The 144,179-nt window shown below is 38.9% G+C and overlaps 2 protein-coding genes and 1 pseudogene across 3 annotated transcripts; 1 reads left to right on the top strand and 2 right to left on the bottom strand.

Annotated features, from left to right (window-relative positions):
• Positions 1–35,527: 35,527 nt before the first annotated feature.
• Positions 35,528–67,009, top strand: LOC102908747 (cytochrome P450 2C27-like; annotated as a pseudogene). The gene is made up of 9 exons (XR_013048350.1): positions 35,528–35,710; positions 36,307–36,469; positions 36,645–36,794; positions 41,372–41,531; positions 45,237–45,413; positions 56,329–56,470; positions 58,664–58,851; positions 64,882–65,023; positions 66,489–67,009. The product of XR_013048350.1 is annotated as a cytochrome P450 2C27-like (transcript).
• A 5,138-nt stretch (positions 67,010–72,147) lies between these two features.
• LOC143271135 (cytochrome P450 2C11) lies at positions 72,148–91,285 on the bottom strand. The gene is made up of 9 exons (XM_076563021.1): positions 90,837–91,285; positions 89,705–89,867; positions 89,408–89,557; positions 88,111–88,271; positions 84,617–84,793; positions 79,868–80,009; positions 77,810–77,997; positions 74,407–74,548; positions 72,148–72,684 (listed from the first exon to the last, which is right to left on the bottom strand). Exons 1-9 carry the CDS (start codon positions 91,002–91,004, stop codon positions 72,503–72,505), a joined length of 1,473 nt encoding a protein of 490 aa, XP_076419136.1. The 5' UTR covers positions 91,005–91,285; the 3' UTR covers positions 72,148–72,502.
• A 20,326-nt stretch (positions 91,286–111,611) lies between these two features.
• Positions 111,612–136,956, bottom strand: LOC143271134 (lymphocyte-specific helicase-like). The gene is given in 13 exon segments (XM_076563020.1): positions 111,612–112,243; positions 113,403–114,098; positions 114,877–114,993; positions 116,874–116,993; positions 117,074–117,157; positions 118,428–118,566; positions 118,646–118,785; positions 119,660–119,821; positions 121,989–122,085; positions 124,280–124,476; positions 133,760–133,903; positions 134,924–135,106; positions 136,839–136,956. Coding segments are annotated over 12 exon segments (1,590 nt in total). The 5' UTR covers positions 136,878–136,956; the 3' UTR covers positions 111,612–112,243; positions 113,403–113,930.
• Positions 136,957–144,179: the final 7,223 nt, after the last annotated feature.

The following is a 144,179-nucleotide window of genomic DNA, read 5'->3' as shown; positions in this document are numbered from 1 at the left end:
TCTTTCTTGTTTAAATTGAACCTTTATCAATTTTGATGGTACCCACAGCTTATCTTCTCCTGGAGAACCAAAAGCAAAACCTCGTCCCCAATGTAATGAATATCCTGGTTTCCATTCTGAGGTCAGCACACCCTTAAAATATATAGGCTGATTTAATTCTGTAGTTTTTTCTATTATCCTGAATAAGTATAGATGGCATGGTGTACATATTTCAATTTTCCAAATTCTGCAAAGTGAAACACATCCATCTGCCAGATTTCATTCCTCTGAGTACCCTTTGGGTTACATCCTGCTGGTAATGGCGTCTGATTGTAGAAGGAACAAGTAGGACATTTCTTTACTATTTCTTTGGCTTGTTGCCAGGTTATGGAAAAATCCTTTTTTAAACATTTACTATTGACATGATGTTTTTTATGAAATTCTGAGGCCTTCAGCACATTTCCTATCAATAATTTATCAATATCATCATTGCCTTGTGCTAGAGGGCCTGGCAGACCAGTATGGGATTGGATGTGAGTTATATATAAAGAATGACTTCTTTTCCTGATTGTGTCTTGTAATTGAATAAATAGTGAAGTTATTCTGAAGCATCAGGGATAAATTCTGCAGTATCAATATATAATACTACTCTTTCAGCATACTGAGGGTCAGTTACTATGTTGAGAGGTTCTGAAAAATCCATTAATACCAAGAGAATAGCATACAATTCTGATTTTTGAACTGAATTATAAGGACTTTGAACCACTTTACTTAAATTTTCTGATTTGTGACCTGCCTTTCCTTGTTTGTTGGCATCTGTATAAAATGTATGCACTCCAGATATGGGTTTTTCCTGTACAATTCGCGGCAAGATCCAATCAGCTCTCTTTATATGATCAATTCTATCGCTTTTGGGATATTTGCTGTTAATTTCTCCAAAAAAATTACTGCAAGCTCTTTGCCAAGGATCACTTTCTGTTCATAATTTTTCAATATCCTCCTTAGTTAGAGGTACGACAATATCTGCTGGGTCTATTCCTGCTAATTGACGAAGTCTCAATTTTCCTTTCCAAATCAAGTTAGAGATTTTTTCCACATAACTTTTTAATTTTTTATTCGGTTTATTTGGTAAAAACAAATATCCATCCCAATATAACATCTTCCCTCTGCATTAATATTCCTGTAGGAGAATGACTAGAAGGTAAAATAACCAAAATGCAATCCAGCTTTGGATCAATACGATCCATATACCCTTCATGTACTTTCTTTTCTACCAAGGCCAATTCTTTCTCAGCTTCAGGTGATAATTCTCTTGGACTATTTAAGTCCTTGTCACCTTCTAAGGTTTTGAACAAATTATTCAGTTCACCATTTTTTACCCCAACATTAGTTCGTAGATGAGAAATGTCTCCAAATAATCTTTGAAAGTCATTAAGAGTCTGTAGTCTATCTCTCCTAATTTGCACCTTTTGGGGTCTAATTTTTTGTAGCTCTAATTTATATCCTAAATAATTAATAGAATCTCCTCTTTGTATTTTTTCAGGAGCAATTTGTAATGCCCAGCAAGGCAAAATTTTCTTTACTTCTTCAAACATTCTTTCTAAAGTATCTGCATTTGAGTCAGCTAGGAAAATATCATCCATATAATGATAAATTATAGATTTAGGAAATTTTTTACGTATCACTTCCAAAGGCTGTTGTACAAAATATTGGCACAGAGTTGGGCTATTCAACATTCCCTGTGGGAGGACCCTCCATTGAAATCTTTTAACCGGTTGAGAATTATTATAAGTAGGCACTGTGAAAGCAGATCTTTCTCTGTCTTTTTCTTGTAAGGGTATTGAAAAGAAACAGTCTTTTAAATCAATAACTATGAGAGGCCATCCTTTTGGTAACAGAGTAGGTAAAGGAATTCCAGATTGTAGAGAGCCCATTGGCTGAATTACTTTGTTAATTGCTCTAAGGTCTGTTACCAATCTCCATTTACCAGATTTCTTTTTAATAACAAATACAGGAGAATTCCAAGGGCTGGTTGATTCTTCAATATGCTGAGCATTTAACTGTTCTTCTACCAGCTCTTCTAAAGCCTGGAGTTTCTCTGTTGTTAAAGGCCATTGCTGAACCCATACAGGCTTGTATGTTAACCATTTTAAAGGTAGAGCTGTTGGTGTCTTTGGGATACCATCAGTTGTTGTGCCCTGTTCTTGTATAATATAGATGGCTGGTGACCACTCATTAGAACAATATCTTCTAATATTTATCTCAGAAACATGTGCTAGTTTATGATTTGTTTCTGAGGTTGGAGGGATGTTAATCTGAGTATTCCATTGTTGCAACAGGTCTCAAACCCACAGGTTCATAGCTATGTCAACCACACATATGGTTTTAATTTTCATCTCTGTCCTTCTGGACCTATACATTCGAGCCATCTTGCACTCTGTTTCACTTGAGATAATGTCTCAATTCCTAACAGTTGAGCATTTACCTCCTGAAGAGGCCAAGTTGGATGCGAAAATTCTGGTGCAAATATGGTAACATCCACACCTATGTCTACTAGACCAGATAACAAAACACCATTAATTTTTGTTGTTAATTTCAGTCTTTTTATAGAAGTTTGCCAAAAATTTTTCTTTATGTTTTCTCCTGAATTTTCTATTCTCTCTGTTTCATCATCCCGAGCAACATGATTTATTCCAATAGGCATTTGGTTATTTAATTGCTCTGAGTAGGGGTTTCCTCTATGACTGCAGGAAAGGTTTGAAGTGGATTTGCTATGGGGGCCTGCACGAGGCGCCTCTGGGAGTTTCCTGAAGACCGAGGCAAAAGATTACCCTGTCTATCCCCTGTTGATCTACATTCCTTGGTTCAGTGTTTTCCCTTACCACACCTACTGCATACTCCAGAAGAAAGGGGCATTCTGTTGCCACTGTTCCTTGAAGAAACATTGTTTCTAGGAATGACTTGTTTACAGTCCCCTTTAAATGTCCTTGCTTTCCACATCCAAAACATCTAATATTTCTTAAACCTTTTGAAATTGCTTCTCCTACCCACATATCATCATGGTCTTGAGCCTCAACATTAACCGTGTCTCTAATCCAATCTTCCAAAGGTGCAGATCTTGCCTTTAATGGCCTGATTATTCTTTTGCATGCTGCATTCATGTTCTCAAAGGCCAAAGATTCAATTATTATCTGACTAGCTTCTGAATCCAGGACCATTCTCTTTACTGCTGAAGCAGTCTTTGTAAAAAATCTGTGAAAGATTCTTTTGGGCCCTGTATAACCTTTGTAAATGACTCAGTTTTCTTTCCTGGTTTCTCAACTCTGTCCCATGATTTCAATTGGAGCCCAAATATTTTGTGTATTCACTTGATCAGGTAACTGCTGTATGGTTACCAGATAAATAAAGGGTGCTGTGTGAAAACAGGCTTTCTTTCTGTAACCTTATGATCCAATTTTGAAACAACTTCACTCTTAATTTCTTCTATCTGAATTTGAATTTCTCTATAATTCATTTTAACAGGTTTAACAGGTTTTTCTAAAGCTTTTACCCTGGCACCTAAAGTGACTATCTTTTTAAATAGTAATATAAGGATAAGAAAAGTAATAAAGTGCATAATTCCATCAACATTTATCTTCTCATATAGTTGTTCCATTGTCAGACTGCCTAAAATTTCAAACAAAGCCCAATTTTCTTCCAGTGTACACATAAACCCATTTTTGTGGAAAAAAATTCTCTTTTAAATAGTTTTTTTTAAAAATATCTGATGTCTTAATTGACTTACCAAGTCTGCATAGAACAGTAGAAATCTAAGAGAATTTCAAAACAGCTACCTAGTGTCTGAAGTGTGAATCCAGAGAGAGAGAGAGAGAGAGAGCGCAAACAAGCACGAAAGCGTAGCCACAAGTTCTGGCTAAAAGCTTAAATCCAGCCACATGTTCCAGCTTGAGCTGAGTCAAGCCTGGGCTCTGGCTTCCTTAAGCTCCGACCACATGCATTGACTTTACAGGCAGGGGCCCTGTTCGGCAGGGCAGGCCTGAGTTGTTTGTAGCACTGGCTTTAAGCAAGTAGCTCCAGCTGTGGGTAACCACTTGGGGTAAGTCTGGTCTGAGACCTAAGCTGACCTGGGCCTGAGCTAGGGAGCCAGGCAGCCCAGGCAGGAAACCGGACCTGCCGCCAAGCCAAGCAAAGCGGTTTTTAATGGATTCTTGCATGTTGGGCACCAATTGTAGAAGTAACCATCTTATTAAATAAGAAACACAGAGCCAATGTAAAGATGAAAGCCCAAGAGGTCAGAGCTAAGAGCCTTACCCGTCTGTTGCAGCTAGCCTCTTCAGCCAAGAGAGACCTACTTCCTGTGTGTTTTGTCTTTATATAGACTTTCTGTTCTGCCTTCTCATTGGTTATAAACCCAACTACATGACTGCCTTGTCACCGCCTATCTGTACAGGTCTTCTATGATTGGTATTGAGATTAAAGGCATGTGTCTCCAATGCTGGCTGTATCCTTGAACACACAGAGATCTACTTAGCTCTGCCTCCCAAGTGCACCACCACTGCCCAGCTTTTGCTATGGCTCTAATAGCTCTGACCCCTGGGCAACTTTATTTATTAACAAACAAATAAAATCACGTTTCAGTACAAATAAAATACCACCATAGGTGCCTGTTACCAGGGCTTCAGTAGAAGTAGGAGGGTGAGAGAAAACTGAGCTCTAGGGGGAAGGACTCATCCAGAGGAAAGGGCTAAAAAGGGAGACTTTCATGGCTCTTTTTGTGGGAAGATAGGAGAGCACAGGAAGGGATGCTTAAGACTGCCTGATTGTAGCTCTGAGGATTGGGGGTGGTCAGGGGAAGAGGCCAGCCATAGCCTTAAAGACCATGGCTGGGGGTACCTCCACTTCCAAGAGTGCTAGAGAGGTACTGGACATGCAACAGTCACTTCCTCAGACCCAGGGAAACGTTTACACTGACCAAAAGGGGAACTCAGTTAATTGCCACTGTTGGAGGGAATGCTGAGTAATGGGAGAACTGGAAGATTGGTCTGTTGCAGATGGAGTGGAGATGAGGGATAGAGTCCTAGTGTGGCTCTGACCAGAGGGGAGAGCACAGGTACCAAGAGAATCTATCCCGGGTTTCAGCACCAAAATGTTAGTAAGTTGCACCAAAAATGTTAGTAAACTGGTTGCAAAAGGTGAGTTTTGCAACTCTGTGGGTTTGGTGTCCTGACTACCTGGGGAGTCAGGCAACACCTTGAGCTGTGTAGCACAGCTGTGATGGCTGAAACTGCAAAGAGACAGTTCAACCCTGGAGGGCGAGGTATCCCAGACACCTCGAGCTGCTCAGAACAACAGCTCTTGCCCTGAAGGTGTCCTGGACACCTAGAGCTGTTTAGCACAGCTCTGACAGCTGGGACTGCAAAGAAACAGCTCAACTTTGGAAGAGAAATTTTTCTGACTTCTCAGGAGAGTCAGGCCTGGAACTGCTTCAGCAGGGAAGGGTATCCTGACTCTTCAGGAAAGTCAAGCTATACCTGGTGTGATGGGGGATGGTCTCTCTGCAGGATACAGCAATCCTGCTCCTCTCCTGGAGAGCTGCAATCTCTGGCTCAGTGTTACCAGTCTCTCTTGCTCAGTCTTCTGTTCAGCTCCCCCTTCATCAATCCACTATGGGATGTCTTAGCAAGGTTCTTCTGCTCAGCTTCCCCTTGCTCAAACCACTATGGGATGTCCAAGCAAGGTTCTTCTCTGCACCACTGATTGAAGGTCTTCACCCAAACCTCTTTTGAGAAAGAGATTTATTAGGGAAGGAGGAGTCCAGGAGAGTAGTTGCCTCTACCAGGGTGGAGAGAACAGCTCACAACTGACCAGGCAGGGTGGTTTGTATAGGATGTCTTGAGGGTGGAGTCAACTGTGATTGGTTAGTTTTTTTCTGCCCAGGGATTGGCCAGTTTTCTTTGCAAGGGGCAGAGGGCAAAACTGTGTTTCTTTCACTGGCCTTTCACTGGCCTTTTTGACACTACCTCTAAGGCCAGGGAACATTTCTTTGACTGACTCTGATTCTAGGGGTCAAGAGTGTTATTTTGGTACTAGTTTCAGAATCAGGGCATATTTCCTTGGTTCTAGGTTCGGAGATAAAGTGTTCATTATTCTGGCTCAGGTCACAAACACAGGCAGTGTTTCTTTTCTTGTCCTGGGCCCTAGGATCAGGATTTTGCCATCATGCTCTGTGATTGGTTGGTTTCACAAGTCAGTTGGACAGGGGCAGAGATGGATCTGATCTGAGCTAAACTGTGTTTCTCTCACTGACCTTATCTGAGTCATGCTTCCCTAATTCTGGGCTCCATGGTCAGGGTGGGTTTCTTTAGCCAGCCCCTTTTCCCTACACACTGTACAACACAGTCATGGGAAACCAAGATTATTATTTGTTCAATGGTGACAAGACAGAGAACTGTCACATAGTTCATAGATGAATTTAAAAAAAAAAACAGAGCTCAATGAGATTTTCTGATGGCCATAGTTGTTATCTTTATTAAAATTACTTTTTTATTATTGAAAATAGATTCTTGTCTCATACCATACATCCTGGACACCGTTTCCCTTCCCTCCTCTCCTCCCAGCTCCCTCATGTTTACTCTCCCATAGATCCAATCCCCATCTATTTTCCTCTTCAGAAAAGAGCAGGCCTCCACAGATGGTGGCCAAACATGACAAAAATTTACAATAAGACAAGGCTGGACAAGGCAACCCAACATGGGGAAGAGTTCCAAAACTCCCAAAGCAAGAGTCAGAGACACAACCACCCCTATTATTAGGAGTCCCATGAAAACAACAAGGTATCAGCCATACAACTTCTTAAAAATTATATTGGTATAGCCCTCCTCATTTCACTCCAGAAGTGAATCTAGTTTGGTAAACTGAACACAGAAAACATTAAATAATTACATAGAAAGTAGGAACTGTGGGTTCTTGACTTTATAGTCTCCCCTGGAGAAGTTCTCCTGTAGTTTTTCTTCTTGTCTTAATTAGGGTTACTATTGCTGTGATGAAACACCATGACTAAAAGCAAATTGGAGAGGAAAGGGCTTATTTGTCTTACACTTCTACATCACTGTTCATCATTTAAAGAAATCAGAACAGGAACTCAAGTAGGACAGAATCAGATTCTGGAAACAGGAGGCTTACTATTCATGGCTTGCTCAGGCTGCTTTCTCATAGAATCCTGGACCAACAGCCCAGGGATGTCATCACCTACAATGGGATGGGCCATCCTCCATCAATGACTGATTTGGAATATGCCTACACCCAGATCTTATGGAGGTATTTTCTCAATTGAGGCTCCCTCCTGTAGTGGGTAGTCATTCCAACCTTGATCTGGAAGTTCCAACCCCCATTGAGGCTTTGGTAACTGTCATGCCTACAAGGCGGGGCCAAGAGAGGACCCTGAAGATCCGAGATCCAGATGCGCTGTCTCTCTTGGTTCCTGGACCTTGGACTCTGGAGGTAGACAGAGCAGAGTTCTCCAGAGAACACCGCTGGACTATGCCACATCTTTCCTAGACCCTGCAACCTACCTATCCCTTCATTTGTAAGTTACGCCACTAAATAAACCTCCCTTTTAACTACATGGAGTGGCCTTAATAATTTCACCAACACCCTCCTTTCAGATGACCAGCTTGTGTTCAATTGACATAAACTTTTCATCACAATTCTCAAACAGTTAAGTATAAAAAAAGAAAAAAACATTTACTATACAATAAGGAAGGTAAATACAGAGCAATTTCTGAGGCTTTAATAAATTATGGATACTTAGAGATGTTTGAAATCATAGTATAAAATGACCAGAGAGTGCAGAATGGAACTCAAGGACAAAGTTATCATAAAGATTCAAATATTAGTGAAATGATATGTATTATTCTAATTATAGTGGCAAATCACAAACAAAAGGCTTAATTTGCAGAGGCGTCTTCATATTTTCTCTAAATTGACTAAGCAGATATTCCTACACTTTACTAACATCAAAAATTATCTTTTAAGGCTAATTTACATAATATTTCATAAATTATATTATATAAATTCTGAGATGAAAATTTTCATGAAATGCTCACAACCCTATCTCTCTGATTCTTTCTATGTTTCCTTGTCTAAGCCAAAATTATTCCCTCTAGGGACATAAAGCTGAGCCTTGGAGATTCAGTGCTTTGGCAAGACAGGGACTACTGGCAGTAGAGCCAGGGTTTGAGGCTTCATCCCAACCTTTTCCCTCTATAAAGACATTCAGTTCTAATGAACCCATAAGCTTTCACTGTGTACTGTGATTCAATATCGAACTTACTCAGTGACAATCAAAGCAAACCTGAGTTTAGTAAATAATTACTAAAATAATTAAATTAATAAAATAATTTTAAAAAGTAATTTTCAACAGGGAGGTCAGAAAAGTTTGATTTCAATGATCTTTAGAATCTAGTTAATAAGCCGGGCGTTGGTGGCGCACGCCTTTAATCCCAGCACTCGGGAGGCAGAGGCAGGCGGATCTCTGTGAGTTCAAGGCCAGCCTGGGCTACCAAGTGAGTTCCAGGAAAGGCGCAAAGCTACACAGAGAAACCCTGTCTCGAAAAAAAAAAAAAAAAAAAAAAAAAGAATCTAGTTAATAATTAGATCATCTGTGGTTTATGTGGAGGTCAGAAAAGTCTGATTTTAATGATCTTTAGAATCTAGTTAATAATTAAATCATCTCTTGTTCACCTAGAGGTCAGAAAAGTCTGACTTTAATGATCTTTATACCTTTAGTTACACAAAGTCTTCTTGCCCTGTCATCTTGACCAAAGTAAGCAGAATTTGTTGTCTTACTCATGTTGACCTAAAATCACAAGAAAAAAAAAAACAACAAAATAAAGAAACATTTACTGGACATAGGCTAGACTAGACGGCACAGGACTTATGTTGGAACTATATTGAAAGTTGGTAAATCTTAACTGAGTCCTAATGGCTTCTATGCCCAGAATTCTAGCTGAGGATAGAGCCTGTGGAACAGAGGCATGTGCTCCAACCTGTTGTATTTCCCATGAGAATCACTGTGGCTGACTGGTCAAATCCTGAGCTACACATCAACCTCAGAGGTAATCAGTACACAAGCCGCATGGTCTTGTTCCTTCCTCAATTCTGAGCTGGTCTCTCAACTGGTCTGAGCTAAGGGTTCAGGATGGGTTACAACATCAGCATTGGTTTCAAATGGGCTGCCAACCCCATCTGTCCCCCAAACTCAGGAAGCACAATACACAGTAACTGTCTTTAGAAGAGAAAGTGGGAAGTGGATGCCAAGTTGTAACAAGATTACTGTTGTAGAGAATCCACCAGAGAAGACTGCTGAGACATTAGTTTGAGCCAATAGAAAATGTTTATTAGCCAGCCAGTGACTACACTGGGTGTTTGGGATCCCAGAGTAGCCACAAGCATTTCTAAGGTTGAGTATTTTAAGCACAGAATGCATATACTGGGTTGACACACTTCAGTTAACAAAAACAATTAGCAAGAAGCTAAACTACAAAAGCCAAAAAGCAAAGTTAGTCCATTTAGACACTTTCCCAGAACTTGACTTTGATGAATTAGGTCTTTGTTTTTATTTGGGCGGGTGGTGCTGTCTATGTGCTGAGTTTTATGGCCTGAATGGTACTTTCTTCACAAAGTCAGTTGTGCTAAGGTCTGGAGCCTGTTACAGTTAATGTTGGTCCCATCATATTTATTGCATCTATTACCAGGCAAAATCATAAAGTGTCTGACCACAGACTGGTGACTATTCCAACCCAGAGAACAGACTGCCCTCTTTTTAAAAAGATATTTTAAATTTTCATACGTAAATGGATGATACTCATACTCTTTTCCCATCTTCTCCTAGATCTGCTCTTTATTCCAAACTCTGTGTCCTCATCCATGTTGTTGGGATTTTTTAACCCATAGGTTCCCATTAGTGCTGTCTATCAAGGCTTGGGTATGTGACAATCAACTGTAGTGTGTCACACATATGAGGGGCCACACCTTAAAGAAAACTATCCCTCTGCCAGAATCTAGCAATTATTACCTTCTCAGCTAGGGGTGGGGCTTCATGTCCATTGCCTACCTCCAAGTTGAGATTTTGTCTGGCTTGAACTTGGTCAGGTCTTATGTATGTTATTATTACTGCTCTGAGTTCATATGTGTCACTGCCTTATGGTGTCAGGGAAACAATGTTTCATTGCAGTTGTCCACTACTCTTGGCTCTTACAATATTTCTGCCCACACTTGCCAATCGATATCTGAGCCTTGACAGGTATATGTATGTGCGTGATATGGATGTCTCATTTAGGGATGAGCACCCCACAGTCACTAATTCTCTGTATTTTTACCAGTTATGGTTCTCTGTATGGACTGAAATCTATTGCAAAAATAAGTTTCTGTGAATAGGGTTGAGAGATTCACTTAATTATGGTATAATGAGAATTTGTTAGGAATTGGCTTCATACTATGTCCCATTAGCAGAGTAATAGTAGTGGATTCTCCCAGAGGGCCTATGAACATGTCACAGGTTCTTGGCACTAACAGGTGTGCTGGGTAATGATTCCATCTTCTGAAGGGGGTCTTAAATCCAAACACAATATACATTCACATAACATTTGTGCCACTGTTTACTAGTAGACACATCTTGCCAAGCAGTCATTGAAGATACCTTAAAATTTATGAGCCTGAATGTAGCCATTATGAGACCATTAGTTCTGCTCCTTGTGAGCTGCCTATTTTTTTCTTTATGGTTCTTAGTTATTCTTTTGCAGAGATGCCAGCTTAAGTTGTGCTGGAATCAAGAAAAATGGGCCTTGGTGGTTCGTGTTCCTGAACTTGTATGCATGTCAGTGGATGCCCACACACTCCAAAAGAGAATTTGACATTGCTGCTGCTGTTGTTGCTGTTATAGCAGTGGCTGCCACCGCTGCTACTGCTTCTGGGATTACCATTTCATAATTGGTTACTACAGCTAACACAGTGAAGACCCTGGTAGCAAAAAGTAGCTACCACAGTTAGTTAATCTTTCATTCTATTGGGCATAATAAATTTAATTCAACAGTTATATACATTTCAATTGGCTTTGAAAATTATAAATTTATAAACTCAAGTTCCATTTGCTTTTGGGATACCATCTTATAAGGACTCCAATTTGCAGTAAGGCTCGTTAAGGAAGGGAATGGCTCAGTTGCCTTTAGTTTACTGGCTATGGGTGGGTTAGGACTTCTGTTGGTTTTTTTCTGTGTTGAACACACAGATTGCAAGCCCAGCACCATTTTGAGATCTTTGGCAACAGTTAACATACAATTGAGCCAGTATGATAATGCATATTCAGAGACAGGTAATACGGGGGGGGCACTCACCAACCTAAGACAGAGCACCTGTGTGGCCTGGAGAGGTGTCTCCATGATGGGTAAGGTGACCTGCTGATGTCCCATGCAACCTAAGTCAGAAGCTCATTTTTTGGTAAAAGGCGGATCTATAGGGCCCTGTTCCCCGTTTTGGGTAACTGTTGCCTTTCTTGCTGACCTTGACCTTGATATCCTCCCTATGCATATTCCCTGCCAGGTTCCACCCTCCTGAATGCTTAAGGGAAGTTCTTTGTCTGTGTATCCTGCATATTGGGCATTAACAGCTTAGATGCAAGATTGTAAAACATCTTTCTGCCCTCTAGGGTTCTCCCATTGTGCTATAAGCCTGTATTTAAGACCTCCTCCCTCCTTCAATAAATGGCATTTGGCATTTCAAAAAAAGAATAATGGGTTAATTTAAGTGTAAGAGCTAGTCAATAGTTAGCCTGAGCTAATGGCCACTTTTAATTAATATAAGCCTCTGTGTTGTTTACTTGGGTCCAAGAAGCCACAGGGCCACAGGTGCCGGGCAGGACCAGGAAAACTTCAGCTACATCCTAGTATTGCCACCTTGCTCTCTCATCTCCAACAGTAACAATAATCTTTTATTCTTTTTCAGGTTCCTCTACCACTTTAAGTATCCTATTTCATGCTGAAATATACACCACCAACTTTGTAATTACACAAACCAGCTTTAGTGGTGATGTAGAAACAGTCTATTGCAGAGTTCAGTCTTGTGACTAATGTAAATACAAGGTACCATTTGCTGTGAGATAATAGTGTTAAATAAATAGAAGAAGAACTAATCAAAACCACAATGAGGTATATTAACTCTTCATAGTACTGTTGCCTATTATAAATAGACAATGAAATTTCACTGTTCGTCAAGCCCAAAGTATCCCTAGGTGAAGGGTCCCCATACCCTGAGCCCCTGGCCCACCCTTCTGCAGTCTTCATATCTCCCAGTACTGACAGGAGATGAGTCCTCAGAACCACAGATGCTGACCCACACTCCTGCTCTCCCCTAACCTCATAGCACTGACAGGTAAAGGCTCCCCAAGATCACAACTCCAAGACCACATTTGCACCCACCCAGCTAACACCAGGTGTACAAATCTCAGCACAAAAACAAAACCACACAAAAAATTTAAGTCAAGGTGTTGATCCAAAGGTTGTGAAATGCTGTCCTTTGGACATGACCCACAACCTATTTTCCAAGCAGCAGGTGAAGGACCTGGCTCACACAGCCAAATGTAAATTATCTCCTGTGTAGTAGTCCTTACACCCTATCAGAAATCAGTTAGTTGCACCCACAATAGTCACTTCATTATCATATCAATTGGTATAATATAGTAAATCAATTGATATGGTGGGGTGACACATATGGGGTCCATAACTGAATATGATGGTTGATAACAGTTTTCCACCAAAAGCCTGTCTGGTACCTTCAAATAGTATAAAACTACCTAGAAACGAGGAAACTTCCAGATCACTTCCAATCAGATTTGTCCACATCATGTACCCAAAATGTGAGGTGCTTTCAGAAATAGGGTCTTACCATCTAGTACACAGCCAACACCAGTGGCAATAACCTTGTGTTTGGGGGATTTCATAGACTTCCTTAGTCAATCATTCTTGAGGAGATAACATAAAGTAATGTATCTTTGACACTGGGAAATTATCTTACAGCCTTATGTCTCCTAAGGGTTCTAATTCAACCCAGGTGGGATTTCTTCATGGAAACTCTACAACTGCTGTTTTTGCTGTTCTTCTAAATAATTTACAAATCTATAAGACATTCAAAGCTTATCACAATGTTAAAATTCCTTTAATGAATTTCTAAAGGCCCACTACTGTCTACTCTAAGAAAATACTAATTGGTCTTGATGAGCTAAGGGGTTGGGTTCAAAGAAATATTAACAAAAACATAATGAAAATGTCCCATGATTTGTATCCATTTTTTAGTCAGAAAAGCAATGTTTGATACAGCAGCATCGATGAGGCCTTTTCCTTATTGAGTTCTCTATAATCTACAATATTTCCCCAAGATCCTTCTAGCTATTTCACAGAGCATAGATTCAGGGGCTTTTGACTTGGTGAACAGTCTTCACTACTTAGTTACAGGGGAGAAATGTACACTATATATTATAGGTTGATAACATCCCACACCTAGGTAGAGCTTAGTCTTTATATCTGGACTATTTTATCATGCTTGCCTTCCATGAATTGGTGGTAAGTCTTGAAAGGCTTCCAGAGACTCACTAACACAGCATTCAGCTTTCTGTCATTTATCCCCTTAGAAACACCAGCTCAACACATAGCATGATACCTTGCCTTCAAGTAACCCTAACATACCCCTTCTGACTGGTCTATGCTTCTCTCATTACCTTTTTCTTTTTTCTTTTTCTTTTCTTTTCTTTTCTTTTTTTTTTTGCTTTTGCAGTTTAGAAATGCAATTCATGTGCCATTTTTACCTATTCAGGTCTGTGAGAGCCTCTCCTACCACATAAAGATCTCATCTACCATGGACATAGCAAGCCACTAAAGCCCTGTACTAATCCAAAGGTTCTTATTTGGTGAAAAATCTTTCTTAATTCCCTTGTGAACATAATACTATCTGGCTTGGTAAACTGGGCACCAATCCATGGCTTTCCTATTCTCAACTCTCCTGCAAAGCCTGTCTTTCCTTTATTGTCTGCTAGGAGTCTTATTTCTGTTGCTATAATAAACACCATGACCATTGCAACTTTGAGGAGGAACGGGTTTATTTTAGCTTACACTTCCAGGTAGCAGTCCATACAAGTCATGGAGACAGGAATTGAAGCAGAGATCATGGAGCAATACAGGTTAGTAACTTCCTGACTGGTTCATACTTAGCTAGAAGTTTTATACAGCCCAGGTCCATATGCCTAGAGATGGTGCAGGCTACAATGATCTGGTAACTCTGTGTCACTAAATAATCAAAACAATTCCTCACAAGCATGGCCACAAGCCAATTCGCTGAGGTTTCCTCTTTCCAAGAGACTCAAATTTGTGTCATCTTGACAATGAAAAGTAACCAGTACACAAATACTCTCTTGTGGACTACTACCAGTTATAAATAAGTGTTACTAATGATTATTTTGACTCAGTCAATCAAGGACTGATTTTCTTCCTACTACCTCAGCTTATGCAGCCTTTGTCTGAAGAAGAGGTAAATAGTTATATTCCTTGGTTTTTTTCTACTTCCTTGGTACACAGCCTGATCCTGTTCTCTATCCCCATGTCACATAGTCTTGGGAGCTAGACTGTGACAGGTTATTTCATTTCTTTGAACATCTTTCCAAGTTCAAGCAGGTCATATGTATTTTCTAAACATCAGTTTCTGGTATTAGGCTGTTATTACATCCCCTATATGCTAAATCATAGATTTTCATTTCCCTTCATTAGAGATCATGCCTGAGGACTATATTCTATTGCATTTACACCATTTATTTCCTCTTTAACTCCTTATTTTTCCCACATATTCCAAGCTTTGGGGGTCCCGGTATGGTTTCTTTGACAGAGGTGAAGTTTGTACACAATTTTCTTTAAATCCCACCAATGTAAGAGATAAAAAACCAACATATATACCTCATTCTTCCATATTCAGCTTTTCCAGACAAGTTGGAGATTCACATAGTAGATCAGATCTGCATGCCTTTCCCTATCATAATCCTCCCTGATGCAGGCAAGTTCTTTCAGGAATGACAGCTCCTCAAGTGCATGATTTATAACCCACAACAAAAGCTTCATAACTGATAATACAACCTGCTCACAACCCAATGCTGTATGTGCTAACTTCAAGAATTGTAATATTTTTCTCTTGTCAATCAGACTTTTTGAGGCATCTCTATATGTGCAAGGTATATCCTGTATGTCATGCCATGCCACTACATATAGAGAAGACATTTATACTGGAAGTCTCCCAAATGACACTGTTCCTCTGGTTTGGATTGGTGTCATGGCCATAATATACCACAGTGAATATGCAATCACTGTAATTGAATTTCTAAATGGTCTTATTAAATAAAAAAAAACATAGAGCCAAATATTGGGGTGAAAACCTCAGATCAGGGAAATCAGATTAGAGAAAGTCACCAGTCAACTTTACATCACCAACCCTTCAGCTTCCAAATGCAAGTTACTTCCTGTCTATCCACACCTTTATTGCCTTGCTGTTCTGCCCTCTCATTGGCTCTCTTAGCCCAGCTACCTCACTTCCTCTTCCTACACAGCTCTATCACTTTCTGTCTGTCTGTACAGACATCCAGGTATCTATGGTTGGTACTGGGATTAAAGACATGTGTCACCATGCTTGTCTCTGTTTCCTAGTGGGGCCTTGAACACACATAGATCCTGCCTGCTAAGGGATTAAGGGTGTGTGCTGCCTGACATCTTGTTTACTTAAAATGGCTGGCCTTTTCACCCTGATCTCCAGGCAAGCTTTATTTATTAACATAAAATAAAATATCACCACATTTCAACACAAATAAAATATCACCATATTTCCCTTTTTTGTCTAAAACAAATTTAAAAAGTTATGACTAATATAAGAAAAACTTTATACAATAAGTACAATAACTATATACAATATATACAAGTAATAAATACATCAACAATGTCTAGTCCATTTGCATTTGACAAATTAAGAGAAAATATTCCATTATCTATCCTATTTTGGTGAGTCCAAAATGTACCTGATTCACTTTCTTTTTTAATTTATTTAAATATTATACTTTAATATTTCATTTTTACCGACTTCAGGTAATATCACTTGATTCCTTATTTTTTTTCCTTTCATTTTATTTTACAATACCATTCAGTTCTACATATCAGCCACGGATTCCCTTGTTCTCCCCACTCCCGCCCCCTCAACCTCCCCCCAGCCCACCCCTCATTCCCACCTCCTCCAGGGCAAAGCCTCTCCCAAGGACCGAGATCAACCCAGTAGACTCAGTCCAGGAAGTTCCAGTTCCCTCCTCCCAGACTGAGCCAAGAGCCCCTGCATAAGCCCCAGGTTTCAAACAGCCAACTCATGCAATGAGCACAGGACCCGGTACCACTGCCTAGATGCCTCCCAAACAGATCAAGCCAATCAACTGTCTCACCTATTCAGAGGGCCCGATCCAGTTGGGGGCCCCTCAGCCTTTGGTTCATAGTTCATGTGTTTCCATTCATTTGGCTATTTGTCCCTGTGCTTTATCCAACCTTGGTCTCAACAATTCCCTCTAATATAAACCCTCCTCTTTCTCACCAATTAGACTCCCGGAGCTCTACCTGGGGCCTAGCCGAGGATCTCTGCATCCAGATCCCTCAGTCATTGGATGGGGTTTCTAGCATGACTATTAGGGTATTTGGCCATCCATCATCAGAGTAGGTCAGTCCCGGCTGTCTCTTGACCATTGCCAGCAGTCTATTGTGGGGGTATCTTTGTGGATTTCTGTGGGCCTCTCTAGCACTTTGCTTCTTCCTATTCTCATGTGGTCTTCATTTACCATGGTCTCCTATTCCTTATTCTTGTAGAGCAAAGGATACGGTCAACAAGGCAAAGCGACAGCCTACAGAATGGGAAAAGGTCTTCACCAACCCCACATCTAACAGAGGACTGATATCCAGAATATATAAGGAACTCAAGAAATTAGACATCAAAACAACCAACAGTCCAATTAAGAAATGGGCTATAGAACTAAATAGAGAATTCTCAACAGAGGAAACTCAAATGGCTGAAAGACATTTAAGGAATTGCTCAACATCCCTAATCATCACAGAAATGCAAATCAAAACAACTCTGAGATACCACCTTACACCTGTCAGAATGGCTAAGATAAAAAACACTGAAGACACCTTATGCTGGAGTGGATGTGGAACTAGGGGAACTCTCCTCCACTGGTGGTGGGAATGCAAGCTTGTACAACCACTTTGAAAATCAATATGGCACTTTCTTAGAAAATTGGGAATCAATCTCCCCCAAAATCCAGCTATACCACTCTTGGGCTTATACCCAAGAAATGCTCAATCATACCACAAGAGCACTTGCTCAGCTATGTTCATATCAGCATTGTTTGTAATAGCCAGAACCTGGAAACAACCTAGATGCCCTTCAACTGAAGAATGGATAAATAAATTGTGGCACATATACACAATGGAATACTACTCAGCAGAGAAAAACAATGATATCATGAGGTTTGCAGGCAAATGGATGGATCTAGAAAAATTCATTCTGAGTGGGGTAACCCAGACTCAGAAAGACAAACATGGTATGTACTCACTCATAGGAGGATACTAGATGTGGAACAAGGATGACTGGGCTGCCGCTCACATCACTAGGGAGGCTACCTGGAAAACAAGACCCCAAGAAAGACACGGGGATCACCCAATGATGGAGAAATGGATGAGATCTACATGAACAGCCTGGACATGAGTTGGGGTAATGAAGGGCTAGGGTCAAGGGAAAGAGAGCTTGGGGAAGCGGGAGATCCCAACTGGATCAAGAACTGATTCACTTTCTATCCTAACTTATATTACCAACAGAAAACTGTCTTATGACGTCTTTCAAACTTACACACTTAACACCTCTTAGTGAGTTTCTTTTCTGAATTTCTTAACAAGGAAAACTATAACTATAACTAGCTAATCAACAGCTCTCTCAGCGACCTGAGAAGGAAATATTACCTAGTAAAACAGGAAGTACAAACAAGTGTCTTCTAAAAAATGAGTTATGACAGAAATAACCAGCTGCCCGGACAGTCACCTGAGGTTTCTCTTCACCTTGGGGCTTCATCTTCAGCCTACAGGCTTAGTGTATCTGACAGGCTCATTTGTGAAGTAGGATGTACACCAGGCCTAGAGCTTGACCTCACATTCAGTGTGAGTAGTTCATGTACCAGATAAACTTGAATTCCACCAGTGTTATGTCATGATTCAGGATTTAAATTCTGGAAATCGCTGGTATTTTTGGAATTCAGCTGCCCATTCTTCTCGGCTTGTGGGTGGCTTCATCTCCTTTATTAAATGCAGTCTACCATTGAGAGGTTAGACTCTGTCTGCCTAGTTACTCCTTCAATAATAACTGTTTCAGCTACTGTTCCATTGCACACCAGAAGCCACCAGTACACTGCTGTTCATCTGCCTTTGAAGAAAGGGGCACTGTACCTTTTCTGGATTGCAAGCCCACTTCAGCAATGTTGCCATATTGTCCTGGCCTCAGAGGACACCTGTTTCCAAACCACACATGTCTTGGCAAGGATTGGTAGTTCTTTGTTTTGTGTCCTGTTTGTCCATTTTGGATAGCATACTGTCAGCAGTTGATGTGAGGGCACTTTGTTGCCCAGTGGCTAAATTTGCCACAATGAAAGTAAACTCCATATGCATTTTCTTCAATGCCAAAATCTTCTCTGAAATAGATTGGTGCTGCCAGGAGCAGACATGTCTTGTGGTCATAAAGAAAAGAAAATATCTATGTTATGAAAACATTTTAAATGCCATATTCTGTAGATCTCTGAAGGGTTTGAAAATAACCTACCTAAACTATATCTCTGCTTGACCTTGAAAACATACCTAATATGACTATAAGTTCGATTGTACTGTCTAACTACTAACTTTCATTTCTATATATCCTAATAGTTGGTAATAATAACATTCAAGATTAGCAAATTGCATTACATTGTTAAATGAACTGTATAGGTACAATATCCTAGCAAGACTAGAAATATACATACAGCATTTTCTAACAATATCAATCTCAACATATATAATTTGTATCAATATTTAAGAATCCAATCCAATGTAAAGTGTTTAAAACTAGTAGTTGCCTTTTAAATTTTCTTCAATGTCAAAATCTACTCTGAAATAGATTGGTGCTGCCAGGAGCAGATATGCCTTGTGGTCATAAAGAAAAGAAAATATCTATGTTTCAATAATCTACCTTAAATCTATATCATATCTATATCCTCTCTTTTTTCTTTTTAGAGTAGATTCAATAAGCTACCCTTTATCCTGTAATTTCTATATCTATTTTTTTCAGAGTAGATTCAATAATCTACCTCTTATATATGTCCTCTTTTTTCTTTTCCTTTCTTTTCTTCAAACAAGAACCTTAAATTTAATCTCCTTTGTTTAACCTCTTTCCTGACTATTAACAATAACAACTTGTAACCAACCATCCTAAACAATGACAACTATCCCAAACCCAAAACCCATTGAAAGATAAAAACCACTCATACCACCTCTTGGGAATATGGGCATCCTGTTCTTAAAATTACTTCCTACTGTTTGTGGGCAAAGGCATCTTCAGGAGAACCTGAAAAGAAAAATTTTGAGTTAATTTTCAAGTTCTGGAGTGGTAGCTGTATAATTTGTTGTCCATTCTCTGCATAATGTGAAAGTGCAGGGCTTATCTCAAGTCCTTGTTCAAGGAGTCTGTGAAGCTGGAACATTTCAGCTAAGCATCTTGAAGTTGTTCTGGGCAGTTTGTAATCCAAAGCTGATCTTTTGGTGATGTTTGTCAGCTTAGTGGTATTATTATTGTCCATGTGGAATAGTCATTGTGGGGTCCCATCATCTTTCTGGAGACTTCAAATTGGCTGTTAGGCCTGGTCATGATTCTCTGCAGAAAACTGATAGAGACTCCAACACAAAAACATACATAGGCAGTTAAATGAAGCCTTTTTCTAGAATTTTTTAGTATTCTATATTACCATTAATATCATAACAAAAGTTTAAAATAGGTATACATTAATATGATAAATTTTATATAAAATTCATACCTTAAGAAGAGTTTAAAAATCAAAATAGAACTAAAGAATTGAGATTAGTGGCAATAGAATAATCCCTTAATTTTTTCATTTTCATCTGGCCCATATCAGATGGCTCTTTCTTCCTACATGATACAGAGATTTTGCATTTTTCTTTTAACAACATGCTTGGGTTTAGAGGAGAGAGCCATTCTCAACTCCAAAGCCTGCTTTAATTTTTAATTGAACTGGGACTACAAAAAGACCATTTACATTAAGTGTTTGTAGAGAAGAGCAGAAACAAACATTTAGGAAGACATGAAATTTTATATGTGATATACCAATATGCCAGTTTACTCTTTCTCTTGAGAAATTTTTTCTAGATGATTTGTCCTTTTTCTTCAGGCCTAACTTTCAGGAGGTTCCCTTTTGGCAAGTTATATCTAATTAAATGAGAAGCATTTGTTATTGGTATGTTAGTTTAAATTGGATGGTCATACTGGTTGATGAACTATCATCTCTTCTAATTAAGAGGTCTGACTTGTTCAAATCGAAACTTTATCAATTTTGATGGTATCCACAGCTTATCTTCTTCTGTAGAAACAAAAGCAAAACCTCGTCCAGAACGTAACACATATCCTTGTTTCCATTCTGAGGTCAGCACATCTTTAAAGTATATAGGCTGATTTAATTCTGTAGGTTTTTTTTTTCTATTATCCAATGTCTCTCCACAGTGGTTGTTCCGTTCACATTAGCATTGAGAAAATTCAAAGTTAATATGGTATTATGTAATCTATTTCTGGGGGTTTTGTTACCCTTTTCTGTTTATTTTGCATATCCTTTAGAGTTCTGTTTGATCTTTCTATGACTGCTTGGCCCACATGACTGTTCACAATTGCCTGTTTTTCCTATACCAAGCAGCCCTACACCCTCTTCTGGCCCCTGATGGTATTGCATGAATGTAGTGAGCATATGGACAAGCAGGCAAACACACATACACATAAATAAAATAAATAAGTTAAAATTTCCATCTCAAATGTTTAGTGTCTATTTACAGTGAAATAATGAAAAATGTTTCTTCTTGTTTTGTAATCATACAGTAACTTTATCACAAACATTTGAAAACCACTTTGCAGCTCTTAATTATTAACTTTTCCCAGAGCCTCCCCTCTATTCTCTCAAAATTCAGTTAACTATCCTTTTACTCGAAATTTCTATTAACATCATCTTTTTTATTTGTTGAAATTAGAATATAATTACAACATCCCCCTGTAGCAGGAATCTTAAAAGTTCTTATTAATAAAATCAAACCTGAGGCGAGTTATTGGGGTCCATGCTGGTAGATCAGAGAGACAGAACAAGCCACAGCTATCTCACCTTGCCAGTTCTTCGGCTGGTCTTGTCTCCTCAGACTGGAGGCCTCTGAATCCTCATCCGGAATGGGTCTCAGCTGAATTACTGCTCAAAAGCCTGAAGCTCAACCAGGCCAAATGCTTAACCAGCCAAAAACTTCTAGTTTCTGGTCCTCACACCTTATATATCTTTCTGCTTTCTATCACCACTCCCTGGGATTAAAGGCTGGCTTTCTGGGATTAAAGGCGTGTGTCACCATGCTTGGCTATTTCCAATGTGGCCTTGAACTCACAGAGATCCAGAGGGATTTCTATCTCTGGAATGCTAGGATTAAAGGTGTGAGTGCCACCATTTTCTAGCCTTTGTATCTAGTGGCTGTCTGTTCTCTGACCCCAGATAAATTTATTAGAGTACACAATATTTTGGGGAACACAATACCACCACACACACACCCCTTTCTGTTCCTCTGTAAACAATTCCATGTATGTTCATGCCAACACATTTGCTCTCTTTCAACTTTCAACTTTACATTTCACAGGAGAATAGATGCGAAACTTGTCTTTCTGTGTCTGGCTTCCTTCCTTCAGCATAACACTTTTCATTTCCACCCACAGCATGGGTGAGATTAAATTTGAATGACAGCACAGTTCTCTAACATATGGATGCACCATAGTTTCTCTATCAGTCATTAGTAGATTTACACTTAATCCCCTTGCATTCCTATTCTCTAGTGAAAAGTGTCACAATTCACACAGGAGTGTAGAGTCTCTTCCATACACTGATTCTATTGTCTGTGGGTACATAACAGCATTAGAACTGCTGACAATATGGTAGTACTGGTCTTAATTTCTGAGGAATTTCTAGGCTGCTCTCCATTGTGACAGTGATAGTTAACATTACTGCAACAGTGTATGCTTATCCTCCATATCTCACCAGCACTTGTTCTCTGTCATCTTTTTAATAGTAGACAGCAGTACTGTGAAGAGGTGATATCTCCTGTGGTTCTGATTAACTTTTCCTGAAGATTTTCATCACCTAATATTTCAGAACTACGTGATGGATACTTTATATCCAGATTTGCTGACAATCCTGTATTGAGTGCCTTAGCTATTCTACCAGGGGAATGATGACCCAAACACAGGTTTGTCCTAACCCATAAGCAGTGTGTGGTTCAGCATGAACTGGGAGAGTACATGCAGAGAGTGGTGTGTCTTCTTTTCTTCACCATTTTTACAGCCACCAGTTTGTGGACAGGCTCTGTAGGATTCTGCCTGGCTCTTGTAAGAATAACCACAAAGGAATAACTGCCAGACATTCATAATACAGCCTGTTGCTACCTGCTATTTCTTTCTGTCTTTGGAGCCTGAATGGTGCAGGAAGTCCTATGGAGAGTCTGTTCTCCACCAACACACTGTTTCAGACATGTTGTAGTTTTGTAACCACACAAAAGTTATCAGTGATATAAGGTGTGTTTGTCCCATGGCTACAAAGGTTCCCACATGGCTCTATGGCAGTTCAAGAGGCTGCATCTGTAAGCTCTGCCCTAAGCACAGGGACATCATTCCCTGTCTGTTAGATCTCATTGAATTGTGGCAAACACTGAGACCAAGGGAAGATTCTCTGCTAGCTCCACCCAAGAGGTAGGGTCTTCCTCTCTCTTCAGGTCACAGGGACTTGGGGAGGGTGGTGGTGACAGTTCATGACTGGTAGGACAATGTTATTCCAGAAGGTAAATATGCAGACATGCAAAGGGAATGGGGCTGTGGTGATAATCTAATTGTACTGAATTATTATTTTGATTGTATGTTAATAAATAAAGTTGTCTGGGAGTCAGAGCTATTAGAGCCATAGCAAGAGTGTGGTGGTGGTGGCACACGCCTTTAATCCCATAGATATCTGTGTGTTCAGGGTCAGAGCTATTAGAGCCATAGCAAGAGTGTGGCGGTGGTGGCACACGCCTTTAATCCCATAAGATCTCTGTGTGTTCAGGGATACAGCCAGCATTGGAGACATATGCCTTTAAGACCTAGGGGGCTGTACATTCAGACAGTGACGAGGCAGTCATGTGTTTGGGTTTACAACCAATGAGAAGGCAGAACAACATACTTTAAAAAAGCGAACCGACAGGAAGTAGGTCTCTTTTCGCGAAGCTGGGACAGCAGGAGGAAGGGTGAGATTTTAGCTCTGAGCTCTGACTTCTCGGCTTTCTCTTTTACATTGTTTCTGTGTTTCTTATTTGATAAGACGGTTGGTTACATCTACATCTGGCGCCCAACGTGACAAGAATCCATTAAAAACCGCTTGGCTTGACGGCAGGTCCGCTTTCCCGCAAGGGCGGCAGGCGGTGGCAGGCGGCGGAGGAAGCGGCAGGAAGCGGCCGGCATCTTAGTCCGAGCTGCCGGCGTCCTAGTCCGAGCTGCCGGCGTCCTAGTCCGAGCTGCCGGCTTCCTAGTCCGGGTAGCAACTTCTAGCCCGGGCCTAGGTCTGTGAGCAGCTTGCCTAAAGCCGGTGCTACAAACAACTCAGACCTGCCCTGCCGAACAGGGCCCTGCCTGTAAAGCCAACGCACGTGGTCGGAGCTTAAGGAAGCCAGACCCAAGCCTTGACTCGGCACAAGAGGGAACACGTGGCTGCATTTAAGCTTTAGCCGGCTACGCTTTCTTGTGCGTTCTCTCTTTCCTCTCTCTCTCTCTCTCTCTCTCTCTCTCTCTCTCTCTCTCTCTCTGGATTTACACCTGGGACACTAGGTGGCTGCTTTGAAAATCCCCTCGGATTTCTACTGTTCTACGCAGATTTGGTAAGTCATAATATATCAGATATTTTAAAGGAAACTATCTAAAAGAGAATTTTTTCCACATTAAAAAACAAATGGGTTTTATGTGTACATTGGAAGAAAATTGGTTTTTGTTCGAAATTTTAGGCAGTCTGGCAATGGAACAACTATATAATATTAGTATTGGTGGAATTATGCACCTTATCACTATAATTATCCACATTTTAATATTTAAAAAGATAGTCAATTTAAGTGCCAGGATAACAGCTTTAGAAGAACTTGTTAAACCTGTAAAAATTCAGACAGAAGAAATTAACAGTGAAGTTGTTTCAAGTCGGGATCATAAGGTTGCAGAAAGAAAGCCTGTTTTCGCACAGTCACCCTTAATTTATCCTGTAACTGTACAGCAGATGCCTGATCAAATGGCTACACAAAATACTTGGGCTCCAATTGAAATGTTGGATTTAAAAAGGTTTAAGGAGGCAATAGTATCTTATGGCATGCATTCCCCATATGTAAAGCAAATGTTAAACACTTGGTCAACATATAATAGGATAGTACCACAGGACTGGCGGGACCTCGCACAAGGTGTTCTGGAACCCAGCCAGAGACTTCAATTTCTGACTTGGTTTAAGGAGGAGGCTAAAAACATAGAAAAACAATGGAGGGATAAAGGAATACAAGTTTGCCAGGATCAGCTTATGGGCGAAGGCCAATATGCTTCAGCACAAGCACAATGTTTATATGATGTCCAAACCCTAATTTTATGTCGAACGGCAGCCTTGAATGCATGGGACAAAGTTGAGGAACCAGGAAAAAAATCTGAGTCATTTACAAAGGTGAAGCAAGGCCCAAAAGAGTCTTTTACAGATTTTTTACAAAGATTGGCTTCAGCAGTAAAGAGAACGGTCTCGGATTCAGAAGCTGGTAAGGCAATAATTGAATCTTTGGCCTTTGAGAATGCGAATGCAGCATGCAAAAGAATAATCAGGCCATTAAGGGCAAGATCTGCACCTATGGAAGATTGGATTAGAGAAACAATGTTGAAGCTGATGAGCATGATGATACATGGGTAGGAGAAGTAATTTCAAAAGGTTTGAGGAGTGTTAGATGTTTTGGATGTGGAAAGCAAGGACATTTGAAAAGGGACTGTAGACAGGTCATTTCCAGAAACAATGTTTCTTCAAGGAACAATGGCAACAGAATGCCCCTTCCTTCTGGAGTATGCAGAAGGTGTGGTAAGGGAAAACACTGGACCAACGAATGTAGATCAACAAAGGACAGACAGGGTAATACTTTGCCTCAGTCTTCGGGAAACTCCCAGAGGGGCCTCAGGCAGGCCCCCAGTGCAAATCCAGTTCAAACCTTTCCGGCAGCCATAGAGGAAATGCCTGCTCTGGAGAGCGATTAAATAACCAAATGCCTATTGGAATAAATCATGCTGGTCAGAATGATGAAACAGAGAGAATAGAAAATTCAGGAGAAAACATAAAGAAAATTTTTTGGCAAACTTCTACTAATGAACAAAGACCAAAATTAACGATAAAAATAAATGGTGTTTTGTTGTCTGGTCTGGTAGACACAGGTGCGGACGTTACCATAATAGCACCAGAATTTTGGCATCCAACTTGGCCTCTTCAGGAGGTAAACGTTCAACTGTTAGGAATTGGGACATTATCTCAGGTGAAACAGAGTGCAAGATGGCTCGAATGTATAGGTCCAGAAGGACAGAGAGGAAAATTAAAACCATATGTGGCTAACATAACTATGAACCTGTGGGGTCGAGACTTGTTGCAACAATGGAATACTCAGATTAAAATCCCTCCAATCTCAGAAACAAATCATAAACTAGCACATGTTACTGAGAGAAATATTAGAAGATATTGTTCTAATGAGTGGTCACCAGCCATCCATATTATACAAGAACAGGGCACAATAACTGATGATCTTCCAAAGACACCAACAGCTCTACCTTTAAAATGGTTAACATACAAGCCTGTATGGGTCCAGCAATGGCCTTTAACAACAGAGAAACTCCAGGCTTTAGAAGAGCTGGTAGAAGAACAGTTAAATGCTCAGCATATTGAAGAATCAACCAGCCCTTGGAATTCTCCTGTATTTGTTATTAAAAAGAAATCTGGTAAATGGAGAATGGTAACAGACCTTAGAGCAATTAACAAAGTAATTCAGCCAATGGGCTCTCTACAATCTGGGATGCCTTTGCCTACTCTGTTACCAAAAGGATGGCCTCTCATAGTTATTGATTTAAAAGACTGTTTCTTTTCAATACCCTTACAAGAAAAAGACAAAGAAAGATTTGCTTTTACAGTGCCTACTTATAATAATTCTCAACCGGTTAAAAGATTTCAATGGAGGGTCCTCCCACAGGGAATGTTGAATAGCCCAACTCTGTGCCAATATTTTGTACAACAGCCATTGGAAGTGATACGTAAAAAATTTCCTAAATCTATAATTTATCATTATATGGACGATATTTTACTAGCTGACTCAAATGCAGATACTTTAGAAATAATGTTTGAAGAAGTAAAGAAAATTTTGCCTCGCTGGGGATTACAAATTGCTCCTGAAAAGATACAAAGAGGAGATTCTATTAATTATTTAGGATATAAAATAGAGCTACAAAAAATTAGACCCCAAAAGGTGCAAATTCGGAGAGATAGACTACAGACTCTTAATGACTTTCAAAGATTATTTGGAGATATTTCTCATCTACGAACTATTGTTGGGGTAAAAAATGATGAACTGACTAATTTGTTCAAAACCTTAGAAGGTGACAAGGACTTAAATAGTCCAAGAGAATTATCACCTGAAGCTGAGAAAGAATTAGCCTTGGTAGAAAAGAAAGTGCATGAAGGACACGTGAATCGTATTGATCCAAAGCTGGATTGCATTTTGGTTATCTTACCTTCTAGGCGTTCTCCTACTGGAATATTAATGCAGAGGGAAGATATTATATTGGAATGGATATTTTTACCAAATAAACCAAATAAAAAATTAAAAACTTATGTGGAAAAAATCTCTGACTTGATTTACAAAGGAAAAATGAGACTTCGTCAATTAGCAGGCATAGACCCAGCAGAAATTGTCGTACCATTAACTAAGGAGGACATTGAAAAATTATGGACAGAAAGTGAACCTTGGCAAAGAGCTTGCAGTAATTTTTTGGGAGAAATTAACAGCAAATATCCCAAAAGCAATAGAATTGATCTTATAAAGGGAGCTGATTGGATCTTGCCTCGAATTGTACGGCAAAAACCCATATCTGGAGTTCGTACATTTTATACAGATGCCAACAAAGAAGGAAAGGCAGGTTACAAATCAGAAAATTTAAGTAAAGTGGTTCAAAGTCCATATAATTCAGTTCAAAAATCAGAATTGTATGCTATTCTGTTGGTATTAATGGATTTTTCAGAACCTCTCAACATAGTAACTGACTCTCAGTATGCTGAAAGAGTGGTGTTACATATTGAGACTGCAGAATTTATCCCTGATGCTTCAGAATTAACTTCACTATTTATTCAATTACAAGATACAATCAGGAAAAGGAATCATCCTTTATATATAACTCACATTCGATCCCATACTGGTCTGCCAGGCCCTCTAGCACAAGGCAATGATGAAATTGATAAATTATTGATAGGAAATGTGCTGGAGGCCTCAGAATTTCATAAAAAACATCACGTTAATAGTAAAGGTTTAAAAAAGGATTTTTCCATAACCTGGCAACAAGCCAAAGAAATAGTAAAGAAATGTCCTACTTGTTCCTTCTACAATCAGACGCCATTACCAGCAGGATGTAACCCAAAGGGTACTCAGAGAAATGAAATCTGGCAGATGGACGTGTTTCACTTTGCAGAATTTGGAAAATTGAAATATGTACACCACACTGTAGATGTAACCAACCGTCTTATTAAATAAGAAACACAGAAACAATGTAAAAGAGAAAGCCGATCGATACTTATTCAGGATTTCAATGGGCAACTGCTTTGAGTTCTGAAAAAGCTGATTCTGTAATCACTCATTTGCTAGAAGTTATGGCCATCATGGGTATACCTGCACAAATCAAAACTGACAATGCTCCATCATATGTCTCTGTTAAAATGAAACAGTTTTTTGCTTATTACAATATAAAGCATATTACAGGCATACCACATAATCCTACAGGTCAAGCAGTTATAGAAAGATCAAACAGAACTCTAAAGGATATGCTAAATAAACAGAAATGGGTAACAAAAACCCCCAGAAATAGACTGCATAATGCTCTTCTAACTTTGAATTTTCTGAATGCCAATGAGAAAGGAACAACAGCTGCAGAGAGACATTGGATAATAGAAAAAACTACAGAATTAAATCAGCCTATATACTTTAAGGATGTGCTGACCTCAGAATGGAAACCAGGGTATGTATTACATTGGGGACGTGGTTTTGCTTTTGTTTCTACAGGAGAAGATAAGCTGTGGGTACCATCAAAATTGATAAAGGTTCGATTTGAACAAGAGAGACCTCTTAATTAGAGGAGGTGATAGTTCATCAACCAGCATGAACATCCAATTTAAACTAACTTGTATCAATAAAACATGCCTTTTCATTTCATCAGATAATAACTTGCCAAAAAGGAACATCCCCAAAATTAGTCTTGGGGAAAGGTTTTTGTTTTTGTCTTTTAGGAGAATGAAGGTTAAGGAATCTGAAGAACACTGGACAAATGAGACAACTGAAGAAAAGGGACAAATCATCTATCCCAAGAAACAGAGTGAAACGGTGTATGGGTATATATTATCTAAAAAAATTTTATGTCTTCCTAAATGTTTGTTTCTGCTTTTCTCTAAAGATTTAACACTCTTGGTTTTCTAATAGTCCCAGTTCAATTAAAATTTAAAGCTGACTTTGGAGTTGGAGAATGGCTCTCTCCTTCTTTAAAATCAAGCATGTTGTTAAAAGGAAAATGCAAACTCCCTGTATCATGCCAGAATAAGAGCCATCTTCTGCTATGGTACAGGACAAAAGCAAAATTAATTAAGGGACTATTCTATTACTAATCTCAACTCTTTGATTCTATTCTGATTCTTTAAACTTTTCTCAAAGTATAAATTTTATATCAAAATTTACAAGATTAATATATATATATATACATTTTAAACTTTGTTAAGATATGAATGGTCACATAGAGTACTAACTAATTCTAGAAAAAAGGCTAGCTGCATATATATGTTTTTGTGTTCGAGTCTCTTATCAGTTTTCTGCAGGAAATCACGGCCAGGCCTAACATCAACTGAAGTCTCCAGAAAGAAGATGGGGCCCCACAACAACAACAATTCCACTTGGACAATAATAATATCATTAAGCTGACAAACATCATCCATAGATCAGCTTTGAACTACAAGGTGCTCAGAGCAAATTTGAGATGACTAGCTGAGATGATCCAGTCTCAAAGACTACTTGAATAAGGACTTGAGATAAACCCTAAACTTTGGCATTATACACAGACTGGATAATGAAGGATATAGTTACCTCTCCTAGAATTTGACAATTAACCTAAAATTTTTCTTTCAGGATAAAGAAAACTTCGCCCATACCCAGCAGGAAGCAATTTTAAGAATACGACGCCCACATTCCCAAAGAGGTGGTGTGGGGCGGGTGGTTTTTTGGTCTTTTTAATGGTTTTTGGGTCTGGGATAATTTTCAGTATTTAGGGGGGTTGGTTACAAGTTATTGTCAAGGGTTAGGAAAAAGGCTAAGCAAAGGAGATTAGATTTAAGGTTCTTGTTTAAAAAAAAAAGAAAGAAAGAAAAAAAAAGAAAGAAAAGAGAAAGACAATTACTAGTTTTAAATACTTTACATTGGATTGAATTGTTTTATATTGTACACAAATTTGAAACTGATATTGTTAGAAAATGCTATATGTATATTTCTAATTGTATTTATTCCATCCATTTAACAATGTAATGCAAATTTCTGATCCTTGAATGTTATTATTATCAACTATTAGGATATAAAGAAATGAAAGCTAGTAGTTAGACATTATCATAGAACTTGTAGTCATATTAGATATGTTTTAAAAATTGAGCAGAGATGTTTTAGACAGGTCATCTTCAAACCCTTCAGAGATCTACAGAATATGGCATTTAAAATGTTTTAATAACTTAGAAAATTTTTCTTTTTTGAGACATGTCGGCTCCTGGCAGTACCAATCTACTTTAGAGAAAATATGGGCATTGAAGAAACTGCATATGGAGTCAACTTTCATTCTGGCAAAAGTTAGCCACTGGACAACAAAGTATCCTCGAATCAACAGGACAAAATGGACAGACAGATCACGAAACAAGGGACTACTGATTCTTGCCAAAACAAGTGTGGTTATGGCTTTATCAAAAGGCATCTTCTGAGGCCAGGATAATATGGCCCCATCCCTGAAGTGGCCTTCGCATCCGGAAAAGGTACGGTGCCCTTTTCTTCGAAGGTAGCTTAACAGGCAGAGGGCCGATGGATTCTGTTGTACAATGGAACAGCAGCTGAAAGCTCATGCCTCTCACAAGTAGACTGGCATTTAATAGAGGGATGTGGAGAAGAAGGGGATGCTGAGATGAAGCCATATATACACAGCCAAGAAGAATGGACAGCTGAATTAAAAAACTGTCAACAATTTCCAGAATTTAAAATCCTGAATCATGACAGGACACTAGTGGAATTCAGGTGTTTCTGGTACGTGGACTGCTCTCACCTAATGTGAGGTTGAACTGTTGACCTTGTGTACATCCTACTTCACAAATGAGTCTGTCAGATACACTAAGTCTATAGGCTGAAGATGATGCCCCAACACTGCGGAGAAACCTCAGGTGACTGCCCAGGCAGCTGGCTGTTTCTGTCAACTCACAAAATTTTTTGGAAGTTGCTTGCATGCACTTCCTGTTTTTATTTTTGTTAGCTACTATTATTCCCTTCTTGGGTCTCTGAGGGAGTTGAAGATTAGTTAGTTATGGTTGAAGATTAGTTAGTTATAGTTGAAAATTAATTAGGATAGAAAGTACATTAGATACATCTTGGGATTACCAAAATAGGATAGATAATGGAATTATTTTCTCTGATTTGTCAAATACCTGTTTAGGTATTTATTACTTGTATATATTGTATATAGTTATTGTACTTTTGTATATAGTTTTTCTTTAGTTATAACCTTTTGCTTTCTTTTTCTTTTTATTAAAATAGAAAAGGGGAAATGTGGTGATAATCTAATTGTACTGAATTATTATTTTGATTGTATGTTAATAAATAAAGTTGTCTGGGAGTCAGAGCTATTAGAGCCATAGCAAGAGTGTGGCGGTGGTGGCACACGCCTTTAATCCCATAGATATCTGTGTGTTCAGGGTCAGAGCTATTAGAGCCATAGCAAGAGTGTGGCGGTGGTGGCACACGCCTTTAATCCCATAAGATCTCTGTGTGTTCAGGGATACAGCCAGCATTGGAGACATATGCCTTTAAGACCTAGGGGGCTGTACATTCAGACAGTGACGAGGCAGTCATGTGTTTGGGTTTACAACCAATGAGAAGGCAGAACAACATACTTTAAAAAAACAAACCGACAGGAAGTAGGTCTCTTTTCGCGAAGCTGGGACAGCAGGAGGAAGGGTGAGATTTTAGCTCTGAGCTCTGACTTCTCGGCTTTCTCTTTTACATTGTTTCTGTGTTTCTTATTTAATAAGACGGTTGGTTACATCTACATGGGGCAATGGAGTGTTATCATGACTGGCTCAGTACTGGTTTAGAGTCTAAGGCATTGACTTCATCTTGTAAATTATCCACTGCTTCTGACTAAATATGGGGAAGTAGATGTGATGGAGAGAAGCCTTGATCCTTACATCTTGAATGTAACTTTTCTTTTTATTATACCTCAGTTGGACATTGTGGATTCTCACTTGGCTCCTTTAGTTCTTGAACTTGATCTAAGGATACCTAATCAAATAGTGTGTCTGTGGGAATATGACCACTGGAGAAGCTCTTCTGTCACTCTTTGAAAAGATGTCTGAATGAGACACAAGAACTACCAGCCATTGTAGCACAGATTCATAAAATGTTAAAAGTATTAATCACAAACACAAAACACATTAATTCAGAACATACCTCTGAAATATTTGATCAAGTCTTTGCATTCCTTCTACTCTTCTATCTTCTTTTCATTTTTAAAATGTTGGATTCAAATTTCTCTATGGGTTAAAGCAAGGTAGATACTTATGATAGTGCTAATACAACTATTTTCTTTATTTTAGTTGTCAGAGCTCAGCATGCCACAAAGGTATCTCTCTAGAGGATTCTCCTCATTAATGCTACTTCCTTGAAGGTAGAGGTAATCATGAAAGCTGACTGATCAGAACTGACATACTCCCATCAAATCTGCCTTGCAAACCTCACAGCCTTGCATCCCACTACAACGCTGTCATTTCAGGGTGGCAGGGAGGTTTGCTCTGGTTGGTTATGTAATATATGCCATTACCTATGTGACTGAGGGGAAATGAGCAGGAGCCTTTGTGGTCAGCCCCAAACCTCCTTGGTGACCTCAGCTCTTCTCAGAGTGTGGGGCCTCACCATGGTAACAGGTGCCAATGAACTATGCAAGTGTGTTCCCTTCCCCACACTGCCGAGCACCTGCTAGCTCACCTGAAATTATCATGTGCAATGAAAAAGTCTGTTTTTCTCTTCTTATTTTCTAATCCTGTTGCACAACTGAAAAAAATCACTGTGATTTTAGTTTATCACTATTTATATCTCTACATTTGCCCTAGGGACAAAATTCTGCTGTCCAAGTGATAAAATAATAATATTGAGTCCAAGTTTGTTTAAAAAATGTATATTTTCAGAAAAAAAGAACTTCAGTGTTGTGAAGAGTCTAGAATGTTGCAAGTCTAAAATCAAATGACCTAAGCCATCTCAGCTTCCTTTGTAGCCATTTTTCCCAACTCTATATGGCCTTTCATCTTTGCGACTAATCATTTTGAATATATAAATAGATCCCTAGCTTCTACCAACTAAAATACTAAGAATGACAGAAAGAGTCTGAGGCCTGTACCTGAGATTTCTCCATATTTTATAATCACTTTACCTAATTCTTCCAAAGACAAATTTGACAAATGTATTCCATTATGGTTTTCTTTGAAATTGTTCCCATGTTGGAACAAGGTATTGGGGAAAACATCCCAGTTTTCCAGTCACATTTGGCTCCAGAATAAACTATTTCTTTTTGTTCCTTTGAGTGAGAGCTATTTCTTAGACATAGAAGAGAGACTATTTCAGAAGAGAAATATGACTAGAAGTCAGAATGAGAAGGCACCACCATGGCAAAAAAAGGGGATGTTTAATAATGTCACAGTCATAATATACTTGAATAAGAATGGCATTATGAGGGGTTGGAGATTTAGCTCAGAGGTAGAGCGTTTGCCTAGCAAGCGCAAGGCCCTGGGTTCGGTCCTCAGCTCTGAAAAAAAAAAAGACAAAATAACAAAAATGGCATTATGAAATACATTCAATCATGTAATGAATATATACTAGTAATTTTTCATAGAAATATTAAATCATTTTAATTATGTGATGTTGATGAAAGAAGAGACAAGCTAACAAACAAAATGTAATGAAGGGTCAGTAAAATGTTTCCTAAGAGTCAATTCATCTTGATTGAGTTACAGTGATTAGTTATACTCCATTCATCACCAACAGCTCTTTTCTTAAAAAGCAAAGCAAAATGTAGACCAGTTGAGCACAGAGGCCCATCTCTCCTTAAGTTTTCTTTGATTCTTATATTCTATAAAAGGAAATGCTGGTGTAAAGCATCATGCTGACTTATAAATGTGCCAGAACAAGCATTACTCCAGGCATGAAAAGAAATCCACTGGGACTGTTTTATTCAAATCCATTCTTTGGGATTCTAGAGCAATAAGATTTGGGCAGCAAATTATTGCTTGTGTCATTGTAAATAATGAGGATAACCATGATTTTAGGTTATCAAAGTTTATCTTCACTCCCTTTGTAGCTATTTTTGTATTCTTTGAGCCAGATTACAAAACTTGAGCAAACTTTTCCGACTTCTACGTTAATACAATAATGATATAATTATTAACTAGATTCATGTTTTCTGTGAATGTTAGTGATTATAATCAGTCAGTATAGTGCCATTGTGCACAGTCAAGAAATTGTGATGGATATAACTAAACTGAAAATGTTTGTGAAAGGAGAGGTGTCAAATGTAAGAGGTGGGTTAAGTTAGAAATTACCTCCTAGGCTCAGGCATTTGAATACTTGGTACCAACTTGGTTGTGCTGTTTGGTGATGTTTTGTTCATACCAATTATTGTTATTGTCTCTATAGACTATTGTGCTTATCTGGGTTTACATCTGCACTGGTGAGACAGGGAGAATTCTAATACTTTTCCTTAAGAATGTATAGTAAAGCCAAGAAAGTAAATATGCCCATTACATAGTCACTTTGATTTCTAAATTCTTCCAGCTATGAGCAGTTAGACACTGACAGTTCTTTCTGTCCCATTACTTTAAAAAATAAAAGGTCTTTCACAATTGAACTACACAAAACAGAAAAAAAAACTTTCTTCAGCTAAAAGCTTAATGTATATTTTCTGATTCCAAATGTGTGAGTAATAGTTTTTTGTTATCTTAGTTTTATAAATGGCCAAAGAGTAAAATAAGGAGCTGTAAGGCTTACACTGTTGAGGAAAATATGTTCAAATGTTTAATATAGCAAAGAAATATTTTAGATATGCATGATGATGGTGGTGTATAAATATATTTCTAGCCATTGGTACAATGTAGCAGAAGAAGTGTCAGTTTGAGGTCAACCTAAGGTACATAGTAAAATTTTGTTAAAAAATATATTTTTAGAATATACAAACTATCCATAAGTCATAAATTCCCACCCAGTAACTGGTAACTAACCTGAGAATATAAAAGTTAAGGAGTTTTCTTCCATCTCAACATTAATCTATTGCTTCTCAAGAATAATTGCACATTATAAATATGTTCATTTATTTTCATTAGCACTATTTGGACACCAATCAGTGCTGTTAAACCAGAAATTCAAATGGGTACTCTGTAAAGAAGGACAAGAGTAAAGAAAATTTTATTTTTCTCTATCAAAAGCACAAAGTGTACTTGAGAAAGAGATTAAAGGTTATCTGATTTATCAGTCAATGACATTTCAATGAGGAACATGTTGATCCAGCAGGTAGTGTTATAAAAGCTCCATGCTGGCTGATCACAGCTGTGTCAGTGAGAAGGGTCTCCATGGAGCCAGTCCTGGTCCTGGTGCTCAGTCTCTCCTGTCTGCTTCTCCTCTCACTCTGGAGACAGAGCTCTGAGAGAAGAAAGCTCCCTCCTGGCCCCACCCCTCTCCCAATTATTGGCAATTTCCTCCAGATAGATGCAAAGAACATCAGCCAATCCTTGACCAATGTAAGTATTCTTTGTGCTCCTCCAATACCTTGATAAAGAAGATAAATTGAAAGCTACTTTAAATGAAAATCTAGTAGAAGAGGAAATATTGATGTAAATAATTCTACAGTCAAAACGCTTGCAGTGTACTGTGCACGTCATGACTTCTGTAGGTCAGAGTAGAGTAGCCTCTGTTCAAACAGGGCATTTCTGCCAGATTGGGGGACTGGGACATGGTAGGTAGGATGGGAGGGGTGACTGAGGTACGGTGAATAGGCCCTGAGAGAGAGGGCAGTCAGAAGGCAGGTAGGTGGCCTACATGGAGTTCTGGTGGCCAGCATCCTGCTGAATGTTTTGTTGTGAAAATTCTTTGTAATCTTTATATAACAACTACCTGAGCCTTGAGCCATTACAAGATTTACTGTAGGTCATCAAGAACTGATCATCATCATAATGTGATAAAAAATGGGCTTCAGAACCATTGGAAGCTGAGTTGCCTGAATAAAAATATATTAAAATACCAAAAAACACTGATAATATCAGTGTGAATGAGGTTGACTCCATGGAGATTAAAGTGACTTTTTGTTAGTATTTACATTTTTCTTTCTAATTTCCAGCTTTCAAAAGTCTATGGCCCTGTGTTCACCCTGTACTTGGGCAGGAAGCCCTCTGTGGTGTTGCATGGGTATGAAGCAGTGAAGGAAGCTCTGCTTGATCATGGGGAGGAGTTTGCTGGAAGAGGAAGCTTGCCAATGGATAAAAGAATTAATAAAGGCCTTGGTAAGTAAGTGTACATGTTCATGTGTGTGCTGCACAGTATTTACAGTGGAAGTGAAGAAAAAAGGAGGGGTGGACTTCTTCCTTAGGTACACTTTGGATCTCTCTGTTATTTCCACCCATCAGAGCTCTCATCTGTTCCTAGAATCTATTTCTAGTGTTTTACCATTTCTTTTAGGCATTATTTTTAGCAATGGAAGCAGATGGAAAGAGATAAGGCGCTTCTCACTCATGACTCTACGGAATTTGGGCATGGGTAAAAGGAGCATTGAGGACCGTGTTCAAGAGGAAGCACAGTGTCTTGTGGAGGAACTAAGCAAAACTAAGGGTAAGTGAAGATTTATACATTTACAACTTTATCTATGTATGTGTGTAGGTTATGTTGATAATATCCTATTGTAAATTTTTCTTTGTTTTTAAATCAGAAACAAAGAACATAGGTTTCATGTTAATTTTCTGCTGAGCTGCAAAACTATGGATTTCCATTATCACAAGTGTAATTTCTCTTTGTGGATCATTTCACTTCAGAATAAGTGTTATTGATAATGGTGACAGAGCCAATTCAGGATATTTGTTTTCATTTTCTTGGATTACAGAGGTTTAAGGAAATTAACTGGGCAGTACATGGATTCTTCTAGGCCAATGTTTACAGTCTGGGGTAACAATGATGTGATTTATGGCTTTCATTTCTTAGCCAAGTGTAATAGAATATTCATTAATTATTGTGTCTGCAATAGCATGTTATCAAGAATATACCGTTTTTTGTTTAAAATTTTTTACTCTATTGTGAATCTTATCTCATGTATTTTGATTGTGATCAGCCACCAACTCCTCTGAGATACACTTCCACTTTTCTCTACCCTACTTTTTTTTGTCCCTTTATTTAATATCCACCAAACCCGATTTGTGCTTGTCATATGCAATTGTTTAAGAAAATTTTTGTTAGTACTTTCAGAACTTAGTAGTTGTTTAAAAATATGTTTTCAGCCGGGCGGTGGTGACGCATGCCTTTAATCCCAGCACTCGGGAGGCAGAGCCAGGCAGATCTCTGTGAGTTCAAGGCCAGCCTGGGCTACCAAGTGAGCTCCAGGAAAGGCACAAAGCTACGCAGAGAAACCCTGTCTCGAAAAAAACCAAAAAAAAAAAAAAATGTTTTCACTGAAATAGAATTACATAATTCCTCCCTCTTTCTCCTTCTATCACTTCTCTAATGCCCTCCCTTGTCCCTTCTCATGCCTTTTACACTCTCAAGTTGATAGTCTCTGTTTCTTTATTATTGTATATATGTATATACATGTACACATACATGTAAAAACTCTTGAGTACTCTTTGTTGTTGGATATCAAGTATATGATTTCAGGGTTGACCACTCTGCACCTGGACAACCAATAAGAGAGCTTAAGCTTTGGAGAAGATAATTATCCTTACCCCAGGAGTCATTAGTTGTGTGGAGCTCCCTTCTAGGGGAAGGACTCTGAAAATTTTCCCTTTGCGCATTAGCACATCTATTGATTTGGCCATTTTTCCAGTCTTGTTTTTGCAATCATTTCTAAGTGAGACTGTTTTATAGTAGACTTCTTGATATTCCGGTTCTTACAATCTTTCTGCCTCCTCTTCTGTGATGTTTCGTGAGTCATAGATGTAGGTGTTGTGATGTATTTGTATCTGTTGAGGCTGGGATCCCCACAATCTGTTGGTGTCTAAATTATATCCAACTATGGCTCTAGGATGGACTCCATTTGCTGTAGAAAGAGATCTCTTTAGTAAGGGGTGGGAGCTACAATTACCTATGCATATAAGGATATGACTTAGAATGTAGTAAAGAATTATGCTGGTCAACCAAATCTGGTAGTAGGTTCTTTTATAAGGCCCATCACCTCACTAGCCCCACAAAGCTGTCTCATTTTTTAATCATATTCAACATCCCTCCTCCCCTTCTTCCTACATCTACTCACCATTTTGTTCGTGACCATTTCTTTTCTAATTTTTTCCACAAAGGCCAATTTGTGCTGTTCAAATATTCTTGTATGTGTGACCTTCCACCAAAGTATCAGGGTGGATTTATCAGGGTCTGTACTCTTAGAGAAAATTGACCCTTCCTCTTCCAGAGGCTAATATTTGCCAGTAACATCTCCATTAGGGGTAGAACATCATGCCCAACTTCCATCTCCATGCCAGGACTTTTTTTTCTGTCTTTGGCTTGCACAGGTCTTGTGCATATTGTCACATTTTCTGTGAGTTCATATGTGCATCTGCCCTGCTGTGCCCAGAAGACATCATTTCCTTGTAGTCATCACCACCTCTGGCTCTTATGCTCTTTCTCCCCCCTCTTCTTCAATGATCCCTGAGTCTTTCTAAGAAAGGGTGCAGTACATAATATTTAGGGATGAACACTTTGCAGTCTCTTATTCTTTGCACCTTCGCCCTTTGTAGCCTTGGTGTTCATCATCATCTACTGTAAACAGAAGCGTCTTGGATGGTGGTTGAGAAATATCTTGTATGTGTGGTTTTCTTTTTGTTTTACTTACTAGGGGCTACACTCTTAAGGAAAACTGACTCACATTCTCACTAAGTATTGCCACTAGCTTCTTGACTATTGGTGGGACTTTGTTCCCACTTCTTCTCTCTATACCATGATTTGATCTCGCTTAAAATTACACGGGTCTTGTGAATGTTGTCACAACTCCTTTCAATTGACATGTGCAGCTGCCTTGATGTGTTCATGAGACACTGTCTCCTTTTCATCACCCACCACCCCTGCCTTTTTCTGTCCCTTCTTCCATAATGATCTCTAAGCCTTAGGAAGAAGCAGTGAGTTACAGATGTCCCATTTATGGCTGAGCATACCATAGTCTTTTTTTGCTCTGTGCCTTGAGTGGCTGTGGGTTTCCATGTTAATCATCATCTAGTACAAATAGGAGTTTGACTGATATGGATTGAGAGATACATGAATCAATAGATATCACTGTAATTTATTTGGAATTGATTAATACTATACCAATTCAGCAGAGTGATAGTAGATTCTCCCCCAAGGTTGATGATATGTCTAGGCAAAGGGCTTTGACCTGATAATGGTGCCAAGTATGGGATTTATCTCATGGAACAGGCTTAATACAAAAAATAATGTTGTTTGTAATTTCCACAGTGTTTATGCTCACTGTGGTACAAGTTGATATGTCTTGCCAGGCAAGTTGTTATTGTAACTTGCAGAGTTTATAGCTGAGTGATATTGATTATTACTTTTCTCTTCTGGTAGCCCACATAACATCTTCCAGCACTATGAGAGCTATCCTATATCAAAAATTTTAGAAATCTAAAATTAAAAACTTAATGATGCAACAAAAAAATCTTGACAAAAGTGAACAAAAAATACCATAAGATGTTATATAGGAAGAAGGGATTGGAAAATGTTTACCAATCTACAAACCACATTATTGAACTAATACTCTGAATAGGGTTTGATTGAATTATAGTCATCGTTTACTTCTTTTAAAAAATAACTATTATTGCTGCTAATACTGCATATTGTGTGGACTTCATAAAGACATTTCATAGCAGTGCAACATGTGCTTTGAACATGCTCACTCACCATCACCTTTCAGGCCTCCCCATTCCCATTTTTCCTATTGCATCCTCCCCTCAGCCTTCTTTGTTATACTTAAAAAGATTATTTTTATTTTATGTGTATAATTGTGGCCTCTGGCAGTTGGATGAGGACTTATACCAGGTGCTTCAGCTGGCTTTTTGGAGCCCATTCCCTATGGTGGGAGACCTTGACAGCCTTGAGGCAGGGGGAGGGAGCTTGGTCCTCCCTCAACTTGGTATGCCAGCCTGTGATGACTCCCCAAGGGAGGCCTTACCCTTTATAATGAGTAAATGGGGGGTGTGATGAGGGGGAGGTAGGGGATGGGGCAGGGGAAGGTGAGGGAAGGGGAATTGTGATTGGCATGTAAAGATAAAAAAAAATTAAATAAAAAGATTTTATTTTAAATGTTGGCCTTCACATTCATGTGTGCACCACTTGTGTGCCAGGTGTCACAGAAGTCAGAAAATTGTATCAGACTCCCCTGGAACTGGGGGTTACAGAAAGTTATGAGCCACCAGGTGGGTGCTCAGAACTGAACTTCGTTCCTCTAAAACATCAGCAAGTTCTTTGAATGCAGAGCTATCTGTCTAGCACTGACTTTGTTATACTTTGTGCCTATCTTTCAAATACTGCATTTACTTCCTATGGAGCAAATGTATTGTTTTAAATGATGAAATGAGAAAAGGGAAGTCTCTATTCCCACATTCATGTTGTTTCCCCCTCTTACTTAAACCATAAATAAAAGCTTTCCTTTCATATAGTAATGTAAACAAATCCACATGGAAGTGGCCGCTCTTGAGATTACACATTATTGTCCTGTGAGGAGGAGAAATTTTCCCCATTTTTTCTTCTCATACCAGAACTCACCTGCAGTGTTGCCATTTCCTCCTTCCTTGGGTCAATACTTGCTTCCTTGGTTACTCATTGTGGCTGCAGATCTTCCAGGTGTACACTCCTCTATTTAAATCCCAGTGTTATATGACAATTAGGCATTCCAGTGAGAAACAATTCTGTTCTGAATACTAGAAATTTTAGGTTTATAAAGTCTTTTGTTTTCTTTCAAGTACCAGACAGAGAAAAGTGTAAACATTGGTGTAACAGATATGTTCTGTTCTTATTTAAGTAGTGAGGTTGAGGCCACCTTAAGATTAAGGTACAAGTGATGTGGGCATTCTATATATAACAAATGCTTAGCTGTTAGTAAAACTGTAGAAAAGATAGGGTTGAAATTTTCTAAAAATTCTTTACCTGTTAACAAAAACAAAATGTCTTCTTTGTATATTTTAATGATATTTTTCCAATTGTCCCCAACTCTCCAGGCTCACCCTGTGATTCCACCTTCATCCTGAGCTGTGCTCCATGCAATGTCATCTGCTCCATTATTTTCCAGAATCGTTTTGATATAAAGATCAGGATTTTCTTAACTTGATGAAAAAAATGGATGAGAATATCAGGATTATGAGCTCCCCCTGGGTGCAGGTGAAGTCAAGATCCTTTTCTTTTTAGAACATACATATTATCTTTCATTCTCATAGTTCAAATTCAATATAGACCAAGAAGTGAGGTGCACAAACACCACAGTTTGGAATAATATATTATTGAAAGAATATTTGGAAGTCAGGTCTAAAACTTTTGCTATACAAATAGCAAAACTGGAAGGCAAATGCGAGGTTGGCTCAAGCCTGCTAGTTCTCTATCCATCTGATGTCCACAGAGCTGTTTTTTGTAAAATATTATTGCAATCACATCTAGAAGTGTGGCCAGTTGTTCACAGGACATTCTTCTATGCATAACTCTTATCCTCTTTTCTATTACTAAACACATACTCATCATATTACTAGGTAGGAATATTTTAGTTTATAAAGAATATTCTCTTAAAGGCATAAGAATATTAATGGCAATTAAATCTGCTAGGAAACAATGAGTAGTTTCAGTGGTTTGATATGTCAGCTGGAATCCTAGTTGACAAGATGACAGCTAGAAATGAGAAGATGAGTGGTTTAATGCTGTGTGGCCCACACACATGTTCTCAACATTGTCTTAGACTGTACTGGCACCTCCTAAACTATCATAAAGAATGGCTGTGATCAGGGCTGCCCAGTGCAACAAGGCTTTGGGCAGTTGGGCTGTACTATGGTGAGCAAATGTATGGTGTGATATGGGAAAGAGAAAGATAGAATGGTTCATGTCCAGTGAACAGAGGCACATCTAAAACGATGAAAGCAGTGAGCAGGAAACTGAGGTGGGTGACTTGATTGCTACCCAGGAACACGGTGCTATCTGGGCCCAGGTCTGGTTTCATGCCCCTATTGCAGCCATGATCTGTGTTGATGTCTGTAGCTCCTGATATCACTGAAGGCCAAGAGGAAAGATCTGTACAGTTGGCCCTGCCCCCTCACTTTCTACATCACTAGGGATATCAGGACCTCTACCTCCTATGGGCAGCACAGTGGAGTTGATCCTGTTTACAGGGGTAGGGTGAGCCAGCCCCAAGGATGTGAGCTTGGGCAATCTGACCCTGTCCCTCATCTGACATATGGTAGCATGGGGAGGGGAGAGATGCTCCACCAACTGCAGGTGGGAGAGCTGCCCTTGCCCGCACCAGCTGCAGTACTCAGGAGTTCAGACTGCACTTTGCCTGGGCAGCCGAGTACAACCGACACTGTTGGCAGGGGTGTAGGTGAGTCAACCCAGAAGGTGTGAGTATGGAAGAGCTGGTCCCACTAACTGTCTGTCTTGTGGTGGTGTGGTTGGGATAGAGATGCCACCTTTAGTCTTCACTCCTTGCAGTCTGAGGCAGATGAGGGAGCTGACCCTCACCCTTAGCAGGTGCAGCACTCAGGAAAGGAGGCCATGCTCTGAGCCTGGGTAGCACAGTAGAGCTGACCCTGTTGGCAGAGGTGTGGGTGAGCTGGCCCTGAGGGTGTGAGAATGGGATAGCCTGGCAATTCTCCATCATCTGACATGTGGTGGTGAGGGAAAGGGCAAGATGACCTCCACCTGCCACCTGTTTTGGGTGAGGAAAGTGACCCTCCCCCTTACCAGCTTCAACACCGGGACCTTGCCTGAACAGCACAGCAGAGCTGACCTGTATGAACATTTTGGTGTAGGGGAGAGGGGGCTGAGTGTGAACCAGCTGAGAGAATGTGAGTGAGAGATCTGGCCCCTCCCTCATCTGCCTTATGGCGGTATGGGTGGGGGAGAGATTCCCTCCCTTCCCTCACATCCTCTGGCAGGTGGGAGGGCTGGCTTTGAGGTCATAATAGTGGGAGAGCTGTCCCTGCCCTTCACCAGCTGTAGCACTGGGGAGCGTGGCCCTGTACCTTGCTTGGGTAACACAGTAGACCTGGCCCTGGGAAAGCCAACTCTGAGGGCATGAAAGCAGCTCATTTCTATAAGGGGTGAACTAGCCAGGGCAATGTCAGAGAGCCCACCTTAGGCCTGATGGTGGGGGAGAGCTGGAGGGCTGGCCAACACTGCAACTTCCCAGGCTCAGGACAATGTTATGAGTTAGCCCACCCCAACATCCACCCCATCTGTGATCTGCTGGAGCATGTGGAGGGGCTAGTCCTGCAGACCTCAGACTTGAAGATCTTCACAGTGCAGGGCAGTGGCAGGATATCCAAGAAAACTCCCTTTGAATACCCAGTATTCATAATGTAACAGAAAACAGAGGCCTTGAGCCAGATCAATGACTGGTAGTGAACACTTGTAAGTAAAGATGTGTGGATAATAGAATTACTGCATAACTCACTGTATGGTGATATTTTATTTGTACTGAAATGTGATTTTATTTGTATGTTAATAAAGTTGCCTGGGGGTCAGAGCTAATAGCAAACCATCGCAGAAGCTGTGCGGTGGTGGTGCACGCCTTTAATCCTAGCATTCCAGAGGCAGAAATCCATGTGTTCAAGGATACAGCCAAGCATGGTGACTCACGCCTTTAATCCCAGGGAGTGATGGCAGAAAGCAGAAAGGTACATAAGGCGTGAAGACCAGGAACTAGAACCATTTAGCTGGTTAAGCTTTCAGGCTTTCTAGCAGCAGTTCAGCTGAGAGCCATTGGGATGAGGACACAGAATCTTCCAGTCTGAGGAAATAAGGCCAGCTGAGAAGTTGGCCAGGTGAGGTTAGCTGTGGCCTGTTCTCTCTCTGATCCTCCAGTGTTCGCCCCAATAACTGGCCTAAGGTTTGATTTTATTAATAAGAACTTTTAAGATTCCTGCTATATCACTGTGTTACACTATAGCTTCGACGAGTGATTTTTCTTTTGTCCTCTTTAATTTTATTTATTTTATTTGGGAGATTATTGTAAGGGCAGAGGGTGGACTAGGGGGGTTGAGGAGGTGGGTGGAATCGAGAGGCATGGTGTGAGGGACACAAACAATAAATAAAAAGCAAATTAAAGAAAGAATGATTGTGATCATAGAGAAATCACTAAAGGCAGTGGTACAGTTTTGCTTTCAAAGCCTCTTGGAGCCTTACCCACTTCTAAATACTCATTTCATGTCATAAGCTGGTTTACAGGAGTTAAATATGTATGTGCTATTTTTATGCCATAAATAATTTTTCCAACTCTCTTCACTTGTGCCATTATCTAAAAACTGTAAATGACAAAAATTTGCACCATATATTTCAGAATAATTGGAAATAAATGGTATAAGCCGTCAGTGAATTTTCACAAATATGCTTTACACTAAAATGGATTCAAGAATGTGGGAAACTGATTATGATTCTTGATCATTTGTGCAGTAATTTCTCCCCCAAATCTCTCTACTATCATGTAGAATTGCTACATACATGAAATAATACACACACCTTTTCCTTATGTTAGACACCATTTTTCATTCATGTCTGAATCTATAAACCCAAATTGGTCTTGATATATATTATAGATATGTGCATTTCCTCATATCTGTTCATTTAAAAAGTTCTTTGGCAAGGGCTGGAGAGATGGATCAGTGGTTAAGAGTGTGCACTGATCTTCCAAAGGACCTGAGTCTAATTTTCAGCATTCATGTTAGGTGTCTCAAAACTACTAGCTTCAGGGGATCTGATAGCTTTGGCCTCCAAGGCACCCATACATAGATGGCACACACAGTTATGCATGCATACACACACCACACACATGATTAAAAGTAAAACAATTCATCTTAACACAAAATTCTTGGTCCAATTTTGTAGGTCTGCAATAATTTCCCTTGGCTATTTGACTATTGTCCAGGAAGTCATCGAACGGTATTGAAAAATGTTGATTATGTCAGAAGTTATCTTTTGGAAAAAATAAAAGAACATCAGGAATCATTGAATGTTGCAAACCCTCGTGACTTTATTGATTATTACCTGATTAAACAAGAGCAGGTAAAATGTTAATATTAATTTATTTTATTGCTTCAGCATTTTGTGGTTAATTGAACACTGAAATGTTTGTCAGAAATGATTTAAGTCAGTAGCATTTGAAAAACAATTTTAGTATGGATTATGTGTTGGGACGCACCATATGAATACCGATAAAAATAAAGGGAATTTGCTAACTGGAGCACATTCCCTCTGTTCTTTAAAAAGTGTAGCAGAGGAAAATACAACACAAAGGCAGGAAAGATAGGAAAAAATTCCAATCAAGTAGAAAATAATCAAATATCATGGCAGTGTGAAAATTGGCACCATAAATGCACATAGTATGGCTAGATTTCCTGCATGTCTAGTGGATAAAAATTGATCTGGCCATGATGTTTATTTTATTTTATTTTATTTTATTTTTGTTTTGTTTTTCATAATGTTTATTTTAAAATTAAAGATCCAGAAGTTAATTTCAGAAGCACCTAGTGGTGTATGGAGAAGTATGTCATGGGAAAGAGTAGGTATATGGAAGAATGAGGTGTTGAGTATAAGTTCAAGTTAATTTTCCCTGAAATGGGTTAAAGATTGGTATCTATTGGGTATCCTTTCAGCATGATCTGCATTGGCATTGTGTAGTTTATTCAAAAGACACGTTTCCATTGGATTTCCTTGGGACTCTGTAAAAACCTGCTGGTTGACTATAGATGTTTGGGTTTGATTGTGGTCATGGATTCTACTCCACTGATCGTAGTTTGTTCTTTGCTAGCAATCTACTACCCTGAGTTTTTCATTACTGCAAGGGAGTAACAATACTTAATATCCTGACATCTGAGTTCTCTGATGTTGCTGCTTTCTTTTGACAGACTATTTTGTCTAGTTTGTGCCTTTTAAAATTGTAAGATACAATTCATAAAGACCACTGAATATAAAGTGATATCTCAGGGTTGTAACCATGTTTAATTTATATTATATTCTGGTTTGAAAGCATTCCATTACAATGAAGATAAAACACGCCCACCTCTCCACACCATCTGTAGCAGTTGTTAGTGTGATTTCTGCATGTATAGATTTGCCTATGATGAATGGATCATCTAAACTGACTCAGTATGTGTGGCTTTCAATTTCTACCTTGCACTTGCATAAAATCTTGGACATTTATCTAAGTTTATCTTGTTCAATACTTTCTTCTTTCTTTGCAACAAACTTCATTTTCACGCATTAATAGCACAATGCACTTATTGCTCCTAGAAGGATATTTGTATCATTTCTATCAGCTGTAGGTGTTCTCTGGTAAAATTTTTGGGGTCACTTATGTATACTATCATATCATCTGTAAGTAGTGAAATTTGACTTCTTCCTTTCTAACTTGTATGCCCTTGATCTCCTTTTGTTGTTATTGCACTAGCTAGAACTTCAAGTACTATGTTGAATAAGTATGGGGAGAGTGGACAGCCTTGTCTTGTTCCTGATTTTAACGGAATCACTTTGAGTTTCTCTCCATTTACTTTGATGTTAGCTGTTGGCTTGCTGTAAATTGCCTTTATTATGTTTAGGTATGTTCCCTGTACTCCTGATCTCTCCAAGGCCTTTATCATGAAGGGGTGTTAGTTTTGTCAAAGGCCTTTTCAGCATCTAATGAAATGATCATGTGTTTTTTTTTTCTTTCAGTTTGTTTATATGGTGTATTACATTGACAGACTTTCATATGTTAAATCATTCTTGCATCTCTGGGATGAAGCCTACTTGACCGTGGTGGATAATGTTTTTGATGTGTTCTTGGAGTCTGTGTGCCAATATTTTATTGAGTATTTTTGCATCAATGTTCATAAGGGAGATTGGTCTGTAATTCTCTTTCTTTGTTGCATCTTTGTTTGGCTTGGGAATCAGAGTAACTCTAGCCTCATAAAAGGAGTTTGGAAACATTCCTTCTGTTTCTATTGTGTGGAACAATTTGAAGGGTATTGGTATTAACTCTTCTTTGAAAATCAGGTAGAATTCTGTGTTGAAACCATCTGACTGTTTCTATTTCCTTAGGGGTTATTGGTCTATTTAAATAGTTTATCTGGTCTTGATTTTAACTTTGGTATGTGGTACCTATCCAGAAAATTGTCCATTTCTTTTAGATTTTCCAGTTTTGTGGAGTACAGGTGATTGAAGTATGACTTGATAATTTTCTGGATTTCCTCATTGTCAGTTGTTATTTCTGATTTTGTTAATTTGAATGCTCTCTCTCTCTCTCTCTCTCTCTCTCTCTCTCTCTCTCTCTCTCTCTCTCTCTCTCTCTCTCTCTCTGCTTTTTGGTTAATTTGGATGAGGGTTTGTCTATCTTGCTGATTTTCTCAAAGAACCAACTCTTTGTTTCATTGATTCTTTGTTATGTCCTCTTTGTTTCTATTTTATTGATTTCAGCTCTCAATTTATTTCCTGGCATCTATTCCACCTAGGTGGCTTTGCTTCTTCTCCTTCTAGAATTTTCAGGTATGCTGTTAAGTCACTAGTGTGAGATTTCTCCAACTTCTTTATGTGGGTTAGTGCTATGAATTTTCCTCTTATCAGTGCTTTCATGGTGTCCCATAAGTTTGGGTATGTAGTGCATTCATTATCATTTTTCTCCAGGAAGTCTTTAATTTCTTTCTTAATTACTTCCTTGACCCATTGATGATATAGTTGAGCATTATTCAGTTTCCATGAGATTATAGGCTTTCTTTAATTTTTGTTATTGCTGAAATCTAATTCTAAACCATGGTGGTCTGATAGAATACATGAGGTTATTTTAATTTTTTGTATCTGTTGAGATTCGCTTTGTGAGTGAGCATGTGGTCAATTTTAAAGAAAGCTCCATGGGGTGCTGAGAAGAAGGTATATACTTTTTTGTTAGAGTGGAATGTTCTGTAGCTATCAATTAAGTCCATTTGAGTCATAGCATCAATTAGGTCCCTTATTTCTCTGTTAAGTTTCAAGCTGGCAGATCTGTCCAGTGGTGAGAGTGGGTTGTTGAAGTCTCCCACTATTAATGTATGGGGTTTGATGTGTGATTTAAGCTTTAGTAATATTTCTTTTACAAAATGTGGATGCCCTTGTATTTGGGGCATAAATGTTCAGAATGGAAACTTCATCTTGGTGGATCCTTTCTGTGATGAGTAATGTCCTTCTCGGTCTCTCTTGATTGTCTTTAGTTTGAAAACTACTTTGTTAGATATTAGGATAGGTACTCCAGCTTGCTTCCTAGACCATTTGATTGGAAAGACTTTTCCCAGGCTTTTACTCTGAGGTAGTGTCTGTCTTTGAAGTTGAGGTGTGTTTCTTGTATGCAGCAGAAAGATGGGTCCTGCTTTCATATCCATTCTGTTAGCCTGTGTCTTTTTATAGGTGAATTGAGTCCAATGACATTAAGGGTTATTAATGACCAGTGATTGTTAATTCCTGTTATCTTTTGGTGGTAGTGTGTGTGTATTTCTCTTCTTCAGGATTTACTGCTGTGAGGTTATCTATTGCCTATGTTTTTGTGGATGTATCTGACTTCCTTAGGTTGGAATTTTTCTTCTAGTGCTTTCTGTAGGGTTGGATTTGTGGATAGGTATTGTTTAAATCTGGTTTTGTCTTGGAATGTCTTCTATGGTGATTGAAAGTTTTGCTGGGTATATTAGTCTAGGGTGGCATCCATGGTCTGTTAGTGTCTGTATTATATCTAACCAGGACCTTCTGGCTTTCATGAGAAGTCAGCTGCTATTCTAATGGGTATGCCTTTATAAGTCACTTGATCTTTTTCTTTTGCTGCTCTTAATATTCTTTCTTTATTCTGCATCTTTAATGGTTTAATTATGTTTAATGTTTAATTTTTGTATTTATATAAATATTATATATAAATAAATAGTTTAATAATGTTTAATTATGTAGTAAGGGGACTTTTTGGGGGGGTCTAGTCTATGTGGTGTTTTATAAGGTTCTTATATCTTCATAGGTATTTCCTTCTTTAAGTTGGGAAAGTTTTCTTCCATGATTTTGTTGAATATATTTTCTGTGCCTTTGAGTTGGTATTCTTCTCCTTCTTCTTTCCTTATTATTCTTAGGTTTGGCCTTTTCATGGTGTCCCAGATTTCCTGGACATTGTGTTATGACTTTGTTGGCTTCAGTGTTTTCCTTGACTGATTAATCTATTTGGTCTATTGTATCCTCTACACTAGAGATTCTGTCTTCTATCTCTTGTAGTCTAGTAGGTTATGCTTGCATCTGTGTTTCCTGTTCATTTACTCATATTTTCTATTACCAGCAATTCTTCTGTTTATGTCTTCTTCATTGCATCTATTTTAATTTTCAGATTTTGAACTGTTTCCTTCACATATTTAATTGCTTTTTCGTGGTTTTCTTTGCTTTCTTTAAGGGATTTATTGATTTCTTCCCATTTTTGTTTGTCTTTTCTAAGTTTATTTAATGGAAATTTTCATTTTTTCTTGAAAGGCCTCTAGCATTCTCATGAAGCTATTTTTAAGGTCACTTTCTTCTGCTTCTTCTACATTGTGATGTTCAGGTCTTGAAGCTATTGTATATTTAATTATTGCCCTGATTTCATTTCACATTATTACTTTCTGCTGTATAGAGTTATAACTGGACTTAATTATTTGTTGTCCTGAAATTGTACTACAATCATTTATTAGCTTTAATTGATTTTTTCTAATCTGAATTACATGTGATTTTCTACATATTTTATAACATTTCTTCATAAATATCATTGTATTTTATCCTTTCTAATTTGGATTTCCTTATTTCATTTATTAGTTTAATTTTTAAGATGATTTCTAGTGTTACATCAAATAGTTCAAAAGTACCTGCTCTTAGATTTTATTTCCATACTAAATTTATACTAAACTTTTGATCTTTTGTAACACAATGTATCTTATATTTTTGATGTTCCTAGATGTTCTTTGTGGTACATTCCTTGTCTTCTAGCCGTACTTTCTAAGTATTCATACCATTAATGTTTATATCAACAATTGTCAACTGCTTTTCTGTGTCAACTACAATGACCATATCCCTTGTTTGTTTTGTTCTAATAATGAGATATGTTTTTCCAATCTTAGGTGGTCTTTTAGTAAAAAACTCAAAGCCAGATATCAGGGTGAAAGCTGAAAGATCAGAGAAGCAGAACAGCTTCTTACCTCTATGAAATCCTCAGTCTAAAGAGAGTGAGTTCCTGTTTCCTCCTGCCTTATATACCTTTCTCTAAGCTGCCATATTACTTCCTGAGATTAAAAGCATGAGTGATTTACAAGCAAAAGCATGAGATCTCAAGTACTAATATTAAAGGTGTGTGCAACCACTGCCTGACCTCTATGTCTAATCTAGTGGTTGGCTCTCTCCTCTGATCCTCAGGCAAGTTTTATTAGGGTATACAATATGTCACCACATTTCCCCTTTTTGTCTAAAATAATAAAAGAAGGATTAACCAATATAAGAGAAACTATATAAGTACAATAAGTATATACAATATATACAGTCAATATATCTTAACAATGTTTAATCCATAAACATTCGACAAATTCAGATAAAATACTACATTATCTATCCTGTATTGGAGAGTGCAAAATGTTATACCTATACACTTTCTATCCTAACATGTATTACCAACCAAAAACTATCTTTTGAAGCCTTTCAAACTTACACACTTTACACCTCTTTAGTGAGTTTCTGTTCTGAATTTGTTAACAAAGAAAACTATAATTATCTAACCTTCCACCCCCCTCAGAGACCTGAGAAGGAAATGATAACTGAGTAAGGAGGAAGTACAAACAAGCAACTTCCAAAAAATGTGAGACATGACAGAAACAGCTGGCTGCCTGGACAGTCACCCAAGATTTCTCTGCAACGTTGGGGCATCCATCATTGGCCTACAGGCCTAGCATATTTGACAGACTCATTTGTGAAGCAGAATTTTCTCTGAAGTAGATTAGTGCTGCCAGTAGGAGACATGTCTCATAGTCATAAGAAAAATCTATATTATTAAAACATCCTTTTTTATTTTATATTTTATAATTTAAATTAATTTTACATATCAGCCACGGATTCCCTTGTTCTCCCCCCTCCACCCAACCCCATCCCCGGCCTTTCCCCCAGCCCACCCCCCCCCCATTCCCATCTCCTCCAGGGCAAAGACTCCCCTGGGGATTGAGTTCAACCTGGTAGATTCAGTCCAGGAAAGTCCAGTCCTCTCCTCCCAGGCTGAACATCTTAAATGTATATTCTATAGATCTCTGAATTGTTTGAAGATGACCCATATATCTAAGATATATCTCTGTTTGACCTTGAAAATATACCTAATATGACTTATGACTAACTAATAACTTACATTTCTTTATATCCCAATCAGTTGAAAATTATAACTTTCAAGGACTAAAAACTTATATTACATAGTTAAATGAGCTATATAGGTACAATACCTTGAACAAGCTTATAAATATATGTACAGTATTTTATAACAAAATCAATCTCAAATTTGTATCAATATACATAATTTGTATACAATATACAAAAATTCAATCTAAAGTAAAATATTTAAAATAAGTTGCTTTTTAAAAGTAGATTCAATAATCTATCTTTTTATCCTATCATATCCCTGTCCTTTTTTTCAGAGTAGATTCAATAATATACCCTTTATCCATCATTTTTACACCTTTTTTTGAGAGTAGATTCAATAATCTACCTTTTATCTTATTATATCTATATCTTCTTTTTTTCCTTTCTTTTTTTCAAACAAGGACTCTATATCTAATTTCCTTTGTTTATATTTTCTGACCATGAACAATTAACAACTTGTAACCAACCATAATAAACAATGACAATTATCTATAACCCATTGAACGACCAAAAACCACCCACCCCACCTCTTGGGAATGTGCACATTGTATTCTTAAAATTTGTATTCCTACTGTTGGGGGGGGCATCTTTAGGGAATTCTGGGAAAAAATTGGGGTTAATTGTTAAATCCTGGGAGAGGTAGCTGTATCATTTGTTGTCCAGCCTCTTCATAATGGGAAAGTACAGGGATTGTCTCAAGTCCTTTCTTGTCTAGTCTTTGAGGCTAGATCATCTCAACTAGCCATCTCAAAATTGCCCTGAGCAGTTTGTAGATGATCTTTGGGTAGTGTTTGTCAGCTTAATGTCATTATCATAGTCCATGTGGAATCATCGTTTTGGGGTCCTATCATCCATACTTCAGAGATCACATTAGGTCAGATCATTGCTTTTCTTGGTAATTTTTTCCAGGTAGTTCTCCATTTTCTTTGGATGCTTATTTGTCCAAAAGTCTTTTAATTCCTCAAGATGGTTGTTTTTGTTATCCTGAAATGACAAAAAACAGCACCCTTCCCCAACCCTAACTTTGGGGAGTTTCCAATCTAATCTACATCAATTTTGATTAATGGTTTTTCCTGAATTTTTTATTTTTTTCTATAGCTGTTCTATCATCTATCGTATGTTTTATTTTTTTTACAATAGGCATTAGGTTTGTCAATTGCTCTGGGAAGGAGTTTTCTCCACAATTACAGGAAAGGACTGAATGGACTTTGATGTGGGGGACAAGAGAGAGGCCCTTCAGGGAATTTCCCGATGGCAAAGGCAATGATTACTTTGTCCCTTGTTGATCTCCATTTGTTAGTCCAATGTCTGCTCTTGCCACATCATCTGCATAATCAAGAAGCAAAGGATGCTCTGTTGGGATTATTCCTTGAGAAAACTATTTCTAGAAATGTCCTGTTTATAGTTCCTTTTTAGGTGATCTTGTTTAATGCAATTAAAACATCTGACATTACTGGTTTTCTTCAAACCTCTGGAAATATCATCACGGTCATGAGATTCAATAGTAATTGAATCTTGGATCCATTCCTCCAAGGATGCTGATCTTGCCTTTAATGGCCTAATATCTTTTGTATTGTGTTTTAGCATTTTCAAAAGTCAGAGATTCAATTACTCTCTGTCTGGCTTCTGAAAATGGTATCATTCTATTCACTTATGAAGTCAGTCTTCATGAGAAATCATTGAAGGTCTTTTGGGTCCTATATAACTGGAAAATGACTCAATTTTCTTTCCTACTTCTTCAATTCAGTCCCAAGCATTTAAGGCTGCCATTCAACATAAAGCCAGGATGTGGTCATCATATAGAGATTGTCTTTCCACATTAGGATAATCTCCCTCTCCAAGAAGTTGACCTTTTGAGATTTCCATACTTCTCACATACTTCATTGTTCAATGATCTTAGCCTCATCCTTATCCAAATCCTCCATTGTAATTGTGGACCAGCCTCTAAGACAGCTGTAACCAAATCTCTTCAGTGTTGAGGGATAATTCTATTACATGTTGACCATAAGTTTAACATTTGCTTCACAAATGGGGAATGCACACCATATGAGACTATAGCTTCTTTGAATCTCCTCATCTCTAACATTTTCACAGAAGTCCAGTTAGCTTGTACACAGCCTTAAACATTTGGCAGTTGCTGTAAGGTTACTGAATAAATTAAGGTTGGCTGTTTGAAAGGGTTAGGCTGTTTCTCTGTAACTGTATAATGCAATGCTGAGGTTGGTTCACCTTTAAATTCCTCCTTCTGAGTCTGAATTTCTCTATGATCTGTTTTAACAAGTTTTTCTAAAATTTTTATCTTGGACTCACATTAACCAACTTTTTAAATTATAAAACAGAAATGATCAAACAAATAATATATATCATCGACATTACATAAATCCCATTTTAATTATCCTCTCATTTAATTGTTCCACTTTCAGACTATCAATTGTATTATCAAACAGATACCAAATTCTCTCCATTGTAAAAACATTTCCCATTTTTTAATATGGGAAAAAATCTCTTTTAAATAATTTCTCCCTTTAAGAAATCCTAATTGTCTCACCAATTCTGCCAACAATGATGATTCAGATGTGTGGCTGATTGCTTCTATGTAGAACAGAAGAAGCACGAGTGGGTTTCAAGATAGCTACCTAGTGTGGTAGCTGCCTGAGATAGGGATCCAGGGAGAGCCCACAACCCACCAGGAGAGAAGCCAAAGAGTCAGCCATCTGCATGAGGGAACTCAAGAAAGTGGCTAACTCCTATGGTTTTTGGAGCCCAAAAAAACTTAAGGAGTTTCCTCCAGAGAGGCTGCAACAAAAACTTAGCCAGCAGGTTAGGTACTCCAGCCCACATGGGGTGGTGACTCTGGCTGCATGCATCTCTGACCTAACCAGGGCCTACAAGGCCATAGGCAAGTGGCTTTTTTTTTTAATTTATACTCTACAAGTTAGATGCCTGATATTGTTCAAAACTTAGATGGTCTTTTAATAAAAAGCCCAAAGCCAGATATCAGGGTGTAAGCTGAAATATAGAAAAGCTAAACAGCCAGTCACTAGTTCTTATCTCTACGAAATCCTCAGTCTAAAGAGAATGAGTTCCTGCTTCTTCACACCTTATATACCTTTTTCTGGCCTGCCATATCACTTCCTGGGGTTAAAGGTGTGTGTGCTTCCCAAGCAAAGGCATGAGATTTCAAGTGATAGTATTAAAGGTGTGTACTACCTCTGTCTGGCTCTGTTTCTAATCTAGTGGCTGGCTCTGTCCTCTGATCATCAGGCAAGCTTTATTAGACTACATGGTGACTGTTGTTGTTTTTTTTTCAGTAACCATAGAATTTGGGGGTAATTATCACTTGGTCATAGTTTGTAGTCCTTAAAGTATTTTACACTGTGCCATTTTCATATCTTTTTGTTATTCATTTTTAGTTCCCCCATAGTTTTAGATATTATCCTTCAGAGAATAAATTCAAATAATCAATAAAATTATGGATGCCATTTTCCAACTGGAAGGACAAATAATATCACAATGAGATTTGACACTAAAGTAGTAATTGCAGAACCTTTTCAAAGTAAAAAACTGCTGGTGATAATGGAATGAGAAGGACACTAAATATAATGTTGATGAGAGTGTTGATTATTACAGTCATTGTGGAAAACAATGTCAGGCGTCCTCTAAATATCTCTCTCTGTATATAATGGGACCCAAATGCTTACGTCTGAGCTTACATCCGAAGAATATAAGTGTATGTAAAAGGCACCTGCACCTTCATGTGTGTTTCCTACTGTATTTCTCAAATCGATGAGAAAATCAGTCTAGAAGTCATCAATGGATGGATCGATGGATAAGAAATGTGGGATACACTGCAAAGATTGTTAGTTTTTTAAAGTAAGAGGAAATCTAGTTATTAATGTGCTAAAAAAAAGAATGGGTTTATTTAACTCAAGTACAAAGGATCTCGTTACTGACCCATCTTAGTTTAATATAGACTTCCCAGACATAGAGTCAAATGTCCTCCACTGTTCTTCAACATATAGAGACGTGGGCCTTCATTTCTATGTATGAATCTGCATATCTGAAGATTAGGTCTACCACAATTCTTCAAATGATTTTGATGGGAGAAAATAATTAATGAAAAAAAATGTTTTATTTATGTTTTTAGGGCATAAAAGTACAGAACTGTACACACTTATGTGCAGATAATCATATCAACACAAAAGTTAGGCTTGTGAGGAATTAGGGTGAAATCAAAAATTATAAAAATCTGTGCCATAGTCTTTGAAATTGTATGTTAATTTCCTCCTCTACATTCCAGCATTTTTGTTGGCAACAATATAAAACAAACATTTTTTAGAAGTCTTAATATAAAATAATTGCAAATAAATAAATGTTCATGTCAAGTTAACTAGACCTCAAGTCTATGTAGCTCGCTAAATTTCTATATAGTTAGAACAACCATAAGTAATGGGAGCTACAGAGTTTTACTTTAACTTTTACACTTTCAGTAACAAATATATAAAATTGTGTAAAATTGTAGAGCCATTGTAATCAGATGTGCTGGTAAAGAATTTATCAGATTATTACATCAAATTATTCTTAGGAAAACCACAATCAACAATCAGAATTTACACTTGAACATCTGGTAACAACTGTAAGTAATCTGTTTGCTGCTGGGACAGAGACAACAAGCACAACGCTGAGATATGCTCTCCTGCTCCTGCTGAAGCACCCACATGTCACAGGTGAGGACTCAGATAATAATGCACAGAGTTCCTATAAGATGCTGGAAAGTCTCTACTAGTGTCTGTGTGCCATTCTTAGAGAAGTCTCAGTCCTTCACCTTCTGTGCCATTCACTGGCTGTAAAGAACAGCATGACTAAGAGAAACAGGCTCTGATTATAGGAAAAGCAATCAAATTCTGGTCAGTGTGTAAGTGATCTGGAAGGTAAACTCCAACAGGCATGGCCAGGATATATTGTCCTGTGGAAACGTTATTTTATTCTTAAAAGTCATATCTTCACATCAGCTAAAACCTTTCAGTTTCCTATCCTCATTCTGATGAATCCCTCCCTTGTCTCTGTCTCCACTTCCCACTCAAGAGTCACACCAATATATTCATAATTATCTATTCTATCTCCCTTTCCTAACAAGATCTATCTGTCCTTCATAGTCCCTTACTTTACTTCTAACCATTATGGTTCTACAGATTGTAGCTTGGTTATCCTTGATTTAAAAGATAATATCCACATATAAGTTAATGCATACCATATTTGTCTGTCTAAGTCTGGATTACATCATTCAGGGTGATTTTTTCCTAGTCCCTTCTATTTACCTGAGAATTTCATGATTTTATTCTTTTTTTATGGCTGATTAACACTCCATTGTATAAATATACCCATTGAAAAAAGTCTATTCTCGCCGGGCGGTGGTGGCGCACGCCTTTAATCCCAGCACTCGGGAGGCAGAGCCAGGCAGATCTCTGTGAGTTCGAGGCCAGCCTGGGCTACCAAGTGAGCTCCAGGAAAGGCGCAAAGCTACGCAGAGAAACCCTGTCTCGAAAAACCAAAAAAAAAAAAAAAGAAAGAAAGAAAAAGAAAAAAGTCTATTCTCCTGTTTAGGGACATCTACTCTGTTTCCAATTTCTGGCTATTATGAATAAGGCAGCAATGAACATGGTTGAGCAAGTGTTTCTGTGACAGGCTGAAGCAGCTGTCAGGTGTAAGCCCAAGAGTGGTGCAGCTGTGTCTTGAGGTCGATTCTCTTCTTCCTGATGCACTGTCACACTGATATTCTAGTGGCTGTACAGGTTTGCACTCCCACCAACAATGCATAAGTGGCTTCTTGCACCACTTCTTTTCAGCATGAGCTGTCACTTTTTAAAAATTGATCTTCACCATTCTGAGGGGTGTAGGAGAAATCTCAAAGTAGTTTTGATTTGCATTTCCCTGATGACTAAGGTTTTTGAACATTTTTCTAAGTTTCTTTAAATTTTTCTCAGCAATTTGAGTTTAATCTCTTGAGAAGTCTCTGCTTAGATCTGTACCTCATTTATAAGTTGGGTTATTGGTTTTCTTCATATCGAATTTTTTAATTCTTTATATATTTTGAATCTTAGGCCTTTATTGGATGTGCAGTTGGGAAAAGTCTTTTCCCATTCTGTAGCCTGTTGTTTTGTCCTAATTATGTTGGTTTTTGCCGTGCAGAAGCTTTTCAGTTTCATGAGGTTCCAAAACGCTGCTGTTAATGAAGTGAGGGGTTAAGGGGAAGTGTGTGTGTGTGTGTGTGTGTGTGTGTGTGTGTGTGTGTGTGTGTGTGTGTGTGTGTGTGTTTAGTATGTATTTGTTTATGTAGATGATGTAGATGTAACTGAAATTTTCATCTCCTATATGGGAAAGTCATAAATGTTGTGCATATGGGGGCACATAAGAAACTCATTTTTAAAATATGAATACATTTCAGAAATAGCTAAAGAGGTTGAACTTGTTCATTACTGGGTGTAGGAACAAAAAAGAAGAATCTTTCAAATTGCAACACACATATTCATAAATACACATACATTAGAATGTGAGTGTAAAAGAATATTGTATTTGGATACAGATTTAGCATCTGACTTCTAATGTTCTTTACCACAGACTAAAGCATGTTGACTAATTATATTGTTTTATTTGATACTTTTAATTACTTATATCTTATATGCTGTTATGGCTACTAAATAATAAGTCTATGCTGATTTATAATATCAATATAGGATAATGGTATGAATCCACAGTACAGCGTTTCTTTATAAATATATGTATAACTACTTTTATTCCTGAATAAAAAATGCACATTTATAATTTTTTTGGACCACTTACATTATGTTGTGTATGACCTACCATTAAGTCAAACATATCACTTTTCTCCTACTCCTATATTTCTCACTGTGACCAACCAGCTAAAGTCCAGGAAGAGATTGATTGTGTGGTTGGCAGACACCGCAGCCCCTGCATGCAGGACAGGAGCCACATGCCCTACACAGATGCCATGATTCATGAGGTCCAGAGATTCATTGACCTCATCCCCACCAACCTGCCCCATGCCGTCACCTGTGACACTAAGTTCAGGAACTACCTTATCCCCAAGGTAAGCTTGTCTCCTCTCTGCTGCACGTCTGTGCTCCTGATATTCCCAGATCACAGTGCAGTTCCAGTCCTCTGTGTCACCTGGTGTTGCTGGTGGCTTATACTGGTTCACTATCAGGAGGACAAATCTTCTGCAGGTACAGAAATTTCTGGGTGAATATCTTTGTTATTAATTCTCTAGTGCCTCTACTATTCTTTCCATCTGCTTAATGGAAATAATTGATGCAATCATTTCATTGGTCTTACTTTTATCTAGACATGTGAATTTTGTTATTTCTAATGAGTTATCTTTTAATGTATGTGGAATTTGAAGTTGTTATGTGGACTAATACTTTTCTATGTACTCTTCATATTCCTGTGGTCATAGTTTCTCTTCATTTTGATGAATTGCAGCATGATGATGAATAGACCCAGGTGCAATGGACATCACTTATCTCCTTTCTGATTAGGATGAAGGATTGTAACTTTAATATCTCCCTATAAAGTTAGATGTTTTCAGAATACACTGATAGTTGTGTAGCTCAGATGAAAATTTTTGGCCTGATTGTCTTAATGGTATAAGAGATACTTTATTGTGGAGTCAATTATGTGTGAGCATGACCCAGGAACATAGAAATTTACTTTGAGATGACTTTTATTCACAAAAATCTGTACATTATTTTTAAGATTGTTCTGTGCACCCATTAAATGGTTTTATGTATTGTTTACCCTTTGATCACTGACTGTATATGTTATAAACACATATGTACATTGTATTTTCTCTATCTCACATTGCTTTGTGGCACAAATTCACAAAAAAGCCGCTTGCCTGTGGCCTTGTAGTCCCTAGCTCAGGCCCAAGCTGCACACAGCTGGTTGTGGTGGTACACTCAGGTAGGATTTGCTGAAGGAGGTGGAGGTAGGAGGATGCCAAGTTCAAGGCCAGCCTGGGAGGTTTTTTGAGGAGAAGCTGCAGCTGGGACCAGGCTGGGCCACAAAGGGTGACAGCAGGACCATGGAGGCTGCAGCTGCTGCTCTGAATTGCCAGCTGCTTCTCATTGTGTTGGTGACAGCAGGGATGCTGCTACTGGGGATGAAGGGTTTACCTCTGCTTGCTCAGAGAACAATTGCCAGGACCATTGTATTACAATGCATTGGCAAAGGTCGGTTTGGAGTTTGGTGAAGCAAGTGGCAGGGAGAAGAAATTGCTGTGAAAATATTCTCTTCTAGGGAAGAACATTTGTGTTTCTGAGAGGCAGAGATTTATCAGACTGTGATGTCACACCATGAAAACATCCTAGGATTTATAGCAGCAGACAACAAAGACAATGGCACATGGACTCAGCTGTGACTGGTGTCTGATTACCATGAGCATGGACCTCTTGATTACTTGAATAAATACACAGTTACAGTGCAAGGGATGTTCAAACTGACTCTGTCGACAGCAAGGTGTCTTGCCCATCTTCACGTGCAGATTATTAGTACCAGAGATTGGAAAGCAAAAAATATCTTGATCAAGAGGAATGGAACCTGTTGTATTGCAAACTAAGGACTGACTGTGAGACACGATATTGCCACAGATACAATTGATATCGCTCCAAACCACAGTGTAAACACCACCTGAAGATCAGCTTTGAACTACAAACTGCTTGGGACAATTTCAAGATGGCTAGCTGAGATCCCTGCAATGGCGATTCCATCAGGATGATGATAATACCACTAAGCTGACAAACACCACTCAGTGATCTTCTTTGGGCTACAAACTGCTCAAGACAAGTTTGAGATGGGTAGCTGAGATGAACTAGCCTCACAGACTACATGAGCAAGAGCTTGAGACAAGCCCTGCACTTTCCCATTATGCAGAGACTGGAAAAAAGATACAGCTAACTCTCCCAGGACTTGGCAACTAACCCAAAAACATTTTTTTCAGGATTGCCAAAACATGCCTTCACCCCAGACAGCAGGAAGTACTTTTAAGAACACAACGCCTATTTCTATTAATCTATAAGTAGCCATGTGGCTCATGGCTTACCAATATCTTTACATGTTGCTTCTCATCATGGTGGCTAGCAGCATCTACCTGCCCCAGCCTTCCACTTCCCATAATTCTCCTCCTTCTTTGTCCTGCCTATATTTCCTGCCTGGCTACTGGTCAATCAGTGTTTTATTTATTAATCACTCATCCACAGTACTTCCCCTTTTCTTTTTTCAAAAAAGAAGGTTTTAACTTTAACATAGTAAAATTACATATAACAAAACAATTATCAAGCAAGAATTACAGGTATAATATCTAATCTATTTATTATCTAGTCTATTTGTATTTGGCCATTAATGAAGATATCCTATTTATCATATTTGTGAGTCTAAGGTTTCATATCTAACTTATCTTTTATCTTAACTAAGGAAATTATAACTATCTAGTCTTCAACTACATCAAAGACCTCAGAAGGATATAATATGACCTAAGAAACGGGAGAAGGACACAAGCAACTTTTAGGAGTCTTGCGAGAGACAAAGACAGCTGGAAGCCTGGACAGTCATCCAAAGTTCATGTGTAAAGTTGAGGCATCTGTCCTTAGCCCACAGGCCTAGAGCCTCTCAATCACTTCTCTCTGTGTTCTGTAGAATGTTTGGCAGTTTCCTCTGTGAAGCAGGAACTTGAAGGACCATTTTGCCAAGCAAAGTTCAATGGTCACCTTCCTATGGGTCCTGCATGTCCAGTTGATATATTTTTTTCAAGCAGTCCAGGCAAGAACAGTTTCTTGTCCAAATGGCTATTTTTCCCAAGAAGAAGATAAACTCCATATAGAGTGTCTTCGATGCCCATCCTCCTCTCTGGAGTAAATCGGTGCTACCAGGAGCAGACATATCTCACTATCCAGAAAGTCTAAATTTTTAAAATATTTTAAATGCCATATTCTGTTGGTCTTTGAAGGGTTTGAAGATTACCTACCTAATTGAATTTTATCTATGTACACCTAGAAAACTAACATGACTATAAGTTTGACTATCATAGAAGCCTAATTATTAATCTGTATTTCTTAATTATCCATTACAATCTAAATGAGTTACATAAACATAATACCTCAAATGAGAATAGAAATACAGTATAACAAAATTAAGTTTAAACTTGTATCAATAAACTAAAATCTATAGCAATGTAAAACATTTTAAACATTTTAAAGTTGCTCTTTAAAAGTAGATTCAATAATCTACCCTTTCATCCTATTATATCTATATCATATCCCCCTTTCTTCTTTTAGAAAGATATTGTACTGATAAATTAACCTGTTTTAAATAAAAAAAAAAAAACATTGGTTTTTCTCTGTAACACACCAGAGGGTTCTTCTGATATGGGACAGAAGACTCTCTCAACCTTTTGTTTTAGTAATATGCTTAGGTTTAGAGAATGAGTGAGCCAATTCCATCTCCAAAGTCAGCTTGGTATATTTGGGAATTTGGGCATAGCTTCTCATACTACTTCCTGCTGGATGAGGGCACTATATTCTTATGGGGAGATAAAGAAAATTTTAGGATTATGGGGTAGTCCATGAAGCTGTATTGTCTGGGCCAGATGCCTTGAAACCATTCTGGATGTTGGATCATCTGGGCCATGGTGTCACTGGAGACCTTTCAGGGGGTCTTGGCTGGTCAACCCTGATGTATCTTAATCTGGAACAAATCCGTAGCCTCTTGCTTTCTGTGGAAACAAAAGAAGAGCTTCCTTTCCAAAGCAACATATCTTTAGATCTAAATTTTGAAGTCAAGGTATTTTTAAAATATACAAATTGGCTTAATTCAACAGGTTTACAATCAAATGTCTTTCTGCAGTTAAGAATATCAAAGACAACACAGTCCAGATTCTCTGTGTAATATCCATCTTTACATGGCTTATTTTTCATATTACTTTTACTTTCTCTTTAAAGACTTTATTTTCTAAAACTTTCTGTTTCTTTAATATAACTGTCTATATTACTTTTCTTTTCTCTTCCAAGCCTACGTACATTTTTACACATATTGTAAACTGTTCAGAGGTTTACCCCATTTGAATCTGTCTTATTGTGAATCTATTACTATAAATTGCAATGGTAAACTGCATTTGTAAGACTGAAATGGCCACTGTGGCTGCTGGCTCCGCCCACCCCCATCTTCCCAACATGGTGGTAGTACCTTTACTGCCAGCTCTGGGAGCCATCAACTCTCAGAAGCAGTGGGTCTATGCTTCTATCAAAACAGCGTGTAGCCCAGAAACCTCCTTTTTTTTTTTTTTTTTTTTTTTTTTTTGTACTAGCAAAGGCTATATCGACCACACACCATGTTGCATGGCTTACAGAAACCTCTGTGTAACTCGGTAGGAATAGGTCTAGGTCAAGCCTATATGCTGTGAACCTGCCATAGAGTAGCTGAAGCCCTCATGTTACATCATGTCGCCATCTACATGAGACGTGTTTCTGGCTCTTTTTACAACTGGTTATTAAGTATTTTCAGGTTTCAGGTGGAACCTTGAGACATTGGGCACCATTTGTAGCGGGCATTTTCGTGGTCCTGCCTGGTCCATGGTCAGGGCAAATCTCTCTCACCCGCCAGTCCCACGGCCTCTTGGACCCAAGCAAACACAAAGAGATTTATATTACATATAAACTGTACGGCTGTGGAAGGCTTCTTGCTATCTAGTTCTTATATCTTAAATTAACCCATTTCTATAAATCTATACCTTGCCACATGGCTCAAGGCTTACCAGTATCTTACATCATGCTTTTCAAGGCCTTCCACTTCCCAGCCTTCTCCTCTCTCTTTGTCCTGCCTATACTTCCTGCCCAGCCACTGGCCAATCAGTGTTTTATTTATTAATCAATCATAGCAACACATTCACAGTATACAGAACATTCCTCGGCTAGGATAAGTGATTTCTTTGAGCAGACTGGAGCCACTGATAGGATAAGAAGGAAACAATGATATTGCCATTATTGTTCTGGTAGATTTAAGACTTTCTGGGCCAAGGGGATTGTGCTGTCCCTTCAGAAACTCTGCCATTGTAGCAGAGAAGCAGTCATGGGCAGCGTGAAAACATTTGGTTATGAATATAATATGTTCAATACCTATTAACACGAACTCTTAATTTTCACACAATTTACATATGTCAATAATATTCTTCTTAGCTTTAAAACTTTAAACATAATGAGTTAAGCTACATTATAATATGTGGGTCATCCTTGTAAGAGCTTTGTAAAGCACATTCCTAAAAACTTTGAAAGGATATGAGGTTAGTTTGTGTACTAGTTAAAGAGAACTTGCCAGCACCAGCTCCCAGCAGTTTCTATGTATCTTCAGAAGATTTGTTGATTTAACTGCCAACAGATCATCTTACCCTCATTTTATTTTGTTAAATTTTATTTTTTTTGCCCTCTCCTTCCCATTCCATTCCTTCCTTTCCTTCTCCCAAAGAGTCCTTATCCTGGTTTTCTGGCACATATACAAATATGTATTTCTGTCTTTGTGTCTGTGCATTCATATAGATAGATCGATTACATGCAAGACTACATACCTCTACTCTGGCACATATCCCTGCATTTACTTCCTTATATAAATACAGAGATAAATAGATTCTGTAAATGGAAAAAAGGAGTGGCATTTGTCTTTACAAATCTTCCCTATTGTACTCAATGAACTGACTCCCATTCTATTAAAAAAACTCAATGAATTATTCCATCTGGAACCTGACTCATATGAATGCTATGTAGATAGATGTGATAAGCTAGAGCAGCCAGTAGTCAGAGAAGCATGAGTCCAATCTGAAGGAAAGGAAGAAGAGCCTAGGAAGGTTTATTCCAAGTACTCATGTGAACTACCACTGGATGAAACTTTAGCCACACCACTGTGCCTTGCCTCGACCTCCTCCATGCTGATTACCTGCTCTGTGTGTTGAAATATCCCTGATGATCTTTGTACTTAAACTTCACTATGGAGCAGAGAATTAACTAGGTTATTTTCTTAATGTGTTTTAGCTCTATGATTTCTTTGTAACTCAATTTCTCTCTGTGGGTTGTTATAGGGAACAACGGTGATAACATCACTGTCATCAGTGCTGCATGACAGCAAGGAATTCCCCAACCCAGAGGTATTTGACCCTGGACACTTTCTAGATGGGAATGGAAACTTTAAGAAAAGTGACTACTTCATGCCTTTCTCAACAGGTAATAGAAACTCATTTCCATGGCTCCAGTGGCATGAGAATCTGTGGAGACTTACACAGTGGCTGCTGTGGAATGTCTTTCTGTATGCTGTGAATGTGTGTTGTTCTGAATGGTTGATAAATAAAATGCTGATTGGCCAGTAGCCAGTCAGGAAGTATAAGCAGACAAGGAGAATTCTGGGAAGAGGAAAGCTGAGTCAAAAGTCTCCAGCTATACACAGAGGAATCAAGATGACAAGGCAGAACTGAGAAAAGGGACCAAGTCGCATGGCAAAACACAGATAAGAATTATGGGTTAATTTAAGATATGAGAGCTAGCTACAAGAAGTCTGCTGTGGCCCTAGTTTGAAAATAACATAAGCCTCTGTGTGTATATTTGGGTCTGAGCAGCTTTGAGATCAGGCAGGACACAGGAAACCTTCCAACTACAAGGGACACCCTGATGGCCAGTAGATTTGTAATGATCAGGAGTATGACTCTCAGTGTCCATGCACTGTCGTGATAAAGATATTTCTTCCCTGTCAGGCTATGAAACTGAGTCTTTGTTCATCCATTGTTCAAAACTGAAAAAGCTAAAGAGTAGAGTGTGTTTAATCTCCCTTTAGCTACATCACAGAAGTACCAAAGAAAGAAAACTTCATTTACACTTCTCTCACCATGAAAATGGAGATATCATAACTTACATTCAGGTCTTTTTTGCTGTGTCACTCACCTCCATGGTCAAGTCTGCAATTACAAGTCTCCAAAAATACATAAAATTATCAAAGAACCGTAAGTGCACTTGGTAAACACATGAATGAACAATACCTGTCATATTTCAGTTTGACTAGGGCAATGAGAAAGACCAACAGATGTCTGGGTTTTGGGAGTAAATCAGGATATATCTATATATATCAAACCTTATATATTAAGGCAAAAATAGAGCAACATTCTAGTAAATGACTTCCTAGCTGCCTCAAAAGGAATTAGAAATGGAGAATTAGAAGAAATCATGTATCCTTAAAAGAAGTTCATGAACCATTAGATCAGAGCATTTTTACTCAGTTCAGAATTCCAAGAACTTCAAGATCATCATGAGATGATGGAGACATTGTAGATGTGGCAGTACATTCTACAAAAATTATTGGAAACTCCATTGCTTCTCATTCATGATGAGAACAATGGATATTGAGTTCATACCTGCAGTATGTATGCTGCATTTGGATATGCAGTTTCTGTCCCTGGCTTTTTTATTTGTGATAATGAACACATAATCCCTCTTCCTCAGTCTCCTAGGCATTCTGATTACACATGTGAATAACCACAACTAATTTTTACCTTATTAGTGTCAGTTCATGCAGCCATCCATCTACACACCCACTCAATAACATACCCTTCATTAATAGTCTCCTATGTCAGGTACAAGTACAATGATGCTCACATTTACATATGAGAATAGTAATCTTCCTTGACTTTCTTCCCCCTAGGAAAACGGATTTGTGCAGGAGAGGGCCTGGCACGCATGGAGCTGTTTCTATTCCTGACCACCATTTTACAGAACTTTAAGCTGAAATCACTGCTTCACACTAAGGACATCAGTATTACCCCAGTGGCCAGTGGATTAGCCTCTCTGCCACCCCCTTACAAGATCTGCTTCATTCCTGTCTAAAGAAGATCAGACTTTCTGGCTCAGGCTGTATTGTTTTCTGCAATCACCTCTACACCTTCATCCACCTCCTTCTGATCAGGGACAAGGAGTCTTTCCTTCCCTTTCATGTATTCTGTCAAGACTCAGGAAACACCTGTCAACCATTTTGCAATTTCTGGAGTCACTGCACAAATATATTGCTATTTTCTATTCTCTGCAACAGTGTTATTATCCCTTGTGCTAATGTGTATCTGGTCTTGAGTTAAACTAGAACTTCACTGTAAAATAACTAATATAGTAAGATAATTCATGGTCATTTTTCTTCTGCATGTTTTCAATAATAAATATATTTGATTTGCATACCTGTTATTAGACTTGCTTACAATTCAGGTAAAAAATGAAAGTAAACAGAGTTGCCAACACATCATGCTGGTCTACATGTCGTGAAGCATAGAGAATTCAAGCTAGGGTACTAGAGAGATATTTCATTCAGTAAAGTACTTGCCACACAAACCTGAAGATCTAAATCCAGTCTGTGGTATGTATATAATGACCAGGCATTGTGGCGTGTGCTTGTTATACTAACACTGAGAAGATAGAACAGGAGATCCTGAGAGCTTGCTGGACACCCAACCCAGCCTAATTAGTGAGACATGTGTCCTGGTGGGAAACACTATCTCAAAAAACAAGCTGGTCATCTCCTAAGAAATAATACCCAAGGTCCACCTCTGACTTCCACATACGTGTATGTATATGTACATACATTCTCTCACATACATGCAATGGATTATGTACATACATTTACATACCCACATTCACATATGTATAACAGAAGGTGAAGAGGAAGGTGGTACCAAAGCTTTTTGGCTGAGCATCACTTAAAGTCACTGGAAGTATTTGTGTTTGAAACAAATAAACAGTGTCCAGGAATAGCTCCACCCTGTAGAGGACAAGTCACAGGGACAAATACACATGCAGGGTCAGATCATGCCCTGCTTTGTTGCTATTGTCAATAAAAGGTAAAATTTTAAACATGCTTTTGATTTGATGTTCTCGGGTTAGACCTAAGCATGCATTTTGATTTTCTATTGCTAATCATATGCTCTATATGTGTCTTTTCTCTTCCCAAAAGAATTTTGGTGCCAGGAAAGGTCACATTTCTATAATTTCTAGATGCTACATTCCCTTCCCACTGCATTACAAATAATCAACTGAGAAGTAACATTATTGCTTATCTCCTTCTGTCTTAGTCTCAAAGGAGCTACTTTGTCTGGCATTGCTAAGTTCTTACCTTGGGGCCTAGTACAGAGATGTTTGCACATGCATTAGTGCATAAGAATATATTCAGACATGTTATTCAATCTATATACAGATTCGTGTGGTACAAAATGTGGCTCTTTAAAAATGAGCTAAAATTTCTATTCTATAAAGTTGTGTATTTTTCTAGTAAAGATATACTACACACTTTACTCCACTATTCTCAGGCCTCTAAACTTAGATTCAGACATGCCATCTGTTTTCCTGAATATTCCTAATGCAGTCAGATTACAGGGGAAAATCTCAGTTCTAAGACCAGGTGAACCAATTGCTTTGATAAATTATCTCTCATCTTTCTACTGTCTATATGTCTATCTATTATCTCTTTCATATATCTATGTATTTTGTCTCTCTTTCCTATGTCTGTCTATCAATCTATGCTTCTACCTATCTATCATATTAGTTCTGTCTCTTAAGAAAAATTAGCAATTAAAGAAGTGATTTTCTTGACATTGTTTTTATTATTTATCTTGAGTTTGCTGAGCATATATTTCTAGAGTGAAAATAATTTATTTTGCTATTCTTCAGGCATTTTTTATTTTTTATTAAGTAAAATTTTTCATTTATTTTACACACCAATCCAAGATCCCCCTCTTCCCTCCTGCTACCCCCTCTGCCTCCCCTTCCCAAACCACCCTTCACTTCCACCCACAAGAAGGCAAGGCCTCCCATCTAATAGAAGCAAGTTCAAGCCTTCCCCCTGCCTTAAGGCTTCATGAGGTATCCTAGCATAGGTAGTGGACTCCAAAAAGCCCCCTCATGCACCAGTGATGGATTCTGATCCTACCGTCAGGGGGCCCCCAAGCAGATCAAGCTACACAACTGTCTCGCCATGCAGAGGGCCTAGTCCAGTCCCATGTAGGCTCCACAGCCATTGATCCAACTTTCATGAGTTCTCTCTAGTTTGGTTTGGTCGTCTCTGCAGGTTTCCCCATCATGATCTTGATGCACTTGCTCATAGAATCCCTCTTCTCTCTCTTTGACTTGACTCCTAGAGCTCTTTCTAGTGTTTGGCTGTGGATCTCTGCATCTGCATCCATCAGTCTTTGGAGAAAAGCTCTGTGATGACAGTTAGGGTATTCACCAGTCTGATCACTGTAGTAAGCCAGTTCAGTTCAGGCAAACTCTCCACTATTTCTAGTAGCCCAAGCTAGTATCATCCTTGGGGATTTCTGACAATTTCCCTAGCCCTGGATTTCTCTGTATTCCCATGATATCTCCCTCTATCATGTTATCTCTTTCATTGATTTCCCCCCTCCATCCCTATTCCAGTTCAATCATCCCATTCTTTTATGTTCTCATCCCTTGTCCCCTATACTCCATTGCCCACCCCTCATCCCCATTTCACTCATGGAGATCTCATCTATCTCCCTTTCCCGGGGTGATCCATGTGTCCTTCTTTGGGTCTTCCTTGTTAGTTAGCTTCTCTGGAGCTGTGGGTTGTTGTCTGATTATCCTTTGCTTTATATCTGGTATTCACTTATGAGTGAGTACATACCATGTTTGTCCTTCTAAGTCTGGGTTACCTGACCCAGGATGATATTTTCTAGTTCCATCCATTTGCCAGCAAACCTCCTGATGTCATTGTTTTTCTGTGCTGAGTAGTACTCCATTGTGTATATGTACCACTTTTTCTTTATCCATTCTTCAGTTGAAGGGCATCTAGGTTGTTTCCAGGTTCTGGCTATTACAAATAATGCTGCTATGAAAATAGCTGAGCATGTGTCCTTGTGGTATGATTGAGCATTCCTTGGGAATATGCTCAAGAGTGGTTTGGCTGGGTCTTGAGGTAGATTGATTACCAATTTTATGAGAAATTGTCTTCAGGCATTTTTAAATGAGTTATAATGTGTTATGTTGATTTGGGGGAATAAGACAACCTACTGAATCTTGACCCATCATTTGTAATATGGATTCCCCCATGATATCTTAAAATATGGTCTTCTCCACACTTTGTAACAAAAAAAATTCATTGTAAAATTATTCATTTACTGGTAGTGAGCCTCTTCAGCTGCATATCACATTTCCTTTAATATAAAGCAATCCTCCTGAATATTTTGTGGGCCTCAACTATTATTCCTCATTTTGTCTCTGATCTTTATATCTGTGTTTTATTATGCATTTGTGGTATTTCTTGACTGGCTTTCACATTGTTTACCCTTTCTATTCCTTTTATATCACATGTATATTTATGTATATATGCATATAAAAATCATAAATTTTGTCATAGTTATAATGTGTCTTTGGTTAATATGCCCATTTTCATATATCATTATATTCTTAACTTTCATGAATTATTTTATGTTTATTACTGAACTAGGTAGACAGTTCAACAATTGAAAGCACTTATGGCACAAGAATAAAGACCTGAGTTCAGATTCCCAGCATCCACATGAAAGCTGGGCATGTCTGCACACTTCTGAAACCATGTATCCTGATTTAGTATAGACACTCCTTATGTGTGAATCCAAACTTTCAGGCACTGGTCAAAACACACTCTTCAACTGCCCTCAACCTAGAGGCCCCTTGAGCCTTTCCAGCCTCCATGTTCAACCATATCCTGCATATCTTGCTCCAGTGTTGAACAGGGTACTTCAGCCTGATCATCTTCTGCATACACACTCTAGAACCCCCGATCTACACCTTAACACTGAACTTGGACAAGAAAAGATTTTCTTCATATCAGCTGATCTTTTTTTGTTTGCTTTGTTTTTTCTTTTTTGGGTTTTTTTGAGACAGGGTAGCTTTGTGTGCTTTGGTGCCTTTCCTGGAACTCACTCTTTAGCCCAGCCTGGCCTCAAACTCACAGAGATCTGCCTGGTTTTGCCTCCCAAGTGCTGGGATTAAAGGCATGTGCCACCATTGCCAGGCTTACATCAGCTTATCTTTATATTTCCATCTAAGTTATTTCCAACCTTTAGGCCCACCCTACCCCACACATCCTGTATTTAATCCAAACCTGCTCTGTCCATATCAGATGTAGAACTAACAAAAGAAGTCAACATGCTCAGATCATACTGCAAAAATACAAACAATAAGATAGATAAAGGCAGTATTTCCTCTACAGAATCCACCAGTCCTATAGAACTGTTTGCCAAAGAGGATTACCTAAGATGAACCCCAGGACACAGAATTTAAAAGAAGACTCTTGTATTTCATTAAAAAAAAATCAAGAAGGAGCTGGAAAGATGACTCCATGGATAAGAGCACTGACTGTTCTGCTCTTCTACAGATCCTGAGTTCAATCGCCAGAAGCTACATGGTGGCTCACAACCATCTACAATGGGATCTGATTTTTTTTTTTTTGGTATGTAGGTGTTCACACTGACAAAGCACTCTTATACATAAAATACATCAACAAAAAAAATTCGAGTTTAAAAAAGACAAAAATAAGATGCTCCATGAACTTAGAGAGGTATTGATTAAAAAAAAAAAAAAAAAAAAAAAAAACACCAGGGTGATATCCATGAAAATTCAAGCAGAAGCCTGGTGAATACAATTGGGGATTTGAAATTGTAATTCAATCAGGATATAGAAACACTGAAGAGAAATGAAATTTGCAGACAAATGGATTGAACTAGAATATATCCTCCTGAGTGAGGTAACCCAGACTCAGAAGGACAAACATGGTATGTACTCACTCATAAGTGAATACTAGATGCAAAGCAAAAGATAACCAGACTACAACCCACAGCTCCAGAGAAGCAAGCCCTGCCTTTTTAACACGGGTTGTGGGTATCAAATTGGATTCCTCCTGTTTCCACAGAACACACTTTATCAATTGAACCATTTCCTTAGTCAAACATGTAGAACTTTGAATTGACAAGACAGACACATTAATTACTGATTAACTCTTAAGTTTGAAACAGAAAGCAAAAACAATATTCACTATCCCTACTTTGTGTTCACAGGAAACACCAAAACAGGGACATTAACTCTAATAACTAATAATCACTCTCACTATGACTGATACTCTGAATTATTCCCAATACCTAACACTGTTCTTAGATACAGTTTCTCTTGTCCAAGTCCAAATGTCCAGTAACAGTCAATAAAGCATTTCTGCCCTATTCTTCTTGGTCCCTTTATGTATAAATCTTTTTGAGAGCAAATATGGCCTCTGGAGATTTGTTTTCTTTACTTCTTCCTTGCATTATGCCCATAAGAAAGAGAGTCTGAGAAATGCCCCAAAAATTAGTTTTTATTCAGCATATGCAGAGGGCAGATGGCTCTGAATTGTCTTATTCTAAAGATTTTGCTGTTTTACAGTAAAAACACAGTATTAGTAGTAAGTAACTGAATCATATAAGTATTAGCATTTACTACATAAGTATTGCATGGGAGTGTCATGAAATACAGGGAACAAAAGGGTTGAACTATGTACTGACTCAGAGAACTCTGTTTAATGAGGTTTGCTATTCACTGGATCTCAAGGGAATGGGGAAATGTGAGAGAAAGCAACCACAGTACCAGGAATGAAATGAACAATACCCTCAAAGAAGAGAAGATGCAGATTGGGAGTATAGAGTCTGTCCTTTACACGGGAATAAAACGAGCCTGGTACAAAGGGGGCACATGGCCAAATCCACTGGTAACTGGTGTGGTATCAATGTCCTTTACATCAACCAGAGGCTTCAGGCTAAAGTTCTGTAAAATGGTGGTGAAGAACAGAAACAGCTCCATCCGAGCCAGGCCTTCTCCTGCACACATCCGCTTTCCTGAGGGTAGCAAACACAAAGTTGTCCCTGAACTACTGTGCTGTGAATTGTCATGCAAAGTAAGTAGTAAATAGCCATGAGTTGTTAGGCATGAGTCTAGAAGACACACGTCACATTTTCAGCTCTAGACACAGCTCCCTTCACCAATCTCTGACACCATGAAGCTGAAACCCTCTTTGTGGTTGATATATTGTGCACCCCAATAAACTTATCTGGAGGTCAGAGAACAGAACAGCCATAATATTAAACATAGAGGTTAGGCAGTGGTAGCACACGCCTTTAATCCTAGCATTCCAGAGGCAGAAATCCCTCTGGATCTCTGTGAGTTCAAAGCCACACTGGAAACAGCCAGGCATGGTGAATCACGCCTTTAATCCCAGGAAGTGATGGTAGGAAGCAGAAAGGTATATAAGGCATGAAGACCAGGAACTAGAGCTGGTTAAGCTTTTAGGCTTTTAGCAGCAGTTCAACTGAGATCCATTTGGATGAGGACTCAGAGGCTTCCAGTCTGAGGAAACAGGATCAGCTGAGGAATTTGTGAGGTGAGGAAGCTGTGGCTTGTTCTGCTTCTCTGATCTTCCAGCATTCATCCCAATATCTGGCTCCGGGTTTGATTTTATTAATAAGACCTTTTAAGATTCGTGCTACACCTCTTTATGATCCTTGTGTCTCAATAGGATTTTAGCTTCTGTGGGTTTCCTCATCATATGCATAATTCTACTTAGCAGGGATTGCTTGAATGCTGTGCTTTCTTATCTTGCCTCCCTGCCAAAATGAATTCCTTAAGAAAAAGGGGGAGGGCTCTGTATACACATCTCGATTTGTACACTTTCAGGACTAACATAAGAATCAAACCCTCCAGTAAAAGGTAAAATTGAATCCATGCTCAGAGACTCAGAACACACAATGGAGCATTGAAACTGAACATCAAGGTGGAGGATCCTAAGTAAAGGAAACTCTAGGAGCTCTGGAATCACACAGAGTGTCCTTCCACATGCCCAAGGCCTTCCTCGACCTGCATTTACTTGGCAGGTTCTGACTTCCTGCATCTACAGAAAATATCCCCTCCTGTACTTCATTTCCCCTGTACAGTTCCCTGCCTCCTCTTCTTTTCTTACTTCCCTGCTCCCTATGAGCCAGCCAACTTCCCTCTGACCTTTTGAAGTAATCCTGTTTGGGTGTGAAAGAGCAAGATCTGACTAACTTCCTCCCTGACTCCCTCTCTCACAGCACTAATCCAACTAGGTTACAGTGCCTTGTGGACTCACCTGCTTCCCCAACTCAGGAGTGAGTCTTTTTCAGAGCATGAGCATGCTCTGTTCTCTAGGGCACTTGCATTCCCAGAGTGAAGGATGCCACAGAGGAGATACTCAACATGTGGACTTAGATACCTCTCTTGTGGCAGATGAGAAAAAGTCTAAATGATGTCAGCTCCCAAGTGAAGCTCCTGGGAAGCTGGGGGTTATATCTAGTGCCCAAGTTCAATCAATAAATATACTCTGCTTTCTTAACTTGAAAAAATTGTGCTAGAGTCTGTAATGCTTGCTGATGTCATCCAATAAAGAGGAATTATTACATGCATAGAAAATACACAATCCTTAAAGTGATACTCTTCATAACATACAAAGAGCAATTCTACCTGTCCCAGCAAAGTCATATTACACCTGATCCTAAAATTCTATTATGTCCTCCAAAGTACAAATGGAAATGAATTTCTGTTACCTGTTGAGAAGGGCACAAAGTAGTCACTCTTCTTGAAGTTTCCACTCTCATCCAGAAAGTGGCCAGGGTCAAACTTCTCTGCATTAGGAAATTCTTTGTCATCATGCAGCATAGATGTCAGTGATGTTATTATAGTGGTACCCTGAAAACAGCCAACAGACTTAATGGAAGTTGAAAGGGAAGAAATGAAGGAACTCACCTAGACTAATCTGTTTGACTTATGGATGAAGACACTGGGTCCAAAGCAGAGCAGTGACATTTACACACAGACAAAGGAAGAAAAGAGAGGAATTGATACTAGCTCCTCAGCTAGGGGGAATCTTCATGTCCTGGTTTAAGCTTGTACAGGTCTCATGTATGCTGTCACAACTGCTGTGAGTTCATAGGTTACACCTATGAGTTCATATGTGTAACCTGCCTACCTATGTCCAGAAAACACTGTTTCTTTGTAATTATCTTGTGGGAGGCCTGCTCCCACCTTTTACAGAGTTCCTATGAGAAGAAAAAAGGCATACGGAATTTGTAGATAGAAAGATATCAAAGATAAGACAGACAGACACACAGGATAGCTTTGAGAGGACCTGGCTCAAGATCCACTGGCCCTTTCTGTCTCTACAAAAGGGCTTTTTATAACAATGCCAAGGGGCAGGGCAAAAGACCTCCCCCTTGCTAGATCAAAGTATACCGCACAGCCCAAGTACAGACCCTTCCAAACACCTGGTAACCATACACATAGTCAAGCCATTCCCTTATGAGCCCTGCTGGGTAAAGCAATCTCAGATCTCACTAGGAAAGCTCTGTGGGCCTCCACATTATCTACTACCTCGGGTTCTTACAATCTTTCTGACTGATCTTCCACAATGATCCTTTAGCCTTGAAAGGAAGAGGTGTGACATAGACACCCCATTTATGGCTGAGCCTTCTGAGATCTCATATTCTATGTATCTTGATCAAGTTGTAGGTCTCTGTGTTCACCACCATTCATCTACTGCAAACAAAGCTTCTCTGTTGGGAGTTGAGGAGTCAGTTTTCTTTAAGGGTGTAACCTCTGGTAGGTCAATTACACTTGTGTAGCCAATGGCTACACAATCCATGATGGTATGAGTAGCACAAAGTGGACTCAATGCTGTTGTTGGGTTTTTTTGTTGTTGTTTGAGACAGGGTTTCTCTGTGTAGCTTTGCGCCTTTCCTGGATCACCTGGCTCTGCCTCCCAAGTGCTGGGATTAAAGGCGTATGCCACCACCACCCGTCTTGTTGTTTTTTTAAAGAAGACACAAAAATTGATGAGATGAATTTAATACTAGTAGCAACAGCTTTGCTACTGTGATCTCCATTAGCAATTGAAAGACTGATTACTTGAGATTTTTGGTACAAAAACTTATGAACCCACTCTAGCTATTACCAAGGTTGGACACTGGTGTCTGCCCTCACCACTGCCATATTTATCACTTCTATTCTCACTCAATTCATATTAGCTATAGTTTTAGGTAGAAGTCTGTGTTCATTCTTGAAAAGTAAGGAGAATTTATAATCCCTTGCTTAAGCTTTTGTTACATCTGATCTAATTAATGATAACTTTAAATATACTACCAACAGGTATACTTTCAATTATTGAGTACTTTTCATTGGGATATATTATGTGCTTATCATTCAAAAATGTGAGAACCACATCATCATAGATGAACCCTACCTTGAAATTACAAGAGAGATAAGAAATGAGAATCTCCATCATCTCACAATTCAGGATTATCAATTCAGGCAAGGATTATCAATTAGTTATACTAAAAGTGGTATGGCCACTGATAAGTCCTCCGTGTTCCAGAGGATAGTTCCACACTCATGAAATGCTGATGCCCTCATTAACCCAGTAGGTGTGGGAGGGGGAGAGGTATTGATGGGATGAAGAGGTTTCGTGAAAGTCAGAGAGGGAGAAGACAGGAAGGAGAGGTCAAGTGTGGTCAGGCTGCATTACAGACAGTCAAAGATTATATTTATCTTTAAAATTACCAATTAATTTTATAAACTGTTGGCAAATTATTTAGAAAATAGAATGCTCAGACAGGGATTATAAATTAATGTTAAAACTATCGATAAATTATTTAGAAAATAGGATATTCAAAAATTAAATCCCATCCTGTAGAGTTTTGTTTTGTTTTGTTTTTTGTTTTAATTCAGAATACAGAACTTTATCAACAGAGGACCTGAAAAAACACTCTGTAGGAAAAATGATTCTTAGTGTCATCTACAATGGGACCACAGTGTATCCAGGCCACAGTCTGATGAAGCAGGTCATCAACTGAGCATCATCTTTTAAATGTCCTTATTCAAAACACACAATTGAACCCTAATCTCCAAGAAAACCTCCACACAAAATCAGAAAGAGGAACATTTCACAGGTCAAGTGGCTTTGACTCTTCAAAACAATTGTTGTATCAAGAAATTATTTAAAGGAAATGCTCTCAATTTTGGAGAACCATATTGTAGATTTGTTCCTTTATTGCACTATGAAAAGTTCTCCCCCTAAATCTGTAAGAGATATCTAGATAACTAGAAAATGTAATCTTAAACTGTATGAAGAATAATATTAGTATATTGATAATTTCTTTAGTGTGAGGGTGCTTATCAATTTGTAGCAGAAAGTCTTCAGTCTTAGGAGATACACATCAAAATATTTAGGTGTTAAGTATGATAGCTTTAATAGACTAAAATATAGTTCTAAACCATCTTTATACTTCATATGCACATGATATATAAGAACACACTCATATATCCTTTTAAGTGCTAACTGAGTTTAGATAGTCTCCTAGTTACTTCAGCTATCAATTTGACATAGCCCAGAGTCATAAGAGGGAACTTCAGCTGAAGAATTGCCTTGACTAGATTGGCCTATGGATATGTCTATGGGGCACTGTCTTGATTGATGATTGACATGAAATGGCCCAGCCCACTATGAGTGGTGCCAGAAAAGTGAACCTGGGTTGTATAATAAATCTTTCTGGACAACAGCCAGGGAGAGCATGCTAGTAAGCAACATTCCACCATCGCTTCTGCTTCAAGTCCCTGCCCTGCCAGAGTGACTGCCCTGCTAGTGTTCCTGACCTGACTTTCCTCAGTGATGGACTATGACCTATAAGATTAAATAAACCCTTTCCTCTCTGAGTTGCCTTTAGACATGGTGCTTATCACAGCAACAAAAATCAAGCTAGTAATGTTTCATAAAAGGTTGGAAACTCCATGTTTCTAAGTTTATGATATTTAAGAGCTATACTTTTCTTTTTAAAACACTTTTGCATATTACTACTTTAAATATTCTCTTACATATTTGCAACTCTAGTAGGAACCAACATGTGAATTTGGGAACTTCATCAACACTAAGTGGCGGAGTGAGAGAAACAAGCTTACCTTGGGAATGAAGTAGTTTCTGAATTTAACGTCACAGGTCACTGCATGAGGCAGGTTCATGGGGATGAGGTCAATGTACCTCTGGATCTCATGCACTACAGCATCTGTGTAGGGCATGTGGCTCCTGTCCTGCATACAGGGGCTCCTGTTCCTGCCAACCACACGTTCGATCTCTTCCTGGACTTTGGCTAGAAAGACAAAGTGGGAAATGATGTAATGGGAAGAAAGTGGCGCAACTGCCACAGCAAGTCAGTGCTACATGGGGCAGGGTGACGTCATCTCAACAACATCACAGGCCCTAAGCACGTCTAGACTTGTAATGCCATGGGAAAATATAGCTACCCAAAACCCAGGCATTCACTAAGTAGATATACTTCTACATATTATCATACAGGATAATCAGTGCACATAAGAATGGTTAAATGCTTTACTATACAGATATCTTACACATATGAACTAAGAAATCCCTACCCCTGTAAGGACAAAAACAAGAAAATAAGAATTAGTGTCATATCAAATTAACATATGGTAGTAATTGAATTCTCCTGGCAGATGAGTGTGTATTTTGTGTGTGTGTGTGTGTGTGTGTGTATGTGTGTATGTGTGTGTGTGTGCATGTGTTCTTGCTTATCTGTAAATTCCCAATCGTTCTCTGTATTTTCCTCATATGCCAAAGGCACTCACTTCAAAACATTCTTTTTTTTCTTAAAGATTTATTTATTTATTATGTATTCAGAGTTCTGCCTGCATGTATGCCTGAATGCCATAAGATGGTACCAGATCTCATTATAGATGGTTGTGAGCCATTATGTAGTTGCTAGGAATTGAACTCAGGACCTCTGGAAGAACAGCCAGTGCTCTTAACCTCTGAGCCATCTTTCCAGCCATTCAAAACATTCTTTAAGTATCTTGGGAAATTTATGTTCACATTCAGAGATAGATAATGGGCATTTTTATTATTTTACTGCACTATTTACAATCATATATTTATCACTGCATCATACAAAATAGACAGCATCCCCAAACACACTCTCTGTCTCTCTGCCTCTTTCTATCTTTCTGTCTCTCTGTCTGTCTCTCCTCTGTCTCTCCCTGTCTCTGTCTCTCTCTGTCTCTCTCTGTCTCTGTCTCTCTCTCTCTCTCTCACACACACACACACACACACACACACACACACACACACACACACACACTTCTCTCTCCTGCAGTACACTTAGAATTTTTATCTTATCTATACCCATCCTTGTATCCATGTAACTTCATGAATATTTCTCACAGGTAAGGGAGCTGTGGCTGTGTTACATGTTTTACACATTCTTGGACATGAAAGAGCCTACTTAAATTCCTAATATTGGATGCTAACTTAGAATTATTACAAATGCTCAAGTATGCTTCAAACCCTAGAAATAATTTTTAATGATTAGGCTTCATCCAATTGTCAGCCATGTCTCTCCTCTCAGACTCCTCATGCTCACATCACCTCCTGCCCATCCTAAAACCAGAATGGGAAGAGTTGTTATAAGAAATCCTGGCTCTGCCCCTGAATCACATGTGCTGGGGCTGATAGGATCTCATCCAACAGGGCTGCTCGACAGATCCTAGCAGATGTCAGTGTGACACCCTCCGGCCTCCAGAACTGTGCGCTAAATACAATTTTCTCTGCACAATATCTAGTCTCCATTATTTGTTACATTGAGAGAAAATACACTATGACACATGCATGTCCATCTGTCCTTCAGGAAACCAATGTACAGACCTACACCAGTTGGGGACACATGTGCCTTGCTCCAGACACCTCCCATCAAATGCAAACACCTTATCAGAGTAAGGTCACTAGAATCAGAGCTGGGTGCTTCTGCTGCTGCTCACCCTGTCTTGTTTCTCTCAGTCACTCTCTTCTATTGTGAAAACTTGTCTCATTCTTATTTCTTCCTCCTATGTACATGTTACAGCTAGCAACAGAGCAATTTCAGTAATGGGGTTTCTCTAAGAGACCCAGGGAAGGACATGGGATATGTCTTTCCAGCATCTCTGTTGAGTTTCTCTGGCTCCTCGTACCTGTGATGTCCACATGCTTCAGCAGTAGCAGGAGTCCATACCTCAGAGTGGTACTTGTTGTTTCTGTTCCAGCTCCAAACATGTCAGTGACAGTGGCCACCAAGCTTTCCATGGTAAACTCAGACTTCGGATTGTGCTTTTCCTAGGATTTATGTGGATATTATTTTGGTTTGCTGGCATACAATTAATTACAGTGAATCAAAATTAACTCAGATTGTTCTTAAAGATAAGAAACAAACAATGGCAAGTCTAATACTAAAACTACAATACCTAAACAGGATAGCAGAAAATGTTATTAGTTAACCCATACTTTATTTCCCATTCCTCACAATTGTTTAAATTGTGGATTATCAATGTTCTCATCACAAAGAAATGATACTTACGTGAGATAATGAATATATCAATTGGCCTGACTTGATGGTTTTGTTATATGTATATATGTGTGTATGGATGTATATGGATCAAGCTACTACACTGTGCCCAAACACACACACACATAGGAGACAGATACATATATATGGGAGCCAGAAAATCATAGCAGAAAGAAAGGCAGCAGAGCAGAACAGCTCACCTTTCATAGCTAGGAAGCAAAGAGAGGAAAGAGACAAGGGTATCGTACTGAAGAAACAGTTCGATGACATAACTTCCTCCATCTAGGCTTCAACTCTGAAAGCAATGGTTCTCATCCTATATCATGATTCCTTTGGCAAACCTCTATCTCCAAAAATATTTACATTAAGATTCATAACAGTGGGGCTGGAGAAATGGCTCAGTGGTTAAGGGCACTGACCGCTCTTCCAGAGGACCTGTGTTCAATTCCCATACTGGAGTCTATAACTCCAGTTCCAGGGGACCTGACACCCATGGCAAAACACTAATGGACATAAAATAAAAATAAATAAAATTCTAAAAAGATTCATAACAGTAGCATGTTTACAGTTATGAAGTAGCAATAAAAATAATTTTATGGTTGGGAGTCACTGCAACATGAGGAACTGTATTAAAGGGTCGCAGCGTTAGGAGGTTGAGAACCACCTTTAAAAGGTCCTATCACCTCCCAAAGGTATAGTCAGCTGGGAAGCAGGTCTTTAGCACATAGCTCTTTGATAGACATTTAAGATCCGAGCTATAACAAAGAAAATACTTTTTCACAAAAACACTGTAACTAATTCTGTTAAAGAATTTAATTAGATACAATATTGACTTCCTCATTATGAACTCTGAAATTGTAAACCTAACAGTACTGTTAGAAATCAGAATGTCTGCCAGAGAGATTGGGAGAAGATGGGCTGTCGGGCCACTCCAAGGAGTCTGAGAGACCCATGGAGACTTCGTGGAGACAGGAGGTAGAGGACGAGCCTGCTGAGTGAGCAGGATCTCCAGAACAACTGAAAAATGCCAGGTCTTATGGGAAGATACTTTTAAAAAGTGGTTTCATGGAACTGGAAAAAAAATGACAGAACTAGAGACAGGTATGGGAGAGCAGCCTTGAAGAACAAAGGAACATCATGTTGCCGAGTAGGGCCACCAGGAGGCTTGGGCCACCACACCAGACCACCACCTGGCTCACTTCACCCCATCACTGCCATGCTGCTTGCCCGACTTGGGGGACCACGGCTGCAAACCCCAGGTGTGTGTGGGGCTTCGGGCAGCAAGCGCAGGGTGATGTGCAGGGGCCTGAAGGTTGTGCAGGTCCTGCCCTCAGACACACTGCCCAACCACACAACTACCCTGACGCTGAGCACACACTATCCAAGATGAAGAACGATTCATTTTCTGGATTAAGTTTCCTCAAAAGACTTCTGTGGTCCATGCTGCCCCCAGAGACCATATTGATATCTGTGATCCAAGCAGCCATCGTAAACCATGTTGATATCCACAATCCATGCTGTTGCCTGCTGCTATGGGCAAGGAAGCTTCTTTCACAGTGGCATCAATGACTGCAGACTCACAATGGACAATAAGAGACATTGAAGGCTTCTGTGACAACCTTCCACCTCCCCAGCCTTCTGGTGGGGCAGGGAGGACTCAGGGTCTGGCCACTGGGAGTTTAACCATGCTCCAATGAATCTATGAGCAACACAACTGGACTTAGTGGATTTTTTGTTTGTTTGTTTGTTTCTGATGGAGAGGCACAGGGTAGGAGGATGGACCTGGGAGAAATGGGAAGCAAGTGTGATCTGGGTGCATTGTATGAAATTCCCAAATAATTAATAAGAATATTATGTTGGAGGGGAAAAAAGCAATCAGGATGTCAGTTTGGGGAAAGAAGCTGATAAATGGCCATTCATAAGTAAGCTTTACTGAGAAGGCCTTGTGAGAACAGAAGCCATGATCATTCAGATCCTGAGGTTGGAGACCATTGGAAGAGACAGTGTATCATTTCAGAGGCAGTATGGCAGGGCCTTAGAAGGAAAGTGGCCCCCTTCAAAGCTGGGAAGAAGCTTCATTACAAGTAATCAATTAATGAAATAAATACACAGGAAATGGAAGAAAGGTCAAAGCATATATGAAACTCTCAAAGAACTAATAAAAATGGAAGATATCATGTTTCTTTCTCCCTCCAGGATCCTGTCAGATTGCCTGACAGACATGTTCATGACAATATGACAGGGCCCAAACGGAGAGAAGGAGAGCCTTCAGAAACTCCAGAACAAACTAAATATTCTGATTTTTATAAATCTGGAGGGACTGGCAGGAATTTCTACACATGGTTCAGTCTGATTTAGTCTACATGAGTCCATGCCTGGAGCCAGGTACTTGGCAGGATCAGAAATCTTTCTTGAGGTATGTATGTTTATGTTGCAGAGAGGGGACCATGAGTTCCCAGGGCTGCGGGAAGCATGGCCTGATTTCTTCAGGCTGACAACTGAAAGAGTAACCAATGATGAGGAGCAATGCCTGAGGTTGGTTTCTAAACTACACACATGCACACATCTGTACATACACATATACCTGCACACTCACAAAATTACACACAGATGGTACTAAGCCATAGCCAATGAACAGCTAGGTTCTGATACTTCACTAAAGTCCAAGGAGCAACACGCTTTATAAATACAGCACTGAGGCAAAGGCCACTGGTGAGTGAGTAACAGAGACCTTGGAGTCCAGCCTAATCCAGCTAAGTGGGCAGTCTTCACAGCAATATGGAAGTCCATCTCTGTGGTGATAATAGTTCTCCCCTACCAGCAGACAAGGCACAGATCAAAAGAAATTTGTGTCTTCCCACACCCAGTTTCTCCCAATTCTTTAGCTTTTTCTGCTCTTTGCCTCACCTCAGTTCAAGGAGTATGTTTGCACTTACACATGCTTTTATTATATCTATATTATGCTTCTCACCCAGTTTTTGAACTGCTCCTACCATTATTCTTTTATATATGTGATACTTTATTAATTCTTTGAGAATTTTATTCAGTCATACAATGTGCTTTGATCTTATTTACCCTCTCTGCTCCTCCTAGTTCCTCCCAGATCTGCCTCCTATCTCTCAACTTCCTGTCTTCTTTTTATTGTTTTTCTTATAACCCATGGAGTACCATTTGTGCTGCCCACATACACATGAGTGCATGGCGGACTTACCAGGGACCACATCCTTAAAAGAAACAAATTCCCCCTCCCCCCAGAAGCCATCAATTGTCAATAGGTCCTCAGCTAAGGGTGGGGACTGGAGTGATCTCTTGCAGATTTGGGGTACACAGCCACAGCAGCTGTGAGCTCATGAGTGCATAGCTCCTGTCCTATCCTGAAGACACTGTATTGGTCCAATCCTCCCTGATCTCTGGCTTTTAGAATCTTTCCACCTTGCTTCTGCAATGGTTCCTTAACCTTCCCTAGCCCTATATTCTAATTGAGCATATCAATACTCTCCTCTTGGCTAAACTTACCAAGGCACAGAATAGGTCTTACTGCTGAAGTTTCCCACATAGCTCCTGCTATTTGCAGCATCCATCCCATTAACTAAAATGAAGCCTATGGGACTCTGATAATAGAAGATAGACACCTTGCATTTACTTTTGAATCTACACTTCTATAATCCAGACATGTATCAAGCTAAAATGCAGATGATAAATCTCAATACTCCTCTTCAGTATCAATGCTCACCATTCTATGGAGTTCACAGGAAATTTACCCTGAGTGTTATCTGCATTAGACTCTAGTTCAGGCTTATATATACAGTATCAAAAATTCCCTAGTCAATATGTAGCCTTGTAGAGTGCTTGAAAACATTTCCACATCCTCATCTGGGGAGAACCATTTCCAGCTATACTCAACTGTGGTTCTCTGCTCCATCTCTCTACCTTATCACTTCACTGTGCCCATGTGAAATCCTCTCCCCTGTTTCTCACTAAAAATCTGTATCAAACCTCAGGTCACTCAGAAAATCTGCCCAGCAAGTTTCTTCTCATTCTCATATGCTCTTTCTCCTCAGCCTCCCACACACTCCAGTACAACCACTTTTATTTCAATGCTGGGTATTTTTATTGCCTGACTTGTTTGTATTTCTGCTTCACCTGATGGGTATGCTCTCTTTCCTCAGCTAGATTGCTAGTCCCTAAAAGCAGTGCCCACGTGTTCTAGTTATTTAATGATTTAGTTTTAAATCCTCCATGGTTGTTAGTCCAGTTTCATGTACACAGCAGGTACCTAAAGTTTTTACCAAGTGCATCTTGCCTGAGCAACTATGCATCCCCAATAATTACAGAAATAATCAACAAATCACAAAATGCAAGCCAGCAAATATTTTACCTGTTCCATTTTGATCAAGAAACAATCAATGAAGTCCCGAGGATTGTCCATGTCCAGTGTTTTTTGGTGTTCTTTTACTTTCTCCAAAACATAATTTTTTACATAGGAAAAATTTCTAAGTACTTGGTTATGACTTCCAGGGAAATAATCAATTATGGCAGGAAAAGTATTGCAGACCTTGAAGATTAAAAAAATATTAATTAAAATTAAAGACATGAGTACCATAACCCTGGTGAAAAACTAGGGTGACGCCGGGCGGTGGTGGCACACGCCTTTAATCCCAGCACTCGGGAGGCAGAGCCAGGCAGATCTCTGTGAGTTCGAGGCCAGCCTGGGCTACCAAGTGAGTTCCAGGAAAGGCACAAAGCTACACAGAGAAACCCTGTCTCGAAGAAAAAAAAAAAAACTAGGGTGACAAAACCAAACATCAGGTGAAGCTAGGGAAACCCCCACATAAGAGGGGGAGGAAGGATTGAGGCCTAGGACAGCAGGAGAATGTGGCCACAGAATCAACTCAGCAGGGCTCATAGGGGCTCACAGAGACTGAAGCAGCAATCACAGAGCCTACACGGATCTGAGCTAGATCTTCTACATCTATGTTATGGTTGTGTAGCTTGATATTCTTGTGGGACTCTCAACAGTGGGAGGAGAGGTGACTCTGACTCTCTTGCCTGCCCTTGGGACCCTTTCCTCCTACTGGATTGCCTCATCCAGCCTTGATATGAGAGTTTGTGCCTAGTCTTATTGTAATTGGTTAAACCATTTGGTTGATATTCCTGGGAGGCCTGTTCTTTTCTGAAGGAAAACAAAGAAGGAGTAGATCTGGGGGAGAGATCAAAGAGTGGAGAAGGACTGGGAGGAGTGGAGAGAGGGATAACTGTGGTCAGGATGTAATACATAAGAGAATAATTAAAAAAAGAACTAGGGTGAACTTGAGGAGAAACATTTCAGTGTACATGATTGTATAAACGGAAGTGCTAATAGAGTCTCCATTAAACTGATCACATGACCAGATTGACAAGATCTCCAACATCCAAGTCAATAATTTTTATATTACTAAAGCACCTTTATGTCCACTCTCTCTTTTTTACCTACAACTGTGAAATACAGGAAGACCATGTCTCATCTGCATGAAGTAAGCTAAGAGGTCAAGGAAGTTCAGTCAACATGAAACAGAGCAGAGTCACTCCATGATAGTTCTACCATTCTACCATTAACAGTTGGCCTCAGTAATAAAATCATGTTTTATAACTGGGAAAGGCTCAAAGATATGAAACTCAACTCTGCATTTTATGGACAAATACTTATACACAGCAGTGGTCAAATGACTCCTATAAAATCACATAACTATCTTTTATACAGAGTGATACCAGCTTGATAGATGGTGATGTAATTGACCATGACAGTCCAACAGAGAATTATGTTTTATACACTCCAAATGCCAATCATCTTAATATCCTGATTCTCATTACTTTCTCAGCTAGAGATCCAGCTTTAGATGGCCTCTGAGTCTTTGGTCCAGAACCCCCAGTTCTCAGAGGTTCCTGGCAGCAATCTGTGCTTCCATTCTCTGTCTTTGGTATCCTAAATTAGAAAATAACTGTTAAGTAATGGGATGAAAATGACTCTATTTTTTGGTTGGCAGACAAGCCTGTGGGTGGTGGAAGGTTTTCACCAAGTCCCTAGACAGCCTCTGGCAGTACCAAAGTGCTACCTGGACTCTGTGGTTTGGAGGGTTGTGGTTTGGCTTGCAACCCTGTGTCCAGCCATCTGTCTTCTGTTCTGTTCTGAAGAATAAAGTGCTCTGCCGTCTTTCTGAGACATTCATGGTATCCCAAGATGACGGTGATGTGAAAACATTCTCTTTGCGGGTAGGCAGGGCCCATCCCTCTAAACACACACACACACACACACACACACACACACACACACACACACACACACACACAATCAAAACTGTCTAAAACAACTTTGTTATAATTGTGGAAAATAGTCATGTTTACATAAACCAATGATAAGCTGAGAGTTTTTAATGGCGGGGATAGGAAAGCATTATAGCATTGTTTTGCCCTGATGTCACCTCTGCCCTGTCTTAGTGGCATCCTTAACAAGAGCCCTGTTCCCAGTGGACAGAACTATGGCTCTTGATTCCAGGGGAGTCGGCAGTGGTGGGGGCTGGGGGGAGTGAACTGTTTCTCTGTTTTCACCTAACAGGGTAGGGGAAGCTGAAGGACTGGGTATAGCACTTTGTCTTTGTTTCACCTAAGTCAGAACTCCTCGGGGTGGAAAAGTTGTAAAGACTATCATAAAAGCTTACAATGCCACTAGGCAACACAGGGCCACCTGGAGCAAAAGAATGCAATTGAAGCTCCTGGCAGAACATGGAGACCATGTGAAGAAGAGCTGGAGAGAGAGTATCTTTGGGAAATCAGGCCACTCAAAAGCATCCACATGCCAAGCGGTGGTGGCGCACGCCTTTAATCCCAGCACTCGGGAGGCAGCGGCAAACAGATCTCTGTGAGTTCGAGGCCAGCCTGGTCTACAGAGCGAGATCCAGGACAGGCTCCAAAAGCTACACAGAGAGACCCTGTCTCAAAAAAAAAAAATCATCCACATATACTGATGTATTTAAAATGCCAGAGAATGCCCATGACAAGCACAAGTTAGAAAAAGGCCTGGAAAAAAAAACCAAACCCACCCCCCAAAAAAACCCAAGCTTTCCTTCTGCTGGGTCCTGGGCCCTGGGCCTGAGTGCCTGGCACAGAGCCAGTCTGGTGGGATTTCTCCTCCCTGTCTCTTCTACTTTTCGTTCCCACTTCACATCTTTGGCTTTCTTTCCTTTCTTCATTTTGTATCTCTGCCCTACAGCCTTCTCCCTTCCACCTCTTCTTCATCTCTATTCTCCACCTCTTTGTCATCTATAACTCTCACAGTAAAGCAATTTCTGTCAGAAACGAAAGAAAGCAGAGACTTTGGAGGACAAGCATGACAAAGAACACAAGCTTCACAGAAACAGCTTAGAAATGTTACTAAGCAAATATTTTTTGCCTAGAGAACACAAAAGGTACAAAGGAAAAATTAAAACCCTATAGCCCCAACAGCTGGAGATATGGCTCAGTAGTTAAGAGAACATGCTCATGCTGGAGGCCTGGAGTTTGGTTCCCAGAACTTACATTCAGCAGCTTACGACCACCCATATCTCCAGCTCCAAGGGATCCAACACCCTGTTCTGGCCTCTGCAGGCACCTGTACCCACCCCACCCTCATGCACAGTACACACAGAGCTGAAGAATACATTTTGTTTTGTTTTGTTTTGTTTTGTTTTGTTTTGTTTTGTTTTGTTTTAAAAAAAAAAAAAAGAAGAACTGCACCTCACATCTCTAAAATGTACAGTCTGGAAACATTTATGCCACAGCTCAGTCCCTATAATGCTGTGGATTTCTCAAAGGAAAGAGCCCAGATGGCTCCTTAGGAAGGAAGCCTTTTGACCTCACCTGTATCCATGGGGTGCTCAAGAGTCTGAAGTTTTCATTAAATTTTTCCATCAAGTTAAGAAATTCCTGATCTTTATAGTCAAAACGATTCTGGAAAATAATGGAGCAGATGACATTGCAGGGAGCGCAGCCCAGGACGAAGGTGGGATCAAAGGGTGAGCCTGGAGAATGGGAGATATAAAAATAACTGTTCATATGTGTACATAAAAGGCTCTTTGATTTCATATTAAAGTAATTTTAGAACCCTAAATGAATAAGTTCCTAGAAATTCTCTATCAGGCAGAACTTCAGCACACTCAATTCCCTATCTGGTGTGCAGACATACTGCAGACAAAACACCCACATACAATCAAATAATAATAATAATAATAATAATAATAATAATAATAATATATTTTAATTAATAAAAACAAACACCCCCCTGGCCTGGTAATGCAGGCCAGTAATCCTAGCAACTCAGGAAATTGAAGCAGGACTATCTATCGTAAGTTTTTAGCCTGCCTGGGCTACAGTGAATTTGAGGTGATCCTGGGTGCGTTAGAGAGGCCCTATCTCAAAATAAAACATGAAATCAAAGATTTTGATATTAATCAGTGGTTGGGACTTTCTAGGCTGATGCAAAACCCTAAGTCAAATAAATATGTAAATAATAAAGTCCAAGTGAGTAACATTAAGTAACTCCAGCTGACATCTTTAAACAGTGACAAACGGAAAAGCAAGTCACAAGTGCAAAGGGAGCATTAACGATGCCCAGGAACTAGAAACCAGGCATAGACACCATTGTTGTGAACACTGCAGACATGGGCCTTTGAAGAACCCCAGACGTGTCTGTCAGGGAGGCTGATGCTACCAACCAGACCAATTAAACAAAAGCATGCATGGTTTCACATTCCGTGGAGTTAGCAGGTCACTTCAGTAATATCCTCTCACAAACATTTCCTAGTGAAATGTTCTAGAATAGTTAGCCCACAACTATGCTATGGGGAAACATTGCCAAATTTGAAAAGTGATATTCAATCCTTCTGTCTGTTTGGCATTGTTTGAAAGTAAAGCTTGGTGCAAAATAGAATTTCATGAGTTTTTATCCCCACCCTGTATGTACAAAAATTGTTTACAAACAGGGAAGGCACTGAGCTGGCTACAAAATCTTCCTTGGCTCTGTACCAAACCATCCCACTTGGATAGAGTTGCCAAGCATTTCCCTCAGTGTAAGATCTGGCTGCCCCCACAGTGTTGCCATGGAGATCATTAAAGAAGGGAGCAATCTGGTCAGTGACACAAAGTGACACACACCTACCTTTGGTTTTCCTCAGTTCCTCCACAAGGCACCGTGCTTCCTCTTGAACACGGTCCTCAATGCTCCTCTTCCCCATGCCAAAATTCCGCAGGGTCATGATGGAGAAACGCCGGATCTCCTTCCATTTTATCCCATTGCTGAAAACGATTCCTACAAGAATGGGAAACAAGAACTAGTCAGGAAGCAGACAAGGAACTGGTAAATGAAACTATCTGGATGGCCCAGAAGAGCTCATCCTGCCTCATCTGCATGACCAAGGCCCAACTCATGCATGCACACATTTGTCTTCACACTTACCAAGGCCTTTGTTTACTTTTTCAGATACTGGAAAACTGCCTCTTCCAGCAAACTCCTCCCCATGGTCTATCAGAGCTTCCTTCACGGCTTCATGCCCATGCAACACCACAGAGGGCTTCATGCCCATGTACAGGGTGAACACAGGGCCATAGACTTTTGAAAGCTGGAAAATTGGGGGAAAAAATTCAAATAACAGCAAAAGTAAAATCAGGATGTAGCCTACATATTGTACATGATCTACTGATGTCATTATACTGTTGATTTTTTTTTGTTCCTATAAAACAGGTTCAAATGTTGCTGTATTTCATACATAAAAACCATGCTGCCTGTTATAGATGTCACAGGCAGAATGTCCCCCATTTGCCAAGAATTTATGAGGGAAATCCTATATAGATCATCACAACTAACCAATACCTTGAGCTACATTTATTAATTTTACAGCTAAAGAGACTGAGGCTCGAAGAATTTCCAATTCATCTCAGTATTACATAAGTAAAAGATGCAAATTTGAACCCTGCTTAGTGAATCTCTGTTTCCTGTGCAGTCAGCCGCTAAAGTCCACACTGGATAAAATCCAGCTGCTATTGAACTTGCTTCAAGATTACCTACTGAGCACTTTTCCAAGCATTCTGTGACTAAGAATTAGAAATCTACAATTTCTTCCGTCCCTTGGGACTGAGGAGATGGTTCTGTAAACGTTTTCTCTGCAATCATGAGAACTGGACTAGAACCCAGCATATACATAAAAAGCTCACTGTTCTCAGGTCAATAATCCCAGCCCTAGAAAGGCAGAGACTGGAGGATCCTGGGGCTTGAGTCTTGATGGTCAGCCAGACTAGCCAATCACTGAGCTCTAGGTTCAGTGACCTACTTTGCCTTGAAAAATAAGATGGAGAAACAATTGAAGATACTCTACTCCAACCTCTGGCCTCTTTACCCATACACAAAAACACCTACACACACACAAACTCAGAGAGAGAATGTATATGCATTATAGCATTCCACTGTTCCTGACAATGGCACTCTAAATATAAGAACCTTTGGAAATAGTTGCTTTACAATAAAATAGTTAAATAATAGCTGAGATTAAATTCCTTTTTGTAATCTAAAGAGGAGCTTGAAAAGCACTTACTTTGTTTAAAGATTTGCTGATGTCCTTCACATCTATCTGCAGGATGTTTCCAATAAATGGGAGAGGAGTGGGGCCAGGAGGGAGCTTCCCTCTCCCAGAGCTCTGTCTCCAGAGTGAGAGGAGAAGCAGACAGGAGACAGTGAGCACCAGGACCAGGACTGGCTCCATGGCAGCCTTCTCTTCTTAGGGAGACACCTGTGAGCTTGCAGTCCAGAGCTTTTATCATGCTAGCTGCTAACTCAACGTGTGCCTCTGAGGTGTAAGTGACCAATCAGCGAGGTTTTCTCTAATCTTCCTTCTTTGTGGACTCTGGCCTGTTGAAACATACAAACGGAAGCTGTTCCTCACTCTTACTCACTACTCTTCCACCTTGGAAGCCTGTCGGAACTGGCCCAGGGTGGGACCCATTTACTGTTCTTCTTTTTTTTTTTTGTCCACTACAGATGATTCCAACATGCAATCTAAACTGGAGGGTAATGAAGTCAATCATTTGGTCAAAAGATTGGGGCTGGAGAGATGGCTCAGAGGTTAAGAGCATTGACTGCTCTTCTAGAGGTCCTGAGTTCAATTCCCAGCAACCACATGGTGGCTCACAACCATCTATGATGAGATCTGGTGCCCTCTTCTGGCATGCAGGCAGAACACTGTGTACATAATAAATAAAATAAATTTAAAATAAAAAAAAAAGATTGTTCAAACATTAAAGGCAAATCATATACTTATATATAATGTTTACTCAGTAAAGTTTCCCAGTGATTGCAATACATGCCTTGAAAATGAAGCTCTTTTTAAACATGCTTTAAGTGTGCTGTAGTAACACTAGAGTTGATTCATCACCAGTTAAGCCACATAATTAACTCAGTAAACACACACATCTTTTGCCATTTGATATCCTACAAGGCCCTTTCTGGCAGAGGATACTCTTTTCCCTGCCCAGAGAGTGCTAGATAACAGAACGGTATTGGCACAGTTCGTGGACATCACTCAGGATGTACACAACACTGACATTGACAAAATGAGGCTCCTGTTCTCTAGAGATTAAATCAATAATACAGTTTCTCCTTTTCATTCCCTCAGGAGGGGAAACTCTCTCAGCTAACTGAGGGTCCCAGGCAAAGCCCCATGCACATTATCCTCATTTCCTCCCATGCTGTGCTGTCTGGGGTTTACAGAAGGATAACACAAATCTGTACTCTCCCCTCTTTCTGTGTGACTTTTCTTACTATTTTGCTATGCCCAGGTGCTGTGGTCTCTCACCTGATTTCTTTAGCTCCTGTGGCCGTGTTTTCTTGTGTGGGTACTTGTTTTGAGGGATGATTCTCTTGGGGAAAGAGTGTTGATTGCTGACTATTCCACCATCTTGCTCAGTCTCTGCAGAAGAGCCACGTCTCTGGATTATCTTCCTCATTCCTCAGCAGCAGGAAGTCTAGAAACAACAGCTGCTTCCGTCGAGATTTGGGATGAAGAAATACAATAACCCAGAGCAGACGGGATTTTCAGAGTTAGCTAGCCAGAGTTAAGGCATGTGCTGCTGGGAGGGATGGAACAGGGACTTCAGCATACAGACCCACTGCCCTGAGGACCACACAGTGAGCTGGACCGCAAGGATGCAGAGCTTTCACACAGGCATGGCATGCAAAGTTATCCCTATATCTGCCCTAAATTAACCACTATGGGAAGTTGTTTTTAAATATTTTAAATTTATTTTTATTTTATGTTTATGGGTGTGTTGCTTGCACATATGTCTATGTTGAGGGTGTCAGAAGCCATGGATAAGCTGCCATGTGGGTACTGGGAATTAAGCCCAAGTCCTCTGGAAGAGCAGTCAGTGCTATTAACTAATGAGCCATCTCTCTAGCCCCCTTGAATTTTTATTTTTATTGACGATATTTAAATTATACAATATGATACTCTGATATACATATTTAAGTGATTACTATAGTCAAACAAAGGGACATAATCCACCACCTTACACCAGTTACTTTTTCTTTCAAGCAAGACTGTGCTTCTTGGTGTTCTAGAAGGGAGAACCTAAATCTGTCCATTCTTCCCCATGTTTTCTTGTGTGGGTAGTTGCAATGAGTTTTATTATTATGCTATACCCAGATGCTAAAATCTATGGAAGAGGCATACAGCTCAATAATAGTCTGTCCAGTATATGCAAGGCCTTGGGTTCAATCTACTCACAACACACACACACACACACACACACACACACACACACACACACACACACACACACACACCTGAAGTCTACTTGGTAGAAAGTTTTCAATTTATTCCCTTATGTATTACATGAAATCACTGTACATTTTATCTAATTGCCAACAGAAACATACAACCTAGTTCTTCCTATTTCCTCTTCCCCTTCTTCCCTGGGGACAACTGGTTCTACTTGACTTTTGTTTGCTTGACTAGCTTTTTTTAGCCATATGAGGTCATACAGTACTTTTGTTCCTTTGATTGGCTCCTTTCACTCAATAGGTCTTTCAGGCTCATCCATATTGTGTCAAATAAGGCTGAATGCCACATTATATGCATACAATATCTTTATCCATCTATCTGTTGATGGACATTTAAGTTGTTAATTTATCTTTTTTTAAGATTTATTTTTCAGTGTGTGTGTGTGTGTGTGTGTGTGTGTGTGTGTGTGTGTGTGTGTGTGTGTGTGTTGGTACATGCGCACAAATGCAGATGCCTGTGCAGCCTAGGAGGTGTCAGACCCCTGGGCACTAGAATTTCCAGGAGGTGCTGAGCCACCTGACATGGGTAGTGGGAACCAAATTCCAGGCCTCTACAAGAACAGTTGCACTCTTAATCACTGAGACCTCTCTCCATCCCATTTCTATATCTTGGCTGTTGTAATAATTGGCATCATAATTTTGAGCTATAGTACAGCAAAACTAAGTTTTGCTAAGAACCCAAACATACAATGTTTTATTACCCATTTTACTGGGATACCTAACAATTTATAGGGAAATTTCATACCCATCAGAACTCTTGGGATTCTCTCAAGCTGTCTTAACCATTTTGAGGTTGGAGGAAGGTGAACCTTGGAGAGTCAGTGCTTTGGCCAAAGAAAGACACACGAAGTAGGTGATAGAGCTGGGGCTATAACCCGTGTCCCTTCTACTTCACATCTTTCTCATCGTGAAAGACGTTCACCGACATTTACTCATTGTGTGACATGATTCAATGTTGATCCAACCTAATCAATGCCTTTCAAAGTACACATTACCTGAGTAAATAATTAACACACCCAGTTAATTTAAATGGAGGTCAGGAAAGTTTGGTTTTATAATCTTGGAATTTGAGTGATCTCATCTTTTTATTTTTATTACATTTTATTTATTTAATGTGTTTGTGTGTATCTGCTTGGGGGTCTACATGTGCCATAACACTAAAGTCGAGATCAGAAAACAATATATAGGAGTCCATTTCTCTCCCTCCACCATACAGATCCCTCGAATTTAATTTAATACATCAAGCTTGGTGACTAGTTGAGCCCTCTTGCCAGCCCCAATCTCAAATCTTAGTTAGTGCTTTAACCAGGACAAAGAAAGTGAGTTATTTTATTGCTTGACTCGCATGTTATATTGGACTATGTTAATTCAGTTATTGATGTAGAATATTAAAGATATGTTGCATTTGCTTATGCTGTGGAACATTTGTTTAATGATGCAAAGATGTATTATTGCATGTTGCATTTATTTAACTCTGTGAAGATGTCTAAAATACCTGATTGGTGTAATAAAGAGCTGAATGGCTAATCGTCAGGCAGGAGGAGAGGTGGGGCTGGCAGGCAGAGAGAACAAATAGGAGGAGAAATCTGGGAAGAAAGATGGAGGAACAAGAAAAGAAGGGGCCAGCTATCCAGCCACACAGGCAGACATGGAATAAGAAGGAAAGAAAAGATATAGAGAAAGATAAAAGCCCAGAAGCAAAAGGTTGATGAAATAATTTAAGAAAAACTGGCTAGCATGCTTTGTTCAAGCCCATGGGAGGCCTGCCCCTTTCTGAAGAGACAGAGGAGGAGTGGATGGGGAGGCAGGTAGATGGGAGACGGGGGAGGGAACAGGAGGAGAGGAGGGAGAGGAAAATGTTGCCAGTATGTAAAATAAATGAAAAAATATTAATTAAATAAAATTAAATTTAAAAAAAAAGAAAAGCTGGCTAGAAACAATCCAAGCTAAGACTGGGCATTCATAAGTAGGAAAAAGCCTCCATGTGATTTATTTGGGAGCTGGGTGGTGAGCTCCCCAAAAGAGCCAAAGAATAAAAACAACAACTTATTTTTTCAATATTATTAATTTATTGAGAGATTAACATCTCCAATCTGCGCCTCTATCCTGCTGAGGCTTCTGATAAATCCTGTTTCTCTGTAGGATTCCGAGTCCTATGGTTGAGTGGAGGCAGAAGGGATGTCAGGGTATAGTACAAGCCTGCTCTAGATTTTAGGAATGAGGAAGAAAGGGGTGACTTGGTGAATCAATCAATATCAGACTTTGTTTTAGAACCCATGTTTCAATTCCCAGGTCAGTGACTCTAGTGTCCAAGTCATTTCAATGAAGCCCTACATAGTGGCAAGGAATATGAACTGCAACTTGGGTAGAATCATGAATTAAGTGAACTATAACTGTCTTTTATTGAGGCTCTATCATCAAGGCTTGTCAAGAACTTGGGTGCTCAAGCAATACTGCTACCTCAGCTTCTTACCAAATAGAAATGAGACTACAGTCATGTGCCGCCAAGCTTAACCTAAAATTGTCTGATGGGGGAATGTCTTTCTGTATGATTCAAATATGTGTTGCTCTGAATGGTTAATAAATAAAGCTGTTTGGCCTATGGCAAAGCAGCTTAGAGGCAGGTGGGAAATTCAAAGAGAAGAAACAGGAAGAAGGCAGGGAGAGATACCAGTGAGCTGCCCAAGGAACAACATGTAATGGCACACAGGTAAAGCCACGGAACACATGGTGACATATAGATTAACAGAAATGGGCTGAGTTTAACTGTAAGAGCCAGTCAGTAATAAGCTTGAGCTAATGGCTGAGCAGTTTTAATTAATATAAGCCTCTGTGTGTTTACTTGGGTCTGAGAGACTACAGATCAGGTGGGGCACAGGACAACTTCCAGTTACAATTGTCTTTTAGGGAAAACTCTTTATTGAGATCTAAAATACATACAGCAGGTTGCAAACATCCTAAATGCATCAGTGAGTTCTCACAAAGTGAACATGTCTGTGAAACCAGATCAAGAAAAATCATGTTTCTAGGCCACAAAAGTTCTTTATACAGCCTCCTATTCACTACCTTTCTGGCTTACTTAAATCAACTGCTCTCATGCTTTAGATCAATGCATTTGTCCAACAGCCATGGCCATAACAAAATTGATGAGAAAGATTACTTACTAAGAAAATATAGGCTCAGTGGTGGTGGTGTTGCAGTAGTTGAGAGGCAAAGGCAGGTGGATCCCTGAGTTCAAGGCCAGCCTGGTCTATGGACCTAGTTTCAGGACAAACAGAGCTACACAGAGAAACCCTGTGTCAAAAAACAGGAAGGAAGGAAGGAAGGAAGGAAGGAAGGGAGGGAGGGAGGGAGGGAGGGAGGGAGGGAGGGAGGGAGGGAGGGAGGGAGGAAGGAAGGAAGGGAAGGAGAAAGAAAGAGAGGGCTAGAGAGATGGCTCAGAGGTTAAGAGCACCAACTGCTCTTCCAAGAGGTCCTGCATTCAATTCCCAGCACCCACATGGTGGCTCACAACCATCTGTAATGAGATCTGGCACGCTCTTCTGTATACATAATAAATAAATAAATCTTTAAAAAAAGGAAATGAAAAGAAACAACAACAAAAAAAAACATTTGTTTAGTTTATAGTTTTGAAAGTTAGGAGTCCAAACAGCAGGTCACAGCTTTGGTGTCAAGCTCATCATCTCTAGGTAGGAAGCCAGGGGGCTGGGTAGTCAGTCTTATTCTTCTTTTCCAAATGATTTAAGCTTCTCATACTTTTATTATCATGGTGTTAGTTGTTTCAGTTTCATCCCAAAACATTGTGTATTCAGCCTTTTTCTTTGTTTACTTTTAATTACTATTTTGTTTGTTTGTTGGTGATGTTTTATTTTTTTGACACAGGTCTCACTATGTAGCCCTGGCTGGTCTGGAACTCATGTAGACAAGGCTAACCTTGAACTCACAGAGATCCACCTGCCTCTGCCTGAAGAGTGCTTGGTGTATGCCATTATGACTGGCCTATTTTATATTTTATTAATTCTTTTAGTTAACATAAGATATAACGGGCTTCCTGGTATTTGTTTTCATGTGTATGTAGCACTGTACATTGCCTTTTCTCATTTTAACCACTCTGATGAGTATGTAATACCTCACCAGTTTTAATTTACATTTCTTTGAATCTTCAGAATGCTCAGTACTTTCTGAAATATTGCCATTTTAACATGTTCTTTAAATTAAAAAATAATTACATCATTCCCTTTCTTTTCCTCCCTCTGACCCTTCCCATTTACCTCCCTTAACTCTCTCTCAAATTTATGGTCTCAATCTCTCTCTCTCTCTCTCTCTCTCTCTCTCTCTCTCTCTCTCTCTCTCACACACACACACACACACACACACACACACACACACACGTGCGTGCATGCACGCATGCATACATGCACACACATATACATAATTCCTAAATGTATAAATACAGCCTGCTCAGTTTATATACTGTTACTTGTATGTCTACATTTTCGGGGGTGAGCACTCAGTATTGGATAATTAGTTGGTTCATCTTCCCTGGGGAAGACTATTTCCCCCACTCTCAGCATTCCTTAGTTGCCTGTAGTGCTTTGTCTAGGGTTGAGGCCCCATGAGATTTCCCCCTTCCATGTTAGCCTGTCTATTAGTGTCATACTTGTTCAGGTCTTGTTTAGGCAGCAATGTTGGTGAGACTTTGTGGGTGTAGCTTCTCTGCCATTTCTAAGAAACAAAATCTCACTGCAAATTTCTTATTCTTCTGGCTCTTACAATCTTTCCTCCCTCACTTCCACTAAGACCCCTAAAAAGCCTTAGATGCAGGAATTTTGTGGTAGATGTATCAGCTGGGGTTTGGCACCACATGATCTCTTGTTCTCTGCATTTTGATCAGTTGTGGTTTTCTGTAATGGTGTCCATTTGTTGAAAGAAGACATTTCTTTGATTGGGGTGAGTCCTGCACTTACCTGTAGGTATAACAATAAATATTTAAGATGTAATTAAAAAATTAGCTGGGTGATGGTGGCATAGGCCTTTTAATCCCAGCACATGGGAGGCAGAGGCAATTGAATCTCTGTGAGCTGGAGACCAACCTGGTCTACAAAGCAAGTTCCAGGACAGCCAGGATTGTTACACAGAGAAACCCTGTCTCAAAAACTCAAATGATTTATTTAATTTTATTTCACATGCACTGGTACTTTTGCCTGCATGTATGTCTGTGTGAGGGTGTCAGATCCCCTGGAAATGAAGTTACAGAGAGTTGTGACTTGTCTTGTGAGTGCCAGGAATCAAACCCAAGACCTCTGGAAAAGCAGCCAGTGCTCTTAACTGTTGAGCTATCTCTCCAGACCCCTCAAAAATTTTAAAAAATTATGCTGGATTAGCAAAGTGGTGGTTATAGGTTCTCCTCCAAGATCCATGACTTCATTAGCTCCAGGGAAGTTTGCTAGGCTTCCATGACCAGGCATACATACCGTGGGCCTTAAGTACAATCAGAGAACTACTAGCTACTACCAAAGTATGCATGCTACTATTGCATCCTTGTGTCATTCTGGTCATTGTTTTAGTTCATAGGACTATTGGTTGTGTCTCTTACTTGGTAGCTTCCATAATATCTTCTGGTACCATGAAAGCTAATCCTCAGAGAAGAGGTTTTCAGGTCAGATCCAGCTCAGATTCTCTGGATCCTGTGTCCAAAGTTCAAGAGTTCTCCAGTAAGAACTTAGCTTTACCTCTGGGAAGCAACTAAGGGCAAAAGCAATGCTTCAGGGTCTCTTGGACAACCCTGACAAGCAACTGTCATACCTGGTGTGGGGGTTTCTGTTTAGATAGTATGTGGTCCTTGAGGGGATCACTGGCAGCCCAGATGGGAAATTTTCATTCAAACTATATATGTACATGTATACACAAACTGGAACCTTTTTGTGAAGTATTTATATATCTTTATATAAGCCCTTTCCTGATTATATGTACATATGCAAGTGCATAGGTAATGCTACTTATTATTAGCTTACTTCTACAATTTTTTAACCATTGACATAGAGAAAAGTTGGAAGTACATACAATTTTTTTTTCAAGATTTGAGAATAAGTTAACGGTCTGCATTTCCCAACCAGAAATATCTTAACATAAATTTCCTTTTTTAGAAAGGCAATTTTCATACATAACCATAACTCTCAGAATCAAGAAATTAAAATTAATGTATTAGGGACATCTAATCCTCATTCCCATTATTATGTCAGTGGTAAATCTTTTGGGAGGATGTTTTTTGTTTGTTTGTTTGTTTTCAAGACATGGTTTCTCTGTGTAACAGCTGACCTCAAACTCACAGAGATGTGCCTGCCTCTGCCTCCCAAGTGCTGGAATTAAAGGCATGCACCACCACTGCCCATCGATAAAACTTAGTATACACTTTACAATGCTGGGTCACATTTTTCAGCTAAGTATCATTTCTCCTTAGCCGACTGAAGCCTACTATAGTTTCCTGTCTTTCCTTGACCTTGTCACCTTGGCATAGCAGAAGCTAGGAGTTTATGACATGTTTCTGAATTTGAGATTACCCAATATTTCCTTGTGGTTAAAGTCTGGTTATGGCAGAATATTGCAGTTTTGGCAGGAATATTAGAGAAGGCACTTTGGTTTCTCATTGCATCCTATCAGATGGTAATTTAAATATGTCCCTTCAAGGGTGGTGATCATTTTGATTCCTTGATTCACAGTGTAGGAAGGGGAACAAGAAAGGGCAATGGGGTAACGATGATCAAAATACATGTATGAAAATGTTGGGGCTGACAAGATGACTCAAGAAGTATAGCACTTGTCTACAACCTGGCAACCTGAGTTTGATTCTCAGAACCCATGTAAAAGATGAAAGAAGAGAACTGGCTCCACAGAGTGGTCCACTGACTTATACAGGCACATGGAAGCACGAGTACTAACATATACATAATGCTCAAATACAAACACAATAATAAAAATATTTTAAAAGAAAATGTCACAATGAAACCTATTGCTGTGTATAATTAACAAATGTCAATAAAAAATGAGCACGGAGAACAGCAGTATGTACTATAGAGATATAATAGGAAACTAAACACAGACTCGGACACAGTGAGCTCTAGTGTCTGTGTAAGAGTTCAGGAACTTCTCTGCAAAGCACTGGCTGAAGGACAAAGGCCTGGAAATATCCCCAGGGAAAGAGAACCTGGTTGATAACATGGATTTAGGCAATGGAGGAAAGATGGTTAACAATGAAAGAATCCAGGAGCACATAGAGAGCCTAAGTCACAGTGAATTTTAAACATTCAAAAGAGGGGGAAACAGCCCATTCTATACCAACAAGCTGAAGAGGAGGGAAAGCCCACCAGACAGGGAATCATCAAGATGTCCAGGCTGAGAATGTCTCCATTAACTAGGTAAGTCTTTAGGAGGACATAAACCAACTGAGCTTCATTCATATAAAAAGCTGCCTTCAGGCCTGGAGAGATGGCTCAGAGATTGAGAGCACTGGCTGTTCTTCCAGAGGTCCTGAGTTCAATTCCCAGCAACCACAGGGTGGCTCACAACCATCTACAATGAGAACAGGTGCCCTTTCTCCTGTGCAGGGGCACATGCAGGCAGAAAACTGTGTACATAATAAATAAACCTTAAGAAAACTTTTTTTTAAAAAAAAGCAGCCTTCAGCCTAAGGCCTGGGTCAGTCACATAACACAAAAACAGACCCGGCTGTGCCAATCTTGAGTCTGGTCCACAGCCACAGAGCCTTGGTGTCAGACAGATGAGAGCTGGTGATGAGCTGGAGACCTGCCCATGGATATGACATCAGGAACTGCTTAGCAGTGGTCCTGGGAAGCCTCTGACATGAGGTAAGTCATGGGAATCAGGAAGACAAAAACTGAAGCTGCACAGCCCTGTTCCTAAATGACTCACTGTGAGACAGGTGTTGTGTTGGACAGCAAAGGAGCACTTGATAATGATGAAATAGCTAATCCTGCTGCATGCTCTCACAGAACCACTGATGTAATCTAAATCATTCATCCATAAAGAGATAGTTCAGTTTGTACTGGAGAACCAATCACATCAAGCAGATAGACCCAAGAGGAAATTACTTAAGGAAAAAAAAAAGGACTATAGAAAACTAGATCTCTAAGACCACAGTTTTTCAACCTAGGACAGAACATAAAATGCAGCAAACATCACACAATGGAATATCTTATAAGTCATAGTAGTCAGATAAGTGGGTTACATAATCAAAATTGTCCCCACAAAGTTAAGTTTTACTTCATGTGGTTTCCTTTGTGAATTATGTCAAATAGAAGAAGCAATGCTATCCTTGTGTCAAAAGTAGAAATCACTTTTTTCAGAAAGTAGAAGAAACACTTTCTTATTTATTGTCAAACATCAGTATTACTATGCCACCAAATACAGCAAAGACATCATAGAGAAATAGAATTGTATGCACTCATTTATATGTTCACACAAACTCTTTAAAATTACATCCATTAATCAAGCAGTATGTGACAAGGAAAATACATCATACATTGATGCCTGTCAATGGAAATATAAGTTAACTTTTTTAAACAAAAACTTTTTTAAATGATTTTGTTTTAATTAAAGTTTTTCGTGTAATATATTTTGATCATGTTCCTTCCTTCCCCAATTTCTTCCACTACCTCTCTACCCATTCAATTCTGTCCTTTCAAAACACAAACACGGAAAAAGCAAAAGCAAAAAGCAAAACCCACAAAAACAAAAATCAAAACAAACAAGCAAAACAAGACCAGTAAGACAAAAACTGCCAAAGCAAAGCAAAAAGTCCACAAATAAAAACATGGAGTTTACTTTGCAAAATTGGCCACCTCTGAGTGTGGTTGGTAGATCCAATGACAGTCCACTGGAGAAAACTTTCTCTTTGATAGCAGGTACCAACTGCAAATAGCTTCTTGGCTAGGGGTGGGACACTGAGTCCAACTCATCTCAGTTCTGGGATCTCATCCTGGCTTAACCTGTGCAGGCCATATACATGCTGCCAGTCTCTTTGAGTTCATATATGTATCAGTTCTGTTGTCTGGGAAACACTATTTCTCTGGAATCTTCCATCACCTCTGGCGCTTAAAACCCTTTGGACTCCCTTTCCATATAGATCCCTGAGTCATGAGGGGAAGGGTTTGATGGATGCATCCCATTTAGTTGAGTGTTCCCAAGTCTCTCACTCTCTGCACATTGTCCGGTTGTGGGTCTCTATTAATTCCAATATACAGTGAGAAGCTTCTCTGAGGATGGATGAACAAGGCACTGGTCTATGAGTATAGCAGTAAGTCATTAGGAGTCATTTTATTGCTGTGTTCCGGTAGCAGAATAATAGTATTGTTCACCCCTGGGCCCTAGACTTATCTAGTCTCAGGTTCTTGGCAGTGTCAGTTACACGTTCCATCTCATGGATATCATGGTATAGATTTCAAATCCAATCAAAAAGGAGTTGATAAGCCAGGTGATGTGGTGCACACCTTTAACTCTGGCAGCTGGGAGGCAGCAGGTGGACCTCTGAATTCAAGGCCAGCCTGATCTAAAGAGTGAGTTCCAGGACAGCCAGGGATACAGAGAAATCCTGTCTCAAAAAAACTAACAAAAAGGGGGCGGGGAGGGGAGCGGGGGTACTCTTAAAACATTGTGCCACTATTACACCAGAACATTTTGCAGGAAGGTCATTGTTACAGATTGCAGGGTTTGTAGCTGGGTGATATTGATACCTTTTTCCTCTGATAGCATGCACAGTATCCAACATTATGAATGCTAGTCAGTAAGGAGTAAGATTCTAATTAGATACCAGCTTGACTTCTCCGTTTTTGACAATATAAGTATTGCTTCCATCAATAGGGCCTTACCATCAAGCTGTAGAGAGAAATCAACAGCCTTGGCAACAGCCTGTGATATTAGGGAGTTTCCATGAAACCCCTGTGGCCAACAATTCAAGATGTAACCCATTCCTGGCAATGAAAGTTTTACTTGGTGGCATAAGATGTCTAATTGAGGTATTATCTCACCCTAATATTTGGCAACTCCATTTACACTTCTTTCATACAGGTACATAAAAAATTCAAATTCCAAATTCACCTTTGTTTACGAAAGGAGGCAAGACATATTTTCAGCTTAATACATAGAGGGAAACCACTGGGAGAAAAATCCTCATTTTAAAGGAAAATCTCACAGCAATTTTTTAAAATTAAACTTTTTCATTTATTTTACATACCAGCTAGTTTCCCCTTTCCTCTCTCCACCCCCCCTCCACCTCCCATGTACTGCCTCCCTTCATTCCTCCTCATTCAGAAAGGGGCAGGCCTCCTGTGGGAGTCAACAAATCATGCCATCAAGTTGAGGCAGGACCCAGCTCTTTTCTCTGCATCAATCCAGCACTGGGAATAGGTTCTAATAAGCCAGCTCATGCACCAGGGACAGGTCCTGATCCCACTACTAAGGGCCCCACAAACAAACCAAGCTACACAGCTGTAACCCACATGCAGAGGGCCTCTGTTGATCCCATGCAGGCTCCCTAACTGTCAGTCCGGAGTCTGTGAGCTCCCACTAGCTTATGGTCAACTGTCTCTGTGGGTTCCTCCATCATGAGCTTGACCCCCTTTGCTCTTACAATCCCTCCTCCCTCTCTCAACTAGACTTCCAAAGCTTGGCTCACAGCAGTACAGTACTGAAATAGGAATAGAATATAAATCTAGCTTTGGGGCTGGAGAGATGGCTCAGTGGTTAAGAGCACTGACTTCTCTTCCAGAGGACCTGGGTTCAAGTCCCAGCACTCACACGGCAGCTCACAACTGTCTGTAACTCAAGATCTGACACCCTCGCACAGTCATACATGCAGCAAAACACCAATGCAAATAAAAATAAATTTTTTAAAAATCTAGTTTTAGTAAAACATGAAAAAAGCCCTATAAAATTAAGAACAAAATAAACACTCATCACTTTTATTCAGGGGATTTATATAAATGCTTCACCTACCTCGTTGGCCACAGCCTTTGGCATCAATTTTGCAGTGTCATACCACTAAGTATGGGCTTGCCCTCAGAATTTAGCCCATAGGGAATCAGCTGTGAAGAAAGCAGACTTGGAAAGTACTTACCCAATATGCTTTTCCTCAACCACCTCTGCACCTATTAGGACATGTAGAAGCTTGCTTTTGGTGGCTGGATCCAGGCTCCTCAACCTACCCAAGTTTTAGCATCTAAAAAGAAGCTGGCCACATGTTCATCGGTGAATCCGGCCAAGGTAGGTACACCAACCCTACAAGAGCAATAAGCTTACTGCTAATTCAGACTTACAATACTTTTTTTGGTTTGGTATGTTTTTTTGTTTTGTTTTGTTTTTGTTATTTGAGACAGGGTTTCTCTGTGTAGCCCTGGCTGTCCTGGAACTTGTTCTGTAGGCCAGGTTGGCCTTGAACTCAGAAAGCCACCTGCCTCTCAAACACTGGGGTTAAAGGCATGTGCCACTACTGCTCAACTTGTTTTGTGTTTTAAGACTTATGTTTATGTGTTTTGCCTGTATGTATTGTACACCTACACCACATGAATGCCTGATGACTGTGAAGGCTAGAAAAGGGTATACAATCTCTGGGAACTCAATTCCAGTCACAGGGAGAGAAATAAGCATTCTTACCCAGTGCTGGAATTGTAGGCATGTGCCACCACCACCAGGCTATGAATAATACTTTAAGCCCCTATGTTCTTAGCATGTATTTGTACTAAACATTCCTAGTTACCACAACAGGGCATCATTAAGTTTGTGGTTGTTCCAAATTCTTCCAGAATGAAATGACTTATTAACTTTAAAGTCATGGGAGCTAACTAAATTGATTACGCTTTCTCCCTCCTGATACGTTCTTTTAAATGACAAATTGGGGGCTGAAGAGATGGCTCAGGATAAAAGTACATAACTGAACAAACAAAACTATTCCTTAGAGATGACAATGAGGTCTTGGTCTCTGAAAGAATTAAATTACAGAGTAAAAACAAAACAAAACAAACCTTGGGGTTTCCTTAGAATCTGTGGTATGCACATCTTACAAATTCAAATCACAAATAACTCAACCTTGCATAGTACCAGTACGGCACCAAATCCCCAACTTCTACATCTTGAAAAGGGTTGATTTTAAGAGCTAAGAATTTTAGATTTACTGGAGACATTCCATATGTTACTGGCTATCAACCATGCTCCACGAAGAAAAGCATAAATATTTCCAAAGTGTTCTGTTCAGAAATGCTTCTGTTTACCAAATGGTTTGCAACAGTTAGGCCTGTGCACATTTGCAAAGCTCTGAAAATTGGTTCATGCAAATGTTTTGAACTAAAGATAGCCCCATAAAGAGAGTAATCAGAATGTGTTAATCTAGTAGGATCCAATGCTGGGAGAAAGCCCACTAACACAAGTAATCAATATGGACAATAATCAGATTTTTTGTTTTCGAGAACGATCTTTCATGTTGTAATGTTTGTAGCTCCAAATCCCCTATTGCACATTTAAATCCTGACATCAAGGTATATTAATTTTCTTTAGAAAGTAACAAAAATGTTAACTTTGGCAACAGCATGTTTGTCTTAGATACATTCTTCAAACAATTTTTGTTTTCAGTCACTGGAAGATAATGCCCCTATACTTGTTAGTATTTTTCTTTTAACTTTTCACATTGATATAAAGGTAATAACAAAAGCTTCATGCAGAAGTTGCATAAAATCTTTTCTTGTGTATGAGTTCACATGTGCACATATGGAGGACAGAAGACAATAGCTATGAGACAACTTTGGAGTATTTCAGTCACATTTTATAAGCTAATTTAATAGTTTAATTTACATATACACATACCCTAAAAGTGCCACTAGTGATCTATCCATATACTGTGCCTTTTTTTTTTTAATTGTATCAGTTCTATTCTTTTAGAAGACCAACACAAATTGTGATACCATGAGTGGTTGTGGAAAACCAAAAGAACTATATTGGAGAAACAAAATACAGTAAAATAAATTCATAAAAGAATCAGAAACAAGGGCTGAATGGATGGGCTCAATAGATAAGGATGTCAGCCACCAAGCTTGACGCCCTGAGTTTGATCTCCAGAAGAGGAAAGAACTGTTTCTTTCAAGTTATATTCTCTAACCTCTATGTGAGTCATGTTATGTAAACATTCCATCCTTCATTGTAGCTGCTTAATCCAGAAGGCAAACAACTCAAAATAGCTTCAGGAAGTTCCTAAAGTTGACTAAATTTACACTAGGACCCTCCTTCCCAAGAGTAGACATGCCAAGTTGTAAAGACTCTGAGACCAAGCCAACTGCCTGAAAGAGGTTTAGAACTCTCTTAGAAGGAACACTCTCCAATTCACTGACCTTTTGTCACCCACGCTGGGATGGACTTTGGTAAGACAGCTGTTTCCTGTAAGTAACCCCAATAAAACTCACTGGTTCATCACACTGGCCTTTGATGGTATCTGGACTTTGGTCACGGGCTCCCTATCTGGAATTAGATTTACGTTTTGTCTCCCCACTTTTGTCACACATCTGCCCACACATAGCATACAAACTAAATAAAATAAAATGTAAAATATAAAAAACTAGACAGACCATACACATGTAAATTGCATGAAAGAGGGCTTGAAGAGATGTTTTAGAGGGAAAAAGGTGCTTACTGCTAAGGCTGATGACTTGAGTTTAATCCCAGGACCCACACAGTGAAAGAGAACTGACTCTTGAAAGTGTCCTTTTATTTCCATATGCAGCCAGAACACACAAGCATACATACACAAAATAGATGTAACAAAAATTTAAAGATAATAGAGACCTAATGCACAATATGGCTGACAATATCCAAAAAAGCTTTCTTGTAGCTATACCAACAGTAGAATCTATGTACATCCAATCGTGCATTTTTTTTTTTTTAAGAGACAGGTCAGGGCGGCGATGGCGCATGCTTTTAATCCCAGCACTCGGGAGGCAGAGGCAGGCGGATCTCTGTGAGTTCGAGGCCAGATCGGTCTACAGAGCAAGATCCAGGAAAGGTGCAAAGCTATAGAGAAATCCTTTCTCGAAAAACAAAAAAAAAGGAAAAAAAAATTTGTCTCTGTGTATTTTGTCTCTGTGTAGCTCTGGTTGTCCTGGAACTAGCTCTGTAGAGCAGCCCGCCTCTGCTTGGGATTAAAGGTGTGCACCCCCACTGCCTGGCACTGAACAGTATAATTCTTTTCTTTTTCTTTAAGATTTATTTTATGTATACAAGTGTACTATCTGCATATACACTTTTCTGACAGAAAAGGGCATCAGACCCTACTACGTTGCTGGGATTTGAACTCAGGACCTTTTAAAGAGCAGCCAGTGCTCTTAACCTCTGACCTATCTCTCTAGCACTCTAATTTTACAGAGAACTGATTTAATATAGAACTATGAAATTTGTTTTAAAGTTTTATTTATTTTTACTTTATGTGCAGTGGGTGTTATGCTGGCATTTATTTCTGTGTGAGGGTGCAATTGGAGTTACAGTTCTGTGTGGTGATATTTTATTTGTGTTCTAATAAATAAACAAATAAAGCTTGCCTGGAGATCAAAGGAAAAAGCCAGCCACTATATTAAACATAGAGGTCAGGCAGTGGTAGCACATGCCTTTAATCCTAGCATTCAGGAAGCAGAGATTCATTCAGATCTCTTTGAGTTCAAGGCAGGAAAGTTATATAAGGCATGACTGTACAAAGAGTAGCTCTCTTGGGCTGAGAATTTTCTAGCAGTAAGAACTTGTGGCTGGCTTGTTCTATTCCTCTGATCTCTCAGCTTTTACCCCAATATCAGGCTCTGGGTTTTTTATTAATAAGAACGTTCAGCAATTCATGTTACAGTTGTGAGCTGCCATGTGGGTGCTGAGAACTGAACCTGTGTTCTCTGGAAGATCAGCCAGTGCTCTTTAACTGCTGAGCCATCTCTCCAGCCCATAACTTCAAATTTTTTAACATGAATGGTTCTCAAAAAGAAATGTTTACAAATTAATCAAGTATAGATTTATATTTATTAAAGAAAACAATTTGCAAAGCAATAATAAAAAATGTAAATTCTTTTCAAGTATAAATGAAGACATTCACAAAACTAATTAGTCATGTATTGGGCCACAAAGAAAGTGTATCTTCTAAAAACTTAACATCATATATGTGTGGCCGTGTAAGCCTGCAATGCCTGCTCTTAAAGGGTGGAGGCAGGAAGATCAGTAGTTCAAGGTCATCCTTTGCTACAAAACAAATGTGAAGCTAGCTCAGGCTAAAGGAGATACTGTTTCACAAAAGTAAAAACCAAGCAATTAAACAAACAAAGCATCATACAAGTCATGTTTTCTGACAATAATGCAATGTAGGTAAGAAGCAACAAAAGAGTTAACTTTAAAAAAGTAACATGCCTACAAGATAAATGTGGACGCCCATATTTTACCCCAGGGTACTTACTCTTGAGGAGTGAGGGGTAAGAAATTTAGATAAGAAGGATAGAGGGGAGAGAAACAGAAACACAGGATAGCTCAGGAGGGCCTAGACCCTTATCCACCGGCCTCTTCTGTCTCTCCTAAAGGACTATTCATAGGAACGCCAAGGGGTGGAGCAAAAGACCTCCCTCCCCCCCACCCCCAGCACAGCCAAATGCAGACCCTTTACAATCACCTGGTAACCACACATGTGGTCAAGCAATCCTCTAATGCAGCCCTGCTGGGTAAAGCAAGCTCAGATATTACTAGGAAACCTTTATGGGCCTCCACAGATAAATATCTAAGAAATCCTTGGGCTATAAGAAAATCATGAAAATTTGGATAACATATATAACGGCGAAAATATAACCAGCAAAATTTATAAAATATATCTAGAGGAACAGAGAAAATAACATTTTTAAATACTTTTAAAAATAAACACTATAATCTAAGTTATTTAGATCATATAGTTTAAACAAAAATAAGATGAATACATAAAATGAGATATGATCATAGAGATACTCAACAAAATTTGAAGCTGATTCTTGCATAGATTATACATGCAAAACTAGAGCAAAATTGACCAAAAGAAAAACTAAGAAGAAGCAAAATTTAAACAAGATAGTACTTTATAATAATAATCAGAATGGCCTAAATCAGAAAGGTTGTGGAACATTGACAAAGCTGTAGAAAAAAAAAAAAAAAACAAGTATTGCTAGTGGATGGGTGAAAACTCACACAGAAATTATGAAAAGCAACACAACAGTAGGTAAAATGTGGATACACACTGAAGAACTAAGTGTACAACAATATGGGCAAGTTTTTAAAATAAAATAGTGAGAAAAATAAGCTATGAGAGGTAGTACACCCTACACATGAGCAGTTTTCAAACATTTGATCTCTTATAACCATTAGAAATTAATGAAGGCCCCAGATAATGTATGTCTTTTACATGTATGGATATTGTGCCTACATGTTAAGGTCTGTCTGATGTGCATGCCAGGTGCCTGCAGAGAGCAAGAGGGCATAAGATTACTTAGAACTGGAGTTACAGTTGTGAGCTGCCAACTGGGCACTGGGAATCTAACCCTAGTCCTCTGGAAGAGCAGCCAGTACTCTTAACCACTGAGCCGTACCTTCAGCTCCCCACCCCCTGTAGTGGGTAGCCATTCCAACTTGGTTCTGGAAGTTCCAACCCCCATTGAGACTCTGGCAACTGTCAGGCCTACAGGGCCAGGGGAGGCGCCGGGACCCGAGAGCTGGATGGGTCAGCGCTCTCTCTGGGCGCTCGCGGTGTCGGGACGCTGACCGGTGCAGATTGACTGTGCAGAGCTCCGGAGAACACCGCTGGACTGCGTTACACCTTCCCCAGACCCTGCGACCTACCCATTACTTAATTTGTGAGTTACGCCATTAAATAAATATCCTTTTAACTACGTGGAGTGGCCAAAATAATTTCTCCAATAACCCCCAGTCAATTTTTATGACTGCATTGAGCAATAAATTCTTTAAAAGTCTGAATTGAAAATTTTGTCTACAAGAACCACTAGTCATAAAGTCTTAGTATAATTTGTATACTCTCTAAAACTGCACTGTAAATTGTAATGAGAGGAAAAGATAAAAAGACTATAGTGCTTCAAAAGCTTAACGAAGAACAGCCTCAGACTCAAAGATCTACCTGCCTCTACCTTTTTTCCACTTTATTTTTCAGATTCATTTTATTTATATCAGTGTTTTACTTGCATGAATGTCTGTACACTACATGCAAGCCTGGGGCCCACAGAGATCAGGAGAAGACATCAGATCCCCTGGAATTCGAGTTAGGGATGTTTGTGAGCTGTCATGTGGGTTCTGGGAATCAAACCTCAGCCTTCTGTAAGAACAAGTTCTCTTTAACCACTGAGCCACCTACTTCTCCAGCCCTGCTTCTATTTTCTCAATGCAATAGGGAGTAATGACAGGGAAGAGGTACTAAAAGTGTTAAAAACAGAAATAAAGCTATAAAATATTCATACTTGTAAGAATACTACAGGGGCTGGCAAGGTGGCTCAGTGGGAAAAAAAGCCTGAGCTTGATTCCCAGATTCCACATAAAGGTGGAATGTTGACTCCTGAAAGTTATCCTTTGACTTCTGAACACATGCCACAGCATGTATGCACTCACACACACAAAAATGATGAATACAATTTTTTTAAAGAAACAACATTATAAAAAACTTATACAACTTTTAGGCAACTCACTGAGTTGTGATTAATTCCAAGCACGACAACTCTACCTACTTTAATTACTGTTGAACATTTTTACTATTAAAAAAAGTGCACCCGAAGTTTAATACCTATACTGGTCTCTTATTTGATCAAATGCTTTCTCAAAAAATTTTCCTTTTTTAGTTCCATTATTCTAAATTCCTTTTATTTGAATGTTTCTATAGGACAATTAATAAACACATGATCTAGGGGCTAGAAAGCTCACCAGTTGAGTGCTTATTGCTCCTCCAGAAAACCTGTGTTTACTTCTCAGCACCAATGTCAGAAGGTTCATAGCCTCCAATAACTCTAAGATTTAACAACAACCACACACATGCACAAATTTTAAAAAAGAAAGTAAATAAATACGTGGCTCACTGAACATGTTCTCTCTCCTAGGAAGGGTTTACCCAGGATTTCTTCTTCACTGTCTTATAACCTTTCATGCAGGGCAAGGATTGTTCCCTTTGAGGCTGGTATGGTCCCTTACTTTGGCTCCTGAGTTTCTTATACACAGAGGTCTTTTCTTCCCTCTGGTTGTATCTGACCTTTTTCTATAAATTCTCTTGGTTTCTCCATTCAACTTCTATTCTTGCTTTGCACAATGTATCCTTCCCCAAAATCTGAGTTTTTATCAAGATCTTACAATTTCTTTGAGCTTTTCTGCTGAAATCATTGTAAGACAGCCTTACAAAAGAAGCCAGATCAGCAAGTTGAATCCCAGTAACAGTTAAGCCTTGTTATTATTTTAACTAAATTACCAATTTCCTGACAAAATAATGTGATGAGACCATATTATAATAAACATTTATTTGGTAAGTCATCTTACTGACTCAAAACTCAAACAATTTTCTTCAGCAATATAAAGTACAATTTTTGGGAAACTGTGGTTGGCATGTAAAATAAATAAAAAAAAATTTAGTAAAAAAGTACAATTTCAATCAATCTCCCCCATCAAAACCTTGCTCCATAACTGAAGTCCAAATCCCATGAATTACATCACTAAAGGGGTTGAGGGGAGACACTAAACTTCCACAGGAAGACTGTATAAACTTGCCAATGGTTAAGTACATATTAGACAATATTCAAAGACAATACTCAAAAGTACAACCTAGTTCCAAAAGCTAACTGATAAAACTAAATTTAATACGAATTTCATACTTAATAAATCTCAGAAAATTATCATTCCAAGTATATAACAATACTAGTTACATTATATAAACTGATATAATCCAAAAAGTAAAGTGAATAATCCAGATTTCAAAGCCAGTAGGCAAGTTACCAGAATGGATGTAAACACAAGTTTTTATAAGCCATTTCACTCTGCTTTAAAACAAACATTCAGCACTGGAATCTTCAGAATTTTCTAGTATCTTGAATATCCCTGTTTTCTCTTTAATTGGTCTTGAGGCCTTCATCTGATCTAGGAGAGAAATATTAGGACACTTACATTTTTAAAGGCATAAGAAAATCTTTAAAAAATCGTAAGAAATATCAAATATGTTGAAACAGAAGTCCTCTCTCCAAAACATAACAATCTTTATTACAGCTCCAATCAGCACAGAGGAAACAATATGAAGCCTCATTTTGCTGGTCCAAATCCTACATATACAAAGCTAGAAACAAAACACTAATTTGATTGTTTTCTCAGTGATTTTTTTAATTTTATTTTTATTTTACTTTCATTGGTGTTTTACCTACATGTGTGTCTGTGTGAGGGTGTCAGATCTTGGAGTTACAGATAGGTGTTAGCTGCCATGTAGGTGCTGGAAGAGCAGTCAGTGCTCTTAAACACTGAGCCTTCTCTTCAGCCCCATAAGGGATGTTTTTAAAAAGGCAATTATGCTTAGTTTGAAAGCTGAAAAATAGGGTTGGAGAGATGCTTAGCAATTAGAAGCTTGTTGCTCTTGCAGAGTTTTAGCACATACATGGAATTTCACAATCATCCATAACTCCACTACCAGGATATGACACCCTTTTCTGACCTCTGTATGAACCAGGCATGCACCTGCTAGAGACATACAAGCAAGCCAAACACTCATTCACATAAAATTAAAAAAAAAAAAACTTTTTTTAAAGCAGAGAAGGAAGATACCATGAAAAAACTAAACTTTCAGCTTAGAACAAGTACAAATTTTTGTTTATGTACCGTGTGTCTCACAGAATTGTCTCAGCATAAATTTAACAAAATCGTTTTTCATAGTGAGCTCTATACTTTATATATATTCATCCTAATAAAAACTTAAGTCATTGTCGGGCGTTGGTGGCGCACGCCTCTAATCCCAGCACTTGGGAGGCAGAGCCCAGGAGGATCTCTCTGAGTTCGAGGCCAGTCTGGACTACCAAGTGAGCTCCAGGAAAGGCACAGAGCTACAGAGAAACCCTGTCTCGAAAAACCAAAAAAAAAAAAAAAAAAAAAAAAGAACCATCCTCCTCACTCAAGTCATTTTCTTCTTCAAAAAAAAAATCTATTCTACATTAAGTAGAATTTGATAATACTACTATGATATACCATTAGCATTTAATATTTAGTACACTGAATGCTCTTAAGTTTTAAAGCTTTTGGTAAACAAATATCTTACCAGAAATATACACTGGCGTTATGTTAAATTTTATCCAATGGATCTGGGGACATTATACCCCAAAGGGTCATTATCCTCGGCCCTTTCCCTCAGCAGTTGTCTAGTCACTGAGGTTCTGTCTGTCTATGGACAAATCAATGTACTGTCAGTAGCTGCAAATCCTATTACACATTTAAATCCTGACATGAAGCTGCATTAATTTTCTGTAGAAAGTAACAAAAATGGTAATTCTCAATACACAAAATGGACAACCATAGCACAAGTTTTACCATGTAACAATCATTTACAGGGCTGGAGAGATGGCTCAGGTTTAGAGCACTCACTGGCTGCTTTTACAGGGTTCTTAAGTTCAATTCCCTGCACCCACATGGAGGCTCACAACCACCTGTAACTTCAGGTTCAAGTGAGCCAACACCCTCGTCTGGCCTCACTACGCACTAGGCTTGCACATGGGGGACAGACATCTATGCAGGCAATACACTCACACACAAAAATAATAAAATAGAAATACTTTAAACAAGTTAAAAATCATTTACTTTTATGGGTGATAAGCTTCTCCAGTTTTCTTTTAGCAGCTACTCTTTCCACAATTTTCTGATCAATAGTATTAGCTGTTACAAGGCGATATACAACAACTGGCTTTGTCTGACCAATTCTATGACATCTATCTTGGGCCTGGAGATCAGACTGGGGATTCTTAAAGTTTAAAAGAAAGGTACAGTTAGCAGAACTATGTTAAAATTAACTTAAGCTTTCGGGGCAGTTGTGGCTCACCCCTTTAATCCCAGCACTAAGGGAGGCAGAGGCAGGTGGATCCCTGAGTTCAAGGCTAGCCTGTTTATAGAGCAGAGTTCCAGGACAGCCAGAGATATACAGAGAAACCCTGTCTCCAAAAAAAAACAAAACAAAACAAAAGACAAACAAAAACAAAAAATCTTAAACTTAAGAAAACCTCATAAAACAATATTAATGCACATTATCTGACGAGAAACTTCCTAATGGTCCTTAGATGCACTTTAACTTCCAGAATGACTGCATGAATTGCCACTCACACAGGACAGTTGTAAAAAATTCTACATTAATGCTCCCACAGGTGCCAGTGAGATGGCTCCATGGGTAAAGCCTGACCACCTCTGTTTAATCCCCAGGATTCACATGGTGGAGATAACTTTCATATGTTGTCCTCTGATAGCTACTTTTGTCTCTTTGTCTCTCTGTCTCTGTCTGTCTGTCTGTCTGTCTGTCTCTCTCTCTCTCTCTCTCTCTCTCACACACACACACACACACTAAATAAATGTGAATTAAAATTATTTAAATACTCTGAAAATATTGTTTTTATAGGCAGACAACTTGTGAATAATTCCTACCTGCAAATACGCACTTTTCAAAGTAGATAACTGAAACTGCAATATATGTAATAAAGGATAAAAATTTCATAACAGAAATATAGTCAGTATATTGCTGTACTTCTTACCCAATCACTGTCATAAATGATAACCGTATCCGCTGCAGTCAAATTAATGCCTAATCCACCAGCTCGTGTACTCACTAAGAAAAGGAAAACATCTGGATCCATGTTGAAACTGTATATCTAAAGCAAAAGGAACATTAACAAAAAATTTAAAAAAGACTGAAGTGGAAGATATTTATTTTAAAAACTACTGTTAAAGCTAGGAAAAAATTATTTTCACTAATAAAACATATTAGCCTGTCTAAGTTATAATTAATATAAGCTTCTGAGTGATTATTTTATAAGCAGCTGTGGGACCTCAGTGCCAAGTGGGATAGAGAAATTCTCTAACTACACAGACCCATGGCAACTATGAAAATACCAAGTGGCAGCCATGGTCACTAATGACAGAGCTGGTGGGAGAAACTGAAATGGCAGAGACAGGTTGATCCCAGGAGTTTTCTAGCCCACAAACTTAGCTAATTAATGAGTTTTACCTTTAATGGAGTAAGACATTTAATGTCTTCCTTACCTCGGTGCATGCACATATACAACCAACATATACATAAACCAACACACATACACATAATGGAAACAGTATAAGAGAGATGGATAGAAAACGTTGCCTGACTAGGAAGAAACAGCACACTTTCTGGACTTACGGTAATTTCAATCTCATTAGTGGTATGGAAAAAAAATTTGCTCATGTCTGTCAAAAACAACAATACATACTTTATTTGCTTCATAAGTAACTCTTATCCTAAAACATATGTAAAAGACAATGAAGAATATACAATTTAAGTGCATCAAGAGGACAGATAGTCATGTGTAATGGTTCACACTTATACTTATAATCACAGCACTGCAGAGACTGAGCCAGGAGGAATGCTCTAAGTCTGAGCCACACTCTGGTTCAAAGCTGGCCAGGACCATATACTGCAATGTGTCTCAGAAAACCAACACTGCCAAGAAAAACAGCTCTGTGGGTAATGGCTCTTATCTCCAAGCTCAACAACCTGACTTCACTCCCTGTAACTCACATGATGGAAAACACAAATAAGGAAATGCTTTAAAAATAGAGGCTGGAGATAGTGTAGTGGGTAAGAGTGCTTATTGCCCTTCCAGTGGCTGGGATTCAGCTCCCACAGATTGTATACCCACTGCTAGGCTTCACAGGCACCAGGTATTCATGTGTTGCACAATTCATACAGGCAAAACACTCATACATACGAAATAAACATAAATCTTAAAAAAATTTAAAAAGCCAGGCAGTAGTGGCTCATACCTTTAATCCCACCAGCACTTGGGAGGCAGATGCAGGTGGCTCTGAGTTCAAGGCCAGTATGGTCTACAGAGCAAGTTCCAGGACAGCCAGGGCTACAAAGAAACCCTATCTCTAACAACAAATAAACAAACGACAACAAAAATAAATGAAGGAGTGTTGAGTAGATACAATGGACTGTTGTATCTCAGGTGTGATAAAAAGGAATAATGGAGTGTTAATGGCAGGTTCTGGATAGAGTAAAAGTAGCCAACTAAGAAATTCTTCTAAGTGACACATACTTAACATTTTCATGCTAAAAGTTGAAAACTGGGATAAAAATCAGAAAACAATACCTTATTATCCCAAAGTTATTTCAGTAGTGATTGAGTAAGTAGGATATCATTATATCTAAGACTGTGCCAGAAAACTACATGTATATAAATATGAGACTCAAAAACTAAGATGTTAGTACTAAATCCAAATGCTTGTCTTTAATCCTACTACAAGACTTTTGGTCATATTATTTAAAAAATGAAGATAGGGCCGGGCGGTGGTGGCGCACGCCTTTAATCCCAGCACTCGGGAGGCAGAGGCAGGCGGATCTCTGTGAGTTCGAGGCCAGCCTGGGCTACCAAGTGAATTCCAGGAAAGGCACAAAGCTACACAGAGAAACCCTGTCTCGAAAAACCAAAAAAAAAAAAAAAAAAAAAAATGAAGATAGAAGTTACAAAAAAGAAATTCATATGTATGGTCTTACATTTTTTTCTCTTCCTGAATAAGACATGGACCCATCAAGTCTGCTAAATGTGAAGTTTCTAAGATGACAATAATCCATCAAGATGTCCAACATGCTTGTCATTTGTGAAAAAACCAGCACCTGAAATTTAAATACATCTTAATATCTATACTGATTCACGAAAAACTAAACTGTTAAAATTCTAATGAGAAATACCTAACCTTGTGACCTCTTTTTTTCAGTTCTGGCAGCATTCGATCCAAAACTAAGAACTTCCCAGAATTTGTTACCAATTCTTCATCAATCTTAAAAGTAGACAAGAAAAAGGAAGAAAATTGTTACTATAATCACCAATCATTTGCCATTTTAATAGTTCACCTTTTTTTTCTCTGGTTTCTTGATACAGGTCTCCCTGTGTAGACTTGGCTAGCCTCGATCTCAGGTGGTACAAGTGCTGGGATTAAAAGCTTGTGCTGCCATATCCAGCCTTAACAGTTCAATTTTTAATGACAAGGTACTATTCAATCTTTTTAAAGTGAAAGTTACTTTTCAAGAAAATAAATAAATAAATAAATAAATAAAAGACTCTAAAGGGGAAAAAAACAGTAACTGACACTAAAAAATTAGGTTAAAGTAGAATTATGAACTTACCCATGAAACACGATCTACATTTCCTATTACTCTCTCTAAAGCTTTGTATAGCCAGGTGATGTGGCACATGTCTGTAATCCAAGCACTTTGGAGGCAGAGGTAGAAGGACCAAAGTCCAAGACTAGCCTCAGTTATATAAAAGCCATGGGGCCAGCCTTGGTTAAAAAATAAAAATTAGAGGCTGAAATAATAGCTCAGTGGTTGAAAAGGCTTGCTGCTATTGCAGAGGACCAAGGTTCAGTTCCCCGCACCCACATGGCCAAAATCCATAAACCCTAATTCCAGTTCCAGGTCCCTTCTTTTGACCTAAACAGGCATGAGGTATACACGATGCATATACATACATTCATACACATAAGATAAGAATTAAAATCCCAAACAAAATTAGAAAACAGTAGTTCATACATGTACGTATGTGTTGAGGTTTGTTCTGCACAACTCAGTAAAATGTGTATAAAAATTATAGTCAGAACTTAGTAGAAATTAAAGAAAACAGAGGAGTTGTAACAATCTGATGATTAAGGCTAAAAAACGTTTCACTAAGGACCAGCAAGTAAAAGCACATGTCAGGCATCTTATTTTCAGTTGCAGAGGTTCTGGTCTCTTTTGGCATCCTCAGACACATGTGTACAAACCCACCCAGATACACAGGCATATACATATAACTAAAACATAATCATGCCCAGGTGAGGTGGCACACGGCTTGAATCCCAGCACAGATAGGCAAAGACAGGTAACATAAATATCTTGTGGATTTTAGGCTAGCCTGGTGTACAGAGTGAGTTCCAGGCTACATAGTTAAGACCCTATCTCAAGAAAGAAAAAATAAGTAAATGAAATGAAATAGCATAGTATTTAATCTACCAAATAAATGTTTTGCCTCAATATTAAAAAAAACAAAACACTAAATTATTAAATATTTACCTTAAACTCTTGTGTGACAGGGTCAATAGGGTATTCAATCAGATATGGATGATTGCAGCACTTACAAAATAGCATTAATATGTTCTGTAGTTTCAAATTAACTTCAGATTCTTTAGGGATATTAACATCAACAATAGTCCTACCAAAAACATAGCATATAAGTATTACAAATGTAAAAAACACAATTTAAATATCTAAAGTTACTGATAAATTCTTACCTTTCTCTGTTTATATCTGGCTATATTTGACTTATTAGTCTTTCTAATTCATTAGGGAATTCATCTTGTTCCCTGTAATTTATTGATTTTCTAATTCGCCGTTTTGGTCTTTCAGTAGGACTTAGCTCATTGGTTTCCTTCTAAAGAAAATATATAAAAAGCCACCTGTTTTAAAACTCTGATGAAGTTCTAAATATGAATAAAGTATACTCTTATGTGTACCTGATAATCATGCATCCCATTCCAACTCCTTTAATATGGTGGGTGTTATATAAAAATTTAAAATACTCTCAAATCTTCTTGGTTACTGATACCTCCTTAGAAAGGAAGCACATAGTTGGAGGGAGTTGGTCTGGTTGATAAGCCTTTAGAAAAGTGACTCTCAAAGATTTTGCAGTTGTAAAAATGGACTTCTAAGTGTGTGGGAGTTTGTGGGATATAGAAGGGCAAATCTGGTCAAAATACATGATACACTTGAATGAAAATGACTTTATGAAACTCATTACCACATATGATGAATATATGCTTCTCCAAGTCCATTCTCTAGATGATAATGATTAGTCATTTTTGTTTTACAGTATAAAGGATCATCAAACCCAGGCTGCTACCCATATATATGTAAGTTTTAAATAGTGTATTATTTATTTAACTTTATTTTATGTGCACTGGCATCAGAGCCCCTGGAACTGGAGTTACAGACAGTTGTGAGCTGTCATGTAGGTGCTGTGAATTGAACCTGGGTCCTCTGGAAGAGTAGCCATTGCTCTTAACTGCTGAACCATCTCTCCAGCACCTAGATATATAAGTTTTAAACAAGTACTTCAATGACCACAAAACAAATAATATACAGATGATCACTTAAAGTTTAGGAGGACTGTAGATAACAGAAAGTACCTTCTGCTTTGGGCCTTATTTACCCACAGAGTCCTGAAAATAGGCGAAGAGACAAGAAAGTAAAATCAGTCATGAAATTTTAAGTCATCTCATCTACAGTTATTTCAAACCCACAATTACCTCACAAGTGCCAAATATGTTTGCAATTGTGCAGTTCACAATAGCTGTATAGAAGATCTCTTGTTTGTTGGAAAGTGGTGCATAAACAACTACTTCTCACTTAGGAGGGACTTCAAGAGCAACATCAGACTTCAGTCTTCTCAGTAGAAAAGGAGTTAAAATCTAAAATTTAAACATGAATAAATAAATCTTCTTAATTATCTTGAGAATTCCTCTTCCTAAAGTATCTCCTTAAGATTTCCCCATACCAGACCAGCACTTGATAACTTATAAACACATATACACCCACAGACATCATTACAAATTTACACTAATAGTTGGATGTGAATGCACATCCCTTAAATCTAGCCCTCCAGTGGCAGAAGCAGGTAAATCTGAGTTAGAGGCCAACCTGATCTACAGAGATCTACATGTCTTGGGGAGGGGGAAATAGTTTACATAAATATATGTTGAAAAAAAAATATTTGTGCTGTGGGATGGTCTGTATGTCAAATTGCTCTGATTGGTCAATAAATAAAACACTGATTGGCCAGTGGCAGGAAGATAGGCGGGTCTAACAGAGAGGAGAAAAAAAAGAACAGGAAGGCAGAAGGACTCACTGCCAGCCACCGCCATGACAAGCAGAATGTGAAGATGCCAGTAAGCCACGAGCCACATGGCAAGGTATAGATTTATGGAAATGGATTAATTTAAGCTATAAGAACAGTTAGCAAGAAGCCTGCCATGGCCATACAGTTTATAAGCAATTTAAGTCTGTGTTTACTTGGTTGGGTCTGAGCGGCTGTGGTACTGGTGGGTGACAAAGATTTGTCCTGACTGTGGGCAAGGCAGGAAAACCAACTACATATTTGCAACATATACACCAGTAAGTTACTTGTAGCACACATGAGGAACCATTGAGAAATAGATACTAAAACATGTAATTCACAAAATTCACAAGATCCATAGACATTTGAGTATTTCAATTCTTTGGTGTGGTAATGAGATTAAGCTAGGGTTTATATAAATTATTTTCAACTCTGGTTTTAAAAGATTTCTAATCCTCAAAAATTGTTGTGTATACAGAGTCAACTAGTTTCGTTTTAAATTTTTTTGCATGCAATTTTTGTAGATATATAAATTCTTTCTGGACAACAATTGCCTGTTTTTGCAAAGCCTTATGTAATACATTGGGGATTACATACATAGCTCAATGGTAGAGTGCTTGTCTGGAACACACTACCACAGTAAAGGAAACGGATGGTCTAAAATTTAGATGAAAGAATCAATGGAAACTTTTCAAGCCCTTTAACCCAGAAATCTCTTCTAAGAAAATAGAATATGGGAATAGATTTAAATACAGATATTTTAAACTTATTTATAATACAGAAAAATTGATATAAAAAGTATATATAATTAATTAGAGGGGCAGGACCACAGGATATAAAGCATATATAAAGTTAAAATCCAATGCGCCTGCTCAGCACTATTCCCAGCACTCCAGACAGAGGCAGGCAAATCTCATATAATAACTATCAAATCAAAGGCCACCCTTCTATATACCCAGGCTAGCCATGGCTACATAGAAAGATTCTGTCTTTAAAAAATAAGATAAAATATAAGGTGCTAAATATTCACACAGGAAAAACTTTAATCTCTTTTAAAGCATAGTAAAAGTAACTTCTGCAATGAAAAACTGTTTAATTCACAAAATAGAGATAAACAAAGGTTTATACAGTGACAGGTGAATACAAGGACATAAAACACAAGCATAACTGGTAAAGAGGATGACTGGACAAAGGATTGTTTTTATTTTCTACTGTTTCACATATTTTTAATGAGCACATATCTTTAAAAGAGAAACAATTTTAAAAAACTGAATAAATTTTTCAAGCACATTCAAAATGTTTCAAAGACTCAAAGATGAGCTTTGAAAGCTTATTTGTCTAAACTAAACACAGGTACGACGGATAAGTAGATTGCAGGATAGAACAGGAATTACAGGAAGCATGAAACACCAGTGGATTAGACACTAGCCATGTAAGGAAGTAAACCACACAAATACTGGCAAATATTGCATGAACCTACATATTTTTACTGTCTAGCTGATAAACAAAATAAAATGATAAACCAATAAAGGTAAATGAAGATTTTTTTTTTTTTTAGAAAAAGGCAAAATTTAGGTGAGTATTTGAGTTTCTGCCATAAATCCATGTGGCAAGCCAAAGTAGGAAAAAGGCAATTAAATTTAGGGTGACTCACTGTTCAAGTCTCTACTACAAAGGTTAAGATTCTAGAATTCCTTATTTATTTTACAGTACAAAGTGAGCAGAATAAGGAGGTTCGGCACCTGGTGAAGCATATGTAAAACATTCTGTTCTCTCTCCTTAGCTATAATATCTTCAGCAGTTTCAGAAAGACTAGTGATGTCAAACCAAGACTCAAAGCTGGAAAAGAAAAATGATTACAAGTTAACCTACTACATGAATACAATTTACAATAATTACACAACACAATACATGTTTACAATTTCATATTTTTAATTTTCTTTAGATTTTTGAGATAGATAGGGTCCCATTTAGCCCAGGCTGAACTCAAATTCACTATATAGCCAAGCATGACCATGAACTCCTGGTCTTCCTAAACTCTCCTGCTGATATTACAGGCATGTGCCACTATACACAGAATCAATTTCATATTAGCTTGTGTATTATGAAACAGAAACATTGTTCCAACAAGTATTCAAGAGGCAATTTTTTAAAATTCAATTAAAATCTGCACTCAATGAAGAGAAAATAATTATTCTGAAATTGGAAAGGGGACATTTTTTTCCTTAAAAAAAAAAGACATAATCATATACAAGTCAAATACAGATCATGAAATTTTTTGGTTTTTTTTATTTTTATTTATTTATTTTATTTTTTGCTTAGTTGCTTTTGTCCTGCTAACAATAGAAACCAGGGCTTCATTCAAGTATGCTAAGCAGAACTTTTTCACTGAGCTGTATCTACAGCACACATTTATGAAACGTTCATGAATAGTTATAGAAGTGACAATTTTCTTTTTGAAAACCGAGGCTAAATGGTATTTCTCTACAGATATAAATCTAACAAATGGTTGTTACATGTACATGCATAAGTAGATGTGATGCTAAGGCTGGAACACAGGACCTTCTTTAACAACAACTTATATCCTAAGCTCTTGGGTTTTGGTGACAGTGTCTGGCGATATAATGTAAGCTGGCTTTGAACTCTTGATCCTCCTTCCACCACACAGGGATACCAGGCATGCACTACCACACATACAGTCCAATGTTTCCAAGTTCAATTTAACTATAATGTTTAAGCGGGGAAAAGGGATAAACTATATATCTTAGTTCTTCCCTATGTTGAAAAGGGGGAATGGTATAAGAATGCAGATATTCATAAGTAGACCACATTTCCTCACATATAGACCACTTGATGTATGGTTTTGAAAATTAAGATTTTCAACTAGCACCTTGAAACTCTAATTCGTAGATCTTCATAAGTTTATACTTTAATAAGTATGCATAGTCACAGTAAGAGTTTGGCCTTATGCCAGAGTTTAACAATCAGACTTAGAATACATTTTCAATAATCCCAGCACTCAGGAGGCAGAGTCAGGAGGATCTCTGTGAGTTCGAGGCCAGCCTGGGCTACCAAGTGAGTTCCAGGAAAGGCACAAAGCTACACAAGAGAAACCCTGTCTCGAAAAACAAAAACAAAAACAAAAACAAAAAAGAATAGAATACATTTTCAAAATAAAATATGAAGTTTCCCATATTCAATTAGCTTTCTTCCATCACTAATGCCAACATAAATATAATTTAATTATTTGTTCTCAATTTTTTGCTTTATTTCATATTAATTTTTTGTACTAATGTAATGTTTTTCAATTCTGAAGATACTAGTCTCTGAAAGCTTTTGGAAAATATAATTTGAAATTCAAATATATAAACAATAACAGTATTAGGTTGAAGTTGGGAATTTTCAAGTTTTCTCTGGTGCTAACTAGTCATATTTAACAACTTCTCTCCAGGTTTCCTTACAGGAAATAAACAACAAATATAACCTCAACTGATTAAGCTATTCTATAAATGGAATTATCCACATGAAAGTATTTTAGAAAGCTAAGATAAAGTCTTATACTCTCCTGAGTATTGAAAAGCTCATGTTTTACTACTTTTCTTTAGGAAAAATATTTTAAGGTATTGTTTTTGGTAAATATAAAATTACTTATTTGTGGAAGGGGTCTACACATGTGCCATAACACAGGAAGGGAAATAGAAAAGCAAACTGCAGAAGCCACTGCCTCCTTCCACTGGTGTGGGCTTCCAAGACTGAATTCAGGCCTTCAGATTTGGTGGCCTTCACTTGCTGAGCCTTCTTCCCAGTCCCTTAAGGATGATTTTTGTTTTCCTTTAATCAATCTAAACGTTTTAAATTCGTATCTTCTCTCACACATATTCCATCAAAAGTAGAAAACATAATATAGAGCACAAAGAATTGGCGAAAATATCATTTGAATTCAGCTACCAAAAAAAGGAATGAATTTCAGCTAAGAACACAGGTTTTTGAGGTTTAAGAAAAGAAAAAGAAAACAAGTAGCTGCCTTACCTACCTTTTCAAGTCATCAAATACATCTGGCAACAAAAAGTTTAGCAATGACCAAAGTTCTGATAAATTGTTTTGCAAGGGAGTACCAGTCAAAAGAAGTTTGTTATCAGCATTGAACCATTTTAACTCCCTGATTAGCCGGCACTTCATATTCTTAATCCTGTGTCCTTCATCTACTATTAAGTATTTCCAATAGCAATGCTAGAAAATGAATCAAGGAAAGAAATTTTAAGAGTCAATCTCATAATTTTTTTCCAAAAAATACTTCTAACCATAAGACTTTTCTTATGAGGGATATTTATTGAAATCCATCAGATGTCATTTTACTATCTACTGGGATTATTTTTTTTCTCCTGTTGTCATAATAGTTAAATCCTGGAATACACTTCACTGGAAATCCCCCTAATGTCATATGTTAATATTTTCCTCATTCTGAAGTCAAAATCATGTTTAGCTTTTCCCCATGGTGCTTTGCCACATGACATTAGTGTCTTGGAAAACTGGTATCAAAATAATAATGGAATAATGAAGGAAAAAAGAAAAATCTCCCATTTGTCACATGTACTCCAAAATCTGGTTTTATTACTTATTTTTTTTACTTTTGTTTTGTTTTTTGTTTAGATGGGGTATCTCTATGTATCCCTGGCTAGCCTAGATCTCAGAGATCCATTCACCTGCCTATGTTTCCTGAGTGCTAGAATTAAAGGCATGAAACATAAAGACCAACATGCTCCAAAAGCATTTTTGGAATTTTCATTTTGAGACCTACATATACATATAAGACTGCTAATCTTTTTTTTGTTTGTTTGTTTTTCCCCAGGGACAGGGTTTCTCTATGTAGCTTTGCGCCGTTCCTGGATCTCACTCTGTAGACCAGGCTGGCCTCGAACTCACAGAGATCGGACTGGCTCTGCCTCTGCTGGGATTAAAGGGGTGTGCCACCACCACCTGGCTGATGTCCCTGTTTTGACACCAGCATACCACCCACTTCAAAACTGCATACTGGCCTTTCAACTTGACAGCCTATAGTGGTCCATAACCTGTTCCTGGTCACCAGCAGAGTCTCTACCATTTGCATTGACTCTACTCTGACTCCTTGCCTTAGGTATTCAGCCTCTCTACTGTTTTCTAAATCTGTTACCTGATACAACTATTGAAAGCACGATGTATCTGCGTACTATAGATGTTAAAGATTGAGAACAAAGGGCTGAGAGATGGATGGCTTAGTCTGTTAAGTGCCTGCCACACAACATGAGGACCTGAGTTCAGGTTCCCAGCACCCACATAAAGAATCCAGGTGCAGTGGTTTGCATCCATAACCTTTGTACATGGAGAGGAGAAGACAGTTGCCAGGACTTTACCAGGCAGCCACTCTAACAAATCAATGAGCTAGCGAGCTAGCTGGAGTTCAGTGAGAAACCCCATCTCAAAAAATAAAATGGAAAGCAATTCAAGAAGGCATCCAGCATCAACTGCTGACCGCAACACAGACACAGACATAGATACACACAGACAGACAGACACAGACACACACATCACAAAGGGAAAAATGATAAAAATGGAATAAAGAATTTGTAATTTCATAGTAGCAACTACCAAATGAAACTATGATGAAGTAAAGCCAATCAAACTGATGTAGCAAGCATGTGGCATTTGTTGCAGCTGGGTGGGTGACGAAAGCCTTTAATCCAGCACTCAGGAGGCAGAGGCAGGGTGGGGGGAGGGGATTGTATAAAAAAATATGAAATGAGGTACATTTAAACTTTATACAGGCTTCCTCCAGCCTCCACTGCGTTGGATGTATTGGACGAAGTCCCTGCCTAGGCTTGTATTGCTTTTGGATATCCAGAATTAAACCTTGCTTTTGCATTCCGGCATGCTCGTCTTTGGTGGTCTCTCTGGGGGTCACGATCTGGGCACAACATTTGGGGGCTCTCTGGGATCCCCAGAGACCCCCCTGGACCGGGACACGTAAGAGCTCCGGAGGTCCATTTGCACCAATCGGTAAGAGCGCTCCATTTTCTTGTCTTTGCTTTCCTTTTACTTTCATTTTCTTATCCGAAGCCGGCGGTTGAATCTGACAGGTTCACCTTGGCGGACGCGCCTGTAAGGTGACCCTGGAGGAGTTGGAAGACGTTCCAACCCCTCATCAGGACGTGGGGGCCCTCACAGGTCCCCCCGCCATAGGACGCCCGAGAGGGGTCCGTCTGTTAGGATGCCCGTGAGGGGTCCGTCTGTTTGGACACCTGTGAGGGGTCCGTCTGGGGATCGGGAGACTCTGTTGAATTGTCCCTGTCCCATCCGTAGGTCTTTGGCATTATCGAGGTTCCCTCTCCGGACTCTCGTCTGCCTGGACCATCTGTAGGGCCCTTGTTCTTCCTTTTTGTCTGCCTATCTTGTTCGTCAGTGTTATTTGTTATACCTTCATAAATGTATAAATGTGTGAGAACTGTGGCCACATGTGTGAGTGTTTTGTGGCTGAGCTTGTGTATGCATTGGGACTTGTGGGCCGGATTGCCAGCCGAAGGGATGGAGACCCCTTCGGTGGTTGAACTGGCACAGACTAACCTAACATTGCTTCCTTGCTCTCTCTGACCAGAGCACAGGCAGCAGGCAGCAGAAAGCTTGCAATGAGTCCAGCAGGCAGCGGCTGCACAGCTGCTATTTCGGGGACTCAGGGCGCCGCTGAGAGGGCTAGGCGGCCCATGAGCATCACGGGGCCTAGATGCAGCGGGTTGGGGGCCCCAACTCGCTCAAAAAGCTGTGGAGTAGAGGCTTGGTTGCATGGGAACTAGGCATGGCTTTGTGCTAGAGCGGGCTGTGAGCTCTGTGGGGCCCAGATATGGCCGGCAGGTTCTGGCTGGGCTCCTGTGTGGATATGGGGCAGAGCTGGCAGGAGCCAGCAGGAGCCTCAAAAAGCTCAGTGTGGGGGCTGGTGGAGAGCTAACTGCCCCTCCAGGGTCATAGCTGAGGAGTGGCCTACAGGTCTGTGGGCCCAGCCAGGACATGGAGTCACTTTCAGTCTGCCGTTCTCGTGTACTTGAGGGTCTGAGGTTGACAGCAATCTTTTGTCTCCATGGTGCATGCCTTCCCCGTTCTCTTCCATGCTGTTGAGTGGGGCTCCCAAGACCTGCCCTGGGGCTAAAACTTGATCAAGGTCTGGCTCCAAGAATGGAATGTCACCAACAGTTTCTTGTCTGCGGTACAGTGCTGATGCAAATTGAGAGTTATTCTTGTTATGGTCTATGCATGTATTTCTGTTCTTGTTTAAAATATTGTAACTTTACAATATATTCTAGAGTACTGAGGGAAATCACAAGAAAGACTTTGGTAAGAGTTTCTGTTTTAAAGGAAAAGAAAAAAGTGAAATTTGTCTAGAGTAAATGTCTGAGGGATCAAAGGAATGGACTGAAGGTACATGGAAGGTTGTAGAAGGTCAGAGGGGATGTGATGTAAACTGTTTGTTATGGTTTCTTATACCTGCAAATACTGAATTTGAAAGTTAATTCTTATTGGTTTTCATCTTAAGAATGGCTAATGATTCTGCAAACTGCTTGTGTATGTATGTATACAGGTATGTGACTTGAAAATGTAAGCAAGCTTTAACTGTATGTATGTATGTGTGTAACTTGGATCCAATTGTGTGTATGTGTGCAAGTAATTATTGTTTAGAAAAACAAGCTTTAAACAGCAACCACGTGGCTCCCTCCATCTTGGCTGGTGACCTCATGGGCAGCCATGTGGCTGGCAGCCATCTTTTACTAAGGTTATAAAGATCTACTTGGGTTAACACCTAATACTTATGTCTTTACCAAGTGTTCAACAGCAAGTTTCTAGAGAATTTAAATAGATGGCAACATATGTTTAATAAATAAGATACTTAGTAAATATTAAAGCTGCACATCAATGCTTTTATACACAGGAATATACCTTGCTCTGGCAGCTAAACTTTGTAACATAAAGGAATCATAGGAAGCAGCTGAGGTTTGCAAATGTATGGCAGGACTAGAGTTCCAAAAAGAGTCTAGTTGCAGTGGTGGACCTTAGCAGTTTTAAAAAAATTTCAGTGCCAGGTGATGATCATTGGAAGCACCAGCCATAATGGAGTGGGCAGGCTATGTATGTGCTGCCAAAGGTAGGGTCAAAGAAATCATCCAAGCCTCTAAGTAAAAGAACCAAAAGGATTATAAATGAATCCCTGATATTGAACTTTGGGATTGTTTACACTTTGGAGCTTGGTTTTTCTTTACACAGATTGTAGTGATGCCATGTTTTCTACCCCTTAAAGTAAAAGAAGATACTTTATTGTTGATATTACAGAAGACATTTGAGAGATCTTAATCTTTAAAGAACAGTTTTTATAGTTAAAAACCAATGGCTTAAAAAATGTTTCTTCTTACCCAAGGTACGTTCAGGCTTAAGAATGTTGTATAATGATATTTTGTTTTGGTTTCTTTACTGAACCTGTATTTGATGCTAGAAGACCTTCAACTTAAAAGCATTGTTTTTAGGCTACTTATTGTAGATTGTTAGAGAACATAAATAATCAGTCATAAGTAATCAAGTTTTTTAATTGTAGTCAGGGTAAGTAAGTACTGATGTAAGTTTACTCATCTACTCAGTCCCTTGCATATGTTTTTAGGGTTGAGCTTGAAACAAGTAATTAGAAACAAAGTTTGTCTATTCAGATATACCTGGACAGCCCTCATACTTCAGAGATCTGCAGAATATGGCATTTAAATGTTGATCTAAAAGCTTACTATAACAGACAGGCTTCCAGATCCTAGCAGTGACCCAAGGTCTCCAAAGAAGATTACGTACGAGGCACCACAACGTCTCTGCCTGAAATATGACAACGCTGACCACAGGGCAAGTTGCCCCAATGCAACGCCTGCCGCCAGGACCCAGCCCAGACTGTGGACAAGCAGTAGGACACTGGAATTGATTGCACCCTTTTGCCTGATCAAGGTCAGTCTTCCATGTCCCTATTCCACAGGAAAAATACTCTGCCTTATGGACCTGATGGCGGAAGAAGATTGATACTGTTCTGACTGGTGCCTCCAACGCTATGGAGACCTGGGTAGGGTTTGGTCCCTGTAATTTATAGGATTGGAAGCTTCTTGGTCTGCACTCAGATATAGTTTATCCTTCTCAGATCTCTGATAGTACTGATGGCTAGGCTAGCTCTAACTTTGTCAGAATGGCAGCATCAACCAGATCCTGCTGCAAGGCCATAGCTAGCTTGTTAGCTCACTTTTAGGAAAATGTTCTAAGATATAAAAGTTTAAGTAAGTCATAAAGGTTCAGATGTGAGTCTAAAATGAGATATGTTTCAGATTACTCTCCTGTTCTATGGTTCAGAGCTTAACATTTAGGAGCCCTGATGAGCTGGTAGAGCAATGACTACTTACTGTTCAGTCACAAGCTCAATATTCTGGATTTGTTTTAGATGTCATATTTAAATGTAACTTGTTGGGACTCAAAGGTATGAGTCCATTTCTGCTGTTTTACAAGACACCCATTATCTGCTTTGTCTACAATATGGATTTCAGTACAGATTGGTAATACTAATGTATCTAAAACCCTTATGTCATTTTGTAAGTAGGCCTCAAAGGATCAAAAGAGTCATAAAAACCTAGACCCACTTCACAGAGGTCAAAAGGACCCCAGATAAGTATTCCTAAAGATGGTATTTTTCCTCTCTCCTGGTCTTGGGACTACTGCTTTTCCCATTACTAAGGGTATGGACCTAAGAATTCCAAATAAGTTCATAAATTTTAACTTCTGTTCCTAGTTTAAATTTGTCTCAACAGATTTCCATTTGGCTGGCAGTCACCTCCAGGTTTCAGTTGCTGACTCCACTGCTCCAGATGACTGTGGGCTCCAGACTTGCTAAAAGCTGACGTGGACCAGCCCAGCTAACATGGTTCTTCCCTGTCCCTATGGGGTCAGGCAGCTACATGCTTCTGACAAATGCCCCCTTGCCCAGTCTTTGACTAGCTTTTCAGCCTTTTGGGGCCCCCTGACATCGGCGCCCCAATGCCAGCTTGAAGCAGTTCCAGAAGAGAATACATCACCCATGTTCCCTGTTCAGAAAAGATTGAAATGCTGGGTCAAAATGAAACTCCCTGGCATAGAGACAAGATGGCTAACTATACATGGCCATTATTAGAGAGGGATACTTAGGAACTAACTGTCCAAAACCCATGATTGGGTTCCATTAGGCACATGAGAAGGGGGAAATGTGAGACCAAAATGAGCCATCTTAGAAATAAGACCAAAATGCTTTCACCCTAAAATTAAGGCCTAAGATTTCTCCTTTGGGGAATAGGCCATTAGTTACTGAAACCAGTCAGTTCAGATTCCAGAAACCAGGAAGTATAAAAGTACAGAGTCACAAGATAGTCACGAGGTAATGCCTGCCAGACTATGGAATGTCCTCTCCCTGGTTTCCAGGGTAACTGACCATAGAAATGCCCCCACCTGAGGGCAGTCAATGAGAAATGGTGGTGGGCAACCACTCCCTTAGAAGTAATTTCTAAAAGTCCCTAGAAGCAAGCCAATCAGAATTGTATCCATACTAGCACCCCTAAATGATGTAACCTTATGACTTTTCCCTTTAAAAACTGAGCTTGCAGACAGGTGGGCACTTCCTCCAGCCTCCACTGCGTTGGATGTATTGGACGAAGTCCCTTCCTAGGCTTGTATTGCTTTGGATATCCAGAATTAAACCTTGCTTTTGCGGAAAAAAAAAAAAAACTTTATACAGTAAATTTGTAACAGAATGAAAAAAGTATTACTACTTTTTAAATGTAACAATTAAAGGGGTTTACTTTTCTGGTAACATAAAAAGCCAAATAATCTGAATAATCTCCTACTACAAAACTTTCATTTAAAAGTGCAACATAAAATACAAAACACCCTTTATAAATAAGTAAGTGAAAGACAAGAAAGAGAAAAACCAAGGAGGGAAATGAGATGAAACCTGGAAACGTAACTAGTAAGTTACTGATTACCAGTGAGAAAACATGGACACCTTTGCTGTCATCAACAGCACCTCAGCCACATCACCACTACCAACAGTTCAATGGCTCAGTGGGAAAGAGAAAAATTTTCACAACAGCAAAAGGAACCGGCAAGCAAGTTTCATCATCAATATAGGCAAGGTAGAGAAGAAACAAATCATGAGTCGCCAGGTTACACGTTTAAAGAAGAATCAAGTTACAAAAGAGAATTACACGCCTTTAATCCCAGTACTCATGAGGCAGAGCCAGGCGGATCTCTGTGAGTTGGAGGCCAGCCTGGTCTACAGAGTGAGATCTTGGACAGGCACCAAAACTACAGAGAAACCCTGTCTTGGGGGGAAAAAAAGAGAGTGTACAGTCTGATTTATGAATAAATTATATCTGTTACCTCAACAGTAGTTATTTAGCCCAAAACTCCTATTTAGAATTACAAGTACTCCATATATTACTTGAAGCATGGTTTCATTATGTAATGCTGGCTGGCCTGGAACTAGCTATGTGGACAGGTTGGACACAAACTCAAGAGATCTGTGTACGACTGCCTGCCAAGCATAGGGACTAAAGGGATGCATCACCACGCCGAGCCGTATATCTTTCTTCTATAAATATGTTTACTGTAGAGAAATGGCTTTTAGATTGTGTGTGTGTGTGTGTGTATGTGTGTGTGTGTGTGTGTCCTTGAAGATAAGATGTAACTCTGTGGTGGTCCAGGCTAGTCCCAAATCAAAGCAATCCTCCTTCCTCTGCCTTGCGAGTACTAAGATTAGTCATGACGCCAGCTGTTATCGATAATTGTTAATGCTACGCATTTTATTAAACTATGGAGCTATGGCGATTGTCAAATCATATTCAACAGTACCCCACACACAAATGGGACATTTGATAAACACTGCTTGTGAGTGTATTAGACATTACTACTCCTCTTACAAGCTGTGCACTTTGATGTCATATTGAAGCTATTATCTATGCTACTTTCTTTACTTCATGTAAGATAAAGCTAAGGGTTTGAGCAGTGGTGGCACATGCCTCCAATGCCAGCACTCTGGAGGCAGAAGTCGGTGAATCTTTGCATTCGAGGCCAGGTAGATCTGCAGTGATTTTCAGGACAGCCAGGGCTATGTAGAGCCCCATCTTTAAAAAAAAAATAAAACAAAGAAAAGAAAGAAAAAGCTAAGGGGACTCACTCAGGATGAACTTATATGATCAGAAGGAAATGCAAAGCAGTAAGAACTACAATGCAATTCAGATGGAGTAGTGAGAGGAAAAGGCAATTAACTGCATTGTAAATAAAACATGAACATTAATAAGAAGCTAGAACAATAAAGAAAAAGGACAGAGTATCATTCACAGTCCTAAATATTCTATTCACATTTGAATAAAATTCGACCAATAAATCCGAACTACTATGTCTCAAATTTATCTATGACGTATTTATAGAGCAGATTTATGTGTGGCTGATTCTAATACTTTAATATGGCCAGTTTAAAATGCCAGTCTTTAATTCTACCAAGAGACAAAAACCTTTATCACAATCATCACAAGTGTAGATGTAACCAACCGTCTTATTAAATAAGAAACACAGAAACAATGTAAAAGAGAAAGCCAAGAGGTCAGAACTCAGAGCTAAAATCTCACCCTTCCTCCTGCTGTGTCCCAGCTTCCCGAAAGAGAGCTATTTCCTTGTGTGTCAGTTGTTTCCATAGTCATCTGCCTTCTCATTGGTTGTAAACCCAAACACGTGACTGCCTCGTCACTGTCTGAATGTACAGCCCCCTAGGTCTTAAAGGCATATGTCTCCAATGCTGGCTGTTGTTGCTGGAGGGCTTCTCTCCAGGTTCCCCAAGACCCACAGTCCCAAAATCCACTTATAAAATAATCACTCAGACACTTATATCACTTATAAACTGTATGGCCGTGGCAGGCTTCTTGTTAACTGTTTTTATATTTTAAATTAATCCATTTCTATAAATCTATACCTTGCCACATGGCTTGTGGCTTACCGGCGTCTTCTCATGCTGCTGGTCATGGCGGCAGCTGACAGTCTCTCCCTGCCTCAGCCTTCCGCTTCCCACAATTCTCCTCTCTCCTTGTCCCACCTACTTCCTGCCTGGCCATTGGCCAATCAGTGTTTTATTTATTGACCAATCAGAGCAATTTGACATACAGACCGTCCCACAGCAGGCTGTATCCCTGAACACACAGAGATCTATGGGATCAAAGGCGTGTGCCACCACCGCCACACTCTGTCTATGGCTCTAATAGCTCTGACCCCCGGGCAACTTTATTTATTAACATACAATCAAAATCACATTTCAGTACAATTAGAATACCACCACACACAAGCCTCCAGTTTCTAAAGGAAACGCAAAGTACATTACTTCAACAACAATGAAACAAATGTTACTGGATGGTAATGGTATGAATTAAAAATCTGACTCATGAACTACAACCATCTGTACCTGTAAAGCATTCTGATCTTGCATGGCTATTTCAAATGATGTGATTACCACAGGATGAATCTGCAGGGTCCCTTGTCTTTTGTGGATATTCTTTACCAATTTCCAACGTTCCTGCCGGGTTCCATGATACAACATAGTAGGAATCTACAAGATTATATTGATTCAGAACAAAATATAAATGAGTTGGAAAATATAGAACAAGTCACTTTCTAAAAGATAATTTTAGTTCTGTATTTCCTATGACAAAATAAGTCAACTTAATAAATCACTGGACTAAAATAAGAAAATTAAAAAAAAAAAAAAAGAAGCACCTCAAAACAAAAAAGTTTATGAGGCAAATGGGTAAGCCACTTTTGGAACATATTTTTCTCATTGTCAAGGCAAGAACATAGATAAGATAGCATGTGTATGAAGGACTTTTGCTTCACTTGAAAACAAGCACTTATTTTAAATAAGAGCAAAAATAAATCTTTTGCAATCCAGAACTCATTATTTAATGAACTGACATATACAATAAGGAATATTATTGGAGGGACAGAGGAGACAGCATGCATCTGGGTAAAAGAAAAAATCCATGGAAGAGTAACATGAGGAAACTAGAGAAACAACTCAGCAGTTAAGAGTACTTGCTGCTCTTTGAGGACATGATTCCCATCCCCAATTCCCACATTATGGAGCACAAGTTTGTAACTCCAGTTCCAGGGGATTTGATGCCCTATATTGGCACCAGGTGCACATATGGTGCACATTTAAAAATGATTTCAAAAATAAAAAGAATAAACGTGACATGCTGAGCATTCAAGAGCCTGAGGAAACAGGGCTGTAGCAAATCCAAGCTCAGACTGGGCTAACCCTATCAGAAACAATGTCTCAAAAAAAAAAAACAAGCAGAAAAATAGACATAATAAAGAAATTTTGTTTTATGTAGATGTGTCTCAGATTAATCAATCTGTGAAAACTCAAAAACAATCTAAGGAAATTTTCAGCAAAATGTACCAGACTACCTATCCCATAAAACAAAGAAAAGTACTGTTTAAATTGAGTAAGTCAAATCAGATGCAATTTATATGGAAATCAATTTAATTACTATGGGTGATCTATAATTCAAACAACAGAAAAAATGTATGCAATAATAATAAATAATATTAAGAAAATATATCTTACCTCTGGAGTAAATCTTTTGAATTCAGCCATCCAATTTGGAAGTGTAGACAAAGGGCTACAAACAAGAAAAGGTCCAGGTATTCCCCTCTGAATCATTAATGCGATTATAGCAATGCACTGAATGGTCTTTCCCAAACCCATTCCATCTGCTAAAATGCCATTAATTCCATTTTCCCAAAGCATCTGGACAAAAGAATACACTGTATATAAATGTGAATGTAAACATTTCCTGAATTAACAAAGGATTTTTTTAAAAAAAAAACACAATCAAAACTATGAGTCCAACATAATAAATTTTAAGTTAAGAGAAGTCCTTTATCAAGGCCACAAAGTGTTGAAGGTCTGACAAGTTAATTTTCACTTTAAAGCACTCAGAAAACACATATAAGGGACTGGGAAAAATGACTCAGCAGTTAAGACCACTTGTTTCTCTCCAAAGTTCAGATCCTACCACCTACAATAGGTAGTTCATAATCACCTGCAACTCCAGCCACAAAGAATCAAATGCACTCTTAAGGCTTTTGCACTGTCCAATAAATATACAAGTACAGTACACATGCACACACTCCCATATGCACATATAATAAATCTTTAAAAAAATACAAATATTTCCTATACTAAAATAAAGCCTGAGTAATGGTATATAATGCTACTAAATTATTAGAGAAAAAACTATATGCAGCATCAAAAATGACAACTCAAGGGGCTGGAAAGATGGCTCAATGATTAAGAGCACTGGCTGCTCTTCCAGAGGTCCTGAGTTCAATTCCCAGCAACCACATGGTGGCTCATAACCATCTATGAGATCTGGTGCCCTCTTCTAGCATGCAGGCATACGTGCAGATAAAGCACTCATACACAAATAAACATATTTAATATAAAAAATAAAAATGACAACTCCAGATGAGGTATGGCAGGGCACACCTTTCATCACAACACTCAGTAAGCAGAGAAAGGTGAACCTCTGAATTCCAAGGGTACTGAGTTCTGGGTCAACCAGAGCTACAAACTTAGGCCACCGTCTCCAAACAACAACAAAAAAACAGGTAACAAAAGAGCTGAGAAAATGGCTCTGTGGGAAAAGAGCTTACTGCACAAGCCTAATGAACTGAGTTTGGAAACCCAGAACCCACATAAAAGCTGGGCACAGTAGTGCATGTGCACCTGTAATCCCTGCACTCCCACAGAAAGACAGGAGGTAAAGACAGGAGAATTTCTATATGCTCCTGAGCCAGTGAGCAGAGCACTTACACTCATACACACACACACACACACACACACACACACACACACACACACACACACACACACACACACAGGCAATTCGAGCCAGGTTTGATAGTGCATGCTTGCAATGCCAGTACTTGAAGAAGCAGATGCAACAGGACCAGGAGTTCAAGTTCATTACTGACTCACCATTTCCAGGCCAGCCTGTTACACAAAATCTTACCTTAAAAACAAAATGTGCCAAGAGGATGGCTCAGCAGATAAAAGCCCTACTCTGCAAGCTAGAATACCGACTTCAATTCCCAGGCCCCTCAAGGTGGAAAGATTACCCCAAAGTTACTGACACGCCCTCACACCATATAACATGGCAGCACATGAGCCAACACATACACACACTAATAATAATAATGATGATGATAATAATAATAATAATAATAATAATAATAATAATAATAATAATAGAAAATAAAATTTGGAAAGGCAAAATAACTTAGCAGATAAAAGTATTTGCTATGCAAGCCTGCTGACCTAAGTTCAACTGTCAAAATCCACATAAAGGTAGAAGAGAACTAAGTGCACAGAATCATTTTCTGATATCAACATGTGCTATAGTACACACCCCAAACCCCACATAGACACAATAATAGAAAGAATTTACAAAAAGAATCAAGAAAAGAAAACTCATTACCCTAAGCCATTCCATGCCTTCTACTTGGTACCACCTCATCACTCCTCCTGTGAAGTGTTTTGGTTGTTGAAAAGGTACAGGTTGTCCGTTACATTTCCGTTAGAAAAATGTAGAAAATGGTTTCATAATCATTCTTTCTACATTTGATAAAGCCATAACCACACTTGTTTTGGCAAGAATCAGTAGTCCTTTGTTTCATGTCTTGTCTGTCCTGTTTGTCAGCAGTTGATTCGAGGATACTTTGTTGTCCAGTGGCTAATGTTTGCCAAAATGAAAGTTAACTCCATATGCAGTTTCTTCAATGCCCATATTTTCTCTGAAGTAGATTGGTACTAGTCTCATAGTCATAACAAAAAAGAAAAATTTTCTAAGTTATTAAAACATTTTAAATGCCATATTCTGTAGATCTCTGAAGGTTTTGAAGATGACCTGTCTATCTAAAATATATCTAGTCAAATTTGAAAACATACTAATATTACTACAAGTTCTATTATAATGTCTAACTACTAACTTTCATTTCTTTATACCCTAATAGTTGGTAATAATAACATCCAAGGATCAGAAAATTTCATTACATTGTTAAATGAACAGTATAAGTACAATTAGAAATATACATATAGCATTTTCTAACAATATCAATTTCAATATATATAATTTGTATATAATATTACATAATCCAATCCAATGTAAAGTATTTAAAACTAGTAATTGTCTCTTTTTTTTTAAACAAGAACCTTAAATCTAATTTCCTTTGTTTAGCCCTTTTCCTAACCCTTAACAACAACTTGTAACCAGCCCCCCTAAACAATGAAAATTATCCCAGACCCAAAACCCATTAAACGACCAAAAAACTGCCTGCCCAACACCACCTCTTTGGAAATGTGAGTGTCGTAGTCTTAAAATTGCTTTCTGCTGGGGATGGGTGAAAGTATCTTTATCCTGAAAAGAAACATTTTAGGTTAATTGTCAAATTCTAAGAAAGGTAACTATATCCTTTGTTATCCAGTCTGTGTATAATGCCAAAGTTCAAGGTTTATCTCAAGTCCTTATTCAAGCAGTCTTTAAAACTGGATCATCTCAGCAAGCCCTCTCAAAATTGCTCTGAGCACTTTGTAGTCCAAAGCTGATCTATAGATGTTGTTTGTCAGCTTATTGATGTTATTATTGTCCACCTGGAATTGTTGTTGTTGTGGGGCCCCATCTTCTTCCTGGAGACTTCAGTTGATGTTAGGCCTGGCCGTGATTTCCTGCAGAAAACTGATAAGAGACTTGAACACAAAGACATATACATACAGCTAATTGAAGCCTTTTTTTCTAGAATTAGTTAGTACTCTATATGACCACTCATATCTTAACAAAGTTTAAAATGTACATATAATTACTCTTGTAAATTTTGATATAAAATTCATACTTTAAGAAAAGTTTAAAGGATCAAAATAGAATCAAAGAGTTGAGATTAGTCATAGAATAGTCCCTTAATTAATTTGGTTTTTTTCCTGTCCCATAGAAGAAAATGGATCTTTTCTTCTTGCATGATACAGGGAGTTTGCATTTTCCTTTTAACAACATGCTTGAGTTTAAAGAAGGAGATCGCCATTCTCCAACTCCAAAGTCAGCTTTAAATTTTAATTGAACTGGGACTACAAGAAGACCAATAATGTTAAATGTCTTTAGAGAAGAGCAGAAACAAACTTTTAGGAAGACTTATAAAAATTTTATAGATGATATACCAATAGGCCATTTTACTCTGTTTCCTAGGATAGATGATGTGTCCTTTTTCTTCAGTTGTCTCATTTGTCCAGTGTTCTTCAAATTCCTTAGCCTTCATTCTCCTAAAAGACAAAAACAAAAACCTTTCCCCAAGAATAATTTTGGGGATGTTCCTTTTTGGCAAGTTATTATCTGATTAAATGAAAAGGCATGTGTTACTGGTATAAGTTTGTTATCATGTTCATCATAAGTTCATCATGCTGGTTGATGAACTATGACCTCCTCTAATTAAAAGGTCTCTCTTGTTCAAATTGAACCTTTATCAATTTTGATGGTACCCACAGCTTATCTTCTCCTGTAGAAACAAAAGCAAAACCTCATCCCTAATGTAACACATATCCTGGTTTCCATTCTGAGGTCAGAACACCCTTAAACTGATTTAATTCTGTAGTTTTTTCTATTATCCTGAATAAGTATTAATGGCATGTTGTACATATTTCAATTTTCCAAATTCTGCAAAGTGAAAAACGTCCATCTGCAAGATATCATTCCTCTGAGTACCCTTTGGGTTACATCCTGCTGGTAATAGTGTTTGATTGTAGAAGGAACAAATAGGACATTTCTTTACTATTTCTGTGGTTTGTTGCCAGGTTATGGAAAAATCCTTTTTTAAACCTTTACTATTGGCATGATTTTTTTAAGAAATTCTGAGGCTTCCAGCACATTTCCTATCAATAATTTATCAATCTCATCATTGCCTTGTGCTAGAGGGCTTGGCAGACCAGTATGGGATCAGATGTGAGTTATATATAAAGGATGACTTCTTTTCCTGATTGTGTCTTGTAATTGAATAAATAGTGAAGTTATTCTGAAGCATCAGGGATAAATTCTGCATTCTCAATGTGTAATACTACTCTTTCAGCATACTGAGAGACAGTTACTATGTTGAGAAGTTCTGAAAAATCAATTAATACCAACAGAATAGCATACAATTCTGATTTTTGAACTGAATTATAAGGACTTTGAACCACTCTACTTAAATTTTCTGATTTGTGACCTGCCTTTCCTTGTTTGTTGGCATCTGTATAAAATGTATGCACTCCAGATATGGGTTTTTCCCATACAATTCAAGGCAAGATCCAATCAGCCTTCTTTATAAGATCAATTCTATCGCTTTTGGGATATTTGCTGTTAATTTCTCCCAAAAAATTACTGCAAGCTCTTTGCCAAGGTTCAATTTCTGTCCATAATTTTTCAATGTCCTCCTTAGTTAAAGGTATGACAATTTCTGCTGGGTCTATTCCTGCTAATTGACAAAGTCTCAATTTTTCCTTTCCAAATCAAGTCAGAGATTTTTTTCCACATAAGTTTTTAATTTTTTATTCAGTTCATTTGGTAAAAAAAAATATCCATTCCAATATAATATCTTCCCTCTGCATTAATATTCCTGTAGGAGAATACCTAGAAGGTAAAATAACCAAAATGCAATCCAGCTTTGGATCAATACAATCCACATGCCCTTCATGTACTTTCTTTTCTACCAAGGCCAATTCTTTCTCAGCTTCAGGTGATAATTCTCTTGGACTATATAAGTACTTATCACCTTCTAAAGTTTTGAATAAATTATTCAGTTCATCATTTTTTACCCCAACATTAGTTCGTAGATGAGAAATGTCTCCAAATAATCTTTGAAAGTCATTAAGAGTCTGTAGTCTATCTCTCCTAATTTGCACCTTTTGGGGTCTAATTTTTTGTAGCTCTATTTTATATCCTAAATAATTAATAGAATCTCCTCTTTGCATCTTTTCAGGAGCAATTGTAATCCCCATCAAGGCAAAATTTTCTTTACTTCTTCAAACATTCTTTCTAAAGTATCTGCATTTGAGTCAGCTAGTAAATATCATCCATATAATGATAAATTATAGATTTAGGACATTTTTATGTATCACTTCCAATGGCTGTTGTACAACATATTGGCACAGAGTTGGGCTATTCAACATTCCCTGTGGGAGGACCCTCCATTGAAATCTTTTAACCTGTTGAGAATTATTATAAGTAGGCACTGTAAAAGCAAAACTTTCTCTGTCTTTTTCTTGTAAGGCTATTGAAAAGAAACAGTTTTTTTAAATCAATCACTATGAGAGGCCATCCTTTTGGTAACAGAGTAGGCAAAGGAATTCCAGATTGTAGAGAGCCCATTGGCTGAATTACCTTGTTAATTGCTCTAAAGTCTGTTACCATTCTCCATTTACCAGATTTCTTTTTAATAACAAATACAGGAGAATTCCAAGGGCTGGTTGATTCTTCAATATGCTGAGCATTTAACTATTCTTCTACCAGCTCTTCTAAAGCCTGGAGTTTCTCTGTTGTTAAAGGTCATTGCTGAACCCATACAGGCTTGTCTGTTAATCGTTTTAAAGGTAGAGCTGTTGGTGTCTTTGGGATATCATCAGTTGTTGTGCCCTGTTCTTGTATAATATGACAACTCATTAGAATAATATCTTCTAATATTTCTCTCAGAAACATGTGCTAGTTTATGATTTGTTTCTGAGGTTGGAGGCATGTTAATCTGAGTATTCCATTGTTGCAACAAGTCTCAACCCCACAGGTTCATAGCTATGTTAACCACATATATGGTTTTAATTTTCCTTTCTGTCCTTCTAGACCTATACATTCGAGCCATCTTGCACTCTGTTTCACTTGAGATAATGTCTCAATTCCTAACAGTTGAACATTTACCTCCTGAAGAGGCCAAGTTGGATGCCAAAATTCTGGTGCAAATATGGTAACGTCCACACCTGTGTCTACCAGACCAGACAACAAAACACCATTAATTTTTAATGTTAATTTCTGTCTTTTTATAGAAGTTTGCCAAAAAATTTTCTTTATGTTTTCTCCTGAATTTTCTATTCTCTCTGTTTCATCATCCCAAGCAACATGATTTATTCCAATAGGCATTTGTTTATTTAATTGCTCTGAGTAGGGGTTTCCTCTATGACTGCAGGAAAGGTTTGAACTGGATTTGCTATGGGGGCCTGCATGAGGCGCCTCTGGGAGCCAGAGATACAACCACCCCTATTATTAGGAGTCCCATGAAAACAACAAGGTATCAGCCATACAGCTTCTTAAAAATATATTGGTAATGCCCTCCTCATTTCACTCCAGAAGTGAATCTAGTTTGGTAAACTTAACACAGAAAACAACATTAAATAATTATTTAGAAAGTAGGAACTGTGGCTTCTTGACTTTATAGTCTCCCCTGGAGAAGTTCTCCTGTAGTTTTTATTCTTGTCTTAATTAGGGTTACTATTGCTGTGATGAAACACCATGACTAAAAGAAAATTGGAGAGGAAAGGGCTTATTTGTCTTACACTTCTACATCACTGTTCATCATTTAAAGAAGTCAGAACAGGAACTCAAGTAGGACAGAATCAGATTCTGGAAACAGGAGGCTTACTATTCATGGCTTGCTCAGGCTGCTTTCTCATAGAATCCTGGACCACCAGCCCAGGGATGTCATCACCTACAATGGGATGGGCCATCCTCCATCAATGACTGATTTGGAATATGCCTACACCCAGATCTTATGGAGGTATTTTCTCAATTGAGGCTCCCTCCTGTAGTGGGTAGTCATTCCAACCTTGATCTGGAAGTTCCAAGCCCCATTGAGGCTTTGGTAACTGTCACGCCTACAAGGCGGGGCCAAGAGAGGACCCTGAAGATCCGAGATCCGGATGCGCTGTCTCTCTTGGTTCCTGGACCTTGGACTCTGGAGGTAGACCAAGCAGAGTTCTCCAGAGAACACCGCTGGACTATGCCACATCTTTCCTAGACCCTGCAACCTACCTATCCCTTCATTTGTAAGTTACGCCACTAAATAAACCTCCCTTTTAACTACATGGAGTGGCCTTAATAATTTCACCAACACCCTCCTTTCAGATGACCAGCTTGTGTTCAATTGACATAAACTTTTCATCACAATGCTCAAACAGTTAAGTATAAAAAAAGAAAAAAAACATTTACTATACAATAAGGAAGGTAAATACAGAGCAATTTCTGAGGCTTTAATAAATTATGGATACTTAGAGATGTTTGAAATCATAGTATAAAATGACCAGAGAGTGCAGAATGGAACTCATGGACAAAGTTATCATAAAGATTCAAATATTAGTGCAATTATATGTGTTATTCTAATAATAATGGCAAATCACAAACAAAAGGCTTAATTTGCAGAGGTGTCTTCATATTTTCTCTAAATTGACTAAGCAGATATTCCTACACTTTACTAACATCAAAAATTATCTTTTAAGGCTAATTTACATAATATTTCATACATCATACAGATTCTGTGAATTTTCATGAAATGTTCACAACCCTATCTCTCTCATTCTTTCTAGGTTTCCTTGTCTAAGCCAAAATTATTCCCTCTAGGGATATAAAGCTGAGCCTTGGAGATTCAGTGCTTTGACAAGACAGGGACTACTGATAGTAGAGCCAGGGTTTGAGGCTCATCCCAACCTTTACTCCACAAAGACATTCAGTTCTAGTGCATCCACAAGCCTTCACTGTGTGCTGTGATTCAGCATCAAACTTACTCAGTGACATTCAAAGCAAATCTGAGTTTAGTTAATAATTACTAAAATAATTAAATTAATAAAATAATTTTAAAAAGTAATTTCCAACATGGAGGTCAGAAAAGTTTGATTTTAATGATCTTTAGAAGCTAGTTAATAATTAGATCATCTGTGGTTTACGTGGAGGTCAGAAAAGTCTGATTTTAATGATCTTTAGAATCTAGTTAATAATTAAATCATCTCTTGTTTACCTAGAGGTCAGAAAAGTCTGACTTTAATGATCTTTACACCTTTAGTTCCACAAAGTCTTTTTGCCCTGTAATCTTGAGCAAAGCAAGCAGAATTTGTTGTCTTACTCATGTAGACCTAAAATCCCAAAAAAAAAAAAAAGGGAAATAAAGAAACATTTACTGGACATAGGCTAGACTAGAAGGCACTGGGGTGATGTTGGAACTATATTGAAAGTTGGTAAATCTTAAATGGGAGAAGTCCTAATGGCTTCTATGCCCAGAGTACTAGCTGAGGATAGAGCCTGTGGAACAGAGACATGTGCTCCAACCTGTTGTATTTCCCATGAGAATCACTGTGGCTGACTGGTCAAATCCTGAGCTACACATCAACCTCAGAGGTAATCAGTACACAAGCAGCATGGTCTTGTTCCTTCCTCGATTCTGAGCTGGTCTCTCAACTGGTCTGAGCTAAGGGTTCAGGATGGGTTACAACATCAGCATTGGTTTCAAATGGGCTGCCAACCCCATCTGTCCCCCAACCTCAGGAAGCACAATACACAGTAACTGTCTTTAGAAGAGAAAGTGGGAAGTGGGTGCCAAGTTGTAACATAAAAGATTACTGTTGTAGAGAATCCACCAGAGAAGACTGCTGAGACATTAGTTTGAGCCAATAGAAAATCTTTATTAGCCAGCCAGTGACTACGCTGGGTGTTTGGGATCCCTGGGTAGCCACAAGCATTTCTTAGGGTGAGTATTTTAAGCACAGAATGCATATACTGGGTTGGCACACTTCAGTTAAGAAAAACAATTAGGAAGAAGTTAAACTA

This window comes from Peromyscus maniculatus, chromosome 1, assembly GCF_049852395.1.
Source record: "Peromyscus maniculatus bairdii isolate BWxNUB_F1_BW_parent chromosome 1, HU_Pman_BW_mat_3.1, whole genome shotgun sequence".
Lineage (NCBI taxonomy): Eukaryota > Metazoa > Chordata > Mammalia > Rodentia > Cricetidae > Peromyscus > Peromyscus maniculatus.
This window is presented reverse-complemented; position numbering and strand designations above follow the sequence as displayed.

Coding starts and splice junctions, on each gene's coding strand:
- LOC143271135 (XM_076563021.1), bottom strand. CDS start 91,004: ATGGAGCCAGTCCTGGTCCTGGTGCTCACTGTCTCCTGTCTGCTTCTC. Junction 89,868..90,836: donor TCAGCAAATCTTTAAACAAA/GTAAGTGCTTTT, acceptor CCAATTTTCCAG/CTTTCAAAAGTCTATGGCCC. Junction 80,010..84,616: donor TCTTGATCAAAATGGAACAG/GTAAAATATTTG, acceptor CATAAATCCTAG/GAAAAGCACAATCCGAAGTC.